The following is a 144,179-nucleotide window of genomic DNA, read 5'->3' on the forward strand; positions in this document are numbered from 1 at the left end:
ACATTGTCCTGTCTTCATTGAGGTCTTAATCTTGTTGAAAGTATGTCCATTTGGGTTACAATTTTTGACCTCTGTGGTAACATTTTTGTTGTTGAGTATTGATCATTTTTAAACTTTAAATTGGAATTTCTTATATCCTTGTATGAATTTTGTTTTAGTACAAGAACCATTATTGAAAACTTTAAGCATATAGGAACTAGAGAAGGCAGTGAATCCCCAGGTGCCTATAGCCAGTTTCAGACATCAACACAGGGCTCTACAGTCCCCTCCTTCCCACTTAACTCTCACAGTGCTGTGCACTTAGTTTCTCTCGCGGTAAGGGCCACTAAATACAACAGTTAGCATTTAAGCCACTTTAAGCCTGTTCATATCATTGTGCACACACCCTATCGCCGTCCAATGCCAGTACTCTTTTATCTTCCCTGTCCATTAAACAGTAGCTCTCAATTCTCCATAGCTCAGGTCAACCACCATTCTGCTTCCTGTGAACTTGACTCTAGGAAGCTCCTATACTTGGAAGGGTAATATTGACATTTTATGACTTGCTTATTTAGTAGAGTGTAAAGCCCCTGTTGTAGTTTGTATCAGAGTTTCCCTCCTTTAAAGATATGTGATATTCCATTGTATTTAATATATTTTATTTGTTCATTCATAGATCCTTGGGCTCTTCTATCTTTTGACTATAGTGAACAATACTATTAAGAATGTGAGTGTGCAAACAGTTGTGTGAGTCTGTGATTTCAGTTTCTCTGGGCATAGATTCAGAAGCGGGATTTCAGGCACACTGATGTTCTGAGCAGTCTCCCATAGTAGATCTAGCGTTGAATGTTCCTACCGGTGATACATATAACAGCCCGATTTTCTCTATAACCTTCTTAATAGTTTTGCTATCTTTAATTTTTTTAATAGTCAATAAGACTAGAGTTATTTTTATTATGCATTTACAAAGGCAAGAACCCTTTAAAATTTACCATATCTGAGACAAATAAAAGAATCATTTAACGGCGGGCAGTGGTGGTGTGTACCTTTAATCCCAGCACTTGGGAGGCAGAGCAGGCAGATCTCTGTGAGTTCAAGGCCAGCCTAGTTTACAAAAATGAGTTCCAGGACAGCCAGGATTGTTACACAGAGATACCTTGTCTCAAAAAAAAAAAAACCATTTAGGTCGGGCGGTGGTGGCGCACACCTTTAATCCCAGAACTTGGGAGGCAGAGGCAGGCGGATCTCTGTGAGTTCGAGACCAGCCTGGTCTACAAGAGCTAGTTCCAGGACAGGCTCCAAAGTCACAGAGAAACCCTGTCTCGAAAAACCAAAAAAAAAAAAAAAAAAAAAACCAAAAAAAAAAAAAAATCATTTATCATCCTGGCAGTAGTTCCCAATTTAATAAATCTAAGTCCCCTTTTATGTTTGTAAATGGAGCCAAACAAGGTTTGTATATTGTTACTGGATTCTACCCCCGCATTCCCTTGCCCCATGATCCTAGTATGTAGCAACATCTGGCCTAGAACTCCGTAAGTAGACCAGGCTGGCTACAAACTCACAAACTTTGCCTTTTGAGATCAAAGCTGTGTGCCACAGATGCCAGACAAATCAGTTATTTTTGAAGCTCTCTTTAAAGCCGTGGTTTCTGTCCTGTAGTCCCTGCACTCTGGGGACTGAGGAGGAAGAATGGCCAGGCTGAAGGCAGTTTGGACGGTGTAGAAAGATGCTGTCTCTCATCGCTACCTTATGATTCCTACCTACTCACATGGTCCCTTGCTTCCTCCAGTTACTCCAGGTTATTTCCTCACTAGGATTTGAACATCTGCTTGGCTGGTGTCTAAGGAGGTTGGAAGAGGGCATTGGATCAGCTGGAACTGGAATTACAGACAGTTGTGAGCCGGAAATCGCTCTGCAAGAGCAGTTGGTACTCTTAACCACTGAGCAGTCTCCAACCCCTTACTTCAGATTTGATGGGATGGATTTGAGTTAGGGACATTGCTATGTGACACTGTACCTGTTTTTCATAGGTTCATCGTGGTGGGGCGAGCATGTGGTAAGAGTGGCTTTGTCTGTGGCTCGCTTTGCATCCACAGTCAGAAAGTAGAAAGAGGTTGGGCTGGAAAGATGGCTTAGAGGTTAAGAGCCTGGCTGAGGTCCAAAGGTCCTGAGTTCAATTCCCAGCAACCCAGTCAATTCCCAGTTAGAAAGTAGAAAGAAGTTGGGCTGGAAGGATGGCTCAGAGATGATTAAGACCATTGGCTCAGGTCCAAAACCTGAGTTCAATTCCCAAAAATCACATACCACATGGTGGCTCACAACCATCTGTAATGAGATCTAGTCCCTTCTTCTGGCCTGTAGACACACATGCAGGGAGAACACTGCATACATAATAAATAAATAAATTCTAAAAAAAGTAGAGAGAGATGAATGCTGGTGTCTAAGTGGCTAAATAAGTTACTTTTCTTATGGTTGTGATAACACAGTTGATAAAGATAACTTCATGGGGGAAGGTCTTATTTTTTATTTATTTTATTTATTTTTTTGATTTTCAGGACAGGGTTTCTCTGTAGCTTTTGGTTCCTGTCCTGGAACTAGCTCTTGTAGACCAGGCTGGTCTCGAACTCACAGAGATCCGCCTGCCTCTGCCTCCCGAGTGCTGGGATTAAAGGCGTGCGCCACCACCGCCCGGCTTGGGAAGGTCTTATTTTATCCCATAGTTTTAGAAGGGATAGAGTTCATCTTGGTGGGGGTTGGATAAAGGCATGAGGATGTGGCAACAGGTCATATTGTTCATCTTCACCTTGAGTTCTCCTTTATAAAGCAGACCTCATCCCATGGGATGATGTTGCCCATGTCCAAGATGGAGCTTCCCTTCTCAGCTAAAGATTTCTGGGGACACCCTCATAGAGATGAGTTCCCACTGGAACTCTGGTGAAGATTATCTTCACGAGTGACTTCCTCCTTTGTCCTCTTCCTTTCCCTCTAGAACCCTGATCACATTCAATGTTTTCCCTCTCAGGTAAACCCGTCGAGAACTCTGCACCGACATGCCCAGAGGAGTGTCTCCTAAGCGATTCCAAACCCAGGCAAGCTGTCTTGAAGGTTAACCAACACAGCAATGCTTTTCAGTTTTTTGAACTAGATTCGTTCAGTGCTTCATTTCCAACATTTTAATGCTTTCCAAAGTCGTATTTTCCTTGCGGAACGTTTCTAGTATGTTGCTGACTTCATCAGTATGGCTGAATTTCTTGCCTGTTTTACCTTTCATCTATGTTGCTGCTTACTTTCAATTTTTTAACTTGATTCATTTGCTTGTTTATATCCTCTTTGAAGCAATTTTTTAAAAAAAACGTTTTACAAAATTATATTTATCTATCATGGGTGTATGCACACACATGTACAGGCAGCATGGCGCACATATAGAGGTCAGAGGACAGCCCGAGGGAGTCAGTTCTCTTTTTCTACCATGTGAGTACCATGAATTGAACTCAGGCTTGGCAGAAGGTGCCTTTCCCTGCTGAACCATCTCAATGACCCCACGTTTACTTCATCCTCTGTTGTCATAAAACACCATGACCAAAGTGACTTTGAAAGAGTTTATTTTGGCTTATGGTTCCAGATAGATAAAGTCTACCATGATGGGGAGATCTGGCAGCAAGTGGTTGACAGGATTGCAGGAGCAGGAAGCCAAGAAATCACCTCTTCAACCACAAACATGAAGCAAGGGTGAACTGGAAGGGGACTGAGGCTATGAACCCTTGAAACCTGCACTTTCTCCAGCCTATTTTAGACGGTTCAATCCCTAGTACAACTCAGAAAGGAGAAATCAAATTGCTGTAACATCAACAGCATTAAACTGTCCAAGATATAACATACAGATATATACTTAAAGTTAGTTAAAACCACTAATATATCACCAATGTTCATGAAATAAAAATAAAATTACAAAATAAACAAAGAATGTGTCACAAAGTTAAAAATTGTTTAGGGAAAAAAAGACACACACAAAAAGAACAAGCTGAACGCTAGAAGCATCATGGACATATATTAGGAAGTTACATGACATCAAAGAAGAGTCAACATAACAAAAATTTCAACAGTAAAGAATATGCTGAGTCTATTTTCTACAGTGACGACAACTTTGGTAATTACAACCACGAGGGAGAAGAAGACTTTTCCAGTCAGCTGAAATACTATAGACAATCTCAGGAATCTTTGGGGTCATCATTTTCTAAAGAATCAGCGAAAAAAGAGAGAACTAAAGGAAGCCCGCCAGGTACTGAATATCGAATTAAAAGTTTTAATACTATTCATGGATGTATTTTGCTGAAAAAAATCAAAAGAAAAGAATACCGTGGGGGCAAAAGTCACTAAGGGGCCTAATGTCTTTCCAGGCATGGATGACTTTCAGGAGGTACTGAGAACTTATGTGTAAGGCGGGGAAGACCTGTTTCATTTTTAAATCATTCGGTTGCAAAGAATGCATTGTGACTGTAACGCTACTATCTGCATTAAAGAAAAATTTCCAGCTGAGATCCAATGAATATGAATAAAATCCTTCCAAAAGAAAAAAAAAAGAAAAAAATGATTTAGGGAACATGTGGAAATTATTGATGAATGACATAGGGAGGAGGTGAGGGGAGGAGGAAGTGGATGAATGACATATAGAGAGGAGGTCAGGGGAGGAGGAAGTGGAGGTGAGGAGAGCTTAAATCCACGCAATGTAAAAGAGCAGGAGGAATATAGAAGAAGGGGAGAGGAAAGAACAAAGAAAAGAAAAAGAAAACCTCATAGTTTCCCAGGAGTTTGAAAGACAAATTGAATAAATGTAAGGGAAAAAAAATAGAAATGAGAGGATTTTTTTTTTTTTTGAGATGGGTTTTCTATGTAGTCTGGCTGTTCTAGAACTCTCTCTGTAGACCAGTCTGACCTCAAACTCAGAGATGCCCCTGCCTCTGCCTCCCAAGTGCTGGGATTAAAGATGTGCTCCCCTCTACCCAGCCGAGAGGGATTTTTCAAAGAGTAAGACAAAGTCTAAATATGAGTTAAAGAACAGTAGAGGAGGAGAGTGCAAAGCAGAAACAGGAAGAATGAAAAGAAAGAAAACAGATTTTTCCAGTCATGAAAATATGTGCATACACTTCATATATAAATATACGATGAGGATTAAAAAAGCCCAACATGTGGTTTTTAAAATGTAGTCAAGTGGGAACCGTGCCAAAGGGGCAGTAAATGGGGAAAACCCTGGACCAGATGGCTCGTTCCTGGTCCTCAGAACACGGAGACTGTTATGTGCACTGGGTGGGGAGGGTGGGTGAACCTGTGGCCTCGCCTTTCCTATGGCTTATGCTGCCGTGGGGTCTGTGTTGGACACACGCTGAATGTCGGTCAGAGGTGTGCTCACTTTCATGGTTTCCCTTCTATGAATCAGGGCCTCTTTAGCGTTTCAGTCTGTGCATGTGCAGGGTCTCTCATCCTCTAACCATACACCTTGGGTGGCTAATGTTGTAACTGGGACTTGTCTCCCAAGTGTGTTCAGACTGTGGGACTGACCCACACAGCACTGAGTTTGGTGCAGGTGGAGGGCCTGTCCCCATACTCTCAAGACCTTCCAAGTGCTAATCCCCACGCTGGAGGGATGCTCTTCAGTCCTTGGGTCTACAGCTGTGCAGGGCAGTTTCCTCTGTCCTCCTGACCAACTACTTGGGGAAAGATGTCTCCCTGAAACCCGCAGCTGGTTTTGAGGTGAGCTTCTCTTGGTTAGGGGTGCTAGTCTTTTCACCAGGGCTGTGCTGGTTGCCTTGGGGATGGGCTTCTTCTTCTTCTCATGTTGCCAGACTGTAGGTGCTCTGCCAATTTTTAACATTTTTATTTTTTCGCTCTTCAGCTTTTTTTTTTTTTTTTTTTTGATTTTCGAGACAGGGTTTCTCCATAGCTTTTTGGTTCCTGTCCTGGAATTAGCTGGAACTAGACCAGGCTAGCCTCGAACTCACAGAGATCCTCCTGCCTCTGCCTCCCAAGTGCTGGGATTAAAGGCGTGCGCCACCACCGCCCGGCTGCTTTTCAGCTTTTTAACACCAAGTTTTTGAATTTCTGAAACTTTTCCTAATTTTTTTTCTGTTTTTAAAAAAATGGGTTGATGCCTTAATTTCTTTCTTAAAGATTTAAAAAAAATATTTATTATGTATACAATATTCTGTCTGCATGTATGTTTGCAGGCCAGAAGAGGGCACCAGATCTCATTACAGATGGTTGTGAGCCACCATGTGGTTGCTGGGAATTGAACTCAGGACCTTTGGAGGAGCAGGCAGTCTCTCCAGTCCTGATGCCTCCATTTCTATGTGTCTAAGTCTGTCACCAAATATGTATTGTGAGGATGAAGACCAAAACCCAGAGCTTATAACCACTTAAGTCAGCCTAGTTGGAATTAACCTTTGGTTCTATTAATCTTGGAATGCAACATTATCCACTTATAGTTTGGAATCCCTGATTGCATCTCTTGTCCACGACTATGAAATCAAATTTGGGAAGTAACTGAGTTATTCCAGCTTCTTTTGCTCATCACGGTGCCCCTAGTTGCCCCGTCTGGAATCTCTCTGTGGACCACTGTGGATGGAAAGATAAATCGCAGTTCCTACCCAGGGCCTGCTGAGTCGACTTCCACATCTTGATGTGCTTCTCACACACACTAAATACAGGTTTAGAACTTGGCTGTTTGTCCACACTTGAACCTGCTCCTCCTCCCTGTACTAGGGAGGTGAGGAGACCAGTCCAGCAGTAGCAGCAGTGCCAAGAGCCAGCTGCACCCCAGGGCACAGTCAGACACTCCTCACTGTACCCAAGTCTTGCTTGCACAGGGAGACGACCGCTAACAATAGGCTGCCCTTAGGACAGGGCACAAGGAACATCTTTAGACATTCAGCAGGGCGAACAAGGGTGGGACAGGAAAGGGAGGAAAGCAATTCTTGCGTTTCCAAACCCTCACTCAGTCCAGGTGCCACTTCCCTTCTTTTAGGACACAGCTGTGCCCCCATGCAGCTCTCTGGTCAAAGTTTCTCTGGTTTCATTTTGACCCAAACTCGACTGTCACCCTCTAAAGTTCCTTTTTGGAATGAGGGAGTTCGAGTCGTCAGGCACTGCGTGTGCCTGTTTTCCTAGTCTTTGGCAGTTGCCGGCTTTTATGGGGTAGCCGTGGTGAAACCTGAGTCATCTGAAGACAGGGATGGTGCCAAATAGGGTGTCAGGGAAGCAGCGTCAGAAAACCTGGGCTGAGATCAGTAACTAACTGTTGGGGGACAGGCGCCCCTGGACGCTTTCATTCTCAGCGCCCCCCTTCTGGCCAGACCCCAACTGTGTGCTGACAAGTTGTTACAAACCCAGGATTCTAGTGAGGACTTCCCGTAGAAAACAGCTACAAAGGACACAAGCATCTTTCTAAGCAGCTGCTTCTGAGTTTCAAGTGGCATCACCTAAATGTTTTCTCCCACTGTGTTTTTTATTTTTATTTATTTATTTTAATAAATACTAGGTACTGGGGTCACACTCAAGGCTAGGCGCCCTCTTTTAACTCAGAGAAGCCATAACATATTCTTAGAAAGAAAAGTATACCTTAATTTTTATCTTAAGAAAAAAGTTTTACTCTGTTCTTATACTTATAAGTAACTACCAATATATTACCCACCGGTATGTGAGTGTGTGTGTATGTATGTGTGTGTGTCCAGGCACGCGCGCGCTTGCCATTTCCCTAAACTTCTGACTCATCGTCTGGGGGACAATGATTGATTTTTTTCCACTTCACATAGCTGCTTTGGATTGCTGCTCACAAGGATGGGCCTGTTTATTCACTCCAGGCATCGGCGGTAGAGCGCTAAACAAGTCCCTGGTTCCCGGTGGCTAAGGAAGTGGGCGCCGTCTGTTTTCCCAGGGGAGCAGGGAAGGTGGGGCAGGTTGTGGCCACCGCGTGCAGAGACCGCTTTTTTCAGCCACGGACGGGCAGCGTTAGCCCGGGAGAAGCCAGAAGCGCCATTGTGAAGCAGCGGGATGGGTGGAGCCATCAAGTCTCAATTTAGATCTCTCTGCTTTTAGGCGCGCCCATTTCAGATTGCTAAACCCTGGTGCGCAGTGGGGGAGAAAGGCAGGCAGGAGGTGGCCAGCCACACCCCGCAGCGCTCACACTTGGTGGGCTGCAGACCCCGCGGGCAGAAGCCGAGATGCGCGGCCGGAGTCTCCTGAGCGCTGCCCACTTTCTCTGCTTGTGCGCGACAGCACTGGCCGCCCCGGGGTAGGAGCGCGGGCCGGAGGGCGCGGGCGCAGGGGACGCGGGAGCGCGCGGCCTGCGGGACCCACCAGGGGGCTTTCTTTACTGTCCTTCTCCCGCGACAACTTGCGGAAGAACGTTGTCCTAGCTCTAGTCCACGTTGCTCTCCCTTTTGCCTCGCAACTTGTTGCTCCTAAATAATGTGTCTCTCTTTTTTTTTTTTTCCCAGAGACATTTTTTTTTTCTTTTTCTTTTCTAAACAGGATGTTTCTACTTTGTCAGTGTGGCTGAGGTGACCAGAGAGTGCCATATCAGAGATTATAGGAAGATTAACAAGAATTCGATAGTATAAAGTACTCCATTTCTCAAGTTTTTTTTTTACCTTCAGCAAAGAAAATTACTATTTATTATTATTATTATTATTAATTATTATTCCTAGGGCTCATTTGTAACTCAGGTTGGTCTAGGGACCCTGGGCAGTTCTGCCCGTGAGTGTCAGAGTGTTAGAAGGGCAGGTGTGCATCACCACACCCCGTCTCTTTGGGGGACTTAGATGCTTCCTGACCTGGAGGTTGCATTGCTGGCATTAATTTCAGATGGTGATTTCAATCATTCCCCCTCTCTCGGGTGGATTAGGCAAGCGCGATTTGAGCAGGAAAAATGCAAATGCCCAGGTGTGTGTGTTTCCTAATAACGTGGAGGAGATGAAGTCATCTCTGAAGAAACTTGGAGACTTGAATTCTGCAGTGGCGTCTGCGTGCTTTGTCTTCTCCTTTGGCTCCTTGAACCGTTTGTGATTAGGTTTTCTGTAGCTTTTCCTGGCATTACTAAAGGGCAGTGGCACCGTTTCAATTGTAATTACTGTAGAGAAGTAGTGTGGAGCCCTCATCTTCCAGGGAGTGGGGACAGTGGAGGTGTACGGGAGGAGAGGAGGAACCGGAAACTGTGGTCGGGCTGTAAAATAAATGAATAGGTTTAATAATTTAAAAAGCTTTGATTTCCTTTGGTTGATAACTCTTTAGGTCTCGCTTTCTGGTGACAGCCCCAGGGACCATCAGACCTGGAGCAAATGTGACAGTTGGCGTGGAGCTGCTGGAAAATGGTCCCCTGCAGGCCACTGTAAAGGCTCAGGTGTTAAAGAAGGCTTTCAACACCACGGTCACCGTCCTGGAAGCAGAAGGAGTCTTTGAAAGAGGTAAGATGAACTGCGCAGTCTCGCAGCAGTAGTTGGAATATGGCAATAGAGCCGCGGGTTAGGCAGTGTAGCAGAACTCAGGTTTTCAGTGACCTCCAGAGTGCGCCTTTGATTCCCGAACCCGTGAAGTCTGAATTGTCCCTGAGTGTTCGTGCTACCAAGTGGACAAAGACCCGGGTTCTTCCCACGGGTGGCTGTGTCACATCTCTCCTGAGACTGCAGGAAGAGCGTCCGGAGATTTCCACGTGGGAGGTGTTTGTGGGCCAGGCCTGAAAACGGTGCTTGCCACTGCTGCTCGTGGACAGACAGACTGCAAGGAGCCTGGGAAACGTAGGCAACAGTTTGCCGCAAGAGCCATGAGCAGAGCTAAACGCTTGTCTCACAGAATGCCAAGCTTAGTGGGTGCAGTGGATTTACTAAACAAGCCAGTGGGAAGGAACAGAAAGACATCACAGTCCCGTTTTGTGGAATAGTAGACCCAGTTTTATTGAGCAAAAAACCCCCAAGAACATAAAAATGATGTGAGTGTGTGGGAAGGGGAAGGGGGCCATGTAAAAAAGTATCAACTATTTATAAAAAGAGCCAACATTTTTGTGTCAGGTTTGAATTCAAATCTGGTCCAGGATTATAATGGGCCCAGGAGCGTCTTTTTTTCTCTCTCCAGGGATTAAGGGGAAATTAAATCTAGCGATAATTAATTAACATACAAAACATCTTTTTTCCCTTAAAATGGGTATTTATTATATTTTTCCTGGTTGCAAGAGCACTATGTGCCCAGTGAGTGCAAATTCATAAGCATTGTCAGTAACGGTAATGAACTCTAATAAGCCATACTCGGCACCCACATATAAACACTGTTAACTAAAAGTGTATGTATATCAGAAACTGAGGTGTAAGTTCCTCTATTGTTGAGTTATTTGTTTATTTTTAAATCATGTAAGAATATATAATGCAGGGTGGATGGGATCCCACAGTAGTTCTTTATATAAAGATGTATTCTTTACCAGTATAGGAAGACATCACTACGTGAGAGACAACTTTGTGTATCTGTGACTCTTTCTCTACAGAAAGTAACAGACTGAATAGGGGAACTGAAGCTGGGAATTCAGATGAGGGTTCTCTGTGCTGGGGCTGGACTGTTTTATATGTGTGTGTGAGTTCCCATGTGTGCATGAACATGTGGAGGCCAGAGGACAACCCATGTGTCATGGCTAAGGAGCTGTCCACCTTGTTTTGAGAAAGGGTCTGTCGCAGGCCTGGAGCTTGCTGCTGACACTGGCTCTTAGAACTGCTATGGTTCTAGTGATGCTAAGGTCACTTCACGGCTGAGCAGCAGATTCCTCATCCACCAAACAGAGGCAATGCAACCGGCGTCTTGTGCACTTACCAAGTTAAAATCTTTTCGTATGTGGTCCTGCTAGACTTTGGGTGCACAATAGTTCCTGGCGTTAGTAGTAATAGCCCTACAGAAGCAGACATAGAAAATGTGTCCCTTCATACGTGGGGACAGATCTCAATCTCTATTCTTGGACTTATCATTTCTGAAAATGAACAAACCTTTGGTTATGGTAGTAACCAAAGAGACGCTGGAGAATGTATCAAATCAAAGGAGATAATTCCTAAGTAATTTCACCTTCATTATTTATTCATCAAGAATTTATGGTTTTGAGGGCAGTTTCCCTGGAATGTACAGGACCAGAAGAACGTGAATGGTTTTGACAAATATTTGAGCTATGCTTGGACATTTACACGCTCTTCTCTCAGTTTTTAGATTTAGTTATATTTTATTTTGTGTATATAAGTGTTTGCTTGCATGTTTGCCTGTATGTGCACCATGTACATGCAGTGCCTGAGGGTGCCAGAAGGGGGCATCAGATCTCCTGGAAGTGTTATAGACAGGTATGAGCCACCATGTGGATGCTGGGAATTAAACCCAGGTCCTCTGGAAGAGCAGCCAGTTCTCTTAACGGCTTAGCTGTCTCTTCCACTCTTAGTTTAGAATCCTGTTCCCTCCCCCCCCCCCGCCCCATACTTTTCTTTATTACTTTCTCCTTTGTAACAAATAGCAACTGCACTAGGGATTTATATTATTCCTTGGTTTGTATTAATTATTATTATTAATTATTATTGTTTTTTTTGAGGAGCATTCCTCATATGTTCAAGGTTAGAATGAATGACCCTAGACCAGAATGGATCTTTAAAAAGGAAAGTGGGAAAATGCTTCCCCGCCCTTGCTTTTGCTGGGTTATGAGGCCATTGAAACTCACATTGTTAGAGGCACTCTCCCTCTTTGAAAGGAGAGTCCCACTCTACAGTGGGAAGCTGGCAATTGTTCTCAGAGCAGATGCTTCCTGTAAAGGCAGGGCTTAAGGATGAAGACATTCCTGCCTCCTTCTCACATCCTTTGCGTTATCTGCCTGCAGCAGTTGAGATCGCATGCCGACAGACGAGGACTTCTGCAGGGCCTGAATCGTTATAGAATCAATATTTTATTTTTTCCCATTACACACATTCAGGCAAGGTCATTTTCAGTCTAGTTAGTTCACCAGTTTCCTCACAGAAAGGTTTTAGTAGAGAGTTATCCTCCAGCAGAGCTAAGGAGAGCGATGTTTCGAGTGGTTAGGAAACTCCCGTGGGCCACAGTACAAGAATAGATTAATTTGCATCAGAAATACTATTGTTACTATTATTAGCAGATAGATTGCACAATGGGATTAACTTTATTTTTTTTTGGTGGGTTTTACTTTAATTGTGTGTGTGCGTGTTTCGAGACAGGTCCCATCTACCCTGGGCTGGCCTTGAACTCATTATATAGCTGAGGTTAGCATTGAACTTCTGATCCTCCTGCTTCAGCTTTCCAAGTGTTAGACTTCTGGGCATGTGTCATCCAGCCCCATAACAAGAATATACCCTAATACAGGCAGAGGAGTACGGCTCTTTGTCATGGGATGATGTGTTTGTTTGACATCTATGGGGGTGGTCTGATAACGTGTGTGAACAGCAGTCTTTTGGGAAAATGTTCCTTCTAAGCTGTGTGGGGTTCTGCCTTTTCAGTACGTGATCCAGTTCCTTGCCTTTATCACCCTCATCTCTGCAGCGAATACAGCTGGGTTCGTAATCTCACTTTCCCTCTTATGCAAGAGGTGGTTCCACAACCATAATTAACAAAAGATAAAGGAACCTCAGTGGGTTGTGTTTGCCAGAGGAGAGAGGCCAGGCACCTCTAGTGTAAGGTGAAGAGTGAGCCTTCCTCTTTCCTCTTTCTTTATTTCCTTTTCCCTTCTCCAATCTGAACAGTTTGTTTGGGAGCGTTCACTGTTTTTTTTTTTTCTAAACAAAATTTACTTCAAATAACAAAAAACAACCTTTTTCTTAGTCTAAGAATTTGTTGCCACCGGTTCCATGTAAACCTGGTTTAAGAAAACGGCCTGAACTGGAGATGTCAATTGGTGATGCCTGCCCGGACATTTCTAGTGAGTCCCTCCCCATCGGGAGGCACTGTTTGCTTAGTTATTTGGTCTCTTTGAGACAGGATCTCACTATGTATCCTTGGCTGGCCTGGAGCTCAACATGTAGACCAGGCTGGTCTTGAACTCATGGAGATCCTCCTGCCTCTGCTTCCTGAGTGCTGGGATTAAAGGTGTGCTACCATCTTTACACTGTTTATATTTTGTGTTGCTTGGTTCTTTGCCTTCCCTTTGAGATAATGAGATGTTATAGTCTCTATATCTACGTCTTCTGATAACTTGGTTTTTGATTTTGTGTTAAGCTCTTGATGAGTTAATAGACTCTGTTTGTTTTATTTTTTATTTTTACTAAGGAAACCTCTGGGGCTGGAGAGGTGGCTCAGCAGTTAAGAGCACTTGCTGCTTTTGCAGAGGACCTGAGTTCTGTACTCAGTACCGCCCATATTGGGTAGTTCATAATTGTCTGTAATTCTAGTTCCAGGGTACCTCACACCCTCTTCTGGACTCTGTGAGCAAGTGTTTAGTATTTAAAATACAGAATTTGAAATATTAAAATTTCCCTTCCATGTAAGGTATTACCTGGGAAATCATGCAGCCTCGCACAATGGCCGTTTGGTGGGGACAGTGCTGTCAGAGGTACCTTTCATCTGTGTAGATCAAGATCTGCCCCGTGGTTTTTATGAAAGTACATTAATTAGTGTAGTGTGTAGGCGGATCCCCGGGCAGGTTTTTACAGGCAACTTTGCAAGCAGAACTTAGTCTAAACCCGTGGTTACATGAGAATTACTTCTAAAGGGCGTAGGTTCTTCATTTACATATCTTCGCCATTGTGTGGGGTAAATATTAGTCGGGCTAGATACGGAGGGTAGAGGACCTAGACATGCATGGCTGTGGAGTCAGGCTGCATGGTTGCAGGTGCTGACCATTCCGTTCAGTGGTTTGTTTTTGACTGTGGGGCATGAGGACTGCAGTGGGCTCCAATGTCATCACCTGATAGTGACTTCCGACTTAACATGATTATATCCTTATTGTGAGGATTAAATGAAGAAAGATTTAAAGCACTTAGCAGGAAATAGCTACGGCTCAAGAAAATAGCTACTGTTATTAGGGAAGAGCATCAATTATTCATGTCCAAGGCGATTATTACTCTCCTATTGAGATGACCCTGAACTTGGAACTCTATCAAAGACACTTTTGTTATGGGAATGGGAAGGTATACAGCACATGGATTTGCTTATAATGCCGAGCACGAAGCATTTAATTTCTGCTACCCAACGAAATAGGCACTATTATGTTAATGTTGGAGACTGAAGCTAAGAGAGAACGTTAGTTTCCCTGATTTAAACAAGTCAGTTAGTGAATGATGAAGCCCGAATCTGAGGTTAGTTCTGTCTGGGTGCGTTGTGTATTCACTTTCCTCTAAAACTTCTTCGGATTTGCTTGCAGTGGACAAGACTCACCTTTTTAAAATCAAGTTTAATGCATTTAAGTGATTTATTATTTGTATGTGTTTTGCCTGCATGTATATTTTGTGTGAGGGTGTTACACCCTGGAGTTATAGACAGTTGTGAGCTGCCATGTGGGTGCTGGTATGTATTTGAATGTGGGTCCTCTGGAAGAGCAGTGAGTGCTCTCAACTGCTGAGCCATCTCTCCAGCCCCAAGACTCACCTTTACAGAGGCCTAACATGGATCTAAAGCACTGCAAGTGGGATTAGGCCTGGTGCTACACACCTGCCATCCCAATACTTAAAGGGCTGAAGCAGAAAGGTGGAATTTGAGGCCAGCCTAGGCTACATATAGAGACTCTGTCCCCAAACAAAACAGAAACGATGACAACAACAATCACAAAAGAATTGTAAGACAAAATGCCACCTTCTCTCTGAATTTACAACTGACCTTGTAACCTGGAAGGGGATGTCGGAGTTAAGTCAACTCAATTACATAATTTATGACTGAGGAGGGGCCTGGTGTCTGGGGCCCCGCCCAAAGCCTAATTGCTTGTTGCTGGGGAAACTGGAAATGGATCCTACTTCTCCAGATCTTCAGTCCAGTGTTCTTTCCGCTGTCTTCTAGCAAACTTTCCTAACGTGTGGAGAAGCTGTGTCTGAGAACTAGGCTATGTTTACAGATGTTGATTCTTCTGATATGGAAGGGAAAAACAGGCTAGTGAATCTTAAAACCCCTGAGAGCTCTGCAGTGCCCTGTCCTGGTTCAGTGTGGAGTCACTCTTGACGGACTGCAGAGAAACAGGGGGAGAATCGGTCAGGGCACATCTGAGATCTAAATTCCATCACTGTGTTTCTCAAGGGGCGGATTGCACTTACAAAGTGCATTTTCATGGCCACCCTTCAGACATGGCTAAGGTCCAGGTACACAAGTCTCTTCTATCATCATCACAGATGATTCTCAGTGACATTAAATGAGAACACCTACCTGTTAGTGTCTCCCAAATTGTACTTGACCAAACTTTGGAAAGTCTGCCAGCAAGAGGCAAGTCCTTGCAAGCTTGATGACTCACCCTCTGAGAGAAGGGCCCCTCCTGAATTCCTATGCTTGCTTTTCAAGTATCCCCCAACCTTAAGCATTGGTGTTAATTTTCGGCAGTAAAATAACATGTTTGGGATTTAATTGTGAATCAGTGATTGAATGAAGTTGACAGTAAACATACTAATTCTTTAAACTTCAAGTTAAACATGCATTGCTCATCTAACGCCGAATGAGTCACTGTTCTCATGACTCACGGAAGGGCTGTGGTGGAAATAGAAGGCAGATCCTGTAAGAATTTGGGATGGGTTACTGTGGAGCCTTTATGTTCTGTTAAGTAGGCTTTGTAATGCTAAAACTTGTCATGTTCTCAAAGACGTTTCTTTTCATCAATCTAATATTCCACGGATGAATGAGGGGTGAGCAATAAGAGGAAGGATAACATTGGAGGAGCCAGAAGAATAATACTTGAAATTCAAAGTGTAAAGCGGAGTGAGTGTGGTGGCTCGTACCCGTCATCCCAGAATTTGAGAGGCTGAGGCAGGGGGATTGCCATGAGTTTGAGTCTAGCCTGGCTTACAGAGTGAGACTTGGTTTCAAGAAACCAAATTGGCCAGGCAGTGGTGGCCTTTAATCCCAGCCCTTGGGAGGCAGAGACAGGCGGATCTCAATGTTTGAGGTTATCTGGTGCACAGATCGGGTTTCCTGACAGCCAGGGCTACATAGAGAAACCCTGTCTCAGAAAACCCAAAAAGCAAAACAAACAAGCCAAACTAAGCAACACAAACACAGAAAGAACACAAACTCTCCCCTCCCCTAAAGAGTGCAGAGGCTGGTGGGTGGGTACTACATTATAGAGACGTGGGAGGGAGAAGCCCTGGGTGTTCTTTCTTAGGAGAGGGAGGGACTACAGGTAGCATAATGGATTGCACATCAAAAAGCTACACAAGGTGCCAGTTAGATGTTTGAGCAGATAAAAACACTTGCCACCCAGCCTGAAATCCTTAGTTTAGTCCCTAGGACCCACCCACACATGAGAAAGAAAGATCTGTGTCGACAGTGTTGTCTTCTGATCTTCATACATGTTCTATGGCCCACGCGCGCGCACACACACATACACATAATTCAAAAATGTAAAAATATCTGGGTGCTGGTGGCACACACCTTTAATCCCAGCACTTGGGAGGCAGAGACAGGCAAATTTCTGAGTTTGAGGTCAACCTGGTCTACAGAGTGAGTTCTAGGATAACCAGAGCTACACAGAGAAACCCTGTCTTGAAATCTAACTCCCCAAAAAACGAAACAAAACAAAAAAAGCTACAAGATAATTTTGAAAGTTTAAATTATAAAGAATTGTTAAATGCGTGATTTATGATTTAAAATTCACACAATCTATATATGCATTGAAACTTCACATTGCGTTTCACAAATGTGTATAACTTTAATGTACCTATTACGTTAAAGAAAATTTGTGGCTTGAAAGATGGGCCAGTTCTAGCCTCACACACTGTGTGTACCCGGAAGGGGAGATACATTCCTTCCCGTGTGTGCAGATGAAATTCCACGCGGTTTACAAACAGCGCTTCTCCTCTTTGACTTGGGACCATGCTGTACCTTCTACTTTTATAGGGGCTCCAGGCGCCGTTCACGACCCCCCTCCTTGACTAGGAGGTGCTTGGTATTTGGCGGGATCCATCATTCCATGTGTTAGAGGAAGGAGGCTGTGCGGGAGGAATGAGCTGGTTTCCAGGATGGCAGTGGGAGGGGCAGTCTCGAGAGGCAGGTAGCGGCTCTGTGGTTACTGAATACATGCTTCGGCTTTTCTCCCAGAGTCTGCAAGAGGGAGTCCGGGGAGGCAGCTAGGTGGAGGCATCTGACAGACGGTTTCGAAATTATAGCTGGGGGAAAAATTAAGGCCTTGTTTTCATAGGGAATGATAGTACTTAAGATGGCAAGACTACCTGAGCTGCACAAGAGAGACAATTTATAAGAATACGGATGATGGCAGGAGCTTGGGTGAGGAAACAAGCCAATGGCAGGCATAGGCAGACAGGAGTTGGGGGGCGTGGAAGATGGTGCGAGCCTCAGAAAGCCAGGGGAGAGAGAAAAGAAAGTTCTAGGCGGGAAGTTTATTGTTGTTCTTTTTGACACGGAGTCTCACTATGTAGCCAAGACTGGCCTCAAGCTTGTGATTCTCCCATCTCTCTCTTCTGAGTGTTGAGACATCAGGTGTCTGACCCTCCCCAGTGCCACTTCCTCATGTGATGAAAGAGAAGACTGATGAATATGGGTAAGAGCGAAGAATAAGATTAACGTGGAATTTGAGGAAGACTTTGGCATAGTTACAACCTTCCTCTAAACTATGTAGATCTGGCTACCTTCTTCTAGGTGGGGCAAAGGAGAGGAATGTCAAAAAGAAAAACAAGTGTTGAACTCTTCCCTGGCGGTGCTCTAAGCTGGACCACTGCTGGAACAAAAGGGCTGGGTCCCGTGTGTGTGTGTGTGTGTGTGTGTGTGTGTGCGCGCGCGCGCGCGCGTGTGTGCGTGCAAGGGTAAAATAGAGAGGGCTGACCAGGCGGTAGTGGCGCACGCCTTTAATCCTACCACTCAGGAGGAAGAGGCAGATGGATCTCTCTGTGAGTCTGAGACCAACCTGGTTTACAGAGTGAGTTCCAGGATGGCCACGGCTACACACGGAAACCCTGTCTCAAAGAGAGAGAGAGAGAGAGAGAGAGAGAGAGAGAGAGAGAGAGAGAGAGAGAGAGAGGGCTGTTTATGATGGAGGTGTGTGTCCTTACAGGTGTAAGGGGATGGGCTGAGTTTATTCCTGTCATGGTGGCTAGTGTATGAGGTGGCGTTCTGACTCACCATATTTTGGTCTAGGTCAAGACAGCAGTCATACAAAAGTGCATGCCGGAGCTTGAGGTGGAGGATTGTGATGGGTCCCAGTCTTGCTCTCTTTTCTACTTTTTACTTTTCATAGAAAAGTTCTTGGAATCGACTTTCTTTAGATTATTAGTGTGTGTTGCGTGTGCAAAAGTGATGTATTTCACGACGACATTCTCATGTGCATCTGTCGTGTTTGCTCTCCCTTCCCTCGTTCCCATCCCTCCTGGTGGTCTCTGTCTTCTTTCTCTAAGTGGCTTCCTTCTTTTATGTCACATATGGAGCATCCAGGTCCCACATAGAAGGGAAAGCTCATAGGACCTGTATTTATGTGTTGCCTTGGTTTGCCTTCAAGGCCCTGGCTGAAAGAGCTCCAAGATCTAGTCGGGAATAGCAATGGGTAACATGTGGGCAGATCTGTGGGGCTTTGGGTTTGGAGGAAATGATTCATGAATTGAAGTCTAAAAACCAGACTGAGTGGTGAAGAAGGAGGCATAAGCGAAGAGGAATGTTTTCTAAGAATACCCTGTAGCTTCCTTGCAGCAAGCACAGTTAGGGATTTATGTTTATGAAAGTATAGCTGCAGAATCGATTAGCATTACTCTGTTGAAATGTGTTAAATATCATCTTAAGGACTAGAAAGAAGGCATTCTTTATATTTATTGTGTGCCAAACTCTATGAGATTATGTTGCAATGACTGTTTCGGAAATATCTGGGTCTGTGCTATCCTACTGGTAGGCACAGCGGGTCAAAATGGGAGTACTAAAGCCGTATTGAAACAGAACTCTTTTTATTTGTTTTTTCTTTTTCTTTTTAATTTAATTAGTTAATTTATTTTGCATTTCTACTGCAGCCTCCCTCTCCTCCCGCTCCCTCCTCCCACCTCTCCTCTGCCTCATCCCCAACCCACCCCTCCTCATATTTGCTCAGGAAGGGGCAGGCCTCCCATGGGCTTCAGCAAAGCCTGGCACATCAAGCTGCCATGAGACCAGGCACCTCTCCCTGTACTCAGGCTGGGCAAGGCAATCCAGCCTGAGGCATAGGTTCCCAAGAACCAGCTGATGCCCCAGGGACAGCCCCTGCTCCCGTTGCCAGAAGTCCCACAAATAGACCAAGCTATTCAACTGTCACGTATATTAGTCAGTCCCATGCAGGCTCCCTGGTTGTTGGTTCAGACGCTGTGAGTTCCCATAAGCCAGGCTAGCCATTTCTGTGGGTTTTCCTCCCATGTCCCTGACTCCCTGGCTCCTACAATCCCTCCTCTCTCTGCAGAACTCCTGGAGCTTGGTTCAATGTTTGGCCATGGGTCTCTGAATCTGTCCCCATCAGTCACTGGATGAAGGCTCCCCATGGCAACCAGGGTAGTCACCAAACCGACCACAGGGGATGGCCAGGGAACTGACCTCGTTTGCTTGCTATGTAGACCATGCTTGGCCTCGAATTCACAGAGATTTACGCACTTCTACCTCCTGAGTACTGGAATTGGAATTAAAACATGTGCCACAAAGCTTAATCTCACATGTAGTTTTTGAGTATGTGGAGTGAGGCTTGTATGACTTCAGGTGAGCTATGGCTATAAAGTACACACTGGATTTTGAATATTGGTACCAAAAAAAGTAATAAACTCATTCTTTTCTTATGTGTTTAACGATAGTATTTTGAACATTTTGGGTTAAATAAGACTTGTTTTTGAGTTTAATTTCACTCAATTCTTTTTGTTGTTGCCAATACATTGCTTTCAAGCCCTGTTCACAATACCTGGTATAAAGTAACATTTCAAAGACATTAGCTCTCTTTCCTTTGGCATTTACCAGTGGCAGACATGGAGGTTCCTCCCTACTCCTGAGCAAAATCATGGCCTCTCTGTTGTTGGCTTTAGTGGACATTCAATCTTGTTCCTTGAGGGTGGAGGAGGGAGTCTCCCCACAGTGCACCATGGGGGGGGTGTGACAGACTTTACCTGCAGAGGTAAATGTAGGTTTTGCTGTAGACCTTTGTCTTTGTTGCCCTGACTTGACACTACCTTATAGCTTCGCAGCAGCTGGAGAGAAATGAACTTTAGAGTCTGTATGCTGCTGACGCACAGTGAAAAATTGTTCTTCCCCATCTGTTTATAAATGAAAAGCCATTCTTAGTTCATAGAGTACATAAAAAGCGTGGGCTAAGTTTGGTCTGCAGGCTGGAGATTGCCTGCCTTGCCATAGCAAGTACTCTTGTACATTTCAAAGTCAAGAACCTGGCCTGACTCTTGCTTTTATGTTTGTGTTGAGCCTTAGTTTAAAGTTTTCTTACTTTAGTTTCTGCTTAACCTAATTTCGCTGAGCCGTATACATGGAATGAAGCATTATGTTTGAATGCCATATTTACTAAAATATTTATAAGCAAGGGGAGGTAGGAAAAAACAAGAAGAATATGAAGGAGTCCAAAGGAGGGTTTAAAAGAGATTGTGAAATACTTGTATTTTCTGTGTGGACTCAATTAATTAGTTTTTTCTTTTTTCTTTTTTGCTAAAATGACAGTTAACTGTTAAAGAGAAGCACCATTTTTAAAGTTCTATTTTTCACATATTTGTGGTGGATAATTATTTACCTTTTGCAGTTCAGCTGGAGATGGAATAATTTCTACATAAATAGAGGATATTGAATAAACTGGTGAAGAGGTAAAACATATTAACAGTGGGGCGAAACCAAAGTTTATTTTTGCACACGACTGCTTAGCAGGGCTGCCAAAGATATTAAGCCTCAGATATTAAGTTGGGTAGACATATAGTGGAAAAATTCTTTCTTTTCTCATAGAGAGTATTTCTGGACCTAGTTTTATTTCCAAATGTACACTACTCGTTCTGGTCAACGATTCTCCAGGGCCACTTGGTGAGGACAGACGTCAGGCAGCAGATGTCTTACAGAGTATGTTTCAAAAGTTAAGGAAAGGTTCGTTCTTGTGGATGTTTATTACACAACTTAAAAATAGCTTCGACTCTATTTGTAAATCAAATGGCCGTTCCCCCCCCGCCCCCCCCCATCATGCCAAGTGTGAAGTCAGCAAACAAGGCTTCTTTTGAGGTGCTGGCTGCTGAGGGGCAGAGGCAGCAGTCCCGAAGGCTCTGAGATGGCCTCTCTCTGGTCAGATGCGAAAGCGATCGGAGGTTACAGTTGTCTGGAAGAACGAGTAAGAAAGAACCTTACGTAAGAGAGTCCTTACATCAGGACTGCGAGAGTGTGGACAGCCATTCACTAGTCATTCCCCATGTCTGAGTGAAACCCGGCCAAAAGAGGAAAGAAATGCTCCCGAAGGTTTGCAAATACCATCTCTTAACTCTCAACCTAGCAACGACAGAGAAAGGGGCTATTATTTCCCATCTATCCTGCTTCCCTTTATTGGTTGGGGGACCCAAGTTATTGTAAAATCTTTTGACTTTCAAATAAGTCCAGTGCTAGCATTTAGTAAGTTCCTAGGAAATTCCAAGTATTTTTCCAAGTATTTTTGCTAGCACTTAGTAAGTTCCTAGGAAATTCCAAGTATTTTTAAATTTAAAAGGAAGACAGCAATAGCAATAAATGACATTAAGCATTTAAAACTGACCTTTTAATAAGGACTCATGAGATTGGTGGTAGGCCTTGAGTGTGTCTATCTACACAGTGCCTGAGGCGCTCCCCATATCCAGTAGGAGCTAGAGGGGCTGAGAGATCTTTGCTTCTGTTCCTCTCACTGCTGGCTTCTGTATCTTTCCTGGTTCCGGGACTGGGACCCATGCGCGACTCAGGCATGCGACTCCTCCTGCTTTGCTCTCATGGGAAACCCTTCAAAGGCGTGAGCTGACTAAAAGCTACATCCAAAACAAAATAACAAAACAAGTATGACTGAGAAATGAGCTTTCTAGCGAGCCCGTGTGGAATTGCCAGCGCTTGCCCTCCAGTTAACCAGCGTCAGGGACTCATTCACTGTAGATGGCCAGCTGCTTTCCTCTCTCTCCTTGCCTGATGTCAGTTGGGTAGAAATCAGTGTCCACATCCCCACCCCTCCCCAGTCTTTGTAAAGCTGGTGGCCCCGGGAGGTGGCCTGCGTGTCATACCAGGGTGGAAAGGAAGCACATTGTTTCCGCCATTCCCTGATCTGACAAATAGCCAGCCCCGAAAATGTATCCTGAAGCAATGGAATCTAAGTACCTCTCAGGAATAGGCTGGTGTGTTGGGGCACGGCTCTCCACAGTTCAGCTTTTCATTCTGGATTCTGGTGTGGGACACTGTGGTGGCTGTTGTCTTATAACACCCACATCCACTGCAGGAGAAAGGCTCTTTCAGCCACGCCATGGAGTGTGTCCCAGTCCTCTGAGCCTAGCGCTTTGTGGGCGCTCTCTCTTTTTAAAGACAGGATTTCTTTGTGTAACAGTCCTGGAACTCACTTTGTAGATCACGATGGCCTTGAACTCACAGAGATCCACCTGCCTCTGCCTCCGGGTGCTGAGATGAAAGGAAGTGTGCACCAGCTTCCTGCTTTTGTGGTCCTGTTAGCCAAAGACCCGATTTGCTCAGGGTTGCCCCCTCCTGGGGGATGGCTTGTATAGGTACCAGGATCCACCCAGGGGCTGAGGAAAGCACAGAATCCAAGATGACTGAGATTTTAAGCCCCATGATTAAGGAATTGGGGCTATTCACAAACAGACCAACCAAACAAAACCCTGACAATAGCCATCAATACAAGAGATGTAAACTGCTAAGCATACCGAGACCATCCAGAACCAGGTCTAATGCTGGGACCCAAGAGTCAGGCTGCCAACTGAAACTTGGGTGATCTAGGGCTTCAGATCTCGTTTGTACAATAAGAATAATAGAATTATTGGAACATTCACCCAGAACACCTCTTTCTATGAAGCTCCTACTTGAAAGGACACTACACTGAAACGAACTGAAATGGCAACCCCGGGGTGTCGTAGCTTTTACACTTGGTGCAAGCTACAGAATAAGCTCACGGACCGACACTTTACTTCATTTCTGTCTTTTGAAGATAGTTGGAGTGTAGGTCTGTGGAAATGTATGTATTGCTTTGGTTCATAAAAATGGAAAAAAAAATTCTGTCAGATCTGTTTCCTGTTTTATTTTTTTTCTAAAGAAAACTTTCAGATTCCCATCCTCCAGGACACAGCGGTAGAAGAGAAATATAATTCAACAATATAAATAATTGAACATTCTCCAATGGCTGCATAACAGAAGAAAATGAAGCAGATACAAATAATTTTGGCAGTATACTCTATTTGAGTTAGATGATTTATTATTTGTAATTACAGATACTGTGATTGCACAGAATCCTTATAAAAGCCCTTGCTGGACATCTCTGTCTAACTCTTCTTCTAAGTCTTAGGACTCAGGTGCCTTTTACAGGTGTCCCATGCGTCTGGTGCCTGCTCTGTGGGACAGCACAGCTTGTGAGTCTTGCTGGAGCTTTTCTCTTTCATCCCCACATGCTTGTGATTTGTTCTTGCATTACCTATTTTCACGCTCAGGCTGGTCTCAAACTTGCGGTCCTCCTGCTTCAGCTTCCTGGGTGCTGGATTGTGTGCTTCTCCACTCCATTGCTAGGTAATGTGTGTGTGTGTGTGTATTGAGACAAGGTTTCTTTGTGAAGCCCCGGCTGTCCTGGAACTCACTCTGTAGACCAGGCTGGCCTCGAACTCACAGAGATCCGCCCACCTCTGCCTCCAGGGTGCTGGGGTTAAAGGTGTGCTATGCTGGCCGCTGTCACCGCCACACCACCCAGCTGCTAGGTAATCTTGTTTGTTTCAAAGATTTTTCTTGCTGGGAATGAAATATCTGAAGGTTTAGTAATTTAACACAAAATGTTGACGATTTCTCAACAGGTGGCTGCTGGCTCGCATGCGCCAGACTCAGGATCATATTTCAGAATTCGGGTCCTGAAGTTTCATCTGTGCTTTCTGTCTGAAGAGTTCCTTTGCTCTCACTTAGCCGTGTATTTGATTACACATGGAAGCATGAACTCACTGAGTTTCGTTTTGTTTGGTGGGGTATAATCCACTGTTTATTCAGTGTTTAAGCTGTTTGGTAGTAATGCTTTTTTTTTTTTATGGCATGTGCGTGTCTGCATGTTCTTGTGTGTGTGCCTGGGGGCATGTCTCCGCACATTGGCTCGGGAGCTCCATGCAAGTCATCTTCCTCAGTCACTGGCCACTTTATTTTTTTGAAACAGAGACTTGCACTGTACCTTGAGCAAGCTGATTTGTCTGAGCTGGCTGGTCTGTGGGTGGCCTCCTGCCTCTGCCTTCTGAGCCTCAGGATTACAGGCACTGGAATGTTATTACACCACTGCACTTGGCTTTCGACATGGGTTCTGGGTTATGGACTCAGGTTCTCCCGTGTGCGTGTGTGTGTGCATGTGTGTGCATGTGTATGCTCGTGCGTGTGCATGGAACACTTTAGTCACTGAGCCATGTCCTTATTACGTACCCCATAATACTTTAAGTTGTAGAAACAATCTCCATTTGTGCTGAGGTATCTGGTGCGATATTGTCTACACAGTAACGTCTACTCTCCAGATAGATGTTAGTCCCAATTTCATTTTTTCCTGCTGTCATAGAACATTTAACAACATGGGGCTGGGGAAATGGCTTAGTAGTTAAAATCGAGTACCGTTCTTCCAGAGGATCTGAGTCTGTTCCCAGTAATTACACTGCCTGTAACCCCAGCTCCAGAGGGTCCAGCTTCCTATTCTGGCAGGCATCTGCACTCATGTGCACAGATACATACACATAAACATGTAGTTAAAAAATCTTTCAGCATAGTACTTTGCAGGGTTTTTCAAAGCACTATGCCTTTCTTTCACAAAGGAAAGACGATTAATCAGACATGGCTGCTCACGGTTGTAATCTCAGCGCTTGGGAGAACGGAGGCAGGAAGATCGCCTCAAGTGGGAAGAAAGCCTGATCTACTTCCTGAGTGTGTATAGAGAATCTACTTAGTGAGTTCCAGGCTAGCTAGGGCTGCATAGTGAGTCTTTGTCTTAAACAAACAAGCCAACCAGCAAGCAAGCAAGCAAACAAACAACAACAAAAACAAGGAAGAAAAAGAAAAAACAAGCAACCACCCCCTTTTTCTTTGGGTTGAAACTCAGGGTCTCAGGATGCTGGGCAAGTGCTCTTTACCACTGAGTTACAGTTGCAGCCACCACATATTTCTGAAAGACAGACTTGTCACATTTCTCTACCAGCTCAGAAACATTGTAGCCTTTTAACACCCGCCTCACAACACTCTCTAGGTTTTCTGTAACTCAATAATAGGCTTTTCCACTGAAACAGTAAGCCAGATGAAACCGAACTGAAAAAGTAAAAACAAGTTTACTTGAGCAAAGCAACTCCTGGGTGAGTTCTCCAGTTCCAGAGACTGAGGCTGGAGAAGTCATGCCTGAACTAAAGCAAGATTATATAGCCTGTAGGTGAGGGGTGATGACGTGTCAGACACAAGCTAAGTTTATGCCTAGGTCAAAAGCTGAACGCTTTAGGCAGGGACTTGGGCAACTGGCAACTTCAGGGGAGGAAGCTAGTAGCTGCCAAGAATGCGGAACTGGGCTTTTTGGTGTCTTCCCTTTATTCAGAGAGTCTCTGAGTGGGCAGGGTTTGGAGAGAGAGGAATGGGGCTTTCTGAGTCATGCAGCGGTGAGCTGGAGATTCCTACTGAACATACCTACCTTTTTTGGTATATGGGCGATGGTCCAAATCTGGCTATTTCCTGTTGGCAAGGGACAGCATGTAGAGGGAGAGTCAGGAGTTGGTGGGCTCATGTTCAGTGGGAGGTATGGGTGAAGAAGCATTTGGTTAACTGCCACCCTGGAGACCTCATGAATCCATTCCAGGAGGAACAGGCAAGTTGCTAGGAGAAAAAATGGACAGATTACCGCTGGCCCTGTAAATGGGGTTAGCTATGGGAAGAGTGAGGACTCCCAGAAAGAATGGAAGGGACATGTGCCCTGGTTGTATTGGCAAAATTCTTCAGGTGATTTGTGGAATGACTCAATATTAGTTTCCCCCAGACCAGATTCATTGATACAGTAGCAGCACTCTGTCCCCAAGAACATGCAGATGTCTGCAAAACAGCTGGAACAGACTTACACCTTGGTGTCACAGCAAAGGATATAGCTTTGGGTTGAAAGGCATGGACATTTTGAGGGAAAAAAATATAGCCCAGAAGACAGAAGAGACAAAGGTGAATGAGCAAGACACAAGGGCTTGACCACCCTGGCCACTCATTGAGGCATTCTGGAAAACTGGAGGGTGCAGGGTCCAGGTGCTGGGAAGACAGTTTATCCTGGGTGGGTGTTGAGCCTATAGAGGTGAACCAGCACTGATGTCCCAGGAGCTTGGTAACTGAAGGGGTGGTGAGGATCACAGTGTAGGGTCCTGAACATTGGGGCTCTGGAGATTTAGAAGATAATTGCTTGAGGAGTCCCCTGGGAAGAAGTGAGGTGGGCTGAGGAGCAGTTGGGTGTGTCGGCGTGTGGGCAGGGAGATATCTGTCATCATGTGAACAAAGAAGGGACCGTAGGAGGGGATCATAGGAGGGCAAGACGGGGTAGGTACCCTGCCAGTGGAGGGGTCTAGGCTGGGAGGTGGTGTTGAGGAGGAATGGCCTTCTGTAAAGGAACTCAAAGGGGCTTAGGCTTATAGGAGAGTGTGGGGTGATCAGGAAGTGGGTGTGGGCAATGGGAAGCAGGAAGGGCCAAGATAATCTGAGTTCAATAGAGAGATTGATGAGTTGTTGTTTGATGAGTCTATTGGCTCTCTCAACCTTTCCCAAGAATTGTGGGTGGTAGGGTATGTGGAGTTTCCAGGAGATGTTGAGGGCTTCATCGACTTCAGACATGAGTTCGATGACCCTGGAAGTGAAAGCTGGCTCACTGTCTGTCCCTTTGGATGGTCTGTGGAATGCCGAACCAGGGATGATGTGGTCCAGGAGTACCTGAGCCACCACATCAAATAGGGGCTCGAAGAAGTGGAACAAATCTTTGGGGTCTATATGTAAGGTTTGGTAGATGTCTGAAATGATGGAGAGTGCCCGATCCTGGGGGAGGATGAGGCGGTTATTAAAGTAGAACCAGCTGTCTTTTGTCTGTGTGGCCCCTTTATTCAGGAGTCTGACCCTCTCCTCTGGTTAATAACAGGGCTGATAGGAGGGTGTCAAAAACAAAATATGTCCTGTAGATCCTGTGGAGCTGGAGACTTAGTCCCTAAGCTACCGAGTCAGCCCTGGCATTGACTAAGGCTGCTGGGGTCCTTGGAGGACCACCAACAGTGGATTATGGCTACCAAGAGCTAGGCAAGAAGGGGTCCATTGACAATGGGAGTGCCCTTGGTAATGAGGAAGTCCCTTTCCTTCCAGAGGACAGAATGGATATGGGCCATTAAAAGGACCCATCAGAAGGTGACGGACTTACCCACTACCTGGTGTGTTACCCTAGGCTCTGCGAGGGTGATGGTATCTCCGAGTCTGGGTGCTATCAGCCTTCACTAGGCTAGGGAGATCAAAGGTTGGAAGAGTCTCAGATGCCTGTGCTGGTGAGGCTGGGCCTCCGTGGTGTGGCATAGAGGACATTATTGCACGGGTACATTCTGGCTTCCAGTGGCCAGTCTGCTGGTGGACAGGACATAGACTTGCTGGCAGCCCCGGGTTGGGGCAGCATCAGGACCGGTGACCTTCCTGGATGCCTTTAAAGCAGGCCCCCAGCAGAGTTGAGTTTGGCTAGTCTCCAGCAGGATGGAGCCTTGTGGATTTCCCTGTAGTGCCAATGGCCACAGGGCAGCTGCCAAGGTGTGAGCTTGCAGCATAGCCTTCTGCTGCAGTCAAGTCTGCCGGGAAGACTCAGCTTTCTCTTCTCAGGCGTTAAAAACCTTAAAAGCTATTTTCACCAATTCTTGCACGGGGCATTGGGGACCATTCTTAGTTTTTTCTTTCTTTCTAATAATCTGGTGATGACTGAGAAATGAAATGAGGAGCCAGACTGGGGCTCCTGCTGGGGAGGCGGGATCAAGGAGGGTAGAGCAGGTGGGTAGGATCCCAGCATGGTTGGGTGGTGGAGCAGACAGAAACAAACAGGGAGATAGGATCTGTTGTGGGTAGAGTGGGCCGTTAGCATCCCAGTGTGGCCAGACCAAATGCTGGGAGAGTCTAGTGAGTAAAAACGGCAAATTGGATACCTTTTGGCGGGCCCTGCCAAGAACACACCGCTAACAACAGAGTTAGTGGAGGTTTACTGGGGAATGGGGAGAGTGAGAGAGCGAAAAGCCATCTTGGAGATGAGAGAGACAGGTAAACAGACAAACAGAACAGGGAAGAGACAAGAGGAAGAAGAGAGGTGAAGGTGCCAGTGACTCAGGCTGCCCAGTCCGGGTGCAGAGTTCAGAATCAGTCCCTGGGTGAAAGGGCCCCTGGGGTTGCCACAGCCTTGGCCAACAAAGCCTGGGCTGCTGAACACTGGCTGCAAAGGGAGGTGTGGAAGTGCGGAACTCACAGACCCTGGATAAGGGAGCTCAAACCGTTTGTTTTGGGCGTATGGTGTGAGACCTCCCCAGTTTGGATAAATTTGCAGAAGACACCCCAGGGGTGAATGAGGATTGGGTTTAGACCCAGCGTTGTCCATTTCCAAGCCTGTGCCAGAGACCAAAGACTAGGATAAGGTGTCCCCTGAGATATCCTAGGGTCGAGTGGTGGGGTGGGGGTAGTCTTTGGGAAGGACATCTCCTAACACAAAGGTCCCCGAGAACAGAGCATGTCTCTGCTCCGGAAACAGATCGGGTTTGCCCTGCTGCGGCCTCAGCTTGGCAGGGGACCCCGGGTACTTGACCCAGAAAGAGGCACCTGGTACCCCTTTAGGTGGTGGCATAGGTATATTTGAACAAAACAACTCCTGGGTAGGTTTTCCAGTCCCAGAGATCGGGGCTGGAGAAGTCACAGGCCCTAACTAAAGCAGGGAGCTTATATAGACTGCAGGTGCGGGGGTGGGGGGTTAGGGGTGGGGAGGGGGATGATGAAGTGATCACCACAAACTGGGGTTATGGTCAAAAACTGTATGTTTTAGGTGGGGACTTGGGCAGCTGGCAACTTCAGGGGAGGAAGCTGCAGTAGCCATCAAGAATTTGGAACTGGGTTTTTTGGTGCCTTCCCTTTGTTCGGAGATTCTAAGTGGGAAGGGTTTGGAGAGATAGACAGTAATGGTCTGGATCGTGCAGGTGCCTAGCTGGAGATTCCAACCGAACAACACAACACAACACACACACACACACGCACGCACACACGCACGCACACATGCACACATATTTGTGTGTGTGTGTATAAAATTTTTGAAATTATAATGTAATTATATCATTCCCTTCTTCCCTTTCTACCCTCCATCACTTTCCATGTACCCTCTTTTTTTCTTTTGCTCTTTTGATGGATCCTGTGTGATTGTCTGTTAAGATTTAACTTTCTGCCCTCTTATGTTCTCTTTGTATATCCTCTCTCCAGCTACATTCATGGTTAACAGACTCTTTTAATCTGTTAAAATTGGTCGGTTCCCAAATTCATGCCTGGGAGGACTACCTCCTCATTCATAAGTATGTGTAGAGAATGCCTGCTAGTGTATTTCAACAACTTAAAAGAAGTTTGTGAAGTAAGTTGTATTTATATATCTTTAAAAGTTTTTTTTGCTCGTGCTCACTCTCCTTCTGCTCCTCCTTTGGATCGTGAGACTTCAGTCCAGTGCTCCAATGTTGGTCTCTGTCTCTGTCTTCTTTCATCGCCTGATGAAGGTTAATATTCAGGGGGATGCTTATATGTTTTTCTTTGGGTTCACCTTCTTATTTAGCTTCTCTAGAATCACGAATTATAGTCTCAATGTCCTTTATTTATGGCTAGAAACCAAATATGAGTGAGTACATCCCATGTTCCTCTTTTTGGGTCTGGCTTACCTCACTCAGGATAGTGTTTTCTATTTCCATCCATTTGTATGCAAAATTCAAGAAGTCATTGTTTTTTACTGCTGAGTAGTACTCTAATATGTATATATTCCATACTTTCTTCATCCATTCTTCCATTGAAGGGCATCTAGGTTGTTTCCAGGTTCTGGCTATTACAAACAATGCTGCTATGAACATAGTTGAGCATATACTTTTGTTGTATGTTTGGGCATCTCTTGGGTATATTCCCAAGAGTGGTATTGCTGGGTCGAGAGGTAGGTTGAACCCGACTTTCCTGAGAAACCGCCACACTGCTTTCCAAAGTGGTTGCACAAGTTTGCATTCCCACCAGCAATGGATGAGAGTGCCCCTTTCTCCACAACCTCTCCAGCAGGACTGCGAGGGGTGCACCCACACACTGAGGCAAAGGGGATGTTCTGTCGGGAACTCACCAAGGCCAGCTGGCCGGGGTCTGAAAAAGCATGGGACAAAACCGGTCTCGCTGAACATAATGGACAATGAGGACTACTGAGAACTGAAGAACAATGGCAATGGGTTCTTGATCCTATTGCACGTAATGGCTTTGTGGGAGCCCAGGTAGTTTGGATGCTCACCTTAATAGACCTGGATGGAGGTGGGTGGTCCTTGGACCTCCCACAGGGCAGAGAAACCTGCTTGCTCTTTGGGCTGAGGAGGAAGGAAGACTTGATTGGGGGAGGGGGAGAGAATGGGAGGTGGTGGCGGGGAAGAGGCAGAAATCTTTAATAATTAAATAAATTAATTAATAAAAAAAAGTTTTTTTTTTTATCAAGTTGCTGATACAGCCTCTCATTTTCCCTTTAATTCAGTACAGAATATATGTATCCCATGAGAAGCAAAAGCTTAATGAACATAGAATATTCCTGCATAAACTGTGTTCAGCCCCAACAGGTATGAAATCAGCCTGTTAAAAAGACATCACCTGCATTTCCATCTTATTGCCTCACAACTCCATAGCTAGGGGAGGTAACAACCTAAGTGTCAAATTACAGATAAATGGGTAAAGAAGGATAGTGTCTGTTTTATTTCCCTTCACAGTGGAATACCGTTTTGCTCTGAGAAAGGGAGCCTGCCATTTGCAACAATGTGGGTGAATCTGAGGACATAGAGTTATTTAAGATACAAGGTCTTGAAATGTTGAGCTTAAAGAAATGGAGAGTAAAATGGTGGCTATCCAGCAAGTAAAATGGCGGCTATCCAACAAGTAAAATGGTGGCTCTCCAGTAAGTAAAATGGTGGCTCTCCAGTAAGTAAAATGGTGGCTCTCCAGTAAGTAAAATGGTGGCTATCCAGTAAGTCAAATGGTGGCTCTCCAGTAAGTCAAATGGTGGCTCTCCAGTAAGTAAAATGGTGGCTCTCCAGTAAGTAAAATGGTGGCTCTCCAGTAAGTCAAATGGTGGCTCTCCAGTAAGTAAAATGGTGGCTATCCAGCAAGTAAAATGGTGGCTATCCAGCAAGGAGCTTCAGGGGAGATGTTGATCAAAGGACAGAAGATTCCAGTTAGACAAGAGGAATAAGTTCCAGTGTGCATCACAGCTACAATCCCTAGTGGCATTTTCAAGTGTATGAAAATGCCATGAGAGCTAAAGGTAGTTGTTCTACGGCAAATATGGTCATCCGTGAGGCCGTGCATCTTGAAGCAGTCACCCCACAGGTTACATATGTATCAGAACATCAAATTGAACATCATAAATTTAATTTTTTCTGTTAAATAAGATAATAAAACCATCAAGAGGTGATAGTCAAATTGGATCCATCTCACAATTGCGTCTCCCAGCTCTGAGCTCAGCCCAGACAGTTCCTGGTTTTGGTGGAGTCCCAGTGCCCTGCCTGCTGGGCATTCTCTTCTCTGCCTCTTCTCTGTCCTCACCCAACTGACTCCTCCTATCCCACACACTAGAGGTCAGAGTTTTTTCCTTGAGGTAGGTAACCCTTCAAAGCGCTCCTGGTCCTCAGTCTCTTTGTATCACTTTGTCCAAATTTTGTCCATTATCCTATTGTGCCAGACGCCTGCTCTTTGCTGGAGAGCTTATAACCATCAGATAAGCTGATCTGCGCTGGGTGGTAATGGTGGTGAATTCTCGGGTGGCTCCTGCAAACCTATTTATATTCTCCTGAGTTTCCTGGAAGAGTGGAGTTTGAAGTGGATGTGCGCACATCCGAGAATATGCAAGATTGTTCATAGTACTGAAGGTAGAAAATATACTAAGTTTTACTTATTTTATTTTTGAGACAGGTTTTTGGTATGCAACCCATGCTGGTGTCAAATGTGCTATCTAATCCAGGCTAACCTCAGACTCAAGGTGATCTTTCCACCTGACCATCCCAGGGGCTGGACCGCCACACTCAGCCACTTCTATTATGATTTTTGAGCAAGACTAAGAAATTTAGGCTCTTGATATTTAACACCTTGAATGAGATGGAATATGCATCCCACTTTATAAATGTACATTGGTATTGGTAATAAATGCCACATATTTTATTGATGGTGTGCTTCCTCAGAAACACCCGGGGAACTCTGCTATAGAGGCAAACTGATATCCTGATGGATGCCTCTCCAAGCTCTCTGATACCCTGATGAGTACCAGTTGCTTCCTGTGTGTCCTGGACCATTCTGTATATTGCAGGCAACAACAGCCTTTCCACAAACCACTATATGGGTTTGGAACAAATATTAGCATTTTTGTTTAATGGATGAAAATACTGTGCTGGAGAATCAGGCCCAAAGAGAAGGCAGGAAAAGCACAAATTCACGACAGAACCCTGAATGTGGTCTGATTTCAGAGACTGATTTCACAGCACAGAGTTAATTCTGCCGTGTTCTGTTATCTTCCTGCTCTCACATAGTAGACACACATGACTTCTGGGAGGAGAGGGACACTGCGGTTCCGTTAATAAATAGGTCTTCAGTGAAAGAACCAAGGGCCTATTATCACATCTGATGGGAACTTTGAAGAAGTACTTCACCAATGAACTTGAAACCATTTTTTCCTTGAAATAAGTGGATCGGATGAGAAATTGGCATGCGGTAAACTATCAGGTCTACTTTTAGAAACTGTACATGAAAAATAGTCTGTACCACCCTGATCCTCATGAGTCACTGATGAGTCCCAGCACATCCCTGACATGACTAATACCTTCCTTTATCATGAGTATGTGAGAATATTAAAAGTGAGCCTCGCTGGGGTGGAGCCCAGTGCAGAGCACATGCTACACGGTGTGAAGCCCTGGGCTCTATTCCCTGTATTATGACCCCCAAGTAAAACAGAACAATAAGCTCTGAACCCCAGTTTTCTCTGTGTCCTCTCTGAAGTGTCCCTCAAACATGTGTAACCTTGACAGTGTTAGGGCCCTGGGGACAGTGAGTGATGGTGATGGGGGCGGGGCTTGCTGGGATTTGACCACTGACTGATGACCTTTGCCACAAGGATAGGTTACAACTTCTTGGTTATTTTGGGCACTAATAAAGCTGTTTTGACACTGATGACAACTTATGCTGGAGAGGTTGTAGGGTAAATGGAACACTCCTGCATTGCTAATGGGAATGCAAGCTGATACAGCCCCTCTGGATGTCTGTGTGGCTATTTCTCAGAAAATTAGAAAACAACCTTCCTCAAGACCTAGTAATACCTCTTTTGGGTATATAACCAAAGGATGCTCAATCGTGCCACAAGGACATGTGTTTAACTATGTTCATAGCAGCTTTGTTTGTCATAGCCAGAACCTGGAAACAACCTAAATGCCCCTTGACCAAAAAATGAATAAGGAAAATGTGGTATATTTACACAGTGGAGTACTACACAGCAGAAAAAATAACAACAGCTTGAATTTTGCAGGAAAATGGATGGAGCTAGAAAACATCATTTTGAGTGAGGTAACCCAGACCCAGAAAGACAATTATCACATGTACTCACTCATAGGTGGTTTTTAAACATAAAGCAAAGAAAACCAGCCTACAAACCACAATCCCAAAGAACTTAGACAACAATGAGAACACTAAGAGATACTTACAGAGATCTAATCTACATGGGAAGTAGAAAGTAGAAAAAGACAAGATCTCCTGAGTAAATTGGGAGCATGGGGACCTTGGGAGAGGGTTGAAAGGGAGGGGAGAGGCAGCGAGGGGAGCAGAGAAAAATGTAGAGCTCAATAAAAACCAAACAAAAAGTTAAAATAAAAAAAAAAGCTGTTTTGAGCCAAGTGCTGGGCTGAGCTCCTGGAGTTCAGTTGAAGAGAGGGAGGAAGGATTATATGAACAGGGGGAGGGGTCAGGATCATGGTTGGGAAAACAACAGAGACAGCTGTGGGAGCTCATGGACTCTGGACTGACAGCTGGGGAATGTTCATGGGACCAAACTAGGCCCTCTGAATGTGGGTGACAATTGTATGGCTTAATCTGTGTGTGTGTGTGTGTGTGTGTGTGTGTGTAGGCTGCTGGCAGTGGAACCAGGACTTATCCTGGGTGCATGAACTGGCTTTTTGGAGCCCATTCCCTATGGAATTCCCTATGGTGGGATACCTTGCTCAGCCTTGATATGATGGAGGAAGGTCATTGGTTAATTAATAAAGAAACTGCTTGGCCTCATAGGTTAGAACATAGGTGGGTGGAGTAAACAGAACAGAATGCTGGGAGGAAGAGGAAATGAGCTCAGACGCCATGCTGCTCTTCTCCAGGGCAGATGCGATGAAGCTCTGACCCAGGATGGACGTAGGCTAGAATCTTCCTGGTAAGCGCACCTTGTGGTGCTACACACATTAATAGAAATGGACCAAGCAGTGTTTATTAATTAATTAATTAATTAATTAAAGATTTCTGCCTCCTCCCCACCACCGCCTCCCATTTCCCTCTCCCTCCCCCAATCAAGTACCCCCTCCCTTGTCAGCCCTAAGAGCAATCAGGGTTCCCTGCCCTGTGGGAAGTCCAAGGACCACCCACCTCCATCCAGGTCTAGTAAAGTGAGCATCCAAACTGCCTAGGCTCCCACAAAGCCAGTATGTGCAGTAGGATCAAAAACCCATTGCCATTGTTCTTGAGTTCTCGGTAGTCCTCATTTTCCGCTCTGTTCAGCGAGTCCGGTTTTATCCCATGCTTTTTCAGACCCAGTCCAGCTGGCCTTGGTGAGTTCCCGATAGAACATTCCCATTGTCTCAGTGTGTGGGTGCACCCCTTGCGTCCTGAGTTCCTTGCTTGTGCTCTCTCTCCTTCTGCTCCTGATTTGAACCTTGAGATTTCAGTCTGGTGCTCCAATGTGGGTCTCTGTCTCTGTCTCCTTTCATCGCCTGATGAAGGTTAATATTCAGGAGGATGCCTATATGTTTTTCTTTGGGTTCACCTTCTTATTTAGCTTCTCTAGGATCACGAATTATAGGTTCACTGTCCTTTATTTATGGCTAGAAATTATAGGCTCAATGTCCTTTATTTATGGCTAGAAACCAAATATGAGTGAGAACATCCCATGTTCCTCTTTTTGGGTCTGGCTTACCTCACTCAGGATAGTGTTTTCTATTTCCATCCATTTGCATGCAAAATTCAAGAAGTTATTGTTTTTTTTTACTGCTGAGTAGTACTCTAATATGTATATATTCCATACTTTCTTCATCCATTCTTCCATTGAAGGGCATCTAGGTTGTTTCCAGGTTCTGGCTATTACAAACAATGCTGCTATGAACATAGTTGAGCATATACTTTTGTTGTATGATAGGGCATCTCTTGGGTATATTCCCAAGAGTGGTATTGCTGGGTCCAGGGGTAGGTTGATCCCGAATTTCCCGAGAAACCGCCACACTGCTTTCCAAAGTGGTTGCACAAGTTTGCATTCCCACCAGCAATGGATGAGTGTGTACCCCTTTCTCCACAACCTCTCCAGCAAAGGCTGTCATTGGTGTTTTTGATTTTAGCCATTCTGACAGGTGTAAGATGGTATCTTAAAGTTGTCTTGATTTGCATTTCCCTGATCGCTAAGGAAGTTGAGCATGACCTTAAGTGTCTTTTGGCCATTTGAACTTCTGCTGAGAATTCTCTGTTCAGCTCATTGCCCTATTTTATAATTGGGTCGATTAGCCTTTTACGGTCTAGTTTCTTGAGTTCTTTATATATTTTGGAGATCAGACCTTTGTCTGTTGCGGGGTTGGTGAAGATCTTCTCCTAGTCAGTGGGTTGCCTTTTTGTCTTAGTGACAGTGTCCTTTGCTTTATAGAAGCTTCTCAGTTTCAGGAGGTCCCATTTATTCAATGTTGCCCTTAAGGTCTGTGCTGCTGCGGTTATACATAGGAAGCGATCTCCTGTGCCCATATCTTGTAGGGTACTTCCCACTTTCTCTTCTATCAGGTTCAGTGTGTTCGGACTGATATTGAGGTCTTTAATCCATTTGGACTTGAGTTTTGTGCATGGTGATAGATATGGATCTATTTTCATTCTTCTACAGATTGACATCCAGTTTCCAAGCAGTGTTTATATGAATACAGTTTGTGTGTTGTTATTTTGGGGCATAAGCTAGCCAGGCAGCCGGGAGCTGGGTGGCAGGAATGCAGCCTGCAGCTCCTTCAACAATGATATACAGGGGAGGGGCATGGTATTGCCTTAACTCAGTATGTCAGACTTTGTTGACTCCCCACTGGTGGCCTTACCCCCTCAGAGGAGTGGATGGCGGTACGATAGGAGAAGGGGAGGGAGGGGGAACTGAGGTTGGTATTTAAAATGAATTTTTTTTGTAAGTAAAAAAAATAAAGCTGTTTTGGTTTGGTCAAGTAAGTTTATGGTTCTATCCATATCTCAGAGTGCTAAGAGTTTTTTTAAGTCTTGTGTTGTAGCATTGTAGTTAAATTTTGACAAATACCTTTTCTTTCTTATTTTCCTTTATAGGCTTCCTCAAGACTCTTACCCTCCCATCAGTAAGTATCTATTTAAATTATTTGGTTTCAATAAATAAATAAGTTAAAAAATTGGTTTTAGAAATACATTTCAAGTCGGATATAGTGGTGTATTTCTATAATCTCAGCATTCAGACGGCAGAGGAAGGTGGAACCTGAGTTCGAAGCCAGTTTGGTCTATAGAGTGAGTTCAAGGACTGCCAAGGCTACTCAGAGAAGCCCTGTCTTGAAAACAAACAAACAACTAAACAAAACAAAATCCTCAAAACAACCACAACGAAAAGAAATACATCATAACTATGGCATATGGACCTTTTTATTGGCTCTTTATTTACGTCTCCTTTAAGTTTGGCTTTCAGTGCAGTTTTCCAATATTTAAGAGCAGTATTTCTGTAGAGAGATTGGCTATTATATCCTCAGACCTCCTAGCAGGGATTTTTCTTTAATAAACTCGAGGATCAGAGCACTTCAGTGTTTGGCCCTACTCATGTTTTAATGAGTTTTTTTTCTTCCTTTGTTTGTTTGCATTTTTAAAGACAGGTTTTTACTATGTAACCATGTATTCCTGGCTGGCCATGAATTTATAGAGATCTGTCTGCTTCTGCTCCTTAGTGCTGAGTTTAAAGGCTTGTACTACCAGACCCAGTGGATTTTTAATTTTTTTAAAATTAACATTCTAAAATTACACATAATAGTTTTCACTATGATATTTTCATACACACACACACACACACACATATATATATATATGTATTTTGATCATCCATTACCCTTTCTTGTCCCCCTCCTATCCCTTCCTATTCTCAATTAGTTTTCCTTGTATTTCCATGTCTTGTTTGGTGACCCAGTGCAGACTCCATTTTTTGAAGAGAGGTGGTTTGGAGACTTTCTGGACATATTTAAAACCACTTCTTCTAGTTGCTACTGGATTAGTCTAGTGCTTGCAGGGTTGGGCTGTGAGCTGGTGGCCTGGAGTTCCCATCACAGCTCTCTAAGCCTTTTTCTTGGTGAAATGGTTTCAGCAGGAGACTCCAGCTGAAGGGTGGGTGTGGTATCGGGTTGAGGGATTACCTTGAGGTCAAATGATGTAGAACCTGTGAACTGCTCAATACGGCTTCTGGTCTGTTCATAGTAGGGTGTCTGTTGTTATTAATTAATTAAAAAAATGGTGGGACAGCCAGCAAGACACATGGTGGACAGGGTGCAGGAAAAGAAAGCATCACAGAGGAGGGCTTGAGAGATTTCAGCAGCGAGGAAACAAATTTTAGCCGCCACAGACTGATTGCCTCACACAGAGAGGATGGGAAAATTTACTGGGGAGTTAGGTACCCAGCCTCAACAGGGGCGAGTGCGAGTGTGAAGGCAGGAAATGGCAAGGTGATGTAATACTGCTGAGGGGCCAGCTGTGGGGCGTGCGCCCCTCATTCCAGACACTCTGTGTTCTAACTGAAGAACAGAGTAGGATTTTTTTGTTTTGTTTTGTGTTTTTGAGACAAGGTTTCTTTGTAGCTTTGGTACCTGTCTTGGAACTAGCTCTTGTAGACCAAATTGGCTTTGAACTCACAGAGATCCGCCTGCCTCTGTCTCCTGAGTGCTGGGTTTAAAGGCGTTCACCACCACCGCCCGGCCAGAGTAGAATTTTAAAGAAGAGGAAACCAATTGCTCAGCTCCAGTGCCTATGAAGAAGTTTCCCCAACACTATGGTTCCTTTTGATAATACTATGTGCTTAAATTTTCTGTTCTAACCTGTAATTAAAATATTTTAAAGGTAAAATGCTGAGCCTTTGATATGTCTGCTCTTTCCCCACCCAGCTCCCTCTGAACAGTGCGGACGAGATTTATGAACTACACGTAACTGGACATTCCCAGGATGGACTTTTGTTCTCCAACAGCACACGCTTATCGTTTAACACCAAGAGAATGTCTGTCCTCATTCAGACAGACAAAGCATTCTATAAGCCAAAGCAAGAGGTGAAGTTCCGTGTGCTCACACTTTTATCAGACTTCAAGCCTTATAAAACGCCGGTGAACATTTTCATTAAGGTAAGTGGCAGACAGAGACGGAGGGTTTCCAGCCACTCTGCTCAGCTGTCTGGAGAATTCTGCTCATGTTATTGGCACAGTAATTTCTTAGCATTTCACCTCAAACAGGCTTCCTTCTCGACACGGCGGTCCTCTGAATGGGGAGGGAGGTGGTAGAAGCTGGGCTAAGGGTTCAGGCTGTGGAGTCTGTCTGCTCGTGTCTAGTGCTGGCTCCATTACTGATCTGTCTGTCAATTCATCAGCTACTCACTGAATTTTTGTATTCCAGGAACTGGAACAGGCATTGAACAGAACAAGCCCCTGTTCATGTTGAATTTGGTTTTCAGTGGGTAGCAAGAAGGCTGATGATTAACATAGAAGCACACACATGAGAATGTGAATATTCATGTATCTGTATGTGTGACAGTGTATGGCAGGGAGAACTGGAAAGCCAGAGACAGGGTAGAGTTGCCAGGGAAGAGCTGTGCGATATTTATCATCACGGCATGTTGAGGGTGTTCAGTGTTTTTGTGAGGTCACTGACTTTTATCTATCCATCTTTCCTGCCTTAGTAACGGGCCTCAGGAAGGTCAGGGGCCTCAGAAGCCATTTAGCAGTGGGGAAAGCATGCTCTATGTTGCCCCGAATTCTCCTCTATAGGCAGTTTAGTGGCTTAGACACTGGCTTCTGCCCTGGACATTCTGCTGTAAAATTTGCTCTGAGTGGAGGTGAATCATCTTGTGTGGATACAGCTGTTTCTGACTTGGCGGGCGTGTCCCGTCCGAGCGTGAGTGCCGTCAAACGTGTGGGCGCAGTTATTTAAGGTGAGGAGGCTGCATCCCGCGGCTGTGCTCTGCCACTCTGTCCCTCCAGCCCCAAGAGCAACTTCTTGAAGCAGAAGTATTAGTTCCGCTTCCTTTTGCTTGAGGGGCCACGGTGACGTCTGGGAGAAAACTGCGCCCCCGCCACCATAATCCCCAGCAGCGTTTTTGTGCTCCTCTTCCCTTAGGCAACCCTGAGAATTAATGTTTGAGCATTTCTTAAATCTCTGTCCAGTTGATTGAGGAAACCCAATAACTCATTGTTATTTCCTTAATCACTAGACAGCACATATTTATAGCTATTTGTATTTCTTCCCGAGCCTTTTCACTCCCCAGCTCCTGCATGTACCCTGCTGTGGCAGGTACAGCTCAGCCAACTGCTGGTTACAATGGCTGACCCAGGACTCTGCCTAGGAGACAGTGACCTGTTTTCGGTCACCGATTTTAAGTTTCTGGCTGACACTACCCACTCAGTTCTCAGCACCATATTTATTTCCAACTTTCATGCCCCTTCTCTAGGAGAATTTTTTTTTTTTTTGGTTTCTCATAACTGGACCAGCTCATTGTGTTTAGACAAAGGATAGAGAATAAAAAAGTGTGTGATCCTTGATCTCAAGAGCTCATAGGGTAGCTGGAAACAAAGATTTTTAAATTTTTTTATTGCTATTTATTGAGCTCTACATTTTTCTCTGCTCCCCTCACTGCCTCTGCCCTCCCCCTTCAATCCTCCCCCAAGGTCCCCATGCTCCCAATTTACCCAGGAGATCTTGTCTTTTTCTACTTTCTACTTCCCATGTAGATTAGATCTATATAAGTCTCTCTTAGTGTCCACATTGTTGTAACTTTTTCTTTTAAAAAATGAAATACATAAAGAAGGATTTTGCTCCCTTTTACTGTATGTCAGGAAGTGTAAACGCCAGCTGTGCAGAGGCTCTCCTCAAAGTAAACTCCAGCTGTGCAGATGCTATCCTCAAAGAGGCCACTGCTGCCAGAGGCCGGCACAGCAAACAGGAAGCTGAACTTACACCACTGGTAGACAGGAGAGGGAGGACATTCCATGCAACAGAGGTCCAGAGGGCTGGACTTTTGTGGTGAACAGGAAGTGAATCTGTACATTGGGAAGAAGACGAACCTAAAGGTAGAGATGGGCCTGCGAGTGTGTAGACTCCACTCTGGGCAGTGAAGCTGTCTTTACCTCGGGTCCTGCTATGATTCTAACAGACACGTGTGCTTGCCTGGGTCTGTGTCGAGCATTTCAACCCTATGCTTCATTCTTGGATCAGTTGCTCCGGATGAGAGTGGGCAGGAGTGGAAGGGTGGAATTGGTGGCATTAGTTAGAGAGAGGGGTGTGGTGGGAAAGAAACCGGAAAGAGAATGGGATAGAGTCAGCAGGGCTGGGAGTGTGGGAGGAGAACGCTTTGCGTGGTTGCTGCATGGAGCTGTTCTTGTCTATGAGGTTATGGGAAGTGGACCCTTGCTTAAAAGGCTCTCTGACATATTTTGCTGAGTGGAGAGTTGACATGGGTTTGAATCCCGAGTCCCATCATGTGTTGCTGCTAAGCGAATGGCCAGGCCAGTCAATCACAGTCGGGTGTGTACTCAGTCTCTCTAGCAGTCAGCTTTTCAACTGTAAAGAAAGGTTAATTCTGCTCCTTTTTCCGCCCTCCTCATAGTACCCTTTCTACTTCCATATCAGATATGCACAGGCATATGTGCACACACATGCACACACACATGCACGCACACACACACATGCACACGCACATGCACATACACACACACACACACACACAGACACACCCCCTAGCCCTGCTATATTGAAATGTAGATTCCGTGTATGAGAGAAAACATGCTATTTGTCTTTCTGAGTCCGGCTTAGTCACTGAAGAAGAATTATCGTTAGAGGTAAGCTGGAGAACCCGGCACAGTGGGCTTTTAATGAACGAGGGTGATAACTCCACAGTGAGACCTCATTTCCTCCCTCCCTCTTTTCCAGGAAACACAGTCACGGTTTTTATGACATCTTCATGCACGTATATCATTGTATTCTGTTAATAGTTACCATCCATCGCCCATTCTTTTCCCTTTTCCCCTGGCTCCCTCCCCTTCCCCATAGAGGCTTTCATGTTATATGTATATGAGATGAATATATATCTGCGCACGGTGGCCAAAGTGGTACTCGTTCTTTTCCCTCTCATTTCCTTTAGAGTTCTTTCTCCCCCACATAGTACCATTTCTACATAAAACACACACAGAGACACAGACAGACCTTCCGACAGACAGACAGACACACACACACACACACAAATCCCGCTATATTAAAATGTAGACTCCGTGTATGAGAGGGAATGAGGTACTTGTCTTTGTTAGTCTAGCTCATTTCCTTTAACACGTTGTCTCCAGTTGGTCCACTTTCCTGCCAGTGGCACAGATGGCAGAGCTTCATCCTTTACCCGTGCACACATACCACATTTTCTTTACCCATTTCCATGTAGATGGCCATTTAGGCGGCTTTCATATCTTGGCTACTGTCTTATCTGTGACTAGCGCTCAATAAACATGGATGTGTAAGTTTATGGACCTAGATTCCATCAGATGTTTGCCGAGGATGACAGGGTCAGACCAAGTGGTAACTCTAGCTGAGTTTCTTGAGGACCTCTGTTCTGGTTTTCATATTTCACTGGTTTGTATGTTGCGGGGGCGGGGGGGTTCTTTAAGTCACTGATGTAGGTTTGCTGGAGTGCACACTGCGTGTCCTCTATAGAAGGAACTGTAGTGTCAGGAATTAAAAGGTGGCTCAGAATCCGCGTGGTCTCAGGAGAAGTCATGGGAAAGGAAGACAGTTTGATTTCTTTTCCTTAGCGATATAGATCTGCCATTTTCCAAAAATTCCCTGTGTTGTTTCTTTTCTCAGGGCTGTGACAAAATGCCTGTGGGAGCACCTCAAAGAAGGGTCAGTGTTGGCTCATAGTTTGAGGGTGCTGTCCTTCATGGCAGGGACCATGGTGGTGGTAAAATGCAGCTGTCGCTCTGGTGGCATAAGCATGAGGCAGCTGGTCGCATGACATCCGTGTTCAGGATGCAGAGGGAGATGAAAGTCACCTGTCTTCAGGCTCCCTTCTTTCTCCTCTGAGTCACTCGGAGGGAACCCCTTCCTTCCTTCCTTCCTTCCTTCCTTCCTTCCTTCCTTCCTTCCTTCCTTCCTTCCTTCCTCCCTCCCTCCCTCCCTCCCTCCCTCCCTCCCTCCCCCCTCCCTCCCTCCCTCCCTCCCTCCCTCCCCCCTCCCTTCCTCCCTCCCCTCCCTCCCTCCCTCCCCTCCCTCCCTCCCTCCCCTTCCTCCCTCCCTCCCTCCCTCCCTCCCTCCCCTCCCTCTCTCCCTCCCCTTCCTCCCTCCCTCCCCTTCCTCCCTCCCTCCCTCCCTCCCTTCCTCCCCTCCCTCCCCCCTCCCTCCCTCCCTCCCTCCCTCCCTCCCCCCTCCCTTCCTCCCTCCCCTCCCTCCCTCCCTCCCCTCCCTCCCTCCCTCCCCTTCCTCCCTCCCTCCCTCCCTCCCTCCCTCCCTCCCTCCCTCCCTCCCCTCCCTCTCTCCCTCCCCTTCCTCCCTCCCTCCCCTTCCTCCCTCCCTCCCTCCCTCCCTTCCTCCCCTCCCTCCCTCCCTCCCTCCCTCCCTCCCTCCCTCCCTCCCTCTCTCTTTCTTTCTTTCTTTCTTTTTTGAGACAGGGTTTTTCTGTATAGCTTTGGTGCTTATCCTGGAACTAGCTCTTGTAGATTAGGTTGGCCTCAAACTCACAGATATCCACCTGCATCGGCCTCCCGAGTGTTGGGATTAAAGGCGTGCACCACCACTGCCCGGCCGTGAGCCCACCTTCATGGCGGTTCTTCTGTCCTCAGTAATACCTTCACAGGTTCCCCCCACCCTGCCAGGAGTGTGTCTCCTAGGTGACTCCAAACTCTCCTCCAGTTGACAATGAAGTTTAACCATCATATTATTTTAGTGCCATGTTTTGGGGGAAAGTTCTGGACTGCCTAGGGAAGGTGCGTACTGCCAGGCATCATTCCCAAGTAGGATACACTTTCTCTTGGGCAGCCTTCCACAGCTAACACTCATGGTTTGGTTTTTGTTTTAGGATCCAAAGTCTAACATGATTCAACAGTGGTTTTCTCAGCAAGGTGATCTCGGGGTCATCTCCAAAACTTTTCAATTATCTTCTCATCCAATACTTGGGGACTGGTCCATTCAGGTTCAAGTAAATGTGAGTATAAATATACTTTTTGGGGAGAATATAAAAATTGTTTAAATTGTTCACGTGTTAAAATTTTGGAGTCATTCTATGAACAGAAATAAATTACCATGACCATTTGGACAATTTCAGTGACTTATTGTTAATTTGCCATATTTCTCAATAGGGTGGGCTTCATTATCGTCATTGCCTTTTTCCATCATAGCATGTTTGAAGGTTTAAACATTTTGTCATTTTTTTCTAAAACAGAATAAATGTGTGCTTATTAATTGCATGGGTTGACTCTTCAAAGACTGAGTACTGAACACAAAATTCTCCAACTGGCACATTTTATCTTTCACAAGAATGATTCAAATGAGCAACTGGGCCAACCTGTGTTGTTCTTGCTTTTAGAAATCGTGGCTTTACAGTCACACTGACGCTGTTCCTCAGGCCTTTCTCCTCAGAGTTCCTGCCTGCCTCCTGCATCTACTTCCCTCAAGTACACGTCTGTGACGTAAAAGGACAGGAGCGGTAGAGTGTGCCCTCTGTTGCTCTCTGCCTCAGCTTCCCTCAGATACAGTAATTGTTTTTTAAGTTAGGGTTTATATTGCTGCAATGAAACACCATGACTGTAAGCACTTTGGAGAGGAAAGGGTTTATTTCCCTTCTGCTTCAGCATCGTTGTCTGCCACTGGAAGAAGTCAGAGCAGGAACTCAAGCAGGGCAGGAAGCTGGAGGCAGAGCAGATGCCGAGATCACGGAGGGGAGCTGCTGACTGGCTTGCTCTCTCCATAGCTTGCTCGGTCTGCTTTCTTATGGTACCTTGGACTACAAATGGCCTACCCCAGCAGCCGTCAATTGCCAACAGTTGTCCAGCTAGGGGTAGGACTTTAGGAGCCCTGCCCTCATCCGTGGTGGGATTTTATTTGGTTTGTTCTTGTATTACTTATGCCGTTACAGCCACTTTTGAGTTGATGTGTCCTGTGGCCCTGTCATGGCTGCTACCGTCGGCTCTTTGTAATTGTAAAAATTGTAATTTTTCCACCCTCTCTTCCATGATACCTGAGCCTTGAGGGTGAGGGGGTGTGACATAGATGTTCCATTTAAAGTTAATCACTTCATAATCTCTTATTTTCTACATGTTAGTCACTGTCTACTATAAAAAGACGCTTCGCTGATAAGGGCTGAGACATGCATTAATCTATGGGTTTCAAGGTAGGAACTTAGAAGACAATTTAGTTCTGTGTCCACTTAGCAGAATAATGGTATTAGGTTCTCTTCTAGGGCCTGTGACCTAGCCAGCCGTGGGCTTCTGGCCTAATTATTAGTACCTGGCATGAGTTCTGTCTTGAGGAGTTGATCTTAAATCCAAGTAGTTGGCTACCTAAAACCAAGTGGTTGGTTGCTCAGATAACATTTGTGCAACTATGTTTTTGCACATGTGGGCATGTCTTGCTAGGCAACTCACTACTGTAGATACATGGTCACGACTGAGTAAGACTTGGTTGTTTTTCCTCCCCTAGTGGCACATTTAGGACCTTCCAGAGAGTAGGGAACAAACTTCTAGATTGGTACTAGTTTGACTTTTCCATGTTCTATAATTCAAATATGATGTGTCTTTAGTAACAGGGTCTGGAGGACAACCAGGAGCAATGGTAATAGCCGGTGATGTTTGAGGGAGCTATGGGGTCACACAAAGAAAAGAAACTCATACCAGGACCTGAGCTTTTTATTTGCTAGTTTCTGGTATTTGGAAGTGGCCTCCTCCCCATTTCCCCATCCCATTATAGGACAACTCCATTTTAACGTCTTTTATGTTTACATGTATATATTTTTGGGAGCTTCTAAAGTAGTAGTTTTCTATATGGTAGTAGGTTTGTTTATGGTCTTTTCAGAGGTCTTCAGTATTAGTTGTATTGTTCCCTGCTCCTCTATGTTCCCTTTTCTACAATACAATAGTCTTGATTCAATCATGACTTATTGATAAGAGGATCTTTGGCAAGCACGTAAAATGCAGTTTTTATGACCTCTTAGAATTGTCTTTCCACAAGGGAGCAACCCGGAGGAATAATTTAGTTCTGTTTTTGAGATATTAAGACATTTAACTTCTTGAATCTTTCTAGTTGGTACTTTTTCTATTTATTTATTTATTTATTTATTTATTTATTTATTTATTTATTAGAGAGGTTCTTATTATGTCTGCCTCTGTCTCCAGGGTGCTGGGATCACAGGCATGAACCACTGCACACGACTTGCTGTAAAAGTAACGTGACAAGGTGATGGGTCACTGTGCCTGCCACACCTCAATCTTGGGGTGCTCCTTTATAGGTTCGGGTGAAAGAGTCATACTTGGTGTAACTATTAAGTGTATTTGTCTGGTCTATCTGATATGAGTTGAAATATTCACAGATGTAATTCATTATTGGCAAAAATTATTTATCAGTTCATGCTTCAAAAAAGTAAAGAGGTTCTCACCTTAGAGAGAAACGTTATTCAGACATGAGTTGCAACTCAAGTGACCCTTGATTTTACTCTGAGTGAAATCAGCCTCAAAAGGTCAACTGCTGCGTGATCTCAAGTAAATGCAATATTCAGGATATTGAATATCAGAGAAATACAAAGTTGAATGGTGGATGCCAGGGAGGGGTGGTACAAGGAGGTGGAGTTGTTCTGATGGTGTAGTTTCTGTTCTGCAAGAGGAAATTCCAGAGATCTGTTGCCAACAACGTGGGCAACAGCACCACAGAACAGCTCTCGGAGATGGCTATATGGCAAATTCATGCCACTCAAATTAAAATTATTAAAAAAATCAGTGTCACCTATTTACGAGATATGTTGGTCATTGAATGTATAATATTTACATTACTCTATAGTTTGTGATAGGCAGATGAGTTAATATTTAATCAGTTTTTATGTAGATTCTGGAAGAGGTGCGAGATGATGGATTGGGTGAGATGCGTGAAATAGCACCTGCCTGCAGCAGCGTAAGGAAGGAATCCTGTGGGCAAGCCGTGGGAACTGACTTAAGGGCTCAGCGCTAGAGTCCTGTGAGACTCTTACATCTGCTCAGTGGCCAGCGGTGTCTGCAGATGTTTGTACAGCCACCAACTTCAACCTTGTCAATTTAGCTGATCTTTCTGAATGCATGAAATGGCTCTGAAGACTATTGGAGGCAGTGTTGCAGAAGAGGTTCATATATGCAGCGAGTGTTCATAATACTTAAGTATTCATAAATGTTTAAATACTATATGTAAGATTTGTAGTAGAGGTGTTTGCTTATTTTCCTGATTTGTAGCTTAGTGTAGTAATAACCAAAACAAAAATCTAGACATTAGAAAAATATGAAATTGGAGAAGATGCAGGAACTGTTGGCCACCATTAGAAATGCTGATTTTTAAGAGTTTCCCTGTATAAGCACTGACACACTATTATAATAAAATAATTATATTTATATTCTATAACAAGTATATAATGTAGTAACTTTTATGAAGGCTGACATCTTCTCTGGGAAAGCACAGACACAGTTTGTATATATGCTTTCATTTATTCTTCATAGATAATTCTGTGATAATGGTGCAGCTATGTCCATTTTACGATAGGAAGACCACGGTCTAGAAATTAACTTCTCAAGAACACTGATGTGGGAAAGGGGAGCTGTTTTGACCTCCCATTTGACCTATAGCTCAGTCCAGAATCAATGGCAGCTCTCTAGTCCCTGATGCTCTAAGCCTCAGGTCATCCACACTAGAGCAATGAACAGCAAAGGTAATCTATAAGTACATAAGGAGCATATGTTCCAGACCCTGGACCAGGCACAGTGCTTGCATATAAGATAACAATTATTATTTGTCTTGATATGTATTTTACAATTTTCGCATTTTAGAAAGTATCTTAATCCTTTTCAAGACAAACGCTAAGTGCTTATTGTTGATAAAAATGCCAAAAGAGACATACAATTAAGAAAAAAGATAGATCCCCGTTAACGAAATTGCCGGCCACCAGGGGTCAGTATACTCAAAGGCATGTTTGAAATTGGCTCTGGCCATGGCCTCACTTCTGGTTTTTGTCTTTGCTTAACTCCTGCTTTGCATCCAGGGGCTTTATTATTATCACCTACTTGTTTTAGCTGTGAATCAGGACTATGGATGGGACAGACTCATTATCTGAATGCGTCACCATCATATACCATGTTTGTATTTTTTGAGGCAGTGACCATTCTCAGTACAAAACTGGGGAAAATGATTTTCAGGAGAGAAATTTGAAACCTCATTTTCTTCTGTTTGTAGAAAAACTGTGAAATAATGTCCACATCACCATGGAAAGACACTCTCAGAGGTCTCGTGTGCAGTGATTGTAGATAACCAGAAAGTACGTGTTTTAGTCATGCGGTCCCCCAGGGCGGGAAAGGATGGTTCAGTGGACAGCCTGTGGGTTCCTCGGCATCTATCCAACTCTAACGTGTTCATTTATAGGATAAGACAGTCATGCGTTTCTGACTGCTAGCCTTTCTAGAATAACTTAAAGTGCATTTGGTCATTATGTATTTCTTCCCCTCCCTCCCTCCCTCCCTCCCTCCCTCCCTCCCTCCCTCCCTCCCTCCCTCCCTCCCTCCCGTCCTTTTTTATTACATAATTTTAAAAAATTGGCTCTTTGGGAGTTTCACATCAACCATCCCAATTCAATTCAAATTTTCAGGATTTTGGGGTAATGACTTTTGCGGGGTGTGTGGCGTGTGTGTGTGGTATGCATGTACATGCGTGTTTGTGGCTGTGGTGTGTGGTGTGTGTGTGTGTGTGGTATGCATGTACATGCATATGTGGAGGCCAGAGCATCTTCTTTTGTTCTCTGTTTTATTTTAATTTTTTTTAAAAAAGCTTTAGACCTAACTACAGAACTCCATATTGTTTTGTTTTGTTTTGAACAGGATCTGTCCCTGGTATTTGTCTGTCTGCCCCTCTCTGTTATAGGTGCGTGTCTCTACACCCAGCTTTTATGTGGGTGCTGGAGACTTGGACTCATGTTCTTATGCTTACGTAGCGGGCATCTCACAACTGAGCTGTCTCCCCGGCCCCGCTGCTTCTGACTGACTAACATTTCTAGGTCTTTCACGTGTAGTGTGAGGGTGATTGTGGGTCTAAGTGAGTTTTCTATGCGTTCATAGACATGCCGGATTTTCACATTGTTATGTACCAAGTCTCATAGCACCATAATTATGGGTTTTAGTGCCAGACCTCATGGATCCCTTAGCTCCGTCTCCTCAGTGGGGCACACACTGAATGGAGACACTTGGCTGGTGAGGATTACACGGGTCTAACGAGGTTGGGACAACAGACTAGACTGTAGCACGAACTCTAATTGGTCTTAATAAAAACCCTGAGGCAGATAAAGGGGTAAATGCTGAAAGATCAGAGAAGCAGAGTAGTGAATCTCGGGGTACAAACAGAAATGAGACTCCAGGGGTAGGAAAGTCTGTGCTGCCAGACAGCACGAATGGGGCGCATAAAACAAAATGCATCTTTAAAAAGAGTAAACGGAAATGATAAGCAGAGCTTTTGACTCTTCTTCTGCCTCCAGTGATGTCACTGTCTCTTTCTAGTCAGTCTTCCAAAGCAAAAAACAGTTACCTAATCTCTCTGCCTTCACTTCCCCAGTCCCTCAAGTTGTGGCTTGCGGTTCCTGTTCTCCTGTTTTTATCATGTGTCATCTCGTACACATTGGCATTTTGTGAAGTTTGCTTTTCAGTACATTTCATAATTCATTTTAGGCGAGTCCACTCATAGGCATGCTCTCAACCTCTGTCTATGTGCCAATGACTCTCAAGCTTGTCTCTGAGAACACCTGGGTCTCCGAATCATCCTTGCGATTGTCCCCACCGTATCTGGTTGTCCCCCAGCATTCTCCATTTTACTGGTTGACTCCGCCCTCCTTTCAGGCTGTGTTAGCCTGTGACCTTGGCATTCTCCTTGACATCTTATGCTTACCTACCGCTCATATCCAGCCTCCACCGACTTCCGTGGCATCTACTCTGATGTACATTTCAGATGGACTCGTTTCTCTTTCTTCCCTGCTCTCCATCTCCTTCCACAGCTGCCATCACAGTTTCCCTGGATGTCTCTTAGTCATCTTCTGCAAATTTGCTCATTTTCATACTTGCAACCCATTCTCTACACATCAGGAAACGCAATCTAAGCAGTGCTTGGATCACGTTATTCTCCAGCTTAAAGCTTTCCAAACACTTTTCATTGCACGCAGAGTAAAATTCGTGTATCACTGTTACCTACCCAAGACTTTGCTTGATCTGATTCTACTTCTCCACCTCATCTCCAGTTTTAGCCTCCACGAATTCGATCACTGTTTGTAATAGTTTATAAGTACACATAAATATACTTGGTAAGTGTCTTTTCACTAGGCCGGACTCTCTTCACAGAGAAGGCACCTTCCATTTCCATCACAGTGCCTGGCACCCATTTCCTGTTGAAGGAGTAAATGAAGGGAGGGCCGAATGGATGGATGGATGAATGTTCCATTATACTTGTGCGCTAGCCTTGGTGATTCCGATTCAGTGGCTCCAGGGTGGCAGTTGGACCTCTCTTATTTATTAAGCCCACCAGAGATGGCTCTGCTCAGTTTGGGTTGAAATCCCTAGAGAAATGCATCGTAACTACGGTTTAGAGCACAGATGTTTGGGCTCTAAACACAGCAAGGAAAGGGCAATGTAAATGTTAATAAACATTTTCAGTCCCTGGGCGAGTTCTTTTATTGACTGTCATTCCTCTAAGTAAGCCAGCATAAATACAGTACACTTTTATATGATGATGCTTCCATTGTGATTTTTTTTGTTCATTTTAATGCTTTTTTAAAAAACCAATTTCATGGTAAAAATCAAAGAGGAAGAAGATTGCCTAATATTTTATAGATAATAGCTCAAGCATATCCAGGTTAGTAAGGATCTAAATGATGCCAGTAACATGGGACTGCTCTCTTATGAGTAAGGCCACACATGAAGGTGACAAGAGAGGGCCTTACAATAAGGAGTGGAGGGGGGGGTTTAGGTGACAAATATAGAGAGCTCTGGATTGGGAGTCACGAGGTCCCCAGAGGTCCCTGGCTTCTTACATCAAATACAGAGATCAATAAACTAGGAGTCTGAAGATGCTCTAAGTCCCCAGGCCTCGTGCAGCAAATTCAGAGAGCTCTCTATTGGGAGCTGCAGAGATGGCCCTAGGGATTCAGCTGAGGGACTATGGGCAAGTCATTTCAATGCTGGATTCCAGGCTTCCCTGCTAAAACCTAGAGGGCTTTTATTAGAGATGTTTAAACTCTTCACAGCTCTGTAAGCGTATGTGGCAAGCAGATGGACCAGAGGGGACCTCAGGACTTGGAGGGCAGTAAGGCAGGTGGAGGTGCAGTGAGGCTCTGAGCTCAGGCACAGCTGTAGACAACAGAGCAGCGATGTGCTGTGTCAAAGGCTTGGGGCAGTAGTAGCTGAAAAGAAGATTCAGTCTTTGTGCGGAGCTGTGGAAGATATTGGATATCCACCAGGTTGAATTGGATGAAGGGAAGAAAGGGAAAGGATTAAAAAATATTCCTACTTGATGTATAAAGATGACACATAGAATAAGCTAAAACATAGTTGACTGTGTTCATTGTGCTACTGTGGTCTTCTGGCATTGGAATCCCCTGAGCTTGCTTATTAGACATTAAAACAAAGCTTCTTCTTCTTCTTCTTCTTCTTCTTCTTCTTCTTCTTCTTCTTCTTCTTCTTCTTCTTCTTCTTCTTCTTCTTCTTCTTCTTCTTCTTCTTCTTCTCCTCCTCCTCCTCCTCCTCCTCCTCCTCCTCCTCCTCCTCCTCCTCCTCTCCTCCTCCTCTCCTCCTCCTCCTCCTCCTCTCCCCTCCCTCCCTCCCTCCCTTCCTCCCTCCCTCCCTCCTTCCCTCCCTCCCTCCCTCCCTCCCTCCCTCCCTCCCTTCCTTCCTCCTCTTTCTGTTGACAGGTTTCTGTCCCATCTGGTCCTGCAGCCGTTCAGTTCCAAAGAAACACACAGAGGCCTACATTAATTATAAACTGCTTGTTCTATAGCTCAGGCTTTTTAATAACTTATTAACTAACTCTTATATCTTAAATTAACCCATAACTCTTGTCTGTGTTAGCCATGTGACTTGGTACCTTTCATCAGGCATTCTTGTCTTCTTATCTTGCTTCCTCTGCATCTGGGCTAGGCTAGTTGTGATTTGTTTTTTCCCCCTATTTATTTTGAATTTTTTGCTTTTGAGGTAGGGTCTTATTAAGTTACTCAAACTGTCCTTGAGCTTAACTCAGGAGCCTCCTGCCTCAGCTTCTCGAGTAGCTGATATTGGAGGTCTGAGCCACCACTAGCAGGACCTTTCCTCCTTTGAACTAGTTTGTGAAATTCTTGACACTCTTGTTATTGCTGGGAGGTATTTTGTCAGTCTCCATTGATTGGCAGCTCATAACTCCTCCTTCAGCTCTCTTGCACCCAGAGTGCACACACACAACTCCTTTTTTTCCTCTTGACATGGTTTCACCTAGCCTGAAGTTGTTTTGATCTGTGTAGAACACATCTGTGATGATTTACATGTTCTGGAAATCCAGTTGAGGGAAATTTCTAATGCCTTCTTTGATTTTCAGCATTCAGGTGGTGCAGACCACCCTCAACACAGCATATACTCTTTTTGTTTTATTTTTTTTTCTTTGTTTTTTTTTGAGATAGGGGTTCTCTGGGTAGCCATGGCTGTCCTGGAATTTGCTCTGTAGACCAAACTGAGAGATGCACCGACTTCTTCCTCCCATGTGCTGGAATTACAGGCATGCACCACCACTGCCAGACACAGCGTATACTCTTGGCCCTGCTGTTCCTTGTAGCGGGCCAGCGAGTAAATTCTCTTTAGCTTTTCAAGTGTTCCAAGAGCATATGAGTGGTAGTTTGAAGAGGCTCCCAAGGACACGTCAACTTGCTGGATTGTTTTACCCAAGAACCTTTCTCTAGGTTTGAAGTAAGGGGTGAGCGACTCCCTGCTGAGTTGGGGGGAGCTGTATGTCAGAACTGCTTCCCCGGGACCATTCTCCTAAAATTTCCACAGTTTATCTTCCTCTTGACCCTTTCATGTCCTTTACGCAGTCGAAGGGGTGAGAATTGTAAGGTCGGGTTGTGTAACCCTTTACAAGTCCCACAGAGAGTCTTGCTCTTTGTTTTCCAATGTGGATGTAGTTGCATCCATTGTCTTGGGGCAGAGACCAAAACCTAGTCTGAAATAGTTCCATTTTAATACCCTTTATGTACAATCATGTGAAAAATTCAGTTTGTCTTTAATCTTTATATGGAAAGTAGTTGCAGGGTTGACTAGATGGCTCAGTGTTCAAGATGGTTGTTGACAAGCATAGCTGCTTGGCTTTGATTCATGGAACCCACAAGGTGGAGGAGGGAACCAAGCCCTGTCTATGGCCCTCACACTCTGAATACTCCTGATATTGTCTGGGAACCAAGTTGCCCTTTGGCTTTCATACAGGGAGAGAGAGAGAGGGGGAGGGAGAGGGGGGGAGGAGGGAGAGAGGAAGAAGTGGGGAGAGTCTCATTATTAGAGAGACTTTTCAGTAGCCTGAGATGGTTTCAACAGTTTCTGTGCTTCCAGTCTGTAGTCTAGTCCGGCATCTCTTTTTCTGTTTTGAAGAGGGGTAGTGAACTAAGGTCTTCTTCTCCTTCAATTGTCTCATTCCCACAATATACACTCCTACCATGTGCTGTTTATTCTGAGACAGGAGTCTAGATAGACTACTGAAATTGCTGAGAATATCTCCTGGATCTTTTTGTTTCCTCCCTGTTTTTGCCTTAGACCTTTAGAAGATCTAATCCATACACTGTGAGTGAATGTATGTGCTTTCTTTCCATGGGAACACTTTGCTGTGAGTCAGCGTCCATCTGGGGAAAGAGGAGCTCAGAGGAAACCGATGAGCTAAGTGTTCTCTTGACTGGAAAGTGTCTGCTTGGAAGACTCAAGTGTCCCAGGTCAGCCCTTCCCTCCGGTGTCTGACAGAGTGAATGTGACTTCATTTGTTCAGTTATACTTAGCTTAAAAACTCGTTTTGAAGTATATTAAATTTTCTCAATTTTATGAAAATTATTAAAAGAAATTTGTATGTCCCATAAAAGATGAGGTTATTAATTACTTGTGTTTTGTCATTGTTTTTTGTTTAGTCAAGCTTAGTTTAGTTTGCTAGAACTAATAAAGAATAATTTGGAAATGAATTTAATTAATTCTTTTCTTAGAGTGTAAGTCAGCATGGAGTAAATCCATCCTAAAATCTATTTTATAAAATAGTTTCTCTCTCTCTCTCTCTCTCTCTCTCTCTCTCTCTCTCTCTCTCTTTCTTTCTTCGTGACAGAATTTCTTTGTGTAGCTTGCCTCTGCCTCCTGCCAGCACAAGGACAACTATTTGGGATGCCGTTGGGTGTCATGCTGGTCTAGTATAGTGGTAGGAATAGATTCTCCTCTGGGATCTATGACCTTCCTAGCCTTCCAGGATTTCCCTCTTGCAAAGTGGGCCTCGAGTCCAACTAGACAGCTGTGGTTCCTGCCAAGGCCTAAGAGGCATGATTACATTTTTAGGTGTGTCTTGTTATCCTGATCACTGTTGTGATTCACAGGCATGTGATTCAGAGTTGGGTAGGACTATGGATTTTCCTGCTTTGGCATTTTGCATAGCACCATTTGGTGCTACCAAAACTAACTTGGGGAGGAGGAGGTTTTCTGGTCAGATGCAGCTTGATTTTTTTTTTTTTTGAGTCCTGTGTTTGAAGTACATGGTATCTTCAGCAATAGGGATTTACCTAATAGGGAGACAGCCCAGGGCAACAGACATAGCCTGTGTTATCTTGGGACTCTTGCACTTTCTTGACCAAGAACTCAAAAAGATTTCTCACGTCTAGTGCAGGGCTCTTGTTAGGAGGTCTGAGGCTTTCAGGTGGAGCATTGTCAACTCAAGTGTCTTAAGCTCATTTAACACACACACACACACACACACACACACACACACACACACACACAGAGCATTTATCTTGCTAGGTCTGGGTTACCCCACTCAGTATCATCTTCTCTCTCTCTTTCTTCTTTTTGTTTATGTTTTTCAAGATAGGGTTTCTTTGTGTAACCTGAGCTGCCCTGGAACTGAATTTGTAGATCAGGTTGGCTTCAACTAAGAGATCTGTCTGCCTCTGCTTTCCAAGTGCTGGGATTAAAGTCATGAACCACAACATCTGGCTAATATAATCTTTTCTAGATTTATTATTTATCTTAAATTTCATTTTCTTTAAAGCTGAATAGCATTCCACAGTGTATATAACATTTCATTCTTCATTCATTAGCTGAAGGACGCTTTACGTTGTTGCCACTTTCTAGCTAGGCTGAGCGGTTCCCCGTAGAGTAGGATGTCAAGTCCTTTGAGCGTATCCACAAGAAGTGATGAACAGGTGGGTCTTATGGTAGATTTCTCTTTAGAGTTTTGAGACTTCTCCACACTGATTCCCAGAGGGGCTGCACCAGTTTGCAATTCCACTAATAGCAAATGAGGGCTTCCCATTTCCCACAACTTATAGACTCAATGCAATCCCCTAAGTCTCTATAACATTCTTCACAGAAACAGAACACAAAAAACATTCTATAATTCACAGAACTCCAAAAGACCCCAGATGGTCAAAGCGATTCAGAGCAAAAAGAACGATGCTGGAGGATTACCATTCCAGATCTCAGGATATATGTTTTCAGTATGTTGACACTGTTGTATAGTGGGCACGGGGACCATCTGGCCTCCACGGTTTAAAGCGTTTAGTGTCTGGCCTACCTGGCTCTTTACCAGAAAAAAAAAACAATATGTGGATCCCTGTGTTAGACCATCAGAAATACTTAGTACACAGACTTCGTTTTTTGTGATTGTATATGGTACACATGGCTGCTGACTGTCAAAGTTGTTATTAACTTGAGCTGTTTCAGTCTTTTCTACCATTTCCCCTTTGTTACAAGGCCTTACTGTGAACCCAGACTGGCCTGGAATTCTTTTATTGCCTAGGCTGGTCTACTTCAAACCTGTGATTCCCCCGTCTCAGCCCCGCAGTGGTGAGGTTCCAGTTGTGTGTCTACAATTTTTGAATATCTATTTTGTAAAAGAGTTTTACAAAAATAACTAAACTTATTGAAAAAAATTGATTCTAGCTTCTTGACTATCCAACAGACAATATGTTGCAAAATTCATTTTGTTTTCCAGATTCTTTGGTCAGTAGAATAATTTATTTTGCCCCTTGTAAACACCATGGGAAAATGCTGTGTGACATAAAACATGCATTTATTAAATGATTTCTTAGTTTACTATCATGATTAAAGGGATAAAAGAGGGAAGGACTTGGCTTCTTTTTCTTCAGCTTCCTTTGGCATGGCTTCTTCCTCTCTGTGGCATTGGTTCCCTGGAAACTGAGAACACAGTCATGGTTCCTTTTCTGTTGCTTGCCTCTTCAAGGCAGCCTGACTCTTTACAGGAGAAAGTTATTTGAATATCTCAGAAGAGATACTGTCTGATAACTGGGGCTCCTCAAGAACTGTGGCAATTGGCCTGGGGACAAGAATCAAGTAGGTCATGTTTATACATGCATTCATTCAACAGACATCAACAGCTTGCTTAACTGTGCCCCAAGGATTTCAGTTTCTTAAAGAGGGTGGAGCACAGCCAATGATTATGCATATTATGTTAAACTGGGCACAGGATGCTGTAGGGGAGAAGGGGCGCGCTGAATGACTTGGGTGTGTGTGGGGGGTTGGCAGGGAAGAAGCTCCATCCGGAGAAACAAACCCAGGACATTTGGGAGGACATGACAGCAAGGGGATTTGAACTTGAATCTCTCAGCTGGGACTGGGGCTAGAGATAATGATTTAGGAGTCATTACTATAGAAACAACAGTAAAAAAAAAGGAAAACAAAACTATAGAACTCATGTGTTGTTTTTCATGTACTAGTTAATGTTTGCTGTATATGATTAACTCAACAGAGAACATCTCGGTCCCGATGCTAACTAACTTTTAAATTTAAACCTTTAAAGATTTATTTGGTGTATAAAATGTCCTACCTGTATATAGGCATGTGTACCATGTACATGTCTGGTGCCCTTGGAAGTCAGTAGAGGACATTGGAACTGGTGGAACCAGAGTTATAGGTGGTTGTGAGCCTCCATGTGGGTGCTGGGAATTGAATCCAGGTCCTCTGGAAGAACAAGAGATCCAAAAGCCGAGCCCCTCTTCCCCCTGGGCTTATTTGTCTTGGCCTCAGTAGTAAAGAAACTATTCCAAAGACTAGAATTGTTCATCAATCGCTTCTCGGCCTTTTGGCTAAGATCAAGTGTAGAATTGTTCATCAGCAAATGGGGCAAAATAGCTGAATTACTGAAAAGAGACTAGTTCTCTGGATCCTATTCAGTGACTCCCCCTTGTAGCAAGCCACCAGTCAGCTCTTCTGTGTGCCAGACTGCAACAAAACAAGTGACTTTCCCCATGGTTGGACATGTTTGCTGAGACCATCAGAATCCTTGATTAGACAGACTGTAAATAGAGTCGGGCTTTGTCTGCACCTTATAGTGTTTGAGCTGTACTCATTTATACTTCTTGCCGTTGTTGTTTTGGGGCAGGGTTTCTCCGTGTAGCCCTCCCTGTAGGTCAGGCTGGTCTCGAGCTCAGAGATCTGCCTACTTCTTTCTCCCAAGTACTGGGACTAAAATGTGTACCACCATGTCTGATTAATTTCTACTTTTTTTTTTGGAGACAGGGTTTCTCTGTAGCTTTGGAGCCTGTCCTGGAACTAGCTCTTGTAGACCAGGCTGGCCTCGAACTCACAGAGATCCACCTGCCTCTGCCTCCCGAGTGCTGGGATTAAAGGCGTGCGCCACCACCGCCCAGCTGTCATTTCTACTTTTTAAAATTGGGTATCTCTCTGTTGTCTGAGCTTGCAATTTGTTTTTAACACCAGATAGGGCTCTGTGTGCAGATTTGTATCAATTCTACTGTGATCTTAGAGTCTTGTAGTATAGGAACTTAGTGGTGGTAGTGGAGGCAATTTCTGAAAAATGCAGTTCTCTCTAGTTATCCACTAAGTAAGCTCTAATAAACTCATTTTATGAGGGCTGGAGAGATGGCTCAGCGGTTAAGAGCACTTGACAGGGTTCAACTTATAACTGTCTGTGGCTCAAAGATCTGACACCTTTACACAGACATACATGCAGGCAACACTGATAAAATATAACAAATAAATTATTAAATAAATTATTTATTAAATAAATCATTAAAACGATAAACTCATTTTACTCATCATGACCTTGTTTGGGGCAGTTTGTGGTCTGTTGTTGCCATATCAGTTTGGTGACAGATGTTAATTTTATATCTTCCTGGATAAGTCAGGCAACAAATACCTTCTTGATTTTGTTTTTGAAGATAACAAAGTATAGTGAATCAGAATCATGCAGCTTATAATATTTCTATATATGATATGCCAATAATTGAAGTAGGGATCATCAAGATGGAGATTCTTAAGGCTGATCCAAATAACACATTTTTTTAGGATGGATAAATAAATAAATATTTAAAAAAGACTTGTTTCAAATTATGTCACTATGCGTGTGTGTATGTACGCATGCATAAGTACATATAGAGGGAGGTATGTATATGTGAGTGTGCAGTTGCTCACAGAGGCCAGAAGAGGGCATCAGAAGTGAAGCTAGAATTACAGGAGATTGTGAGTCACCTGACTATAGATACCAGAAAATAAACAAGTCCTTTGGGAGAGCAGTAAATGCTCTTAAACATTGAGCCATCTCTCCACCCCCTATTTAGTGTAACCTTTAAATGATGATAAACTTGAAACAGCTCTATTCCTTTCAGCATTGGCAGTTAAGCCCCAGAGATTGATAAGTGCTTTTCATGTGTTCTGCACTGATCTACAATCCAGACCTAGACAGCTGTTTTGTCAGCATGTGAAGATTTGTTTTATATTTTGAAGTGAACTGTATCTTTTCTTGAAGGTTAAGTAATATGAACTAGGTCTGGTGCCTATGGGAGGCTGAGGCAGGAGGATTATCATTAATTATGTAGCTTAACCTGGACTACATAGCCTGTTCCAGGTTGTCCTAGGTGAGAGAGAGAGAAAGAGAGAGGGAGAGAGAGAGGGAGGGAGGGAGAGAGAGAGAGAGAGAGAGAGAGAGAGAGAGAGAGAGAGAGAGAGAGAGAGAAAGTGAGAGAGAGAGAGAGAGAGAGAGAGAGAGAGAGAGAGAGAGAGAGAGAGAAAGTGAGAGAGGAGAAAGACCATGCCTCAAAATATTCTTAACATAGATGCTTTAGATTAGCTGTGATTTCTCGGGAAGCTACTCTTGTTTCATCGCTGCTCTGTTTGCTGTGATAAGCACAGAAGGATCAGCTTTAGAGTGCAGGTTCCCAGTCAAATCACGTAACTCTCTGACTGCGGCTTTTGCTATTTAGATTGCATAGTTAGTATTGTAAGTTAGAAAATGATAAAATAGGAGATTTGTTTTCTTGTGAATCTTGGAAAAGAGATTAATTAATGAATCTGTTAAAGTAGGGTAGGACGTATTGATTTAAATGTTACAGTAGAAAATAATTCAAGGAGTTAGAAGGTAGGATATGTTGGTTCTTAATAACTTGCCTTCTTGTATTTTAATTGTGAGTAATTTCATTTTTCCCATGTTTTTTAAAAAGTCACATCCAAAACAAACTTTAAGTCATTTTTTTGTTAGATTAAAATGTATTATCATGACTTCATAAATTTATGAACTCTTTAACCTAATTTTTGTTTTGTAAATGATGTAAGTCAGATTAAACAGTTTGTTTAAATGACTTATAATTAGGGAGATAACCTTTTTATGTAAACAAATTGGGAGGAAAAACTCTGTCTCACAAGCTTGGTACTGAAGTTGACTAAAAATGAATTTTTTCAGACTAAAATGAATTGTTTTGATCTTTAAACCATTATATGTAATTCAAAAATTATTTTCTAAACATTTTATACAGAAAAGAGGACAAAATAAACTAACTCCCATTTGGTTTTTGTCTTGTCTTCCCAATAGGACCAGCAGTATTATCAGTCATTTGAGGTCTCGGAATATGGTAAGTGTTCCTCAATGTATTTTGAAGAAAGAAAACACCCATTTACTTTCTATAGAGATGAGAAATTTTCATGAGACATGCTACTTAAAATAAAAATTCCAATAAAATTAAAACTTTAGTATTCCTTGTAGGATCAAACATACATTTCTTTGTAAATGTTCTGAAATTTCGTTATAAAGAAAAAAGTAGGCGAAGTATCTGACATTCCAAAGTCAGTATTTTCTTATGACAATTTTTCTTTCTCTGTTTTTATTTTTTATTTTTTCTCTTTTGTTTTTTTGAGATTAATTTATTTTTATTTTATGTGCAGAAATGTTTTGTCTTTATGCATGTCTGTGTACCACATACGTGCAGAGCCTGTGGAAGCCAGAAGAGGTTGCTGGATCCCCTTGGAACTGGAGTTACGGATGGTTGTTAGCCATCAAGTGGGGATGCTTGCAATAAAACCTGGGTCCTCTGGAAGAGTAATCAGTGCTCTTAACTGCTGAGTCACCTCTCCAGACTGCTTTTATAATTTTTTTATTTTTTTTTATTTTTTCTGTAGTACTGTTTGGAACTTGCTTTGCAGATCAGGCTAGCCTCAAATTAGTGGTTATCATCTCATCTCCCAAGTACCTGACTCCCCCCATCCTGCTGTACTTATAAAATAGTAAAACTTTTTGATTCTTTGAAAGCTGGACGTTGGAGTTGGGGACATGGTTCAGTTGAGAGCATGGGCAATGCTTGGATTCAGTTCCTAGCACCACAAAAAACATAATTACCAGTTTGACACGGGTCATTTTCTATATCTTGATTTGGTCAACACGGTGGAGACAGGGCTTTTAACTCAGGAAGGTCATCTTCTTGCAGACTCCATATTGCATTGTAAACACACAAATCAAAGTAGTGGGTCCAGCTGTTTTACTCAGTTGCTAGAGAGGAGGTAGACATGAGAAAAAGTCCAGGGCCTCCCTAATAGCTGATAAATTAAATAATGGCTTTGAGTTTGTAGGTGAACCTTTTAACTTTGGTTACATAACAGTTAATGGTCACTCTTAATTTAGGCAAAAAGAATTCTGAAACATAGGTTGTTACATTTTCGTGCCTCCAGATCCTATGTTTCCCATGGTATTTTCACATCCATATGTCATGGCCTGGAACAGGGACCAGCAAAGTATTTTCCTGTAATGGAACTAAAAGAAGCATTTCGGTCTCTGTAGGCCTTGGGTAATTGTTATAATTGCTCGTCTTTGCCTCTGTAGAATGCAGCAGATACAGAGAATACATAAGTGAATGCTGCTGTCATGTATTAAACTTATACATCACCACATATTTATTTTTTGATTTTTTCCAACCAATTAGTAAAATTAATAAAAGCTACTCTTAGCTTATGCTGGCCATACTGTTCTGACCCCTGATCTGGACCTGTGTGTGTCACCCAAAGTCCTTACCATATACAGGTGTGTAGTCCTTGACATGTATCTGGTCCCAATATATGTGTTATATATGTAAAATTCATATTAGATTTCTAAGACTTCATGTAAGAAAAAGAAAGTTGATTAATAATAGGTTTTAAGTTTTGCCTAAATAGTAAAACAAGATTTTAGACAAAGGAAATGAACAAGCAGCCTCTGCCAACAGTAGAGTACTTTATTTAAAATAATATTAATTGTAAAACATTTTATGGCAGGCATAGAGATGGTTCAATGGTTAAGAATGCTACTTGTCTTGTAGAGGAACCAGGTTTGGTTCCCGGCATCCACACGATGGCTCACAATCACCTCTAACTTCCAGTTCCAGGGGATCCAGGGTTCTCTCCTCTCCGCAGGTTCCTCCCGCACACGTGTAGTGTACATGCATACGCTCTGGCACTCACACGTGCAGGCAAAATGGATAAGTAAATAAACAGTAAATAAATGTAAAGCAATCAAGCAAAAGCCATTTCATTATCATATAAAGTTGACCTAGTATTTCTAATTTTGAATTACGTAAAGGGCTTTTAAATTTAACAGTGTGTGTGAAAAAATCCAAGTTCCAGAAATACCTATTATCAACTAGTTAGAACAACTCTTTATATGGTTGAACTGAAGATGCTGGTAAAATAGAGTCCTCAAGAGATTGCTCTTCTTTTCCAGTGTTACCGAAATTTGAAGTTACCTTGCAGACACCTTTGTATTGTTCTTTGAACGCTAAGAAATTAAGTGGAACCGTTACAGCAAAGTAAGTTGCATCTTTCTTTTGGAATGGCTCTAAACTGTTGTTTTTTTTAGACAAAAAGCTCTGTACACAAGCCGGGCAGTGGTGGCACTCAGGAGGCAGAGGCAGGCGGGTCTCCATGAGTTCGAGGCCAGCCTGGTCTACAGAGCTAGTTCCAGGACAGACTCCAAAGCTACACAGAGAAACCCTGTCTCAAAAAACCAAAATAAATAAATAAATAAATAAATAAATAAATAAACAAATGCTCTGTCCTCACTTAAGAACGCCAGTGCAAAATTTTGCTTTTTAAAGAGACCCTAATTGCAAATGCCTGCAATACTTCATTTGGCCCAGGATATCTCCACAAGTCTTTGCATTCATAACTCTGCTTCAAGCTGCCAGTCTTAAAATGTTTCCCATGGACTAGTGACGGAGGGGCTTATAGCATGCAATGTCAGGTTTCTGAAACCTCGTGTATTTAGGGGCTGGGGAGATGTCTTAGAACGGGAAAAAATTCTTAACCCCAGAGTCATTTCTGTAGACACGGCTTTAGATTTAAACCAGAATTAAAAAAAAATAAGTTGTGTTGAAGCATATATTAAGTTATTATTTTAAAGTACTCTGAGCTATCATATGATAAGACCGTTTTAAAATATAACATCCTGGCATTCTGGCTCTGCCTATACTGACACAGAGCACGTCAGATGCCGAGGCCTCAGGTGAGTGATTTTGGCACTGTGGTTCCCTGCCAGGTCTCTACTAACATCGCTGCTGCTTTTATTTGGAAGGATGGTATATTTGAAGGTGGATTTTTTTTTCCTTCCTCATCACTTGGAAGCTTCTGTATTTGCTTTGGAGTTTGCTCAGAGGAGAGATTATTTCTGTATCTAATTAACAGATTCAGGAAACGTGAGTTTATCATTACAATTCATAAAATGCAAAGCAAAAAGCCCAGTGTTTGAAAAAGAGATTGGAGGAACCCAGCAAACACATTTTAAAAAGGTTTTCTGGCTGTAAAGTGATTTATTGAAGATTGCCTTCCTTTTACATGAAGAACGGTCTCTACTGTGAGAGGGAATAATTAAGGGAATTCAGTAAAGACTGTGAAGTGGCAGGCAGTGAAATTTGACACAAGATGAGTTTGAAGTGATGGTTAAAAATATTATTTAAAGTTTCCTTGCAAAAAAATTGTCAAGTTTTTTTGGTAGCTATATATGTGTGCATTTGGTACTCTATAATCTAAGATCTGATAGATCCTGGTGAATCCTGGGACATGTGACAATCAGCTATAATGATTATAACTTCAACTAACACTTAAACATTTTTATAGACTGTGAAGTTTGTAGAGATGCAGGTGGTGGCCAGTCCAGTGCTGTAAGATTTTTCAGTCTTTAGAGCTCACTGCACCTTTCTGTAATGCTGCCGCTTCCTCCATGTCCTCTAAGTGGGCGAAGATGATGGACAGACAGCGTTTGAACTGATTTTAGATGCTCTAGTTCTGAGTTCCGTTTGGAGAACTAATCTGAAGAATCACCATTTGCCAAGAACATTCCTTGTCCTTAGTGTTTTCCTTGCTGTTTTACATTTACGTGAAATGAAGGGTTGAGAAGTAGCCCAGCCCGGCCTTGAATTTGTCCTGTCTCAGCTTTCTGACTGCTAGAATTACAGTGCTAATATGACTGACTTGGTTCTTTTTTTTTTTTTTTTTTAAATTGTAGGAGAGGTGTGTTTTTAATGTAATTTTTTTCTGTTGAATTGCTAGTGTCTGCTTATTGAAGTGATATTTTTGCTGTCTTCCTCCGACATCAAAAAGTTGAAAATGTAATGATATAACATTTTTTTTAAAAATTGTTTTCCAGGTACACATATGGGAAGCCAGTGAAGGGTCATGTAACACTTACGTTTTTATCTTTATCTGTTTGGAGAGAGAAGAAAAATATCACAAAAACCTTTGAGGTAACTTTTGCAGATATTTTTCTCTTTTACAACAGAGATTTTAATTTTGATTAAAAAATAGAACTTAGTTGGTTGTGGTGGCACACACCTGTTATCTCCACCCTTGAGGTGGAGGAAGGGGGAGCAGTAGTTCTAGACCAGCCTCTGCCATCTAGCAAAACAGACCAGCTGTCAGACTCTGTCTCACAAGTAAAAACGAGCAAACAACAGAGATTAATTATAGGAGCCACAGGAAAATGTAGCCCTTATTGAAAGACTACACCCATTTTCAGCATAATGCATGATAAATGGTATAAAGAATTATGAATCAGATCATAGTATGGAAAACTTAACTTTTTTTTCCCTAAAAATAAAGTTTTGTACAGAATTACCAAAATAAGACCTTAAGAAAAGACAGGAACTTTCTAGCATTAGACGAGTGGACAAAGTGGGGCATGACTATCGAATGTGACTCAGCTTGAGTTTTATTTCTAGAGTTTAAATTCCTAAAGCAAAAAGTAAACTGGAATTTTTAAACAAAACAGATAAATGGATCCGCCAACTTCTCTTTCTCTGATAAAGAGATGAAGGAGGTCCTGGATTTCTCGGATGAGCACTCTGTGCACATGGACATGGCCATCCCCGGGCCCATAGAGATTGTAGCTACCGTGACGGAATCGCTCACAGGTTTGTGGCCACGATGATGGTAAAATCCTTTGCTGTCTGTTAGCTGTCCGCTGTGCTAGCTCTCTCATCGCTTCTAGGGAGGCTATTTAGTGTTGAAAGCTTTAACGTGTAGGGTGTTTCATAAGAAAAACACACAGGAGGCCTACATTTTCAGCGGACTGACTTCTTCTCTCTTTTCTCCTTTGCCACTTACTCCAAAATGTCACCTGTTCCTAGACAGTTTTTGTATTTTAGGAACATAAAAGTTAATTGTTTGGAACCTGTTATTACTAGTTTAACAGATTGTTCGATTGACCCAACAAACAAAACGTATTTGGTCTGTATTTGGTGTAAAAACTACTGAAGGAGACTAACATGCTAGAATTCTGAGCTTCTCTTGGGACCATTTTCAATCACGGAAGTAGGCTTATGTGCCCTGGGATCTTCAGCTCCTCCAGTAAGACGCTTAGGCAGACACAAGCCTTTGGTGACGTACTGCTTTTACATTTTAAATGGTGCAATCCTCAATACAGGTATCTCAAGAAACGCAAGTACCAATGTGTTTTTCAAGCAACATGATTACATCATTGAGTTTTTTGATTATGCGACTGTCTTGAAGCCATCTCTCAACTTCACAGCCTCTGTAAGTGGGTGTATTTATTACTTAACCATGAGTCTCAGTGAAATGAAACCATGGGAAATCATGTGCTCAGTGTCTTTAAAACTAAGTCAAAAGGAGGTTTCTTACCTTTCCTCTTTAGATATATGAACTTGGAGAATTGCTCCCGAATGACTTTTGTCATATATATTTTTTATAGTGGTTTCTCAGAACAGTCAATTTTTCCCCCAAAATTTACTTAACCAGCAGTTTTTTTAAATATGGATTACAACATTGAAGCTTTTATTAATAAAGAAGTGACAGTCAGAATTTTTAGTTTGATGTTGAGGACTAGATTTTAATTTCTTCAAAGATATAGTATTAAAATTATTATTAAGGATGTTCTTTTTTCAGAAAAAATGTTGAATTAATACTTACTTAGAAAACACGCAAAATGATGTATTTATTTTTAATATTTTCATTTGTATGCCATTTGCTCATTGTTCATATTTATGCTCTATTCCCTGACTTGAACTTTGACAATGTGCTGGGCAGGGTGCTGGGACAGGCTTATGAAGCTGTGGGGGACCCAGGGAGGGAAAGTTTGTTTTGGGGGTGTGGATGGAGATTTTTAAGGGATGCTTTATGGAAGAGGAAACTTTGAATGATGACAAGATTAGTAGTGTTTTACATGTTTGCGCGTTGGCGTGGGAGGCAGGGAGCAAGATGACGTAAGACAAAAAAAAAAAAAGCTGTCGGTAAGATCAGGATGCAATCAGAAAAGTGACTGGACCTGGGCACAGCAGCTGAGGACTTTGCTTGATTAAACAGGAAGCAAAGCTTAGTTAGGAAACGTTAACTAAGGGAAGACCCTGAGCTCGGGAGGGCCTCGTGAGTGTGTTGAACTTTACGCTTTAGCCAGTGAGAGGACTTGGAGCCTGTGATCACAGGTGGGGTGGGGGTGGGAGTGGGAGTGGGGGTTGGGTAGAGCATGTGTGGGGTTGGTGGGAGGGAGAGATGCTGAGAAAGCAGTGTTTGTGGAGGGAGAGATCCCGCGAATGCAGTGTTTGTGGAGTGAGAGATCCCTTGAAAACAGTGCTTGTGGAGGGCTGTTTGTGGTCTATGAAAAGAGAGCAGCAGCAGCCAGGAGTGAGTCTAGTCTGTGGTGGTAGCTATGGGAGTGGAGAGGGAGGGCAGAGAAAATACGGGGCTTGGTACTCACTGAGTTTGGGAGGTGGGGTCTAGGTGGGCACACTGAGATCGCCAGTCTGTCAGGATGGTGGTAGGTAGTAAGAAGAGGAAAGGTATGATGGTGTCTTCATTAGTTATGTACTGAATTTGAAGTGACTGGGTATCAGGTAGAGATTTCCTCAACGGAGCGACTGAGTGTGAGTGAGGATGGGAATTCTGAATTTGGGGTATAATCACTAAGCTATGAAGCTAAGCCAGCTGAGGGTTGGAAATTTTGAAGAAAGGACAAGAATAAGGAGCCAAAGGGGACACAGAGTGTTACCAGACTTGGGGTCATAGTTAGGGACCTGGTAAGCCATGTTTAGCTTGAGAAGCTAATGAAGGCAGACAAATTAGTGGTGAAAAACAAACAAAAGGAGATCTATTCGTTGAGGTCAGAGTGGGATGAGGTACAAAGAGACCCAGCGACCTCATGCCTACAAGTCCATCTTTGGAGTCATGGACCCAAGGCTGGAGTCGAGGCCAGAGCTGGCATAGCTAAGCAGTCAGAAGGCATGGCAAGGCACGATCCCACCAACCGATGGCCCATCTTGTCTCTCCTGTAAGGTATCTAACAGACTGGAACTCTAGGAGCAAGGTTTCCCCTCTGGCTGATCCAGGCCTTTCTCATCTCGCAGCATGAGAGTCCTGGGGAATTTCAATGTCGTATGTTCCATATTTTCGTTATCTGATAACCAAAGGGCAGGATACAAGTGTCTTTTTCAAGTATCTGCACTCTTGTCAGTCCAATGACAATAGAGCATAAAGAGACATGAAGCAAGGGTCTTGGAAGGGAAGGAAGCCATGTGAGTAAGGGGGCAGTGACCATGGTGTCAGAGGCTTCCTGGAGAAGGGTTACCGAACATGGATTGGGGTGCCTCCAATAACTGTAACGCTGTGGGTTTAGCATTGAGGAATAGCACAGATGGAAACTACATTCAACTAGGCTCAACTCTTTTGCTATCTCTGTTGCCTGTCTTAAAATATTTCGTTTTAACCATTAGGTGAAGGTCAGCCGCTCTGATGGCAATGAACTAACTCATGAAGAAAGAAGAGACCCTTTAGTCCTAGTAGTGACCCAGAGGGAAAATACCAACATCTGGAGAAGGTGGAGCGATGGAGAGCGGGACACGGCTGACATCAGCATCATAAATTATACCATCCCCCAAGATGGAATCTGTAAGATTGAATTCCCGATCCTGCACAACTCCAGTGAGCTGCAACTGCAGGTGCCGTGTCTTCCCAGGCCACAAGCAGCGACGTTATTGCCATTGTCATTTTGTGGGAGACAGCTTCTCAGAGTTCAGAGGGCAGGAAGTGGACACACGTCTGCTTTAGACAGAGAAAGGGTTAGATGTCATTTACCACAGTGGCTAAGGTCTACTTTAGATTTTTCTTTGTAATTTCATTTTAAGGACCACGGAAATACATAGCAATGCAAAGATTCCATTGGAGAAGCTCCCCAAACCCTCATCTTGGTTGATTTCCAGTTATTTGAAATCACTTTTCCTGAGCTTTCTCTCCTAGTGTGGCTTGTCTGGGAATGCCCCATAATTCTCGTGATCTTTCTTTCAATATCAGTTCTGCCCAAGTCAGAGCCCTAACTGTGTAGGGAGCAGCCCTGTTGGGAGTGCTTTCGTTTTTTGCTGTTCTTCATTGAGATAGGGTCCTACTATACAGCCCAGCAGGGTAGGGGCTCACTGTGCAGTCCAGATTGCCCTCAAACCTGTAATCCTCCTGCCTTCCCCTCATGAGTGTGCCCCACCACCACTGGCTGGTTTTTGATTCTTTGTTTTGATGGGTCAAGCAGGGTGTAATGTTTCTTGCTTCTGTCTCACCATTGTGTGGAAAGGAAGTGGTCTATTTTCTGTTTAATTCCCTCTTCTGCCTGCATTCCTTAACAAGATGACCTTGCTTCTGAAGTCAGTGAGGGCTATACTTCTTCTGGAATATGAGGGCAAAGACCTTCCTCCCTTCGTCCCTCCCTCCCTTCGTCCCTCCCTCCCTCCCTCCTTCCCTCCCTCCTTCCCTCCCTCCCTCCCTCCCTCCCTCCCTCCCTCCCTCCCTCTTTCTTCCTTCCTTCCTTCCTTCCTTCCTTCCTTCCTTCCTTCCTTCCTTTCTTTCTTTCTTTCTTTCTTTCTTTCTTTCTTTCTTTCTTTCTTTCTTTCTTATTTTTCTTTTGGTTTCAAGACAGGGTTTCCCTGTGTAGCCTTGACTGTCTGGGAACTCACTCTGTAGACCAGGGTGGCCTTGAACTCACAGAGATTCTCTTGCCTCCGCCTCTGCAGTGCTGGCATTAAAGGTGTTAGACTTTAATTAGAGCACTAATGTCTGGTGAATGTATTTCTGCCTGAAAGCAAAAATGAAAGTGATTTCATTTCCATACTTGCTCAACAGATCACATTTTTTCTCAGGCTGAACATTTATAGTTTTGTTTCTGTTGCTGCAGGCTTCTTTCCTTGATAGTGTAGGCAATATGGCGGTTCGCGGCATGTTCACCTCTCCCAGTCGGACCTACATCCAGCTTAAAACCAGAGAGGAACATGTAAAGGTAATGCTTAGGACTCACTTGATAATCACAGCATGATTTGATGGCCTTTTAATTAGGGCATGCATATTAATTCGTATTTCTTTTCTAGGTGGGATCACCTTTTGAATTGGTGGTTAGTGGCAACAAACCTTTCAAAGGATTAAGCTATATGGTAATTTCTTTATTTTAAAGTTTTATTTATTTATTATTATGTGTATGTATGCATGCTGTCTCATGTGTGTCATGGCATGTATATGGAGGTCAGAAACAACTTTGGAGAGTCCGTTCTTTCCTTCTGCCAGGGGTTCTGAGGCTCGTGTTGCCAGCACCTTCAGTCACCGAAGGCTGGCAATTTTTCACAGACACGAGCTGTAACAGAACCATCTCGAGCATTGTTGCCTCATGTCCTCACCAGACATGCTCAAACTGTTACAGATTAGTTTGCTCTTCTTATTGTATGATCACTTTTCTTTCTTCAACTACATCTTCATTTTTATTTAAAGTAGATAGCTAAATTTTGCACCAAGTATAAAATGTACATTTCTAGTATATAGGCAACATCGATCCATTGCGGAAAATTGTGAAATATAAGAAAGAAAATAAAACTTGCCATCATGGCCTTGTAATTTTGGTAGTCGAGCCTTCCCATTAGATCTCTGTATTCCTTTCCATTAAATAATAGTTTTCAACACAAAGAGATGGTCAGTGCACGTGAGTGCTGTCTCAGAAATATCACAGAGTTGACATACCTAATCCAGTGCTGGAATGGAGAGATGGTTCAGTGGTTAAGAGTATGAACTGCCTTACAAAAGACCTGAGGTCAATGCTGAGCACACACATTGGGCAGCTCACAACTGTCTACAGCTTCAGCTCCAGGGTGTGTGTGGCATCTGACCTCTCTGGGCACCTGTACTTATGTACACAAACCCCGGTGCAAGAACAGACATAATTAGCAGGCATAATTTAAAAAGCACTTTAAAAATATTAATGGAATGTATTACATGAAGAAAAACCACTTGTCTCAGTAGATGCAGGAAAAGTTTTTGACATCCACACTTTTACGGTAAAAATATTCAATACTGTTTTACTGGTGAGAATTTGCTCAACTTGACAAAGGGCAATAATAATAAAATTACTGCTGACACTTAAGAAAGACATGGCCAGTGTATGAAGGGCTAGATAAATCAGTTACCTTAGTTAATTAATGAATAAATACAATGTATGATAGTTGTTATACATTGTATGCATTGTATACATATATTGAAATGTTGCATTGTATTCCATAAACCTTTGCAGATATTACGTATCAGTTGAAAATTAAAAATGTAAAAAATTGAAAATTAAAGATAACGTTTGTAAAAGATGACATGTTACTGCAATCTGGTGTTTTCTTAATGTTACCATTTTCCTTTTTTAACTCATATATATGTTTTGTGGTCATCTATCATTTATTCTTCATTGATTCATTGCTGGTCTTAACAGTTACAATATCTATTTTCTGTTGAAATTCAATTCCCATCTCAAAACTGATCACATAGATTTTCACATGTAAAAAGGTTGTGAAGATAATTTAAGAATTTGTATGTATATTTAGATTATTATAAATATAACCTCAGTTGAAATACGATAATCTTTAGCAAATAATTGCCCTCTCTTCTTCTTTTTTATTTTTAGGTAGTGTCAAAGGGACAGCTGGTGGCTGTGGGCAAACAAAATTCGAGAACTTTCTTTTTAACACCAGAAGCTTCCTGGGCTCCCAAGGCCTGCATAATTGTGTATTATGTTGCAGATGATGGGGAAATTATAAACGATGTTCTGAAAATCCCTGTTCAGTTTGTTTTTACAAATAAGGTAAGACTTAGGGTGGCGATGTTTAAAACTTGATTTTGGTGTAGTCTGAGAAGCATAATATTTCCTTGCAAGTGTATCAGTCATCCATGCTGTCTGGAAACTTGTTCTCCTATACTCAGAAGACATGTATCTTCATAGTAAGCCCCGCAGTTATTATTGGTCAGCGGTGCTTCCTGGCTTTAAGACTTTAGCTTAAAGTCATCAAAGTCATTTCGTTTTTTTTTTTTAACCAGTTGAGTCAATATTGCTCTGGCCTGGAACTCCAGCAGCAACACAGACTGGCTATGGTGTTGACCTTGGTGTGACCGTGAGGTGGGTGTGGGGAGGGAGCAGGGCATCAGGGTTGTGTGTGGAGGCAGCGCTGGCTGGGTTCTGGATTATCTCCATCAGCTGTAAGCTAACGAAGACAGGCTGTCAGTGAGCTCAGTGCCTTGCCTCTGGAGGTCTATGTGGTCCTGGGATACTTAGCCTGAGCAGCTAGCTCATGCAGGACCGCCTCAGCCCCAGCTCTGATAAGAAACACAGCACAATCATCCCACAGACTCTAGAATGTGCCATTGTTCTCACTGAACACTTCTGCCTTGATCTTCCTAAGTGGAAGAATCAGTTTCAGTGTCATGATTTGTAGAGCACAGCTCTCTTAATAGTTCCTTTAAAAAATTCAAAACGTTGAGAAGTAGCATCAATTAGTCACACTTGCTTTCATTTAAAACAGTCTGTATTAACTTTTTGGATGCCAGAGAGTGAATCTGGGGCCTTGTGCATGCTAGCTCATGTGCTAGTGTGAGCCTCACCCCAGCCCTGAGTAACCCTACCTTTTTAAAAACTATAATATAAACTTCTATTTTTTTATTTTTATGAAAAGTGTTTTAAAGAAGTAGCAACATATTTTCTTGATTTCAGGCAAAAATATTTACCTTATAATAATCACCTAAAAGAAGTGAATTTTAGAAAGGCGTTATGGAGGCTTACATCAGGATACACACCTCTATGGGTGGTATGAAGCTAAGAACAGCATGGAAGATTACCACCAAGGAAGACAGAGCATATTAAAGGATATTTTTGAAGAAATGTTTTTGAACAAATGAAATAGAAAAATTGAATTTCATATTCAAAGAGATCCTTTCTTTGGTTTTTTAGATAATGATGATCATGTTTTCAGATGGAAAGGAAATGCCCCAGTTAGGGGCCACACCTGGGAGGAAGCCAGCATATAGTTCAGTGACTTGGAGGGAACATCATGGTTGGGCAATGTAATCAAGGGCACAGTTTGATGTTAGGGCTGAGCTAGGTGACACGGAGGTCCTCAGTAGGAATGGGACTTTGCCTCATGATAGTGTTGGCAGAAGGGTGCTTGTCGGTTCCTGGCTGCCCAGCTAGTTTAGACCCAAAATAATCACATAGAAACTCCCAGCTAGCTTAGACCCGAAATAATCACACAGAAACTGTATTAATTAAATCACTGCTTGGCCCATTAGCTCTAGCTTTTTATTCGTTGTTATATTAATTTAACCCATTTCTATTAATCTGTATATCACCACGTGGCTGTGGTTTCCTAGGTAAAGTTCCCAGCATCTGTCTCTGGTGGCTCTATGGCTTCTCTCTAATTCCACCCTTCTTTCTCCCAGCATACAGCCTAGACTTCCCCACCTAGTTCTGTTCTTCCCTGCCATAGGCTCAAAACAGTTCTTTATTCATTAACCAATAAAAACAACATGTAGATAGAAGGACCTCCCACACCATGAGGGAGTCGTGATCTTTTTGAAGTATGAGTTGGACCATGCTTTGGGAACATACAGATGAAGTTCAAGGAGCCATGGAGTCAGAATAGAGGAGCCTGCTGAGGGTCTGGTCTGACCACGCCTTTTCTGGAAGGAACTTTTCTTCACTCACACCGTAGAGAGTTCTGTGAGGTTCCAGAGAGCTGTTTTTGTGCTCATTTCTAAGTAAAGATCTTAGGGACCTATTGTCGGGGCCTATGGTAGTTTTCCTCTTTCCTGTCTCTTCTTTCTGAGGGTGGCCTTCTGCACGGATGTTATAGACTGCTGTCCTGCATTCAGCACCAGCTGAGGACTGAGAAATGGAAAATGGAAAAAGGAAGGAAGCCAGGTGGAGAGTTGAAGGATAATTGGTGCTTATACCACAGGGAGATGTTTCATGGATTGCAAATATCTGGGAGTTTTTTTTTTTTTTTTTTCTGAGACAGGGTTTCTCTGTGGCTTTGAAGCCTGTCCTGGAACTAGCTCTTGTAGACCAGGCTGGCCTCAAACTCACAAAGATCCGCCTGCCTCTGCCTCCCGAGTGCTGGTATTAAAGGCATGCACCATCACTGCCTGGCAATATCTGGGAGTTTAAAAAATTTTCTTTCCTTAGAGAAAAGTCATATATGGTTTTGAAATTATCCCTGGGCCAAGGCAAAAGTAGAATCAGTAGGTTTTGAGTCATTGATCTGGGGAAAATGAAATAAATTAATTTGCCTCCTCCTTTTCTTAGATAAAGCTATTCTGGAGTAATTCTCAAGTCAAGCCATCTGAGAAGGTCTCTCTCAGGATCTCAGTGACAGAGGCTGAGTCCATAGTTGGGATTGTAGCTGTTGACAAAAGTGTGAATCTGATGAATGCCTCAAATGATATTACAATGGAAAACGTGAGTTTATTATTTTTTTTGTGAAATTTTTTGTTAAAAGAAAAAAATAACTACTGCATTACCTTATATATTTAAAGGAAATTCATTAGTCTCTCCGGATGTGTAAGCTGGGAAGCAGAAAAGCCTTGAAGAAAGTACCTGCATTCCAGTGTATGTGGGACAGAAAGACGTGTATTTTACATTTGCTTTTCTTTTGGTATCTATTATTCTTTTTTTTTTTTTTTTTTTTTTTTTTTTGGATTTTTCGAGACAGGGTTTCTCCGTAGCTTTTGGTTCCTGTCCTGGAAGTAGCTCTTGTAGACCAGGCTGGCCTCGAACTAACAGAGATCCGCCTGCCTCTGCCTCCCAAGTGCTGGGATTAAAGGCGTGCGCCACCACCGCCTGGCTTCTATTATTCTTTTAATACCTATTATTACCTTTTGGATCTTAATTTTTGTTCTTATTACTTGGATTTCCAACTTTTGGCCTTTGTGAATGTTGCTGAAGTAAACAGTGGTGTGGAAGTACCCCCGAACTTTTGCTTTTAGTTCTTTGGTGTGTGTATCTAGGTTTAGAACGTCTGGGTCTGATTCGATTCCATGTTCTGAGGAAAAGAGAAGGAATTTTTATCAATCCTTTTAGCCTGTTTCACCCATTCTGACTAGCGGTGTCCTTAAAAACAATTGTATTACCAAAGTGATGCATTCAAATGTCTCATTAATAAACCTCCTACTGGCGCTATTCTAATGCTTTCATTACCAACGAGGCTGAGTGTTTTTGTGCATATTGATAACTTATACTCACTCTTTTGTGACTTCTTACAGAATCTGTGTCAACCCCCCTCACGTTAGCCTGTTTGTCTCTGTTGAAAGTATGGATAAACTTTAATGTTGACCTCTACGTGTTGGTCATAACAACCAGAGACGCTTCCGTTCCTCACCTATATTTATAAGGAACTCTGTATAACTGAGCAAAGCAAACATAATTTTAAATAAGTATAACTGTGGCTGATCAAATGATGAATGATCACTTATATATTTATGGTGCCTTGTTTTGTGCCATTTTCAAGTTCAGTAATCATGGGGACCGTATACTGAATTACTTCTTTTTTTCTTATTTATTAGATTTTTAAAAAATATCAATCCAAGTTCCCACTTCCTCCCCTCCTCCCATTCTTTCCACATACCCTCCTATCCTACCTCCCTCCAATCCTCAGAGAGGGTAAGGCACATTGATTTGGGGAAGGCCCTCCCTACTATATCTAGGCTGAGCAAGGTATACATCCAAAGAGAATAGGTTCTCAAAAAGCCAGTACATGTAGCAGGGATAAGTCTGGGTGCCACTGCCAGCAGCCCCTCAGTCTGCCTCAGCCATGCAACTGTCAACCACATTCAGCGGGACTAATTTGTCCTATGATGGTTCCTTCCCAGTCTGGCTGGAGTTGATGGGCTCCCGTTAGCTCAGGTAGACTGTTTCAGTGGGTGTCCCCATCATGGTCTTGACCTCTTTGTTCGTATTCTCACTTCTCCCACTCTTCAGCTGGACTTTGGGAGTTCAGTCCAGTGCTCCGATGTGGGTCTCCACCTCTGTTTCCATCAGTTGCTGGATGAAGGCTCTATGGCGATAAGTTAATCATCAGTCTGACTACAGGGCAAATCAAGATCAGGCCCCCTCTCCTCTATTGCCTATGGTCTCAGCTAGAGTCAGCCTTGTGGATTCCTGGGAATTTCTCTAGTTGCCTGTGTTTTTATAGGTGCAGTTAGGTTCCTTGGTTTGGGGTTTTCCTTCTAGTACTTTCTGTAGGACTGGGTTTGTGATACGTATTGTTTAAATCTGTGTTTGTCATGGAATATCTTGTTTTCTCCATAGATAGTGCTTTGCTGGATATAGTAGTCTGGGCTTGCATGTCTGGGCTCTTAGTGTCTGCAGAACATCTATCCAGGACCTTCTGGCTTTCATGGTTTCCATTGAGAAGCTGAGTGTAATTCTGATAGGTTTACCTTTATATGTTACTTGACCTTTTTCCTTTGCAGCTCTTAATATTCTTTCTTTATCCTGCATGTTTTGTGTTTTGATTATTATATGTTAAGGGGACTTTTTTTGAACCAGGCTATTTGGTGTTCTGTAAGCTTCTTGCACCTTCATAAGAATATCTTTCTTTAGGTTGGGAAAGTTTTCTTCTATGATTTTGTTGACTATATCTTCTGTACCTTTCATCTGGAATTCTTCTCCCTCTTCTACCCCTATTATTCTTGTGTTTGGTCTTTTCATGGTGCCCCAGATTTCCTGAATGTTTTGTGTCAAGAATTTGTTGGATTTAATGTTTTCTTTGATCAATGAGTCTATTTCCTCTATACTATCTTCAGCGCCTGAGGTTCTTTCTTCTATCTCTTGTATTCTGTTGGTTATACTTTTGTCTCTGTAGTTTCTGCTCATTTACTCAGAATTCCCATATCCAGAATTCCCTCGGTTTGTGTTTTCTTTATTGCCTCCATTTCAGTTTTCAAGTCTTGAACTGTTTGCGTCACCTGTTTGATTGTTCTTTTTTTTTTTTTTTTTGGTTTCTTTGAGGGATTTATTAATTTCTTCCAATTTTTTGTTTGTCTTTTCCACCATTTCTTTAAGGGAGTTTTTCATTTCCTCCTAAATTAAGGTCTCCATCATTTTCATAAAGTTATGTTTAAAGTCGTTTTCTTCTGCTTTTTCTAGGTTAGGATGATCAAGTCTTCCTGTTGTGTGGCCAATGGGTTCTGGTGGTACCATGCTGCTTTTTAGGTTTTTGGAGGAATTCTTGCATTGGTGCCTACCCATCTCTTCTTTCAAATGAGACAAGCAGTGTCTTTGTGTCTTGGTCCAATCCTTGCAGTGGCCATCTGTTTGGGAATTTTTCTTGGTCTGCTCTGTACTGTCAATGTCTGTCTCAGAAAGCATCTGAGGTCTCTATAAACCTGCTCTCTTGGTCTTCTCTCCTGATTTGCTCTCTTGGTACTTTTTTTGGTCCCCTCAGTGTTGTAGCAAGCTCTGAGCTCTTAGGTGGGGTGTCATTAGAAGCTTGGGGGTCCAATGAATGGGGTTGGGTTTTGGGGGAGCCTACCTGCAGGAAACTCCCTGCTGGCTGGCTAGAAAAGCCAAAGAAGTTGGAGGAAGGGTCTGGGGTTTTGTCCCACTGTGGAGGTCCTAGAGAGTGGGGTGTCCTGCCGTGTGGCTGTTTACTCACCTCTGAAGTCCCCTCAGTATTTGAGCAAACTGTGTTTCAGAGTTCCACTGAGGTTGCAGGAGGATAGGCGGGTTTGGAGGTGGGGTATGGCTAGTAGTTTGGATGGGCAGCTGGATGGGTTTGGGTTTTTGGGGAGCCTACCCATAGGAAACTCCCTGCTGGCTGGCTAGAAAAGCCTAGAGAGTTGGAGGAGGGACCTGGGGTTTTGTCCCACTGTGGAGGTCCTAAGAGAGTGGGGTGTCCCGCCATGGCTGTTCATTCACTTCTTAAGTCCCTTCAGTATTGGAGCAAACTGTGTTTCCTACTGAATTACTTCTAAGGAAGGAATGGAGACCAGGATAGACTGATGAGAACCAATTCCCTCTGTGTCTTATCTTTGTGCAGGTGGTCCACGAACTGGAGCTTTATAACACAGGGTACTATCTGGGCATGTTCATGAATTCCTTTGCTGTCTTTCAGGTATGGATAGTTGGCCAAATTATCTGAAAAGATATTAGTATCTTTTTATTTTAGTTTTTAATATTATTTTTAAAGATTTTTTTATTTTATGTATGCATGCTCTATCTGCACATATGCCTTTATGCCAGAAGAGGGCATCATATCTCACTAGAGATGGTTGTGAGCCATCATGTGGCTGCTGGAAATTGAACTCAGGACCCCTGGAAGAGCAGCCAGTGTTCTTAACCACTGAGCCATTCTCTCCATCCCTGATATTAGTGTCTATTCCTATTACAAACACTTTCATAATTAATAATCACAATGAGGACTAACCTCTATGGGAAGTGTGACTGAAGTTCACTGTTCCATAAATCTAATCTGAGTGGGGAGATGAATCCTTTTTGTTTTAAAAACAAATGGAAAATTTCACTGATTCACTGTTAGGTGAGTGGAATTGTCATTAAACACATTTTTTCTTTTCTATTACTATATTTAACTTTGAAAAGTATGTTTGTGTGAGAGGAGGGAAGACAGGAACACACACACACAAACACACACACACACACACACACCTGTGTACTTAAGTCCCCCAAATGAGAGTGTGGCAATTTCTATGAGTAAAAAACGTTTAAACTTTGATTTTTTAATTTCATTTTAGTTAAACATTTTTATTAATTTTTTTCTAGGAATGTGGTCTTTGGGTGTTTACGGATGCAAATCTTGTAAAGGATAACATTGATGGTGTTTGTAAGTAAAACCTGATAACATGCTTAACTAGATATATTTTACCTTATATATTGAATATTACTTAACGCGACAGGTACTTTCTGATTCAACCTGGTTCCTACAGCTAAAGTGTTTGGACTTTGGAAGAATGTGTGAGGTTGACAAGAAATGTTCTCTGGGCTCCTGACTACGTCTTTGTAATGTGTGCTTTCCATTTGCCTCCTGCAGTTTTTAAAGGCGGAGTTATAGTTTGTAACATACTGAATGATCCTGTGATTTTAATTTGTATTGCAAACTGTGCTGCTATTTTGGAATTAATTGAAAGGAACAAGTTTTTAGGCATTAATGTTCTCTTTTAGGTGTTTACCTAAAAAATAGTCTAGACCTCTCTTACACACATACACACAGAGCAATCTACAGAAACACACAGAGACACATACACACACATACACACACCCCTTATCAATCTGGCAGGCATAGTTGTATCTATGTGTCATAGTTCTCCAAGTGTGTCTTTAGGAACAAGTCATTAAAAGTTTCGACTGAAGGAAATAATAATGGTTAACTGTGGAAGTTATTTTTTAAAGGTAAAATTATACTAATATCTTCTTTTTTTTAAAAAAACATAATTTATCTTTATTTTATGTTCATGTTTTGCATGCATGTATGTCTGTGTGAGGGTATCAGAAGCCTTGAAACTAGAGTTACAGACAGGTGTGAACTGCTATGTGGGTTCTGGGAATTGAACTCAGGTTCTCTGGAAGAGCAGTCAGTGCTCTTACTCACTGAACCATCCCTCCAGGCCCACTAATACCTTCTTGAGAGACACTGGCTTTGTTGCTTTCTCAAATTTCCCTGTTTCTGGTACCAGCTCTTGGTTACTTCTCAAGTTCCAGGCTACTGCAGGACTGCAGTATCCGTGAGTACAGGATAAATACTTAAAATGCAAATGGGGTTATGCTGGTTTAGTAAAGGGCGGTTGTAGGTTCTCCTCCAGACCCATGATCCCACTAGTCCTCAGTTGTTGGTTAGATTTCCACTACTGGGCATGATTTGCCTCTTGTTGTGAGCTTCTGCTGGTTGCTGCAAGGCTGTGCACCCTTACTGCACCCTTGGGCTGTCCTGCCCTGTTGGTCATTATTGTGGCTCATAGGCATCATAGCTGGGGAGGTCTGCTGGTGGCTTCCTTTTTTTTTGGAGACTTGCATGCTCCCCTCTGTTAACATGGAAGTTTTCTGGGAGGAGGCATTCAGATCAGTTCCAGCTCAGGACCTCAGGTGCATGATATCTCAGAAATGGGACTTACCTTCCACATCTGGGACTGGCGGGCAACCAAGGGGAATAGCAATAGTCTAAACTGTTTCTGGGATCACCCTGAACAACAACTCTAAAGAAGGCTTTGCATACTTGATGCTGGGGCTCTTTTGTTAGATGGTCTTTGGCTTTTGGAGGAGGCATTGTCAGCCCTGATGGGAACATTTCATTACACAACAGTCTCCGAGTCGAGGGAGGAGGGGTTGTGATATAGATGTCTTATTTAGGGCGGAGCACTTCACAGTTTCTTATTCTCTGTGCCTTGACCAGTTGTGCGTCTCTATGTTAATCACCACCTACTGCAAATGGAAGCAACTTTGATGAGAGTTGAGAGATATATTAATGTATGGGTATAATAATAAGCCATTGGAAGTCAGTTTAATATTATGTCCATTTAGCAGAATAATGGTAGTTGGTTCTCCCTTAGGACCCAGCACAGTTTCCTAACCTGACAGTACTATCAGGCATGGATTTCATCATTTAGGAGTGGGCCCTAAATCCAATCAAAAAATGGGTGGTTCTACCCATGATGTTTGTTTTACTACTTTTGAATGTCTTGCCAGGGCAGTCATTAGTGTAGCTTGCAGGGCTCACAGGTAGGCATGATTGATGGTTACCTTTCTCCTCTGGTAGTGTGAGAAGTACCCTCTAGCACTATGAAAAGCTAGGCAGAGTGGGTGAAGAGCCCAGGTGAGTACCAGCTTGGTATCACCATGTTTTATGGCTCAAGTTTGTGGTGTTTTCAGCAATAGAGTCTTAATCACCTGCCAACTTCTGGAGGGTAACTAAGTATATTGGCAGTGGCTTGTAATATTGGGGGGGTCTATGGGGGCGATTCAGTGGCCAACAATCTCCAAAAGAAGTAACCCATTCTGGGAACTGGACTTTTTAATGTCTTAGTGCAGCTTGTCCAGCAGGAACATTGCCACTCTGTTACAGGGTAACCAATTTTAATTCCCATTTTAAGTTATGCATATGAGTGTATGTATACAAGAGTGCCGGTGTTCTGAGAAGCTGGAGATGTTGGATCCTGAGTTCCAAATGGTTGTGAACTGCCTTACGTGGGTGCTGAGAATCAAACTTGGGTCCCCTGCAAGAGCTCCTAATTGCTGAGCTATCTCTTTAGCTCCTTTTATGATTCTAATTCTCTTATTATAATTGTCTCTCTCTCTCTTTCTCTCATCTCCTCTGTCACTCTCTCCCCCCTTTCTCTTTTTTCTCCCTCCCCCCTCTATTTTAAGGAAGCTTCCAAAGTAATGTGCAGGTTTCCATCCGACTTTTTGAACTGTCTTTAGTGTTACTCTGTCTACGTATTTACTCTTTTCACACCTTACCACAATTTAACCTTCCTGTTCCATTACCCTCCTTTAAAACTTTATGCTGTTGCTTCTTCTCTCTGGTCCCTTGAAAGTGCCCCCTGTGCCCTCTGTGGGTGTTCCATATGAAACATACGCTCTGAAGATTCAAAGCTAACATTCAAAAAATGCGGGAAAACATGCAGACCATCTCACCCTGTTCCATCTCTGCCGGCTTCCGGCTGTCATCCTGGCCCTCCTAACATTGTTTTCCACAGCACCAAACCATCTTTTCGTACTGATACCAGAGCTAACTTATAGCCCGCTTATCCTACATTTTTTTTAGACCTTCAGTGATCATTATTTACAAAACGCAGCCCAAAACCTTTAGTATGATTTACATACTCAAAATCTGAGCCCAGCCAGATTCTCACTGAGGCCATTTTTACCAGCTCACTGCTGCTTTTTGGAGGCTGTTCTGTACTTGCCTTAGCTTTTTCCCTTCATGTGCTGCCTTTTATCTCAAGATGTAATTAAAGAAAACATAACACAGATAACTTACTGCAGGAGTGATTTCTACTGAGATTCTTTTCATCATTCATAGTCCTTATAAACTTAACTATTTTCTCTTTAATAGACTTTATATATTGCCATCCTTTTATGTTTACTGCAACTTTTTATCTTCTCTATAGACTATAAAGAGATTTCATCATAGTCATTTTTATAGCCTTGGTGTCTACCACACTGTGGTGTAATTTTCTTTACATTATATTTAAAATTTAATTCTTTTTTGGTGACAGGGTCTGTATGCAAAGCATTGGCTGTCCTGAAAATTACTATTTAGAGATTGACCTTCTGAGTGCTGGCGTTAAAGGTGTGCACCACCACGCCCAGCTCATATTCTGAAATAATTTTAGACTTACTGAAAATTAGATAAAGCAGATAGATGACCCAAAGTCTATATATCCACATGCATTTTTTTTATTGTAAAACTGAACAACTGACCTGACTACAGTGTCTTAGGCTGACCAAGGAGCTTTCAAAGAAGGAAAGTATAAAAGTCAAGTGGGTTTAAAATGGGATGTATTTTATTTTATTTTTATTTTTTTATTTTTTTTGGTTTTTCGAGACAGGGTTTCTCTGTGACTTTGGAGCCTGTCCTGGAACTAGCTCTTGTACACCAGGCTGGTTTCGAACTCACAGAGATTCACCTGCCTCTGCCTCCCAAGTGCTGGGATTAAAGGCGTGCGCCACCACCGCCCGGCAGAATGTATTTTAATAATTTAAATTAAATAGGCAACTAAACTCTTAAGTTTTAAGTTATTGATCATTGGAACAGAATAGATTGAAAAGATATTTTTAGTTCTGGGGTTACTGTCCATGTGGTTTTGGTAAATTGTATTCATTGTCTGCTGCTCAGGTTTCTTCTTCAGAAAACAAGAGCGTTAATTAAACAAGGTAAATTCTAACCCTCATTCTGCTGTGAAGTCGAGGGTTCTGGGAGTCATACTCGCAGTACTTTCTCTCCTGTGCCCTTTCCTTCCTCACCATTGGCAATGTTTCTTGCAGATGATACAGCAGAATATGCTGAGTGGTTTATGGAGGAAAATGAGCCAACGTTGATGGATTTTCAAGACGTTTCTTTGGTTGGCAATCCACATATCAGGAAGCATTTTCCAGAAACATGGATTTGGCTGGACTCCAACATGGGGTAAAGACTTGTGAAGTTCTTTGTTCATTTATGTTTTGCTTAGTTTATATTTTGGGTAATACTTTCCACTTTCTAGTGTGTTTGAAGCATAAATGTTACGTGTTGATGAGCTAAGTAGATTAAGGGGTCTGGGGTTAAGAATGGTACTGGTTGAATCTAACTGTAGTATTTGGTTGACCCACATACAACTCCTGTCCATAAAGTATTATGGAGGAGGGTGTGAGGCTTTGTAGGATAAAGGGTGAATTAAACTTCCTTGAAGTTTCCTGGTTTTTGTTGGAATAAAACCCATAACAATTGATAAGGTTCAAACGAAAGCAAAAACATAAAGAAACAAAGAAACAAACAAAAAAATCCACAAAGTTATTGATAAATTGAGAGAGGAATATTGGGATAAAGCTTAAAAATACGTTTAAAAAGTTTGAAAATATTTTAATCAATTGCAAAGGTGTGAAGTCTGTAGAAAGATTTCATTGGAGCATGCAAGGTATGATGCTATCAGTTATCTCTTGAGAAACTGAAATGCTGCACGATTTTAAACTTAGATATGTAAATGATGTAAATATGAAAATTAAAAAAATTTCTAAAACTTGTTATGTTGACTTATTTGGAATTATGTGAAATCTTGGTTTTGTAATTTCTGCATTTGTCCTGACTTCAGATCCAAGTTTTACCAAGACTTTGAAGTTACTGCACCTGATTCCATCACTTCCTGGGTGGCCTCTGCTTTTGTGATCTCAGAAGAATTTGGTCTTGGGCTAACAACAAATCCAGCAGAGGTAGTTACAGAAGGAACTTCTCTCCAATCTAATGAAATGAGGCTCAGAAAATGGTTGACTATCCATTGCTTTTTCCCCACAGTTTACTGTGCTTTTACCTTTCTGCTTTCATCTTTGTTAACATCTTTGAAAGAAATATTATATTATCTATAATATTAATTAAAAATTATTTATTTTTTATTTTATGTGCATGGGTGTTTTGCCTGCAAATATGTTAGTGTGAGGGTGTCTAATCCCCTAGAAATGAAGTTATAGACAGTTTTGAGCTGCCATGTGGTTGCTGGGAATTGAACCTGGGTCCTCTGGGAAAGCAGGCAATGCTGTTAAACTTAGCTATCTCTCCAGTCCTATGATGATAATGATGATGATGATGATGATGATATTGATGTTCTTGATGACGATGATGGTGTGTGTGTGTGTGTGTCAGAGGACAACTTTGTGAAGTCCGTTTTCTCCATTTATCATTATGTGAATTCTGGGAACGGGAACTGAACCCTGATTGCCAGACTTTTCCAGCCAGTACCATTTCCCACTGAACCATCTTGTTGGCTCTGTGTTAAATTTTTGAATTTGAGTTATATTAAATTGATAGATTTTGTCATAAAGTTAAAAATATTATTAAATATTTCTTTTTTTACATTCTAGGTTTCTATTTCATTCTTTAAGGCAGAAGACTTAGAGTACAATGAGACAATGCAGACATTGTTGAAGTTGGTTCTTATGAAAATGAGGTCTAGCATGTTGCAATAATGCCTACTTATAAACTCTTAACCCAAGAGCCTGGTGTGCACAAGCAGTGCACAATCCTCTGCCTTTTCTGTAGTCAGTGTTCAACTTCTCATACACAGAAGGAAATACTAGAGTAAATGGAATATTCTGTAAGTGGTAAATATTTTCTGAATAATATACATATATGTAATTATAATTAATTAAGGTAAATTCATCACACACTATTACTACAATCAATAATTTAGTACACCATAAATGTATCTAAAATATTCAAATTCAGATAACACATAAATTTTATAGAAGTTTTTGTATTAAATTTTAAGTGTCAAGATTTATCTTTTTCAACACTATAACCTTAATTCACTTTGTCTCTGATTTGCAGACAATTCTTTCTAATTGTCCAACTCAAGTAATTACTATCATATTTATTATTTTTCAAAATTTCAATGTTGAATTAATTTTTATCTTATTACCAATTATTTGCCACTATCTTCATTAGGATAAAGTTCCACATTGTAATAAATTTAAGATAACTCAAACATTAATGTATTACGTATGACTTTGTTGATAGGCAATACTATCTATGAAATGAATTTTCCTATAGGCAGGATTTCCTTATTTGTTGCTGGAAACAATCAGGTATAATTTGTATTATAGCTTACCTTAAAGCTTGCAGTAATAGTAACAGAGCAAAAATGGGCCTTTTAGCTAATATCAAGTGTTGACTGAGGTTTCTATCCTGCCCGGTCCCGCAGTCGTTTAGTCCCAAAGAAACACACAGAGGTCTACATTAATTATAAACTGGTTGGCCTAATGCCAGGCAGTGGTGGCGCACGCCTTTAATCCCAGCACTTGGGAGGCAGAGGCAGGCGGATCTCTGTGAGTTCGAGACCAGCCTGGTCTACAAGAGCTAGTTCCAGGACAGGCTCCAAAAAAAACCAAGAGAAACCCTGTCTCGAAAAAAAAAAAAAAAAAAAAAAACCAAAAAAAAAAAAAAAAGATAAAAACTGGTTGGCCTATTAGCTCAGGCTTCTTATTAACTAATTCTTATAACTTATATTAGCCCATAAATCCTGTCTGTGTTAGCCACGTGGTTGGTACCTTTCATCAATGAGACAGTTTCATCTTGCTTCTTCTGCGGCTAGGTCACAACTGCAGGCTGAGCCTTTCCTTTTCCCAGAATTCTCCTGTTCTTGTCACCCCACTTCTACTTCCTGCCTGGTCACCCTGCCTATACTTGATTCCTGGGTACTGGCCAATCAGTGTTTTATTAAAATACAAGTGACAAATCTTTACAGAGTACAAGATCATTGTCCCACAGCAATCAAGTGTAACATTTTAAATTCATATATATATATATATATGTGTGTGTGTGTGTGTGTGTGTGTTTTGCCTGCATCTATGTATGTGCACTGTGTGTGTATGTGTGTGTGGTGTCCAAGGAAGCTAGAAAATGGTATTGGATCCTCTGGAACTGGAGTTGCAAGTTGACTTGTGGGTGCTGGGAAATCAGATCTGGGTCTTCCAAAAGAGCAGCTGCTGTTCTTAACCTCTGATCTTTTTCTCCAGCCCTTATTTGGTTAAAAAGTTTATTATTGACCTCATGTAATAACTTGTAATGGTCAAATCACTTTAAAGATGAGCACAGCTTCTCAAAGTGCCTCCTAGCAGATAGTCCTTCAGGTCTGTGCTCAGGAATACGAGGGTCATGGATGGCTGTAACACAATCGCTATTGCTCCTCTTATACCCGAAAGCCTCTGTCACAGACATCTTGTGTTGCCGCCTTACCATTCCTAAGTGAAATTTGTAGGAATTAAAGTGCTCTAGATTTGTATATGGAATTATGGTAGAAGCTTAGGCCTTTTAAATAGATGGTTTCTTTATATGAATATCTAAGCAAATATTCAATATCTATATAGGTGTTTACATGGTACCTTAAATTATGTGATCTGTAGAGTCAAATGCACCAAGCAACAAATCATATTTCTATGTTCCAAATAGCAAACTACATGCTAATTGTAGATAAGTCAAGAACCATGAGGAAAACAAGACAGTAGTTGTTCATTGTTTGGGATGATCCTAGGCATTGTAGAACTTCATTCCACAAAGAGGCACTAGTGCCCTTCAGTGTCTGTGACAACCTAAAATGTCCAATCTACAGTTGTCCACAGAACCTGGCAGGATGTTCAACCTTTTAACATTTGTGGGATGGTCTTGTTATCTACAGAGTTCACAATTGAGAAATAAGCGATCAAATTTTAAAAAAATATCTAAAAAAAAACCCCTCCATGTTTAATTTTGTATTGGTCCACATTCGTGTTGATTTTGGCTGACTGTGGTCCCCAAGGGCATGGGTTGGACATACCAACTAGAGGGGTTTGCTTCTGTTACTGAGGCCACTGGCCTAAAGTAACCAGGTTTAATTTCAGGTAGGGGAGATGGCTTGGCCTGAGGTCCTGCAGGTCTTGGTAACAGTTTCAGAGTTGGGTCAACAAGAGGGAGACACGTGTCTGTCCGTGTAGACGTGAGAACAGCTAGCAGAGCATTATGGGCTGGCCACATCGAGATTTCTCCAAGTGAGTCTTAGGGACTGTTGGATGGGAGAGTAACTTTTGAAGCAGCAACTGGTTTTGGTATCAGAGAGAATGGGATCTGGCTCTGGCACCTTCTCTTGTAGGCAGTATAAGCTCGTAGAAGATTCACAGATTTCCAAACACCACTTTTTTAATAAATAGAAATAAAACACCTTTATAGGGGTATAATAAGTGTATGAAAAATTTATGAAGGGCTTGGTCTCTACTGGGCTCTTGAAGTAGTACAGTGGTTACTATGCTAAATGACAGTCAAGTCAGCTTGCCACTCTTTATTTGATGTAAATTGTTAATTGGTATTGGTTGATAGTCAAGTGGATGGATACCCTAGGTGTTCTAGGCTGTACCCGTTCTGGGGAGATTGCTCTTACTTGTAAATAATGGTGAAGCGCTTCTGTCTGAATTAAAACATGTGTTTGTTGTGTTCTTTCTAGCTGCAAGTCTTTCAGCCATTTTTCATCTACTTGAATCTTCCCTACTCTGTTATCAGAGGTGAAGAATTTGCTTTGGAAGTAACTATATTCAATTATTTGAAAGATACCACTAAGGTAATGTGTTCAAAGTTTTGTTTATTATTTACTCTTTGGGACAAAATAGAGGATTGAGGACCAATTGGTTGCATGCTACTTGAGCATCAGAGTCTCCAAGCAATCTTTTTTTTAAAAAAAGACCTTCTTAAACTTTTTTTGGCTTTTATATGTTTTTATTGGTTTTATCCTTATAACTTGGTAATTTACATTTTTAAGAAAAATTTAATTTATCCTTTGAGAATTTCACACCCATATATAAATACATTCTAGTCACATTCACTTCAACCTCTCTTATCATCCTTCTTCTTCTTCCAATAGGTTTCTTTTCCAACTTTCAAATCTTTTTCCTTTGTTTTTGTGTTGTGGCCTACTTGCCTTTAACAAGGGCTGCCCACATGAGCATGTGTTCACCAAAGTATAAACAGCTTTATGGTGGCTACATCACCGAAGGCAACAACTCTCCCTCCACATGTACTAGAACTTTCAGTAGTTTCTCAAGAACGGACTACACCCTGTGAGTGCCTTTTCTAGCCATAACTGAGTGTTGTGGGCCAAGTCTTGTCATGAACCTCTCTTCATTGTTTTGACTGAGGCTCAGAACAGTACTCATCTATGGGTATAAACACAGAGAAGGCCTTAGAATCAGAAGGCAGCTGGTATAGCCAAAACTATCATTCCACTAATTGTATCAATGGGCATATTTTGCTTGACAGATTGGTACTAATAGCATCCATGATCCACATATGGGTAACTGTTTTTGTTAGGGTTTCTATTGCTGTGAAGAGACACCATGACCATGGCACCACTTGCAAAGGAAAACATTTAATTGGGGCGGGCTTACAGTTTCAGAGGTTTAGTCCATTATCGTTATGGCCAGAAATATGGCAGTGTGCAGGCAGACATGGTGCTGGAGAAGGATCTGAGACTTCTACATCTTGATCCACAGGCAGCAGAAGGAGATGGTGGGCCACACCGGGTGTAGCTTGAGGATATGAGTCCTCAAAGCCTATTTCCACAGTGACACACTTCCTTCAACAAGGCCACACCTACTCCAACAAGGCCGCGCCTCCTAGTAATGTCACTCCCTGTGAGCCCGTGAGGGTCATTTTCTTTCAAACCACCACAGTAACGCCACTGATAAATTTTCTCCATACCTACATAGCATAGTTACCTACATAGCACCTTTTGGTATTATGTGGGTTAGCCAACAAGGAGGAAACCTCTGGCTCAATTGTAGCATGCTTTTCTTTGTAGTCTAATTAAAGCGTGTGGTATCTTCAGCAATAGGGTCTCCCCTCTGGTGGGCAACCTAGACAATGGCAATAACCTGCATTTCTTCTGGGGTCCTTTGGGACCTCCCTGACCAGCAACTCATAGGAAGGAATCACACACCTGACACTCTTCCAAGCATTTTGTACTTTTCTGGGAGATTGAAAATATACATATATTGTTAGTTATTAATGTCTGAGTATATCATTAGAATGTCTGAACGTTCTTTTAGATTTCCTGTATAGATCCTCCCATTCAGCCAGGAAACCTCCTTTGGGTCGTGGGGATATGCCCTCCTCTAGCCTTACCTCCCTGCATTTCTTCCTGGTCTTCTTTATCTAGAATCTGTTTTCTCATTACCATTTTGTACCAGCTGCGGTTTGTAAGAATTTCTTCTCTCTGAGGCAGACTGCAGCCAGGATTCCTTTCCTGAGAAACTTCACCCACTCTCTTATGATTTGTCAGAAGGAGACCTCTTGTTTCATTCCTGGCTGTTCAGCCCCAAAATAGCCACACAGAAACTGTATTATTTAAATCACTTCTTGGCCAATTAGCTCTAGCTTCTTATTGGCTAACTCTTACATATTCATTTAACCCATTTCTATTAATCTGTGTATCGCCATGTGGCTGTGTCTTACCCGCTAAAGTTCCCAGCGTCTATCTCTGGTGACTCCATGGCTTCTCCCTGACTCTGCCCTCCTTCCTCCCAGCATTCAGCCTAGCTTTTCCTGCCTACCTAAGTTCTGCCTTGCTATAGGTCCAAAGCAGTTTCTTTATTCATAAATGGTAATCACAGCACACAGAGGGGAATCCCACATCAATGTTTGTTATCTCCATGGCTATTTGGTGTCTTATGCTCTCAGGGGCTTATGTTGTGAGCCATGGTCCCGTGTCCCCATAGGCAGGCGGTTAGCTGGACAGCAGAGTTTATGACTTCTCTACTGTTTGTGCTGCACTTCCCAAAGGTGCTGCATTAGTCTCATGGTTTAGTTTTCTGCCCTTGAGTTATTAGGCATGTGCTGCTAACTTCATTGTTTAAAATGCTTCTGTATAATAAATCAAAATGTTTACTTATTGTATTTAGATATTGCAGATTGAGTAGGTACAAGTGAACCACTGAACTATTCTCTTTGTTTTCTCACTGTGCTTTTTCATGTGCTCAGAATGTTATATTAATGAGCAGATTGAGAGAAGTCCCAATATCTAGTCAGTCGCTCATTAGCAGATAACTTAATAACATGATTAGAGTTTTTATTATCTATTCTATGAGAATTATAATCATTATGTGAACAAATTGTTGTGAGAAAATGAGAAAATAAATTGGAAAATACTTTGTAAAATGTAAGGCCCATGCTGGTTGTGGTGGGAGCCACCTCGGAGGCAGAGTCAGGAGGATTGCTGCAGGTTTGAGGCTAGCCTGGCCTACATAATAAATTCCAGGTCAGCGAGGTTTACAGATTAAGACTCTAAACCTTCCCCCACCTCAGGGTATAGAGATGTATACTTTTAATCCCAGAACTTGGAGGCAGTGGCAGAGGCAGTTCAAAGCTAGCCTGATCTACAGTGAGTTCAAAGCCAGCCAGATCTACATAGGAAGTTTCAGGTCAGCTAGGACTACACAATAAGACTCTGTCTCAAAAAACAAAACAACAAAAACCTCAAGGCTGGAAGAATACTGTTTAAGGAGAATAGAAAGTTTTGGTATTTTAATAAAAGTTTGCAAATCAGATATGCTTTAGAACTGGCAGTGGTAGTGCACGCCTTTGATCCCAGCACTTGGGAGGCAGAGGCAGGCAGATCTCTGAGTTTAAGGCCAGTTTGGTCTACAGGGCAAGTTCCAGGATAATGAGGACTACAGAGAGAAACCTTGTCTCAAAATAAATAAATAAAGAAAGAAAAAAAAGAAAGAAAAAAAGGAAAAGAAAAAAAAGGACTTATGTGTTAATCATACTTTTCATTGGATAATTTTTGTAGAAACTCTTGGTAGATAGAGCAATATTTCAACCCATTTGTCTCAGCTTCGCTAAAAGGACCTGTGTCTCCCAAGATGACACAATTAAAACAAGAGGTGGTGAAACTAATATTCAAAATGGCCTTTGTGTGCCATCCTGCCACTCCAGGGCTGTGTGACAAAGGAGTTGGTGAAAGCCCTGCAAATGAAACCAAAGAATGCCGCTCCCCAGATGTGTCTTGAGAATGAAGGGGAATGCATGTAATAAATCCAGTTTTCTCTGATTTCCTTTCTGCTTTTCCCTTTTCTTGGCCTAACCTTGGTCTCATTTTTCTCCAGTTTTGAGTCTTATACTTGTAACAGCACTTAAAATAGCAATAGAAACACTACAAAGGAACGTTTTTAATATAAAACTTTTTGGTTTTATTCCCCCCCCCCCCAGGTTGTAGTGCTCATTGAGGAAAGTGACAGCTTTGATATTTTAATGTCTTCAAGTGACATGAATGACACCGTGCACCAGCAGACTGCTCTGGTTCCCAGTGAGGATGGGGTCACTTTTTCTTTCCCTATCAAGCCAACGCAGTTGGGGGAAATTCCCATCACAGTGAAAGCCGCCTCGCCCACTGCTTCGGATGCCATCACCCAAAAGGTTTTAGTAAAGGTAAGTATTTGGGGTTTAGATGGATACAGTGGAAACATGACATGGAATTGAAAAGCAGATGGGAGATGGTGTTTGTGTCAAATCAGTTGGTACCTAAAATGTCTTCTCCTTCACAGTCTTGGTAATGCCTAGTTATTTTCTCATCTGTCAGCGAAAATATGACATGCACATGCTGTCAAAATATTGCCCCCCCCTTTTATTTTTTTCGAGACAGGGTTTCTGTAACTTTAGAACCTGTCCTGGAACGAGCTCTTGTAGATCAGGCTGGTCTCAAACTCACAGAGATCCACCTGCCTCTACCTCCCGAGTGCTGGGATTAAAGGTGTGCATCACCAATGCCTGGCTCCATTTTTCCTTTTTAAGTTTGAGTAGAAGTATGACTATTAGTATTTTTAAATACTAAATATTGGGAGCCTATTGGATCATGGTCAGGCTGATAACATAGAATGGGCATTTTGGAATTCCTCAAAATAGGTTTTGTAGACTATCGTTGTGAGAGGACATTTTGCATAAAACATAGCTCAGCACAATAGATGGCTACTCCTCTTCTGGGGTGGCATTACCATGGGTTTGAATCTCTGGTTAACTGTGATTTCAGCTAAGGCATTTAGTGCCTCCGTTTAGATAACAACAGATGCATCTACTCCCCAGTGTTTGCCACATTCTCTCCTCTCCCCTTGTCACTTCCACTTCCGTGCCAGTTTTAGGAAATGCTTTCTCAATTTAGCTAGAAAGCAAGTGCTTAACACATTTGAAATCAGGATCAAGAAATGGCAGGTAGGTATTTCCTTGTATAGCTGCATCCACAGCATAGATGTTTGTCTTCGTATCTGCCCACAGCACTCAGTTAACGGATAAGCAGACTCGATGCTGTGTTCCTTTCCTCACAGGCTGAAGGCATAGAGAAGTCATATTCACAGTCTATCTTACTGGATCTGACCGACAGCAAAGTGCAAACTACCCAGAAAACTTTGAGTTTCTCGTTTCCTCCCAATACGGTCAACGGCAGCGAAAGAGTTCAGATCACAGCAATTGGTAAGGGTGCTGTGTGTCACCACACACTGGCTGATTTGCATGTGATAATCTATTCTTCATTGATTTGCAGACAGATTGTCTTACTTAGACCTCGTGGGAAGAGCTTGTGAAAGGTTTTAGTTGGCCTCAGCTGATAGACTTTAGACCAGTGCATATCAACACGTGCGTGGGGTCTTGCTTGACAAGACGTCCTGGTTTCGTATGTCTGTGATGGGTCAGGGCTTCTCCCTCTTCCCTCCTTCCTTCTTCCTTCCTGTCTCACTTAAACTTTCTTCCTTTTTCTCAAGATGAAACATGGGGTTTTGTGCATGCTAGACAAATCCTTTACTCCTGAACTATTTCACTGGCTCTTTGTTTTAGGAGATAAGGTCTTGGTATGTAGTCCAGCTGGCCTTGAAATCTATATGTAACCCAGGCTGGCCTTGAAATCCAGACCCCTGCATCCCAGCTTCTTTGCTGGTAATCTAGGCATGCGTCCCCATGCCTGGCTCGACTCTCTGAATTCTGAGGTGATGGTGGTACTTCTGGGGTATGGGTACACTCAGTAGGAAGTCTACAAGCACTGTGGCTAGAGGGATGAGTGTCCTGTAGTGCAGAGCTCCTGGATTCTGTGCCTCTTGGCTGCTGTTGAGGATCCCAATCTTATGTAAAATGTTTTAAAACACAAATATCTGGTTTGTTTTTTCTGAACCTACTAAATTAAAATTTCTTAGTTTATTGTCAGGACCAGTATGGTTTGAAAACTTCCCACCAGTGGGGTCTGGTAAGCAAGACATGAGAAGCCTTGCTTAGAACAGTTTTCTGGGCAAGATTCTTTGCAGTAGGAACATTACTTCTAGTTTTCTTAGCCTAAAATGCTTTTAAATAAAGCACAGCTTTTTCCTGCATCTCCTTCAGAAGAACTAAATGCTAACTCCTGCCATTTTGATATAAAGGAACACTTAGTTTTGACCCCATTGTTTGTAGTGGGAGCTGCGGGCTGTGTTCCTGTCACCCAGCTCCCGGCCGCCTGGCTAGCTTATGCCCCAAAATAACAACACACAAACTGTATTCTTTTTTTTTTTTTTTTTAGTTTTTCAAGACAGGGTTTCTCTGTAGCTTTGGAGCCTGTCCAGGCACTAGCTCTTGTAGACCAAGTTGGCCTAGAACTCGCAGAGATCCACCTGCCTCTGCCTCCCGAGTGCTGGGATTAAAGGCGTGCGCCACCACCGCCTGGCCCAAACTATTCTTTTAAACATTGCCTGGCCCATTATATCTAGCCTCTTCTAGGCTAATTCTCACGTATTAATTTAGCCCATTTCTAATAATCTGCATAGCACCACTAGGTGCGCTTACCGGGAAAGATTCAGCATGTCTGACCTGGCAGCTTGCTTCATCGTGTCTGCCCTGGGGAGCAGCTGCATGGCGTCTAAGCTCACTTCCTCTTCCTCCCGGCATTCTGTTCTGTTTACTCCACCCACCTGTGTTCTAACCTATGAGGGCCAAGCAGTTTCTTTATTAATTAACCAATGACCTTCCTCCATCAATTGTTATTTAGGCAGAAGTGTCCTGACATCACGATAGTAAGTTCTACACCATTGCTCTTGCTCTGATTGTGTCTTCTCTGCCCCACTTGCTTAGATGATAGATGCCTGTCTTGAGCTGAGACTGCCCGTGCCAGCAGGGAAGGGTGAGTGAGTGTTCCCCATTGAACCGAATGTTTTGTGCTTTCAGGAGATATTCTGGGTCCTTCCATCAACGGTTTGGCCTCACTGATACGGATGCCTTATGGTTGTGGTGAACAGAACATGATAAATTTTGCTCCAAATATTTACGTTTTGGATTATCTGACTAAACAGAAGCAGCTGACAGCTAATTTAAAGGAAAAAGCCCTTTCATTTATGAGGGAAGGTAAGCATTAGATGTATACTTCTATTTGTTAAAAAAAAGTTTGTGTTTTATAGGTTAGGATCTCCCTGGGCCATGTTTCAGAATATATTGGGGTTGTATCTGTGTTTTGGTGGGACTAGATGGTATTGATGAGCTGAAGGTCAGACCATGGGAGCTTCTACTTGACTTCCTGAAGGCAGCTGTTCTTTAACAGCTGCTAATGTAAACTCTTTAAAAACCTGCAATGAATGAGTGCTCATTTGTGGTCCTTTGCTCACTAGTTTTTCTTGATACGATCTTATGTAGCTCAGGTTTGCTTCAGGGTAGAACTTCAGGTATGGAATGGACGCTTACACCTCTGAAAATGGCAGATGTGACTCTGCGCTATGAGAACGGCTCAGCTGTGGGGAGCACCTGCTCAGAGCAAAGTTAACAGTGGTTGAGTGTTGTCTGTGTCAGGCAGTGTTATTTTCTTTTATTATTTTTTGTCGATTCTTTGTGGGTTTCCCATCATGCATCCTGATCCCATCCATCTCCCAGTCCCTTCATATCTACCTGCTGCCCTTGCAACCTCCCCCCAGAACAAAATAAAATTAAAAAGAAATACAACCCCCCCCCAAAAAAAAAAACAAAAAGAAAAATGACCAAACTGGTATATAAAGAAAAAGAAGTCTCATCTTGTAAGCTGGGGTATGGCCTAGTGAGTCACACAGAGCACCCTTTAGTCCATATATCTTCACTTGCAAGTGTTCATTACGATGAGTTGTTAGTCTGGTTCAAGCCCTCTGATTTCTCCTGTATTCTTGATTCTGGGCTCTCACTGGGACGCTTCTCCTATATCCTGTTGTCGCCTTGTGTCATGGAGGTCCTGCAGCTTTGGATCTGCAGATCTGGCTCCTTCACATGCTCCAGCAGTTCATAGATGAGATGGATGTTGGGCTGGGCCAACTCATAGCCCTGGTTCTGGGCTTGGGTGGTAGCTTGGTGGGTCAGCCTGCCAGCTTTCCCCCATCAACGCCAACAGGGTGAGCTCTCCTGCGTTGCACTGGCCAGCCACCCACTGCAGCAGGCAGTAAGGAGTGGGCCAGTTCTCCTGCTCTCAGGCCCTCAGTCCCAGCTCACCTGCCTCTCCACTGCGTTGTCTGGGAAAGGTACAGGGCCTGTTCTCCCGAGTGCTGCAGCTGGTGAGGGGCAGGGCCAGCTCTCCCACCCCCATGACCTCAGGGCCAGCTCTCCCACCCCCAGGATTCCAGGACCAGCTCTCCCACCCCCAGGATTGCAGGGCCAGCTCTCCCACCCCCATGACCTCAGGGCCAGCTCTGCCACCCACCTGTAGGTAGTATGCTGGCACTCTCCATCTAATAGCTCAAGGAAGCTGAGAAGCAGGAAAGATAAATAGCTTGCCTAGGGCCATATGGTGAGCTAACCTGGGATTTGGACCCAACATTGTGTTTAGTCTTTACTCTCAGCATTCATGGCTACATTCAGCTAGAGAAGTTGAAGAGTGGTAAGCAATTTCTAATAGTAATAAAAATGCAAATTTTGAGTTCATGAAATACTATAGAAGTCAACTTCAAATAACAGTCTCAGGTTGTTTTTGATAGCCCTGTTTATATGATATACACTGTACAGGAAATCATGAAGATGGGTAGGAATTACACAAAATTACTGGGATGTGCTTACTCAGCACAATCTGGGAAAGTAAAATTCAATTTTTTTGTGTATGTGTTTTCTTCCTTTTTCTTTCTTTCTTTGTTTCTTTCTTTGTTTCTTTCTTTGTTTCTTTCTTTCTTTGTTTCTTTCTTTGTTTCTTTGTTTCTTTCTTTCTTTCTTTCTTTCTTTCTTTCTTTCTTTCTTTCTTTCGTTAAATGCAAAGAGAAACCTACCACTAGCTATTTTGTCCATGTTTCCACAAATTGCAAAGTTCAAGTAATGAGAATATTTTGATATGAACCTTTCTTTTAGCTTCTCTATTATATCCTCAACTAAACTCTGAGTAGTACTAGAGAGGGCAGCTAATCCTATTGAAAAGCCTTATGTTTCTTTCATCTTCACAACAACACAGGTGGTAGGTGTATTACTATTTCCATGCCATAGATAAGGAAACTGAGTCACAGGGAAGGGAAATAAGCCTTGGAAACCCCAAGAAATGGGCTGCAGAATCCATGCATTCACAGGATATCTTGTGTACAGACTTCCTGGATATTTATAGAGGAGCAATGGGACAGAAAGATGAGAACCCGGAGATGGAGCAAGATACTTGAGCACACCAACATGTAGACTGTCTCAGTGGGGTTATGATAAAGCAGTAGGGGTGAACATGGGATACTGTTGGGGGAGAGGAACTGTAAAGGTCAGAACCTGCAGAGTCAGATTGCACCAATGTGAGCTGTGTCAATCCAGGCAGGACAGGGTGGGAGCCAAGGGCCACACAAGAAGGCAGTGTGTGGGAAGAAAAGGCAAGGGGCACCAGAGTTTGGGATCTAGCTGAGTGCAGCCCTGTGTTCTCATGTGAGGAGGAGATAGGGTATATTTTTCCTTCCATTAGAAACATACATGGTGATGACATTCTGACTGGCTGTCCAGCCCAGGAGCTGATAAGGGCCCCCCAAGGAAGTTCTGTGATTTAGCATTTGCTACTTTTTATATAGAGATATTGATTAAAAAATGCTATTCTTTTAGCTGGGAGGTGATGGCATACATCTTTAATCCCAGCAATTTGGAGGCAGAAGCAGGTGGACCTCTGTGAGCTCAAGGCCAATCTGGTCTTCAGAACAAGTTCTAGGGCAGTCAGAGCTACCCAGAGAAACCCTGTCTCAAAAAACCAAACCAAACCAAACCAAACCAAACCAAACCAAACCAAACCAAACCAAACCATAAAAACCAAAAAGACTATTCTTTTAATGTATTTTTACATATCATTTATATTTTAAATATATACATATAGGAACTGTTATTTTTGAAAATTCTATTATAATTATATTTAAGAAGTGGTATCAAGTGTTGTCTGCGGTAAACTGTGACATGTTGATCTTTACACCTTGGCTTAACAGTCATAGTAAGGAGATAAGTAAAAACTGTAGGGGACTGTTAAAACTTAACTCTGTACTTTTAGAAAACAAAATTTCAGTTTATACTGAGATTAGTTTGTCTGGTTTCAACTAGAAAGTGAATACAGATTAGATTGGCATTTTATAATTTGATATAAATTCATTGTTATATTTTAATAAAGCAAAATAACTCATAAATGCCTATAATTCCATACTTATGTATGATTTATGAACTAGTTTTTACTGATCAAATGTTTGAACTCTTAAACTTTTAATTAATGTTTATTATACACATGAGTGTTTTGTGTGCATGTATGTCTGTGCACCACATGTGTGCCTGGTGCTTGCAGAGGCCAGGAGATGTCAGATCCCCCTAGACCTGGGATTACAGATAGTAGTAACCTATCAAATGGGGAGTCAAACTTGGTTCCTCTGCAAGAGCAGCAAGTGCTCTTAACTGTGAGACCATTGTTCCAGCTCTTTAAATTCTAATTTGAAGGGCTTGAACCACTTTAAGAACTATTGACCCCTTCGAGGTCACTTGGTTTGTCCCTGTGACACTTTGCTCAGGGTTAGGACAGCTCAGGCCCCAGTCCTTGCTCTTTTCCAAAGACAACACTGGCCCTGCACTTTAATTCTGGTTGGGTTGTTGTCAAACCAGCTTTTCAAAGCCAGCTAGGGATGTAGCTCTTTTTATTTTTAATTTTTTTTTTTTTTGCTTATCATTAATGAGGTCCTGGGTTTGATTGCCAACCTGGAAACACAGGGTTCCAAGTAGCCCCTCTGGGACTCTCCCCTGATGCTTCTTGCTGCTAGAAGTACATATCAACCAAAGGGAGAGAAAGCTTAGGTCCCCAAGTTCTAGCTAGTCCTCCAGTGCACAGCATTTTGACTTTTATGGATGTCACGGGAGGAAAGGAATGTAGTGGTTAAGACACTAGCCGTGGGTCCTATCTTGGGTCTGCTTCCTCAGCCTCTCAGAGTCTCAGTTTCCCACCTATAAGATGAAATAATAAAAGCAGTTACATGGTATTGAGAGACCAAGAATTAGACTCCCTGTTAAGCAGACAGATAGGGAGAGGGGCCAAGGCTAGGTAATAAAGGCGCTAGATTTCCAAGATGGCGGGCTTCTACCTCAGCTTCCTGACTTGAGAGAAAAGTCTAGTAGCTTAAAACAAAGGCGGTATAGGCTTTTGTCTCCCACTAGCAGAGCCTTCCACGCCACACCTCTGGGCCAATCAGTCATGCTATTTGTCTTTAAATGATCAGCCCTAAATGAGGAGAGAGGAGGTTTTAAAACCGCAGCCCTCAGGAAGAGACTAAAGTTTCCAGCTTCCCAGTCCCTCCTCGCAGAGGGTCTTTTTGTCAGTGTGCCTGCTGCATGTGTGTGTTTCCTGGCCCCAAGAAAAATCCTTCTTCAACTTTTGATTCTGAGATTTCTCTGCTGTTGTGCTTCGGATTTTCCCTGCCTCTTAATTCTTTAGCTGGCAGAGGAAAAGATCTCTGTCAAGGCCCCTAGACTGTATCATTTTGGGTACTTTTCTCAGCTTTCTCCTTAAGATTGTATCATCTGTATTGCTCTGGTTTACAGTCTTCCCTTAACATTGTTTAAAACTACCCTGATCATCATCTGTATTAATACTCCAATGGTGAGTCCTGTGTCTAACTCACCCCTTCCTCAAGGTATGACCACGTGGGCACCCCAGTGAGTGCTGAATGTGGATGAACAATCACCACCAACTGCTTGGACTTTTAAGTTCATCTTTCTAGTATGGAGGCCAGGACTAGGAGAGTTCTGCAGTCCTTCACTGCAGGGATTACCTGCAGACACTAACCATTCTCTCTAGCCTTGGCCGTCCTTACCAGCCAGGAACCAGTGGAACCAGTGTTTCTTTCTTGCCCTGCAGATTCAGTCTGAACCAGAAGGGGAAATGTTTCCTGACATCAGTCTTCATTGTGACATCAGCGTCTCACTTCACAGACTAGCTTTTAAGTCTTGTAAATATGTTTTTATCTTTTAAGGCATTAATGTAGTTTTGTGTGAGTTATGGTCATTTAAATGTCACTTGGGAACAGCACATTGCCTTGTTTAAGTCCTGGTGACCCAGGGGTCCTGTAATCAACAGCTGCATCTTTGTGTGCAATACATTTTGCTGTCAAGGAAAGAAAGAACTGTCAAACAAAACTGTTTCTGACAAGGACTAGAAATTCCGAACTTGTTTGTTAATTGAAGGCTTAAACTGCTTATTTCCCTCAGAAACTTAAAATTTTTATTCCATTTTATTTATTTTTATTTTGTGTATGTGGGTGTCTAGGTGTGTGTGTGTGTGTGTGTGTGTCTGTGTCTGTGTAGAGTTCAGAGAATGATTTTTGGGAATTGGTTCTCATCTTCTAGATGTGGGTATTGGGAATCAAACTCACGTCCTCAGGATTGGCAGCAAGTGCCTCTATCTGTTGAATCTGCTCAAGGATCCTTGTCTTCAGATATTTAAATTAAAAACTCTTGCTGTTTGTTTTCCCATGTGAGACTCAGACAGAGTCTAGTTGAAAACACATGTTTTCCTTTATTATAACATTCTCTGCCTCCCTCTCGAACTGAGCCCTCAGCCTGGGAAAGTGCTATACTGCTGAGCTACACGCCAGCCCTGGGGTGTTCTTTTTTATTTGTTTCTGCAAACAGTACTTTCATCTTTAGCCTGATAAGCTGTAGCTACTTTACATCCATAATTAGTCCAAAGAAAACTCATGACCCGGGAAAATTTGCATCTTATCCAGCCCATTGTAAAGAACAGTTTATAGGTTGTTATCCCAACTTGTATATTTTAATTTTAAGAAATGTCTAATAATTCTGATTATATTATTATTTTCCAAACCAAAGAGCTATGTGAACTTGAAAGTGTTGCTCTTAATTCTTGGTAAACTTTTGGAGAAAACCAAGCTTCTAACTTGCTCATTTACCATGATGAAAAATCTCCAACTTTGGTATCTACAGTGGTATGCAGATTGTTATATTAACAATAAACATCATAGCTATGTCATCAGTATCTTTTTCTGCTAATAGAGTAGAAATTAGGCTTGATATAGGCAGTTGTTTTGGAGGACAAGCAGCCAAGGGTTCTCTAAGCGTGCATGGTTGGATTAGAATGTGACAAAGGGAGTCTCAACAGAGACCCAAAGAGTTGAGAGTCAAACCAGCTCTTCTCCCAGGCACTTCTTCCTTTGTGTTTCCATGGGAACAGAGCTGGAGGTCTCTGACCTGCTTATTAATCCATTCTGCCACTGAAGATGCTGCAGCTCCTATTTTCCTCGGGACTGGATGTCCTTGGTGGGGAATAAGGCTGATTTTTCACAATGAAGGGGAGTGTTGGAGGGTGGTCACCTGTGTTAGACTCACCCAAGTTAGTACTTGTAAGAGTCTTCTCACAGTTCTTTATCCCTAGTGAGCACAAAATGAAGATTTGCTATTTAATTATACAACAGTGGTATTTCAGGTATAAACATGAAGATTATAACCTGAAGTTTTCTTCTTAAAGTTAAGAAAAAGTGTCTTTAACTTTAAATGTGTATATATTCCTTTTGTTTTCAGCTTCAAATATCACTGTAAAGCATACTGTTCTGTCTTATACCTTAATCCAGATGCTCAGATCAGGATTTGAGTTGGACAACCAAGGGAGAAAAGCTTGGGTCTTCATGGGAGAGGCAGACAAGGGAGAGGTAGATACGGGAGAGACAGGCCTGGTGAGCATTCTATGGCTGAGTAGTCTCCACAGCAATCCTCATTTACTTATACAGTAATACTTCATTACAACCACTGCGTGTGTGTGCATGCACACGTGTGTGTGTGTGTGTGTGTGCATATGTGTGTGTATAAATATGAAGTGTGGAATCGGCGTGGAAGCAGACAGTTGGTTTCATCATTTCCCTCAGGGGTTCATCACCAAGTCATTTAAGAAACTCTGCCTTCGATCATTATTTTCCCTCTCTCTCGCCAGCCTAAGGGACAGAAACCACCTGTCCTTTCTGTTTGGCCCTAAGCTTTAATTCTGACACTGTAGAGAGCAGACAGTTTAGATATTCAAGCAGAGGAAGCCTTTTGGGGAATACTGGAAGTGGATAAAGCTCGGCCTTGACTTTGCTTGCTTTCGGGTGGCTAGAAGGGTGTTTGATATTACTCCTCATTTAATATTACTCCTTATTTGATATTACTCCGGTGTCCCCAACAAGAAGCCATAGCAAGTGGATTGATTATACATGGATTTTTGTGTCTTCAGGTTATCAAAGGGAACTTCTTTATCAGAGGGAAGACGGCTCCTTCAGTGCTTTTGGGGATAGTGACCCTTCTGGGAGTACTTGGTAAGTGACTTGTTTTTTTTTTGATTAAACAAATCAGTATCATGGAACATGTGTATACTAGGTCACAGTGGCCATGGACATTCCTGTCTGTGTGGACGCTGCACCTGCTTGTTACAGAACCTGCCTTTAAAAGAGGTTTCAACAACAACAACAACAACAACAACAACAACAAAAACAACACAATTCTAAAGCATTTGCAAGTCAAGTGTGTTCTATTCACAAAACAAAACAAAACAACCCATAACTCCTTTCTTTCTTTTCTTTTCTTTTTTTTGAGGGAAAAGCAGAGACAAAAATCCTTTAAGATAATGGTACAGATAACAAGGAAAAAAAATGCTGTGTGACGTTGGCCTTGCCATATTTGATTTATTAGTACAAGGCTTTGTTAAAACAATTGTTGTGGTTTTGTTTTTAAGATCGTATTTCTTAACCAGGCAGTGGTGGCACATGCCTTTAATCCCAGCACTCGGGAGGCGGAGGCAGGCGGATTTCTGTGAGTTTGAGGCCAGCCTGGTCTACAAGAGCTAGTTCCAGGATAGGCACCAAAGCTACAGAGAAAAACAAAAAACGAAAACAAAAACAAACAAACAAAAAGATCATATTTCTTTTTTTTTTTTTTTTTTTTTTTTTGGTTTTTCGAGACAGGGTTTCTCTGTGGTTTTGGAGCCTGTCCTGGAACTAGCTCTTGTAGACCAGGCTGGTCTCGAACTCACAGAGATCCGCCTGCCTCTGCCTCCCAAGTGCTGGGATTAAAGGCGTGCGCCACCACGCCCGGCACAGATCATATTTCTTGAAAAAGAAACGATGATGGGATTAAGTAATGAGTAGCTCAAGTTTCCTCTTGCATGGAATGCTTGTGGTTGGTTTGGGACAGTTGACCTGACTCCTTGTTCCGTCGTGGTGGCTGACTTCAGGGCTGAGGAGGTCTCCTCGATCTGCCTACAGTGGGAGAAACCTGGATGCTATTGCGCATGTCCACCACACTAAGCTGTGACGAGACAGATCTCTTTGGGTTTTCCCTCGTCCTGGAGTCAGGGTGTCAGTCTGTACACACGTCTCTTTACTGTGCCACTTGGCATTGTTAGCACATTACTATGCTCTTCTTGCTGGGCACAGTGGCTCGTGCTTGTGATTCCAGCCCTTGGGATGTGTGGGTGTGAGGACCGAGGCCAGCAGGGGTTACAGACTGAGAGCCCATCTCACCTTTGTCCCCTTCCCTACACATATAGTGTTTTGTGTCACGATTCCGTACAGTTCACCCAGTACAATAAATACTAGGCATTTTTGACATGAGGGGTCTCTATTGTATAATCTCCCTTTCTGCCTTCCACTTTTACAAAACCTACCTACCAACTTTTCTACCTTTTTTCTCCTCATACGTATCTCCTCTCACATGTATGTGTGTGTGCATATCTATATCTATATATCTTCTTTTCCCGTTCATACTTCTTGCTTCTATGCTATTCTTTTTTAAAATTTCTTTTCTTCCTCTCTTTAGACATCATTTCTAGGTTGGTGGAGATGGTACTTAGTACCGTTCCTATCATACAAGCATGAACTGAGTTTGGATTCTAGAACCCGCGTAAAAAGCCGAGGATGGGTGACATGTGCCTGTTACCCCAGGTTTGGGGTGGAAGGGATTAGGATTGGTGTGTGTGGAGATGGCTCCTTGGCCACCCAGTTTGGCACACCTGGTAAAATGCATGTTCAGTGAGATACCCTGTCTCAAAAAATAAAGGTAAGAGTGAATGAGGAAGGTGCACACAGGCACACCTCCCTACTCACACAGGTGGCAGTATGCGCGTGTGCGCGCGTGCACACACACACACACTCACCATTGCTAGGTATTGGTGGCCATACACACGTTGGTCACGCCGATTTGACCCTTATTCTACCATTCTATGGTACTGAAACACCCGCCCCCCCCCCATGACTCTCACTTAAAGCGTGAAGTCTGCTTGTGAACTCCACAAATTTCATCGACAGTTTTGGACTACACATGCGTGAGGGGTTTTGTGGTGCTTGCCTAGCACAGTCAGAAGTGTATTGTTGGGCAATTCAACTATCATGAAAGGATGGATTCTCAACCTGTAAAATGCTGGGAACAAAATTATTTCCAAGGAGCAATTAGGTGATTCCTAAATTTATTTCCAAATGGGATATTTTGTGAATTGATCTAAAATTTCTGAGCTGTGTTCAGATGAGAGCCAGGTCCACCTGCTATGACAAGTTGTTCAGGTTGTCTCTTTTCAGTCTTCCGGTTTTTCCTTTGAGATGCTACTTCTGGTGAATTTTCTGGAGGGATGGTGTTTTTGTTTTGTGTGCTCAGCGTGAGAGGTCAGGACTTAAATGTATTTTCTGTGCTTTCCCCTCCTTTCTCCAAGGCTGTCAGCATTTGTTTTAAAATGTTTCACGGAAGCTGATTCCTACATAGATATTGATCCGAATGTGTTACAAAGAACATATAATTGGCTCAAAGAGCATCAGAAATCCAGTGGTGAATTTTGGGAGCCAGGAAGAGTGATCCACAGTGAACTTCAAGGAGGCAACAAAAGCCCTGTGACACTTACGGCCTATATTGTGACTTCTCTCCTGGGCTACAGAAGATACCAGGTATGCAATCTTCTGCAAATCCCAGGAGCGCGGATGCTCCTGGGTCAAATATGTGTCTTGGAATGGAAAGTGCTTTGTAATTTTACATTGCATTTGAAATCGGCATTCGCATAGCCCTGTGCTTTGCGCTTGGGGCCACATTCCAAAATCTGGAGAAAAATAATAACCAAAGCTTTTAGAGTAGCTTAGGGGAATGTACAAGGTTCTTAAATATATGCATTGTGCTTGCTTTTGACAATAGAAGTCAGTAATGTTTATATTTTATTGTAAGGAAAAAGCTTGTACTTTAGAATTTGGGACTGTGTCCTAGCAAGCTGAGGGGAAGGATTTTCTGTTTTCTTTTACAGTGCTAAGAATTGAGCCCAGGGTGTTGCTTTTGGAGGCAAGCACCCTGCTGAGCTATGGTCTCAGGAATTTTGAATGATTTTTTTCTTTGTTTAGATCTTTAAGCTTTTATGGAGTAATAATGAAGCTCTGACTACTTTTCTAGCTCAATATGAGGCCAGTGGAAGGCACACTTTTCTCTGAGCTTAGCGATTCAATTCTTAGTAATAAGTACGGGAAGCGTATTTCTGAAGCTATATTTTCTTCTGCTATTTGGACTTGTCGTACTCAGCAGGATAAAAAGTTTGCATAAGTTTTTTTTAAATCCTCTTTAAAGAATAGTGTCTATTTAATTATTGCAAACCAACAGAACTGTTATTCAGACTATATGGCAGGTGCTTACATGTCAGTGGACATTGTTGATTACTATTGCCCACACCAAGGTCGTATGCTTACCAGGCCTGGAATCATTATTTGAGTGAATGTTTCAATGTACTTCTTATTTACATGTGAGGAGTAGTAATATATGTGTATTATTCTTCCAAGCCTGGTGTCGACGTACAAGCTTCTATCAAGTTTCTGGAGTCTGAATTGAACAGAGGAATTTCCGACAATTTCACTTTAGCCCTTGTAACCTATGCCTTGTCTTCAGTGGGGAGTCCTAAAGCGGAAGATGCTTTGCACCTGCTGACTCAGCAAGCCGAGAAGGAGGGTAATGTCTGGGACAGAGGTTGAGAAGAATGCCGGGCTTCGTGGGGTAAATGTGAAAAAAGTGTGTGCTAATGATGACATTGGCAACACCTGTCTCTAGAATGATATTAAAAAAACACAAAGCAGGGCAATACCAGCACGGGGTCTGTGTGTTTTATTGTGTCTCACCTCTTCAGGAGTTGTTTATAGAACTTTAGACATTGGACTTGGGCATTTTTTTTAAATCAGTCTGTCTGTCTACCAATTTTGTATGGGTGTTTTGCCTGCATGTATGTCTGCACACTGTGTGCTTGCAGTACCCACAGAATCCAGAAGAGGGCAGTGTACTCCCTGGAACTGGAGTTAAGCTAGTTGCGAGAAACCAAGCATCTTCCTTTTCTTTTTATTATTTTTTTTCATTTATTTTGCATACCAACCACAGTTTCCCTCCCTTCTCTCTTCCTGTTCCCTCCCCCACCTCCTGTCTAAACCCCCTCCCACCCATTCACTCCTCCTCCATTCACAAAGGGGCAGGTCTCCCATGGGAGTCAACAAAGCAAGGCATATCAAGTTGAGGCAGGACCAGGTTCCTCTCCCTGCGTCAAGGCTGGGTGAGGCATCCCAGCATGGGGAATAGGTTTCAAAAATTCAGCTCATGCACCAGGGATAGATCCTAATCCCACTGCCTGGGGTCCCACAAACAGACCACGCTACACAACTGTCACCCCCATGTGGAGGGCCTAGGTAGGTCCTTTGCAGGCTCCCTAGCTGTCGGCCCAGTGTCTGTGAGCTCCCAATAGCCCAGATCAGCTGTCTCTGCGGGTTCCCCCAGCATGATCTTGACCCTCTTTGTTCATACCTTCCTCCCTCTCTTAGGTGGACTCCTGGAGCTCAGCCCAGTGCTTGGCTGTAGACTGCTCCATCTGCTTCCATCAGTTGCTGGATGAAGGCTCTCTGGTGACAGTTAGGGTAGTCGCCAATTTGATTAGAGGAGAAGGCCAGTTCAGGTACCCTCTCCACTATTGCTAGGAGTCTTAGCTGGGGACATCTTTGTGGATTCCTGGGAGTTTTCCTAGCACCAGGTGTCTCCCTAAGCCCTACATGGCCCCCTCTATGAAAATACTTATTCTCATTATTCTCCCTTTCCATCTCTCCTCCAGTTCAACCAACCTGATTCCTCATGTTCCTGTACCCCCATTCCCTCCCCTCTGCACGACCCCCCGCCCCCAGTTTACCCAGGAGATCTCACATATTTCCCCTTCCCATGGAAATCCATGCATCCCTTTTAGGGCCCTTCTTGTTATTGAGCTTCTCCGGGGTTGTGGATGGTAGCCTGGTGATCCTTTGCTTTACATCTAATATCCATACCATGCTTGTCTTTCTGGGTTTGGGTTACTTAACTCAGGATGTTTTTTTTTTTTTCTAGTTCCATCCATTTGCCTGCAAATTTCATGTCATTGTTTTTCACTCCTGAGTAATACTCCATTGTGTAAATGTACCACTTTTTTTTTTTTAATCCATTCTTTGGTTGAGGGGCATCTAGGTTGTTTCCAGGTTCTGGCTATTATGAATATTGCTGCTATGAACATAGTCGAGCAAGTGTCCTTGCGTTATGATTGAGCATCCTTTGGATATAATGCATGTTTATGTATGCTTGTATATGCATATGCTTGCATATATATTATATGTATCTATAAAACCTGCTTTTTTGCTGGTCAGAGACTGGACTAGTACAGAAATATTTAATGGTCTAAGACGTAAGCTTTTGGTAGCTGCCCACTCTGTCCTGTTTTCCTCTCAGGAGACACACAGTTCTGGCTATCATCGGCACCCGCACTTTCGGAGTCCTGGCAGCCGCGCTCCCTGGATATTGAAGTTGCGGCCTATGCGTTGCTCTCCTACCTGCAGCACCATGTTTCTGAGGGCATCCCCGTCATGAGGTGGCTCAGCAGGCAGAGGAATAGCCTCGGAGGCTTTGTATCCACTCAGGTGAGAGGCGATTGTATTTTTAAAATATCAATGAAGAACATAGCTGTTTCTTCATAGAGTCGTATGATTATAATTTCAGTAAGTTAAATGAAAGGTTTACGATGGTAATTTTAATGATTATCTCATTTGAGCCTCATGGTGTGTTAATTGAATACACCAGTGCCACGTCTGTATCAGCTGTTCTGTATCTGTGGTGATCGGCTTGAGCCCATTGCTCAGGTCAATCTCTCAGGTCATGTGCTTCCAGCACGAGAGCCACAGAGGCCCCAGAAAGCAGTCTTCTCGCAAGGCTGGAGGTTCCCAAATACTGCCGAATGTTTTCTTTAGAGAGCTTGCTGGATATTTCTCAAAATGTACAATCATTTTTCTTCTCTCAACAGGATACTGTTGTGGCCCTGAAGGCCCTCTCTGAGTTTTCAGCCCTAATGCACACGGAAAATACAGATATCCAAGTGGCTGTCACAGGGCCCAGCGCCCCGAGACCTGTACACTTTCGGATTGACACACAGAACCGCTTTCTCCTTCACACGGCAGAGGTGTAGATGGGGTGGCCATTTAAAACCCTGTGTAGATGGTTCTTTATTCTGGAATACTACTTTGATATTTGTCTTCTGACTTCAGCAAAGAATTGTCTTCAGAGCCCCATGGAGACATGGAGATAGATGGGTTGTCTTGTTTTGGTTCCAGGTTCCAATTTTTGAACTCAGGAAGGATGGAAGGGATGGGAACTTGGGAAAAACGATGGGCAGAAAAGAAAAATAATGTGGTCACGATCACACTGGGAAGGAGTGATAGTCACTGAGTCCCAGCTTTGCATAGTCACTGTGGTAGCCTAGAGTAGGCATGCTCCTGCATTTGTTCTTCAGGCCATGTGTGCCCCCATTTGACAATGAGAAAGCTGGCCGAGGGACCGTGTTGACAGTAGTAGAGCTGGTCTCAGAATTCTTCTGCCTCCTGGGTGCTGGGATTACAGGCATGTGCTACCACACCTGACTCAAATTCTTGCTTCAAAATGCAATAAAGATTATGCTAAGAGCTAAGTGAAGGAGAGGAGCAACGACCAGAACAAAAGGCTAAAGCTGGACGCAGGGAGTACGTATCATCGTGTTCATGGTCAGCCCCGATGAAGGGAGGTCAGGGGAGACCTGCTTCAACCCCAACAGGAGGGCACTTTGGTCAGGGGCACCCATGTACCTTCCCAAAGGTTTGAGGTGAGAGACCTTGTAGAGCTTGGAGAGTATACTTCACCCAGGTCAACTGGTTGAGCCTTTGATATTTAGGACCAGGCAGAGCAGCCAGCATTCTCCAGGACTGTCTCTGCTTCTAGCGTGGGACATAGCACCAAACTTGCATGCTCCTGGGTAGGAGATGTCTATGGAAACTTCATCTCTCTCTCTCTCTCTCTCTCTCTCTCTCTCTCTCTCTCTCTCTCTCTCTCTCTCTCTCTCTCTCTCTCTCTCTCTCTCTCTCTCTTTCTTTTTTAGCTTGCTGCGCTGGAGCCCACAGAAGTTAATGTTTCTGCTCATGGTTTGGGATTTGCTATTTGCCAGGTATGTATATATGATTGCCTATTTTTTGTAGTTAAATGTGACTTTTAGTAACAATTCTTTGCTAAAACTTTAACTTAGATAGCTTGTGTGAAATTCTTGTTGAGGGCTGGCAAGATGGCTCATTCAATAAAGGCGCTTGCTGTCAAGCTTGACTTTGATCCTTGGGACCCACGTGGTGGGAGGAGGAAACTACCTCAATTTGTCCTTTGGCCTATACACAAATGCCATGCCATGCATTTGATTTATTCACAATAAATAAGTGAAAGTATAATAAAAATCTTAACAATTTGCTTCTGTGACCTTAGGCAAGATACATTTTTTTTTCTTTAATAAGTACTGGAGATGTTACTAACTAGTGCGTAGACAATACTTATTTGTGTTGACTTTCTGCTTGAAAAACATCCCTTGGAGATTACTTGCCTTTTGAAGGTAGTGTTGAAATCCTTCAGTGCAAAAATTTATGTGAACAGTTGGGAAACCTTTTTCCCCTTTTGAGGCATAGTCTTGCTATGCAGACACAGTTAGTAATATACTCAAATTATAGTCCAAACTGCTCTCAAACTTGTGATCCTCCTGCCTCAGTCTCCCACGTGCTGGGATTTCAGGCTTGTGCCACCTTGCCTGGTTTCTACATTTTTGTCATATTTGAAAAACAGTTTAGAAATTATGATGTTAATGGGCTATAGAGATGGTTTAGTGGTTAAGGGCAAATACTGCTTTTCCAAAGGACCCGTGTAAGGTGCTCTCAACTGCCTATACCTTCAACTCTAGAAGGATCCTGCACCTCTAACCTCTGTGTATGTGCACACACACACATGTGCATACACACACATGCAAACACGTGCACACATACATCATTCAAATTTAAAATTAATCTAAAAATTATAATGTTGATAGTTGATAGAATTTCTGTTGTGTTTACCTGATAACAAATATGTATTTTACTTATACATTCTTAATATTTATTTAAGAATATGAAGTCAGTATGGTTTGTAAGTTGATAGACAATGTATTTCCTTATGGTAAAACCTCATAAAATAACAAATTTAAAAATTCAAGCATTATTGTGTTTGGAGTCATGCTATAGGATGAAAATGTCAGCAAACCTGCTTTTGAAGTAATAATAAGTGCTGGAATTAAAAAGGAGATAGTATGGAAAGTACTGACTGGAGTGATTACCCTAAAAACATAGCATAGAGTCTTTAAAATAATACTAATGGAAACTCAAGCGAATAAACGATAAGGCCAAAAATGATTATGACTTGGGTGGAAACAAACCAAATAACCACTTATAAGGCAATAAAATGCCTATTAGAGAGATAAGGTATTTTTAAAAACTCATATTAATTATATTAGTTTTTAGTATGGCATTATCATAAATATGTATAAACTATTTTGATCATATTTATGTGCTTAGTTATGCACACTTATCCTGCCCATTGTCTCTCCCAGTTTTCTCTCTTTTTAAAAATAGTTCAAAAAGTCACTTTTTAAAAAATACTGGTATGGTTACTTCTGTTGAGAGGGCAGCATCTTCTTTGCTTTCTATTGCTGTGAAAAACAATGGTCAAAAGTGACTGGGAAGATAGGGGTTCATTTGCTTACTCATTCCAGTTACAGACCATCGCCGAGGAAAGTCAGGGCAGGGCCGGGGCGGCAGGAACTGAAGCCGAGACCATGGAGGAGTTTGGCTCATGGGCTTTCTCCTTTGGCTTGCTCGGCTTGTTTTCTTATACAGCACAGGGCTGCTTGCCCAGGGTTCCTCGGCCCTCTCTGATCAAACATTAATCAAAATATGCCTGTCCCTCAGACAGGGCCACAGGTCAATCGAATGGAGGTAATTTCTCCACTGAAATTTCCTCTTTCTGGATGTTTTCATTTGTGTCAAGCTGAAGAAAGCTAACTAGCACAGCTGCATATACCGTCCAATAGAAAAGACACACTTTATCAAACACATATAATTTGGAAGCTGCCAAATAATTTCTAAGATTTTTGGAAGGAATTTATTTATTTTTGGCGTGTGTGCGTGTGTGTGTGTCGGTGCACATGTACCGTTGTGCATATGTGGAGGTCCGCTTTCTCCCTGCACTGTGGGTTCTGAAGGAAGAGCTAAGATGCTCAGGCTTGTGTAGTAAGCAGGTTAATTGGCTGAAGCACCTCTCTGGCCCTCTAAGATGATACTCAAGGCACAGAAAGCATCTTTTAAAAACACCAAGGAAGAATAATTAAAGTGAAATGGAATTTTTTCTGTGAGAAGGAAAGAAAAACAGGATAATTTTTGTGAATCTTTATTGAAGACCATAGGAAACTCTTAGTCCCAAAACTGCCGTTCAGCATAAAAAGTCAATCCAGAAGTCCTGGGAACTTAGTATTCTTTAATCATCACATTTGTTGGAATTACAGCGTTGTTTGAAGCTGCTCTTGGTCAACGACCTGTAGACAAATCATTGAATTAAATGACTGTTGCTTGAGGTTTGAAGAGTAGTGACAAATGCAGACCTTCTGGTCAGAATGTTCGCTAGCCAGTGTCTGTATCAAAGTTCAGAAGACGAGAGAGAGGGACTGATAGCCTTTTCTCATGAAAGAGGGAAAAATATAAAAATATTAATCATGCAGAAATGAGAACTGAGATAGTCATTGTTACTGTTTTTATCAGTGCCCTGGAAAGAGAGTGCTCAGGCTTGTAGTAGATGTTCACTTAGTTGGGTTCTAAAACTCTAAGCAATGATGAATGAGTTCTTTTGAAGTTCTGCGAGTGGCTAGCTGAGCTTTCCTGCCAGCCACCTATACTTAGAGATAGATATTAATGACGAGCTTAGTCCTCTTGCTGGATGACACTAGTCCCTAAAGGGACAGTTGCACGCCATGGAAAGACTGCAGGTAACATACAGCCGTTAGAGGTCAGAAAGCTGCTCCAGGAGTCGTCCTTGTTATATTATACTCAGCATTAATTGCTGTAGTTTAAAAAAGAGTTGGAAAATGTCCAGAGTACCTCAATCAGAAAGATGATGCAAATTTCTGTTGTGGCAAAAAAAAAAAAAAAAAAAAAAAAAAAAAAAAGGATTAGAGCTCTTAGGTTTGAGGAGAGAAGGCTTAGCAAGAGATAATTTAAAATGTATAAACCTGAGAAGGGTTCTAGATGTTTGCTTCTGAGGTGTGTGCGTTTCTATGCCTACAATTCAAGTAGAATTAAAGGGAAATTCAGTATAACATAGTAATATTAAAATTTATAAAATTGGTTCCAGAATAAGTGGGTGCATTAAATATTTAAAAGTTCTGTTCTGTTTAGGCTCAGGCAAGCTAGGAAAATGTGAGTGCATTGCCAGGCTTCAGATTTAGCGTGGCTTTGAGACAGACACTGGTCCTTGTACTGCTCCAGTGTTCCCACGGCACCTTTCACATCAGAGGCAGGCACAGCAGAGGTGCGGAAGAAGACTCAGTGGACTGAAGGCTGTCACTTATTTTATCATCTTTAAAAAATGTTTTATGATGAGAAAGAATCCTCGGCAGTTGGACAGGTGGTGTTTGAGTTTGATTTGTCTTGCTGGGAGTTTCCAAGATTCCATTTGGGTAACAAAACTTAGAAATTAGGAAATTAATTATATATCAGTAAATACTTTTAAGAAAGTTGTCTGTAGCTTTCCCTTTTATCCTCAAGAGAATGTCTTCAATTCCTTGAGAAAATAATCCATAAGCATCATCTCTGGCATTCTGCCATTTACTTTGGTATATTGTCTAATAGTTTTCTCAATAAAAATGACAAACATTTATAAAAGCATTGGATAATGATGCTTTTTTAGCTGTTTATTTTTAGTTTGACTATACATCTAATTGACTTCATTACAGAAAGAATTATTACCTACTGTTTAGACTATAGCAAACACCTTACTACTAGTTTATCCCATATGTTAATTTTCAAAAATAGTGTTTTTGATGGGGAAGGAAATCTGTGGTTATAAGGACAAATATTTAGAATGTAGTTAGGACATTTTGTGGTTTAATAAAGTGGTAGTTGTTGGTTTTCCTCCAAGATCCATGACTTCACTTATGCCATTTTTTTTATTTATTGCAGTTTAATGTTGTTTATAATGTGAATAGTTCAGATTCTTTTAGAAGTCGGAGATCTATTGAAAATAAAGAAGCTTTTGATTTAGAGATTGATGTGAATGATGAAGAAGATGATGTCAATCACGTGAATTTGAATGTGTGTACAAGGTAGGTACCTGCTTAACAGTGCCTTCAAGAAAATAGATTTGCAGGCTTAATTTGTATGGTTATCAAATGAGATCAGTTAAGGAATCACTTTTAAGAGACTTCATCATTCATCCCACCACCCCACAGATTACACACCAGAAGCACAGTAAGAAAGTTTAAACCCTTTTTAGTCATGCTAAAATTAGTCATAAGTTTTCTTTGTATTTGTAATAAATTTGGGTAGAAAAACATTAAATTCTTTAATTCTTAATTTTATCGAGGGAATGCGAGAAAGCCCTGAGTGAACACATTGTTGACATGGGCACTGCCATGTCAGCTGCCTGATGTCTCAACCCATGGAAGTGGTAAAGCCTTTCTTTCCCTGGGGTGGGGCTCAGGGGGATGACAAAGTCTCCTTATGTTTTAAGTATGTGTTGGCAGTGTGTGCAAAAATGAGCAACAGCAGCTTCCTCCTGCAAGATGGCTGCAACCTTCTGCTGAGACGAGCTCACTCATGATCCTGTGCTATGCGTGATACAAGTACTGAGATTCTTAAGAAGTTGGAGAACAACTGTATAGAGGTGGTTCTGCTTTTCCACCTATGACTCGAACTCTTAACTACCAAGCTTGTGTGGCAGACATCTTTACCAGCTGAGCCATCTTGTCATAACTTGTAAATAAGAACTTCAGCACCAGCTGTGGGACACTTCCCTGTTGGCTGGAGAGGTCCAGAGGACCCCCAAGTAGGCAGGCTTTGCCATTGTTCTTGGTGGTGCATCAGAACCAGATGGTAAAGACCCCATTGATGAAGGCAATACACATTCTGGTCACGGGACATAGATCAAGGTGGGATGAACTGGAAGCTCTCTCCCTCCTGGCTAGTTTTCAGTACGTTTCCTAAGTTGTGCTATGTAGGTGCTGTGTAGGCTGTAGGGAGAGAAAACTCCCGAGTGGCTTCATCCTGCTGTAGATCATGTGTGTTACAATTCTAACCCAACAGGCAAGATTTGCCCATTGGCACAATAATGGACCAAGGATTTGGGGGATAACTAGCCACCTTATGATTATATTTGAGGTCCACTCCAAGTGAGGGGGTATACACCTCTTGCTATAAATCTAGTAAAAATCCCGGGATGAGTGGAGATACAAGTAAAAGCTAATAAAACTCAAGCCTAGTTTAGGAAAACTGTAAAATATTCAATCATATTTAATGCTACAAATGTTATTTTTTGTTGTTGAAATAGTTTCATTTAGGGTTCAGATTTATCTTTAACTTTTATACTTTTGGCCCAAAATTTATAACAGGATGCAAATCTAGCAACAGGAATAGTTGTTTTAGGTAGTGACAGCACTTCAGTCAAGAAGATTCTGGTCTTGGGGTAATTGTGTCCTGGTAACTTAAGTGCCCAGAGTGGTTCTAAAATTGGCCTGCATCCAAAGCACCCGAGGATCTCCTTTCCCCAGACATGCTGGCTTTACAGTAGAGATGCAAAGTTGTCCTCCCCAGTTTCTCGGTTATCTTGTGCACATGATTTTGAGAACAATCATGAAAAAGTTGTTAAATCAAGATAATTTACAATTTCAGTTCTATCGGTCTGTCTTCTCACCGCAGCATTGGTTGGTATTCAGTGAGAGACTAACTGTTAGAAGGCCCTGGCTGTGAGGACCTGGTGTCTGCTCTTTTCAAATATCCCAAGGCACTGTGGTTGAACTCCGTGCGTTGTTTGGCTGGAAACCCCTGATGCTTCTTGAGGGTCATCTCCATGTGTTCGCCCCATTCCTCCCCTAGTGCATTTTGACCAGCAGCTGGCGCTAGTACCATTTCTATAGCACCTTCCTTCTCAGCGGGGAAGGAAATAGGACTTCCTGTGTTCTTTCTTAACTAGGTCTCTATTAAATAATAAAAACATCACGCAATTACTATTTACTATCAATAGGAGGAATTTATATGTATCACAAACCTGTATGCCAGACATTGAACAAAATCTTTACATATATCTCATTTAGGTCTTACTAGAGTAGTTCTTTCCAGCCAGTAATATGCCCACTTTTCTCTCTGATTGATTGATTGGTTGATTAATTCATTCATTCAGAAAATAGTGGTTGAGAATCCTCTGTGTCTCAGACTGGGGTTTGCCCCGAGTGGCCAAGGGATACCCTTTTTTTCCATTTGTTGATTTAAGCTGGAAAATTAGGTGCTGTCAACTTCCGAGAGAATGTCAGTGTTCTGAGAAATATTTAGTTTAGGGCCAGTATAAAACAATCTATTGGATGGCTGTGCATTGTACCCGCTCCAACCCGCAAGCACACACCTGCTTCGCTGCAGGCACTCTGTCCTATTTAAGGGACCAAGTAAGCTGTCCTTCCACTTGTCACTGAGAGCTGGAAGACTGCCACAGCTGTAAGAACAGAACGCGTTGTTTAAAAATTTCCTATGGTGAATTTTACTTGTGCTAGAACAGTATTTAGAATAATATTTGGTAGTTTTAACTTTTGCACAAAGAACACTTGTCTTTCTTTCTTCTTCTTCTCTTTGGTGTAGATTTTTGGGCTCGAAGAGGAGTGGCATGGCCCTTCTGGAGGTTAACCTGCTCAGTGGCTTCACTGTCCCTTCAGATGCAATTCCTCTGAGTGAGATGGTGAAGAAAGTAGAATATGATCACGGAAAACTCAACCTTTATTTAGATTCTGTAAGTGGTAAGATGTTTCATCAGGCTAGTTTTGGTAAAGGTCCTATGTGTTGTGTTTAGAAGCCTGCCTCCCGTTCAGTATGCTTTCTGTAAGCTTTTTGTCTTTGAATGATTTTGGTGTGTTAACTATATGTTTTCTTCCATTAAAAAAAAAGTCATCACTGGGGTGGGGGAGATGGCTCAGTGGGTAAGAGCACTGTCTGTACACATGTGATGACCTGAGTCCCAATCCTCAGGATCCATGTAAAAAGCTGGGTGTGACCACACAAGCTTGCAACCCCAGCACTTTGGAGGGCAGAAACAGGAGTATCGCTGGGGCTTACTGGCTGCCGTTCTAGCTCCAGGTTCAGTGAGAGACTCTGGGTCATAAGAATAAATTGGAGATTGGTAGAGTAGGGTGCTTGATGCCCATTTCCTTATCCTTATGGCTTCCATATGGATAGGCGAATGTATCTGCTCTACACAAATGCACGCACACCACACAGACATACACACACCATATACACTTACAAACTTAAAAAAAAAATTCACTATGAAATTAATGAAAGTTACTATTAATGATGAGCCAAGGAAGGTCTTTTTAAAAAGCTTAGTAATTGTTTATTGAACTATCATGCACATATATTATGCATACACACACATATATGTATAATATTATACAATCATTTGGAAGATAATTTTTTTCATTTGTATGTTTGGTGTATATGTGTATGTGAGGACCAGAAGTTGATTGATGTTGGCTGTCTTCCCAATTACTCTTTACCTCATTGTTTTGAGTCAGGATCTCTCGTTGACCTTGGGGCTTCTGATTCACGTAGGCTGGCCAGCCAACAAGCTCCAGGGATTTGCCTATCTTCACCTCCTGAGTGCTGGATTCCAGGCTCATGCTGTCGTGCTTGGCTTTTTGGGTGTGAATTCAGGATGTGAATTGTGCTTACACAATGGACACTTTACTGACTGCGCCATCTCCCCTCCCCCAATAAGCAGCTTTTAAAAATCATTTTTAAAAATTATTTTCATAAATGGACAAACAAAGCAATGAGCTTCATTACGGCACCTACATATGTCTACGGTTTTGTAAATTTTTTTTCCTCTACTCTGCTCACTCTAACTAGTGCCTTTTACCTCTCCCAATACCCAGTTTCTGCTTTCAGTTCACATAAATTCCATTACCCTTTCCTCACATTGGGCTCTTTCTCCTCTGTTCCCTGGTGGCCCCCTTTCTAGTTTAATGTCTCACACCTCCTCCTCTCGTGCAGAAACATTAGGGTCTGCAGATGAGAGAAGACACATTGATCACTCTGGGCCTGGCTTTGCTTAATACAATAGTTCCCAATTCCATCTCTTTTCCTGCAAATGTCTTTATTTTAATTTTCTTGATGGTTAAATTGGCCTTCCATTGTATATATATAATACACATTTTCTTTATTTGTTCACTTGTTGATGACCATCTAGGCTTGTCCCATTTCCTGACTGTTATGAAAAGTGCAGGAAGAAACACAGATAGGCAGGTATCTCTATATTGTCTACTTAGAGTTCCTTCAGTACATACGCAAGAGTGGTATATCTTTGTCATGGGGTCATGTGTGTGTATGTATATATATATAATGTATATGTGTATGTATATACGTGTTTTGTACATGCATACAGAAACATCCACACTGATTTTCCATGATAGCTGGACCAGTTTATATTTCACCAGAAGTAAATCATGGTCATTTATACATATAAATATCAGGCCCTTATTAATTGTGGTATGCGCCCCTTCACCTGAGGTCTATCTGTAATGCTCCTATAGGCGGACCACTGTCTGCAGAGCTAGGCCTCTTCCAGTCATTAGCAGCAGTTAGAATTGAGATGCACTGTCTGAGAGGGATTTGGGTTGCCCCGGGAACAGGCTGGATGTTTACTAAATAATTCTAAATCTCGACAATCCCTTTAGGGACTAAATAAGACTAAGAGGCATTCCTATCTTCTAAGGATTGTTTTGGATTTAAATAAGATTAGTTTAGCTATAGTACCTGACAGGCAGAAAGCCTAAAATGAAAGAAAAAGTCTCTGACTTTTCCCATGAGCCATAGTGTGACCGCCCCTTCTAATCTTTTGTATTTTTTCAAGGTAAATGAAACCCAGTTTTGTGTTGATATTCCTGCTGAGAGAAACTTCAAAGTTTCAAATACTCAAGATGCTTCAGTATCTATAGTAGATTACTATGAACCAAGTAAGTGGAGTCTGGGGTTCCTAAGACTTTAGAAATCAAGCCAGGCACTCTGCTCATTGAGAGTGACCATCTCACTGCTTTGGTTTTGTAGGACAGTTGGTTGGGAGGGAAAAGTGTGGATGGAGGAGATGCATTATTTTTGGTATCAAAAAAAAAACTGAGTTCTTGGAATGATAATTTGAACTTCTTTGATATGACTGGTAACATTTTATAAACTAGGAATGACATAAAACATGAAAGCAGTCAGCCGTCCTGGCGGACTCCCAAATTCTTTATGAAAAATGACCCTCAGAGTGAAGCTGTGTGAGTGTGCAGCCCTTTCTGAATGAGCTTCTTTCTGAATGAGCACCCATGGTCTTCAGAGACGTTGGAGTGCATGAGACGGGCTGAGAGAATTCCATTGAGATAAGGTGAACCAGCTTGCAGTTTTGGTAATGCTTGTTAGAGCATTCAAGACAAAGGATGGTTCCAGGTAGTTCTGTTTCCTAGGACAAAAGCCAGCCCCTCTTGTCCCTTGCTTCCAGCCTCTGTCCATGATGCAGATACACCCAGGGTCTTATGGGATATCCCAGCCTCTGTCATGACGATACACCCAGGGTGTTATGGGATATTCCAGCATCTGTAGATGATGAGGATACACCCAGGGTCTTGTGAGATATTTAAGAACATAGGCATAGGACCTTTTTCCTGAGGTGAAGTGATAGGCTGCATTGTGGGGATATAATGACAGTCCCATGCTATCATTTTTTTTTTGGTGAGATTGGGGAAAAGATAAAAAAAAATTAAACCTACTATTTTTTAAGTAGCTGGAGATACATTTGTGATGTTGGAGAAATCTTCAAAAATATGAAAAATTAAAAATAGAATTTAATTAAAATTATAAAATGAAATGTTTTGTTTGCACTGAGATTTTTATAGGGTGATTTGTACCTTACATAGTTTTTAAAGTATTATCTCTACTATAACTTGTATCCCCAATTGAGTTGTTATTAGTTGGTATGCGCTCTGTTTTAAAACACTGAAGCGTAGCTGTTTTTGTTTTGGTGAGTTTATTATTTTGTGATTGGTTGTTTATGCAGCTAAACACTATCCATTTGTGCTATGAATTGTACCTGGAGCAAACAGAGTTTGATAGTATGCCCTGTCTAACAACAGGTACACATAAATTCCCATCATCCTTCGATTCGCTTAGTAAAGCCTAGGTCAGACACTTCTCAGGAGGTCTACTGGCATAGAAAATATCGTCCCCAAATAAACTCTCGAGAAGATTAAATGACTCAAAATCTAAAGTCTTTCCCTTCCAGTTAAGGTCGTGTTTGCAGCGGAGAGCTGCAGCCAATTTGCTGCCTTCTAATGCAGGCCAACTGATTGTAGATAGAACGGGCTGAACACGTCGTTTCTCGGCATTTATTTACCATCTGTGCCTCCTGAGCATCTCATTTGTTTCTGAGAAAGAAAAGTGAACGTTGTGAAGCATGGTCCTCTCATGATTTATGCTTAGCAAAACCACCGTTTCCCGACAAAGGAGACATGTAACCCGGGTGTCTGCCTCTTTAAACAGGGAGACAGGCAGTGAGAAGCTACAACTCCAAGGTGAAGCTGTCCTATTGTGACCTCTGTGGAGACACCAGCTGCCATCGCTGTGAGAATGGAGCCATGGGCTCCCTTCAACACTCTTCAGTTCTTTTCACTTTTTGTTTCATCCTTCTGTACTTGGTGGAACATTGATTATGATTTATTTTCAAAGGACTTCATCTAAGACTAGCCTTTCCAGAAACCCAAGTGTGACTGTTTCCACTCTACAGCTGATGATTGCCTCTGATGATTTTGAAAATCAATTGTTTCCCTTTCTGGGGGGTTCTGGGGGAATTTGTGTAAGTGTGTAAATCTCTAGCTTGTGTAGGCGTGTAACCCTCCCCACCTGATCTTTGTGTGGAAGATGATTAGAATGATGGCACTCGCGACTCTTTATTTCCCCTCCTCAGAAGGACTTTTTAAAGATGCATTTATGTCCCCCAGAATAAAAACGTTATTTTCCATTATTCGTTCCTGTTTTGTCAAAGGTGTGTGTGTGTGTGAGAGAGAGAGAGGCTCTCAGGCGTCTCATCCTTCAGTATTTGGTTTGGTGTTAAAGGAGCAGCAGAAGATGCTTCCTCTCTATTCCTTCCCATATCTGGCCTGATGCTACCTTGGGTCCATCCCAACTTCTTTATAGAAAGACACTGTCTTTTCCTGTGTTGTGCTGTTCAGAGGTGACAAGACACTGAATACCACCTTTAGGGGTGCTGCGGTGCTCTCTTCTGTCATGTTGGCAGCCTCGCCCTGGCTCTGCTTCAGGGGTGAGAGATGAAGAGCCCTGTAACGTGTGCCTGGGTGACTTGGACTGGAAGAGCTCAGTCCAGGAGACACTACGGACCAAGGAGACAAGAAGTACTGCCCGTATCACAGGCAACCCATCTCCCTGGGATAGCAGCTGAGGTTAAAGGTCTCAGAGAGCCTGGGCATTATTGCTGCCCCGAAGAACTGTAGTGCTAGTCCTGGCTTCTGTTTAGTCTGTTCCAGCCACAAGGTATGTGCTCTGGGCTGTCAGGTGTCCAATGATGCTGTGAACCATTAAAAAGTATAGCTGGGCTTTCTTTGCGCTGCTGCTTCCCAGATAATGACATGGAGACTTCTTATTAATCATGAATGCTTGGCCTTAGCTTAGGCTTGTTCCCCAGTATCTCTGACAACTTAAATTAACTTATATTAATTAGTCTATATTCTGCCATGTGACTTGTTCCCTCTTTCCACACTGTCTGTCTGAATCTGTGTCTTGTTGGCTTAATCCTGCCCTTCCCCCTTTGCCCCCGGAAGCCCTTCCTATTCTCTCCTGCCTAGCTATTGGCCTCTTAGCTCTTTATTAAACCAGTCATAAGGTACCTTAGACAGAGACACATCTTCACAGTGCACAAAAGGATTATCCCACAACAGAGAAGATTCCTGAATTTTGAGTTTATACTTATATAAGAAATGAAATTCATTTATCTGTGTGAGTGCTTAAAGAACAATTCTTTCCTCACCTCTTCCCTCCTTTTCCTTCCAACTTTCCCATCTGAGTCTACTAAAATAGGTTAGTTATGTTAAAACAACTAAAGATTAAAAATTTTTTTTTTCAAGACAGGGTTTCTCTGTGGCTTTGGAGCCTGTCCTGGAACTAGCTCTGTAGACCAGGCTGGTCTCGAACTCACAGAGATCCGCCTGCCTCTGCCTCCTAAGTGCTGGGATTAAAGGCGTGCGCCACCATCGCCCGGCAAGATTAAAAAATTAATGTAAGAAGTGGTTTAGTTTTAGTCCTTAACTCTGACTTTCCTCTCAGGTGGATCTGTAAAAATAATCACATGGACCCCAAGGAGCTTGCTTTATAGTATTTTCAGTTAGTAGAGCTTTCTATTGATGGTAGATTAGAAGCTGCCTCTGTGTGGCCAGGAAAAGAAGGGTCAGGGTAAAAAGAATTGACTCTTTGTATGACAGAAAGAGCTGACGGAAAAATAAAGAAGCTGAGGGGAGACTCTTGTGGAATATTTGCTTACATTGTGTGAAGATGTGTCATCGGGATTGGTTTAATAAAGAGCTGAATAACCAATAGCTAGGCAGGAGAGAAGAGGCAGGATTTCCTGGCAAAGAGAGGAACTCGGGATGAATCTAGGCATGGGAGAGACACCAGCGAGACAGTAAAGGACATATGGTACAGAGGAGAGGTAACTGAACCATGTGGCAGAACATGTATCAATATAAACTGGTTAATTTAAGTTATAAGAGCTAGTTGGGAAAAAGTCTAAGCTAAGGCCAAGCTTCCTAAATAATAAGTCTCCATGTTGGTACTTGTGAGCTGGCGGCCCAAAGAAAATTCTGACTACAGGAAACATGTGAAATCTTCTGCCCAGAAGCAGTCAAGAGTGACTGCTCATTGATATCAAACTGCAGTGGGGTTAGCTGTGACACCAGGTAGGCACAGTCCCTCCTGTCTGTGGGACAGGAGACGGGGACCCGTGGGGACTGTTCATGGGCTGGGAACACTGTGGATGGAGGCGGGCAGAGAGATGGCTGTCGAAGTTGGGCTTGCTGGACAGACTGTGCCCCTATTAAGAAAGCCAGTCTTATAAACCTCCTTTAATATGTATAGATCGTATCAGTTCTGTTCCTCCAGAAATTGCCTAATACAGCTTGCTTCAGTAGACTGTGTCTTGATTTTGGTCTTTTGAGCCTTTATGTCTTGAATTTTTAGTGGGATATAGTTGATATGGTGAATAGAGCTCACCTATATGCAGAAAGAATTATAAAATTTCACTCAACAAATTCTTTTAGAATTCACTTTGTATATGGGAACAGTATTGTTGACCTATAACATTTTCCCTAAGAACTGGCACTTTATATGTTGATCCAAGTAACTGAAAGTTTTAATATCAAATGTTGAAATGTTATTTTTTTATTAAATAATTACCTATGATTAATTAGTTAATTAAAAACAACACATTTCAACATAATTACTAATTTTACATCCTGACTGCATTTTCCCCTTTTCCTCCCTCCACTTCTCCTCCACCCCTCTAAATTTGCTCCTCTGTTTCTGTTCAGAAAGGCACTGGCCTCCCCTGGGTATCAACAAGTGTGGCCTATCAAGTTGTGGTAAGACTAAGCACCTCCCCTTGTGTGAAGGCAAAGCAACCCAATATGAGGAATAGGTTCCCAAGAACCAGCCAAAGTGTTAGGGACAGCCCTGCTCCCATTGTTAGGAGTCCCAGATGTAGTCCAAGCTACACAACTGTCAGTAGGAATATGTTATTGTTAATTGTATTCAATTATGTACTTCACAGATGTATTGGCTTGAAAGAAAATGGCCCCCATAGGCTTACAGGGAGTGGCATTATTAGGAGGTATGGCCATGTTGGAGTAGGTGTGGTATTGTTGGAGGAAGTATGCCACCAGGGGCAGGCTTTGAGGTCTTAGATGTTCAAGCCAGGCCCAGCCTGGCATTCTCTTCCTGCTGTCTGCCTATCTGAATATAGAATTGTTAGCTCCTTCTCCAGTACTATGTCTGTCTGCATGCCACCATGCTTTCTGCCATGATGATAATGGACTAAATCTCTGAGCTATAAACCACCCCAGTTAAATATTTTTCCTTTGTAAGAGTTGTCATAGCCATGGTTTCCTCTTCGTAGCAATAGAAACCCTAACAAAGACAGAAGTTGGTCCCAGGGACTGGGGTATTGCTGTGATAGACCTGACCGTGCTTTTGTTTCAAGTAAATTGGACTTCGGATTAGAAAACAGTTGAATGCTTTAAGTGGGGCTTAATAGGCCATCCTGGTAGGAACAGAGAAGGCAGTGGTGCTGAGGGTGATAGGAACTGTGGGCACCTGGCTCAAGAGGTTTCAGAGGAGAAGAATATAAGTATGTGGCCTAGAGACTGTTCCTAAGATATTTTTCTGAAGAATGTGACTGCTTTCTGCCCTTGTCCAAAAAATTTGCCTGCAGATAAATTGAAGAGTTTTGGGTTAATTGTATTTGCAGAGATTTCAAAACAGCCTTGTGTGGACTGTGTTGTATGGTGATTAGTAGCCACAGTTTTGCAGATCTATAATGAAAAGGAGTAGGCTAAGTAAGGAAAGTTACGAAATGTACAGTGAAGAAAAAAGAGGCACCAGGAAGTGGAATGACCTAAGTCCTGTGCTCGAGGAGATAAACAGATTAAAGAAAATCCTAATGTTAAATGTAATAAAGCGAGTGGTGACCCCAGGGTAAGACCCCGCCCAGATAATCTTCCAAATTGTGAAAAGGAATTGAATAAAAGCTTAAAGGAGCTGGAGAGAAGGCTCAATGCTTGAGAGCACTGACTATTCTTCTAGAGGATCTAGGTTCAATTCCCAGCATCCACACGACAGCTCACAACTGTCTGTTACTCCAGTTTCAGGGGGATCTGGCATCCTCACACAGACTTACATGTAGGCAAAACACTAATGCACATAAAAAAAGAAAAGAAGGCTAGCAAAGATGGTAGCCGCCGCGGCGGGAGAAAGCTGGGGCTGCGTGAGATTCGCATCCACTTATGCCAGCTTTCTCCGGGCAGCCAGGGTGTGAGGGATTTCATCCAGCAATGGTACGTGGAGCTGAAGAAGGTGCACTCCGGCCTGCCCATTCTAATCCGTGACTGTTCGGAGGTGCAACCCAAGCTCTGGGCCCACTACGCTTTGTCTCTGAACAACCTGAGTGCTGATGAGGTAACCAGAGCCCTGGAGAATGTGCTGAGCAAAGCCTAAAGTGTTTCCACCGAGGACTGTGAGCAAGAGCACCAGAACCTGGGCTCTACTGGACCGGAGACAATGTTGGAAAACCTGCGCTTCCATTCCTTATAAAGCTTATCGCTGTACGGTGTTGCTTCAGAATTCCCTCTCCCTCTTGCTGTGCAAACCCCGAGGCAAAGCAGTTTTACATAAAAATTTATTCCTCATCAAATAAAATTTATAAAAATAAAAAGAAAAGAAGAGAAAAGAAAAAGCTTAGAACCTGGTGTGCTTGTGCACACCTTTAATCCCACCACTTTGGAGGCAGAGACAGCAGGATCTCTGAGTTCGATGCCGGCCCAGTCTACAGATCGAATTTTAGGACAGCTAAATCATCAAAACCAGAATGCTGGTGAAGATGTAGTTGAGTGATGGGGAGCATGCTCTAGCCACAGAAAACAGGTTTGGCCACTTGGTTCTGACTTTAGAGTCAAGGATACAAGAAATGGGTTATGGAATCTCCCTCCATGACTAAGGAAAGCTTCTGAAGTCAGGCATTTGTTAAGGGTGTCTCTGACTAGAGATGTAGAGAGGCTCTTTCATGAAGCTTGGAAGATGAAGTCTAGATTGCCTTGGAGACTGAAGGAGCAGAACAAACTCCATTTTAAGAAAGAACTTCATTTTAGACAGGACCTAACTGGTGGGGACTGTGTGTGTGTGTGTGTGTGTGTGTGTGTGTGTGAATGGAAACCCAGCAAAGTCATAAACGTTCTCAAGAAACTGTGCTTGACCTGGTCAAAGTGACCTACCAGGGTTTCCAAACAACATCTGCTTGCTTCAAACGTCCTTGTAGGTACCCAATTAACCACTGTTTTGACTGTTTTGAAATTCTGGTATCCTACAGCCAAAGCATTCAAAAGTTGCACACTTTCACCCACTCCTGAAACGCCAAGGCTTGTAAACCACCCTGCTTGCAGTTTTTCCCTTCAAAAACTCATTCTCCTGAGAGCTTGGGACTGTTCCACCTCCCCATCACCTGCTGAGGTGGTGTGTTGGATTTCAGTCCGAGTTAGCTAACTTGTTATCAATAAACCCCAGTGTGTTTGCATTGGATACTGGCTCTGTGGTGGTCTTATTTGGGGGTCTTGGGATGCGACTGTAACAGAGACCACAAAATGTTGGGTATCTGTGGAGCAGAGATGTTAATGGATGGAACCAGCCCAAGAGAAAGAAGTGTGTTGCCGTCAACCAAGCTGAATGGAGACGGAGATCTGAAGAGCGTTTTCACATCAGACATGGAGATGCTGAATTTGGAGTTTGTCCAGTGGGTTTTCAGTCTTGCTTTGGTCCAGCATTTTCTCACTATGCTCCCTTCCCTGTGTTTTGGAATGGTAATGCATATCCTGTGCCATTGTATGTTGAACGTAAGTGATCTGCTTTTTGATTTTGATTTTATATGGGATTACAGTTAAGAGATTGTATGAATCTCAGAAGAGAATTTGAACTTTGGGCTTTAAAACATAGAGACTGTGATAGACTATGGGTCTTTTGTAGTTGAACTGAATGTATTTTACATTATGTTACGGCTACAGCTGACCCCGACCCCAGATGCGGTAATTACAAGAAGAGACAACAGACTATAACAGATATGACAGGGTACAGTACAAGGGCTCTCAAAGAAGGAACCTCCCAGCCACAGGGGCCTGAAAACAAGGTCTCTATCATACTCTCCAAGACATACTTTAGGGGATGCCTACAGGTATGGTCGGAGACATCCAAGTCTGCCCTATTACTGACGAGCTGCAGATACTGTCACCGATGTAGGACTTTGGGTGGAGATGATAACGTAGATCTCAGAGTTAAGCAATGGGAATGATGGGAATGATATTCTCATCCTCCCCCACCTTCTGGTTGACACACACATTGCATTTTCTTCAGAGTATTTCTCTCTGGGAGTTTTCCAATGACATTGATAAAGTTACTTTAAGATAACATACAACCTTAAAGTATGGAGCTTTAACCTAGTGGTATGGAACTTTATGACACAGTGAAATGTGTTTGCTAAGCCGATTTAGAAGTTTAATAATGGGTATAAAATACAATAGAACTACTCGAATCACCCGATTGCTTGAAAATATGCTGCCACTAGAGGGCAGAGGAGGGACAAGGAAAGAAAGTTCATCCCCAATTCAAATTCCAAAGCCAAATTCCTTTCGTGAACTAAAAATAAAATGAGGTCTGAAGCCCCCCTCCCCCCTTTTCTGTGCAAACAGATATCCTGGTTATTAGAAGACTGCTCGCTCAGGTTACCACACTTTAGGATGCATTCTTATCTTTGGCATGTAACTCATGTATATTAATGTGTTATTCTTAGAGGAAAAATCCTGCCAGAGTAGGGGGTGCCTTTTGATTTTTATAAAAACAAATGCTAGTGTTTAAAACCCCGATGATCGTTAACCTTTGGACAGTTTAGAAAGGGCTATGACTGCCAAACTCCGCTATCATTCTTCTAGCCTGTTTTGATTAGGGAATAAGTTACAGCAAGTAAAGCTTGACCCAGAATTTGTGGAATTTTAATCCTCTCATGGAATCAAAGAGCCTGGATTAATCATTTGACAAATATTTATTGCTGTCTTTTCCTACCTACTTTTGCTCTGAGCCTTAACAACCCCCTCCACACTTTCATAACCACAGCTAGAGAAAGAATAAACTCAGAAAATAGAGTCTGTTGGTGGCGGTTTGATGGCTGTCAGCCCTCTCAAGGTCTGTCTTCCTCGTATAGCTTCGGCCCCACACATGCTCATCTTCATTTGGAACTAATTTATGTGTGGAGACGTGAGAGGAAACTCCTCCTGTCATTCAGGAGGATTGTCTAAGATCTCTGAGAGGAAAGAGCATTTTTGGGCTCAACACTCTGTGAAAGGGTTCTCTTCTCCACAGCCCTCTCTACTTCCTTCAGACAAATTTTTGGGATATGATTCTCCTGGTGTGAGACAGAGGATGGAGGGAAATTCACTCTTGTGTCATATTTCAAGAAGTTGTGGGTCCTCAGGAAACCAGAAGTCAGGAGATGAAAGAGGCTGCTTGCCGTTCTCTGGGAATATCTCTGTACTGCCAGGTGTGTGTGTTTGTGTGTGCTCTTGTGTGTGTGTTTGTGTGTGTGCTCTTGTGTGTGTTGGAGATGTGTTAAGATGACCTCTGAGCTATAGAAGAAAGCCCTGGGGAGCTGAAGATCCAAATCTGTGATCTAACTACCCATGCCTTTTCCTGTTAGTGATTTCCCGGGTTTCGGCCTCCCTCAGTCACACTGGGATGGATATAAAGAGCAGCTGAAGGCATCAGGAGCCAGCCATACGTCCATCCGTGTGGCACGGTGTGGAATCAGGGCATTTGTCAGGTGGGGTGGCAGGAATTTGATTGTGAGGGTCACAAGCAGATTTACATCTGGTTCATAGAGACCCTTCCATCCCAAGGGAGCCTCAGGCTGTTGCCACCATAGGAGTGACAGATTTTTTTCTCTGACACTCACACTGGAGCAAAAGTGATGGAAGAAGCAGGAGTAGATATTTTTTATAACCCCAGATGATACAGAGCACCCCCAAACCTTAGCAAAGTTTCCCCAAATCTCTCAATTATTGGGATGACAGAGTAAAAGTAGTCATTCTTTCTGGTGGCCATGTCGGAGGAGCAGCAGGTAGCAATTGAACTCCGGGATATGGGCCCATCAGGAAGTGAATCTTGGATAGACACGCCTCCCTCCCCCGCCAGCTGTTCCAGAATGTCTCTTGCTGCTGCTGTGCCTTTACAAGCTTGCCGCTACCATTTTTCTCTGGTATATGAATGGGGATAGGGGGATCCCCACTGCCTTTAATGTAGAGTGATTGTCTCATGTGCTTGTCCCATTCTACTGTGAATTTCTGAAAAAAAATTGAAATTTATACCCCGGCAATGCTGAAGCCTACATGAGCAGCCCATATATGGCGCTTCTGTTGAACTTGTCCATATTGGGTTTCACGGTCTAAGTTGATAAGGATGACTGACCAGGTCTCTTCCTCACTGGGTATTTTCATCTGTGAATTATTATATAGATGATTTCCTCTTAAGATGTACTGTTTAACTGAAGCACTGATTTTATACAATAATAGTGTTAGTTAAATAGAATTCTGATGACTGAGGGTTTTTAATAAATATAGTACGGGGTTGTGTTAGAGGTTAGTTTAGTGAGAAGATTAATATAAACAAGTAAAGGCAGGATATGGTGTTGTCACCACCTGATAAAGCAGGCTCTATAGAGGATAGAAAATAGGACCAAGGAAGTATCATGCAACTAGGACTTAAGAATTTCTCTTGAGGAGCCATGTAGACTGTGGCTTAGGTTAAAGATTAAGAAAAACAGTTGAGTCCCAGAAGCTAAATTAGCTCAAGTTCTCTTAATCTTAATGTTGGGAGACGTGGTCATGGCTTTTGGTGTGCATCATAGCTGAAACAAAGCTTTAACTAATGACTCAAGGTTAGGTTAAGATGTTTTTGTTAATGCCTTTGAGGTAGAAAATCCTGGGGAACCATTTGAAGTTTATAAAGATACAGTATCACAAGAGACTTATTGAGGTCAGGAAGCAAGAACAATGGCAGCCTGGCTATTGCTGGCTGTTGTATCTTTCTTGCTAGGATGGGTTGGTGATAAAAGGCGATGATTAAATCCTTGTACCCATTTCTGCCTCCAGTTTTCTGATACAAAAAATTGTTGATGGAAGGTTGTCATCCCAAAGAGTTCCACAATAGCTTGGAATGGAGTATAACAAAGGTTTATTTATTTGGGGATAAACTCACAGTAAGGGTAGTGATCTGCAGTCCTCTGTGTGTGCTGGAAACTGGAACCGAATCCAGCAGCAAAGAGGGTCATGCATATTTTTTGTCTGCATTTGTAGTACATGAGACCACGCCCAAAGTTGGCCAATATCTTAAAGGCTATTAACTGAAGGAGTTCCTACAAAAGATTTGAAGTAGAGATGACTGTTTTTCATCCATGAAAGTTTAGATTTGTGATTCTTTTAAGATTTCTTATAAGAGTACATTTTGAGATAAATGAAGTGATTGATCCTGCCTTTGTAATCATGAAATGCAGCCTGCCAGCAAAAGAACTGGCTGAGAATAATGCCTTGCTTACTTATACTTTGTTAATTTATAACAAATTGCTTGTGTATGATTGTACATGGGTTCTTGGAACAACTTGTCTTTCATCTGTAATATGCAAGATGTTTAATCATGAAAAGGATATGGAAAACATGCTGTTTTTTTTTTACTTGCATCCATTGCAATCATTCACTTAAAAATAGAATATAACCACATTGTAATTTTTATACTGCTTGAGAGATTTTGCTGAAGTGTGTAAGGGGTATATAAGTAAGGAAAAATTAATAATAGACAGAAGGAAAACATTAGGGTAGAAGAACAGAACAGAAAAGGAATAGAGAACAAGCAGTAGAAAGAATAATAAAATGAAGAACCAAGCTTTGGCCCTGGTGTGTCAGTTTGTCTGACCAGTAGTTCACCTAGTCTGCATCCCCTCTTCAGTTTCTCTGACCTGCTGAAGGCTTGCCATTCATCTGCACCCTAGGTGAGATCCTGATGTTTTGGAGATGTGTGTGTATGCGTGCATGCATGTGTGTCTGCGTGCGTGAGTGTGTGTGTATGTTTCCCCCCCTTTTTTTTTTTGCCAGCCCTAGAGAGTTAAGGTTTGCCTGGTGTGGAAAGTCACTCTGTATGTTCTGCATTAGTTCCTGCTTCCAGGTCCCTGCCTTGATGTCTTTCACTGATGGATACTGGTGTGGAAGTGGAAGTGAAAGACCCCCCCCCCAAGTTGTTTGCGATATGGGTATTTTTATCACAGCAATAGAAACCCTGAGTAGGACAGTGACTTATCAAGATGCTGAGGAAATGTAAATGAGGTTAGGGCATGTACGTAAGTGGAGAGTTCTGGTTCATTTCAGCATCCTGGATCCTGAGAGCATGACACCACCGCCTGTTCACTTTTGCCTGACTCAGCGTTAATCTTGCAGCTCATCCACATCAGCGCTAGTGAGGCCATGTGCCTGAGGAGTGTCTGTCTGGTGTGGGGAAAGCCATGTGGAGTGAAAACTGGGGTTGCGTGATAAACACCACTCCAGTGCCGTTTCAGCAATAATGCCACCTGGAATGCGAGCCCACGCATTTGACTCAATATTACGTTCAAAGGGTAAAGCTTATGTCTATACGATTGTTATTTGGTTCTTAACTCAATACTTTACATTTCTGACCTCTACTCAGGGACAGGTAGAGTGACTTCTATTATTCTCCCCATTTTAGAGATGAGTTTAGGGCTAGTGAGTTATTTTTCAGTGTTGTAGAACTTCTTAAGAGGAAGAAGTAAGACTTGACCTCAGTACCGGTGCCCTTACTCTTCATTAGAGTTATATCAGTATCCTAGTCTGTAGGCTTGCAATTCAGAATGAACATGTTTTCAACCATCCGGACCTACTGTAATTTTAGGCATGGTACAGATTTGATCTCTGTGTTCCTGCATTTTGTTTTGCTGACTCTGTTCTGCTCTTGAACCATCTGCTCTTGAACCATCTTTCTTTCGTATTTAGCTTCTGTCATCTGGCTTTAATTTGCTCAAACTCATTTCTCTATGTTTCAGTTTCTTATTTTATGTGGACACCTTTTTGTAGTTAGTTTAATAATACACTTTTTATCACTTTGAAGTTTTACACTTAAATGATGGTAAAGACATTTATACAGCACAGTAACTGGTTTTTTACTAAAATCTAAATGTAACACGACATGTAACTTTAACTTATATAATTTTAACCCTTATTATCTGAAATTGTCCAATTGTCCTTACGAGTCACTTGTTAAAAATTTGTAAACAGTTCTCTAAAATGAACTTGGTGATGCCACCTTTTACATATGGTATACTTTAATATAGTAAGGAGAAGCTTTTGCCTAAGATATTTAATGGCAAAGATAAAGTTTAATACCCAGAACGCTTTGTGGAAATGCAAACAAATTCACTTAAGAAAAACGAAGTACTAGCTTAAGACTTAAATGGCTTACTAGGAGTTCCAGAGGGAGGTGGGGACCTTGGTGACAGGGTTTAGGACAGAAACATTCCCTTTTACTACAGATTATGGCAAGAATGGGTTGACCAGTGAACTGGGAGGGCGTGAGAACTTGGAGGAAGTGGGTGGCAGCAGGGGGTATTTTTTAAAAGGCATTTTCAAGTGTGCAGCAGTGTGATTTACTCCTGGGCATGTGGCGGTCATCTGTGTGGTGGCTGAGCCAGCTCAGAGTTGACTGCCCTTCTTTGTCTCTTCTCTTGTCTGTCCTTGTCATGTGATCACAGTGGGGACAGTCAGGTCTACACAGCACATCTCTGTCCTCACAGCTGACAGGTAAGTGTGGTTGAAATGGCCCTACTCAGATTTCGCTCAGAACCCAAGCCCTTCTAGCTGTTCTGCTCTTCTCCCAAACATAAAGGCATGGGGCTAGATATGAGTGGGAGAAATGGGGCAGATGGCGGTGGCAGAGCTGAGGTCAGGACACAGGTTCTTGGTCTCTTCTGCCATCTGCTTCCTGCTTTTCTTGACTTCCTCCCAAAGACCATTTACAATTCTGCCTTTGGCCTTGACTATCTCCAGTTTATAACATCTTCCTGCTCACATAGATTATTGGACTTCACCTATGTTTAGTGAATCATTGTTTTATTGTGACATACTGTTAGATGTTTCGAGTGTGTATACTCCAGTTGTAATGAGCGTATCTACATCACTGTGCAGACTTTATTGTCATATATTGCCAGAGATTTCTTCATGTCGTACAACTGAAACTCCACACCTACCAAATGACAGTTTCCCGCTCTCCCCTCTCCACATGCGGGTTTCTGTCATGAGGTAACATGTGGGGATAGAATTACAATTCTCTGCCTTTATGACTGGCTTACTCTGCTTAGTATAATAGCTTTAGGATTCATTCACAGAAACATGTCAGAATTCCCTTCTGCTGAATGCATATAGTGTGTCTTGTTCATTTTCTACCAGTGGGCACTTGATGGCTTGCCCTTTGTCTGTTGTGAGTAATGCTAGAAACAGGGTTGAGTGCCGGCTTTTGGTTATTTGGGGCATGTACTAAAGGGTGCAACTGTTCAATAACATTTTTGTGTTTAATTTTGCTTTTTGTTTGAGACAGGTTTTGCATAGTCCAGGGTGACCCTCAGCACCTGGTAGCAGAAGATTAACTTCTGATCCACCTGCCCCCATGTCGAGATTGCTGGGGTTTAGGCATAAACCTTCCACACCTGGGTTATGCAGCTGGGGATGGAGCTCGTGGTTGAGTCATGCTAAACAAGCACTCAACTAAGTGAGCTGCATTCTCAGACCTGTAGGTAACTTTCTTTTGAGGAATCACCATCCTGTCATAGAAACATCAGCATTTTTCATTCTGTCAGTAGAGGCTGAATCTAAGGGTTTAGATTTGTTCAGACCATTGCCAGTACTTGTTATTTTCTGTATTTTCGCGATAGCCATCCACATGGGTTTACAGGCTCTTTCTTTCTTTCTTTCTTTCTTTCTTTCTTTCTTTCTTTCTTTCTTTCTTTCTTTCTTTCTTTCTTTCTTTCTTTCTTTCTTTCTTTCGTCCTTCCTTCCTTCCTTCCTTCCTTCCTTCCTTCCTTCCTTCCTTCCTTCCTTCCTTCCTTCCTTCCTTCCTTTCTTTCCTTTTCTTTTTTTTCGAGACAAGGTTTCTATGTAGCTTTGGTGCCTGTCCTGGAACTAGCTCTTGTGGACTAGGCTAGCCTTGAACTCACAGATATCCACCCACCTCTGCTTCCCCTGAGTGCTGGGATTAAAGGCGTGTGCTACCACCACCCAGCTGCTTTCACAGTTTTCACGGTGGTTTTGATTTACATTCTTTTTTTGTTTGTTTGTTGTTAAAGACAAGGTTTCTCTGTGTAGTCCTGGCTGTCTCAGAACTCGCTCTGTAGATCAGGCTAGCTTTGAACTCAGAGACCCTCCTACCTCCGTCTCCTCAGTGCTGGGATCAAAGAAATTCCTCACCATGCCTAGCTTGATTACATTTCTTGAGAAATGAACTTCAGTAGCCTTTCCTATGGCTACTGACATTTGTATATTGTCTTCAGAGAAATGTCAATGTAAGTGTTGTACTTTCATCTTTATTGTTGTTTTCATAATTATATTACTATAATCTGGAGAATCAATGTCTTATGAGATACACAATAAATAGTTTTTCTCATGTAATTTTTGATTACTGATTGTTTTCTTTTTTGTCGCTATACTTTTGGTGATAGATGCAAAAAATTATTTTAAAACCTCATGTCATGAAGCTTTCCTTGATTTTCTTCTAAAAGTTTTAACTTTTAGATTTAGGTCTTTGATCCATTTAAATTTTTCTTTTATGATGTAAGGATTCAATTTGATTCCTGTGCATGTAGATACTAGTTTTCCCAAGGGCACTATGCGACACATAGCCCCTTTCCCACTGAATGGTCTTGGACCATGTAAAATATAATTTGATTATAATTTGTGGATTTATTTCTGGCTTTTTCCAGTTTATTACCTTGGTTTAGTATATCTGTCTTAATGCCAACACTATACTGTTTTAATTACTACATTTTTAATGTTTAAGATTATAATTTAATTATATTTCTCTCTTCCCTTTCCTCTCTCCAACCCTTCCATATACCTATCTATGCTCTTCTTCAAATTCATGCCTCTTTTTTCACTAATTGTTATTACATGCTTATATGTATTATAATACATTATATATGTCCCTAAAATGATATATTTAGTCCAAATAATGTTATTTGTATGTATGTTTTCAGGACTGACCATTTGGCACTGGAAAATTAATTGGCGTGTGTAGTGATATTTTGTTTGTGTTTTAACAAATAAAGCCTGCCTGAAGAACACTGCAGCGCTAAGTCATTAGAAGCCTTTAATCCCAGCACTAGGGAGGTGGAGACAGGAATAGATATGGCTGGGAGGATAGAGGAATATAATGTGGGAGGAGACAAGAGCTCACTGTAGTCTGAAGTTAGGGAGAGAGAGTTGTAGGCCCAGGATGCCATCGGAGGTGCAGTTTGAAGCAGTCTGAGGTCAGGATTGCCCCTTCCGTCTGAGCATTGGCAGAGGTAAAAGATCTCTCTAGTGGCTGACTGTACTGCTTCTCTGATCTCTCAGCTTAGGCCCCCAAATCTGATCCAGGTTTTTATTATTAAGAACAATTAGAATTCATACTACAGGTGTGCTAGTCCTGGGCAAACCACCTCTCTTACTCTGTCTTCCTTAGTTGCCTGTAGTTCTATATGAGTTTTGGGATAGAAATTTCTGTTTATACAAAAGAAATCTTTTGGTTTTGATGAGGACTTCTCTGTTTCATGAAAATATTTTCTTTTGTTATTTGTTTTCCTAGTCTGTTCCTCTTTCCCCTTCTCTTCCATCTCTTATTCTTTAACTACCCTTTATCTTACATGTGTGTGCGTGCACACGCACACACACACACACACACACAATGCTTTCTCTCTTTCTAGTGATATTTGGGTGACATCACTTCAATGCCCCCTTTTGTTTATTTGTCACTCATCCTGGAATGAGTAGAATTCGTATGCCAGATTTTACAAGAAGTTAAAACAAAAGAGAGATTAGGAGATTTTCTAGGCCTATAGAAATTTCTATTACAAGTAAAATTCACTTTAATAGTAAAGTTCCTTATAATAATTCCAGGTATTATAGAAATGCAGACAAAGTCCTTGATTTTTAAAAAGTAACTTATTTACATTGTTAGCATGCACATCCTGGTTCTGGTGCCAGACAGGTAGGAGGTCTTACAAATGAATGTCAAGGATACAGTTTCCTAGGAACCGAACTATGTGGTATGTTATTTTAACTATGTAAAGATATGTTATATTTATTTATGTTGCAGAGTATTGCTTTAACTGTGGAAAGGTGTGTTACTTTTGCTTATGCTGAATTTCTTGTTTAACTATGTAAAGATGTGTTGCGTTTGTTTCACCTTGTCTACTGAAGGCACCTGATTGGTCTAATAGAGCTGCATGGTTGGGCATAGAAAGGATAGGGGGGGTTGTCCACCAGAGAAAGAATGAATAGGAGGAGAAATCTAGGCTCAAGATTAATGAGAAAAAAATTGAGAAGAAAAGAATGAGAGAAGGAGGAGAGAATAAGAGACACAGGTAAGAAGCCAGGCAGCTGCCAGCCAGACAGACATTGAGAAGCAGTGAAAGTAAGATATATAGAAAAAAGCTAAAAATCCCAAGGAAAAATCTTTATAAAAAGAGAAGCATGCTAATTTAGACAAAAATAAGCCTAAGCTAGACTGAGTATTAATAAGTCTCCAAGTCATGATTTGGGATGTAGGTGGTAGCCCAAAGGAAAAAAATCTGGTACAATAAACATTCTGGGAAAATAAGAAAGTCAGATGACATAGCTCTGTGTTATTGTATGTAGTAGGATAGCATCTTGATGAGGCCTAGGGAGCAGATGAAGTAGCTGTGTTATTGTATGTCATAGGATAGCATCCTGATGAGGCCCAGGGAGTAGAATTATTTAAGGTGCAGTCTGTGGAGTTACTGCCCCTTTGAGAATTGGTAAAGAAGAGAGCTTTATTTTTAAAGAAGATGGCAAGCCAGATGGTGGTGGTGCACACCTTTAATTCCAACACTTAGGAGGCAGAGGCAGGTGGATCTCTGTGAGTTCGAGGCCAGCCTGATCTACAGGACCTAGTTCCAGGACAGCTAGGGCTGTTACACAGAGAAACCCTGTCTCAAAAAAACAAAAACGAACAAACAAAAAAAAGAAGATGGCACCATCTAATAAAAGAGTCAGAATCAGTAACAACCTGGCTCATGTCAATGTAAAAATGAGAGGTGACTGCCTGAGGTAATAGATGGAATAATTGCTTCACTTAGAACAGTGGCTTTTCTTTTTTTTATCAATATAGTTAAAATTATTTTTATTTTTATGTGTATGGTGTTTTGTTCACACGTGTCTGTGTACCATGTGTGCGGCTCTTGTGAAACTTACTGTAATATTTATTGCCAGCAGGGGTAGAAATAGGGTCTGTGTCCTACAGCTCAACCGAGGGACATAATTATTAGTCTCCTTGAACTCTAGGTGAGACCTGGTAGGCCCAGGGTCCAAGCTCTCTGTTAGGCTGATCTTGCTTTATCTCTTCCCAGGGTGAGCAGTTATTCTAGCAAGTACAGTAGTGAAAATGCCTGCTGACCACATTGACTCAAAGACCATTGTCATCCAAAGATGAAAAAACAATTCCCTTTCCAATCCTTATCCATCTCAATTTATGTTCTTTGCTAGTGAGTGTCTTTAGATGTGTTGACAAACCGTGAGGCTGGGTACGATAACAGCTCTTTTCTTAGAAGGGCAAATAACTGTGCAGTCAGTCCAGGCCTAATGATTTGTCTAGTCCATGTGTAACAGGGGAGATATTACGAGGAAACCTTTACTCTCCCTCTAACAATCAAGGCTATTGAGACAATGGACAGTAAAGAATTAAAATTTCCCTAGGAGTGCAATGCTGGGGGAAGATAAAGAGGCTGAAGCCCCTGTGTAAACTAGAGGGAAGAGCTGTCTCCCAGGAAGGATTTTTCTGTAGCTCCAGCAACTTATTGAAGGATTTTGTATGATAGACAAAGATGAGAGAATGATGGGCCAATGATGGGTAGGACCTAAGCTTAACCAGGATTATTTCAATGCAAATTTCTGACCCTTTAAATGCCATGTTAATCCATTAATTATAGACTCTGGGGGAGGGCCAGAACATTGGATCTCTTTCCTCTTCCTCTTCCTAGTGTGGCCACGCTAAATCAAACTCTTATCTCTGCTTGTCATTATTACTTGTCTCTTTAATGGGTGTATTGGGGTGGGTAGTGGAGCCTGGTTTTGAGGGGTTGTCAGAGTCTAGGCTTTTGACCTAAGACTTCTAGTAGCACTGGCATGGTGGGGCTAACTCTGGCACCTTGAGAGCTTGTGGTCATACTGGAGGAACTTAATTGCTCTGCAGACCTGAATGAGGAAACAGGGCAGCCTAAAAAAGCTGACATCTATTCTGCTGATAACCGAATCCTTCCTCTACTCCGCCTTTACCACCATACCATCTGTCAGGATGCCTAAGGCACAACACAGCTCCCACAGAACATTCCCTGAGAGATATGGGAACTCGAGGTCAGTTAAGCCCCACATTTCTTTCTTGACACTTCCTGTGCTGGGGGGTAGGGTGGGAACGGAGTGGGAGGAGGGGCTCCCCGAATTGTTTAGGTCAGTCCACCTTAATATATCTGAATCACAAATGAGAGAATCAAATCTGAAGCCCATACTTTGGTTGACTTTCATCATGCTGCTTTTCCCGTTTTTTCCCTAAGGTTACGTTTAGATTCTTGAAGCCCATGTGAATTCAGTTCCATTTTAGGTTGTGTTTAGCTGCATTGAGGTGAACTCTAGTGGTGTAACCTACTATCTCCTGAGAAAATCATTCAAAATAGGTAGGATTAGGGCTAGGCTTCATGTTGTGGCAAAGACTTGAACCACACAGGAAACCTCTTCATTGTTGTCTTTCATTTTGTCTTGGAGGAGTACCAAATGAGCTGCATAAAGTTTTAATTTTTTATTTTCAGAAAAGAATATGTAGCATACAAACTGACTATTGGAGGGAAAGTTGGTTTTGAAGTGGATATGAGGGTTTGGGGGGCTATTCTAGCCATCAGGTTATGATTAGTCCCCTGAACATTAACTTCGGGTGAGGGTGGGGGTGTCACTGGATCCCTTTATTTGTTCCTCTTCCCAGACTTGCCTGCCATCAGTACATAGCTTTAGGGACTGGCCAGAGTCCAGATGGCATAAGTGCTCAGTGATCACCTAGCAAGCCACAGCCTTACAGCTCTCAACTGAAGTGAGGTATCTGTCTTGTAGGTGTATTAAAGAGTTCCACAATAGCCTGGAATAGAGTATAGCAAAATTAACAAAATGGAGTAAAACAAAAGATTAAAAAATAAAAGTAAAAGAGTTAAACAAAAAGCCACCTAAAGATGATAAATACACAGAGAGTCTGTATTATGTATATTATTGTGTCTTCTTTGGATTTCTTGACTGCAGAGAGACATTTGATTCTGGGGGCTGCTAAAATAAACCAACATATGTATTTTAAACTTATCTTGACTTCAAAATTTGAGTCTATGGATATGTTTCTTTGTAAAAGAGATTCTGCTTTTGTATCCCCAGAGAATTGGAACCTCTGGATTCCTTCCAGACTAATGAGGTTCGGTGGAGCAAGATCTCCCAAAAGTCTCTGCAAACCTTAAAAATACTTCACCCAACAAACAGCAGGAAGCAGTTTGGAGAAAACTACACCCAAATTCCCAAAATGATTGCTTACAAATGTTTATTTTCATTTTAAAATGGTTGTTATAAATGATTATTGGTTACAGTCAATTTCTAAAAAAAAAGCCAGGGGGTTTATGATATAGAGATAAATACATTAGTGTAGATTTTAGTTTATTGATACAAATTTAAGGTCAATTTTCTTATATGTGTATTTCTCCTCTTGTTTAAGGTATTATGTTTATATAGCTCATTTAAAAATGTAATGTATAATTAAAAATTACAAATTAATAAATGGTCATCTATAATAACCAAAGTTTTAGTTATGTTGGGTTTTCTAAATATATAAAGTTATATTTCAGTTAGATAGTCTTCAACACCTCAAGACCTACAGAATGTGGCATTTAAAAGGTTTTAAGAACTTCAGCACCAATTACTTCAGAGAGGTTGATGGGTATTGAAGAAACTTGCCTTCATTGTGGTAAGACTTGCTGTTTGGGCAAGAAACTGGTCATGCCTGGATTGCTTGATGGCATGCTGTATAAACTGGACATGCGGGACCCACAGAAAAATGACTGCTTAATTTGCTTAAAGAAGGTGAGACAGCCCTTCAGGGTTCCTACTTCATGAAAGAATCTGCAAACATTCTGCAGTACACAGAAGAAAATGACTGACAAACTGACAATATAGGCAAAACAGTCTTTCAGATCCTGTATGGAAAAGTCTACCAGATACTATGGGCCTGTGGACTGAAGATGGATGCCCCAACATTACAGAACTTTGGGTGACTTCCAGGCAGCAAGATGTCTCTGTAGATTCTAGAGTTTTGGAAGTTGTTTATAATGTACTTCCTGTTAATTTAGGTATTATTATATTCTTCTGGGGTCTTTGATGGAGTTTAAGACAGATAGTTATAGTTTTTCTTAGTTATGATAAAAGATAAATTAGATATGAAACTTTACACTCACAAAGAAATATTGTAATTATAATTCTTGCTTGATACCTGTTTCATTATATGTAACTTTACTATGATAAAGTTGAAACCTTTTTATTTAGACAGAAAACGGGAGATGATGTGGGATTCCTCTCTGTATATTGTGAATATGTTTTATTACCATTGATTAATAAAGAAACTGCTTTGGCGTATGGCAGGGCACAATATAGCTAGGCGGGAAAACTAAACTGAGTGCAGGGGGAAAGAAGGTAGAGTCAGGCAGACTCCATGTAGCTGCTGAAGGAGAAGGATGCCAGAACCTTACTGATAATCCACAACCTCATGGCAATACACAGATTAATAGAAACTTAATTAATTTAAGATATCAGAGCAAGCTAGAAATATGCCTGAGCCATCAGCCAAACAGTGTTGAAGTTAATATAGTTTCTGTGCAATGATTTGGGTCTGGGCAGCCAAGAAATGAAAATACAGTCTCTGTTTACACTGTCTGAATGAAATGCTGCCCCATGCTATTCACCCCAGAGGAAGTGAGAACGGGATATTCTTGTCTCAGTTGATTTTCTTGCTTCTGTCTCTTCAACTATTTGTAACTTATCACTGAAAGATTTTAGTTTCTTAATTGCTATTATTATATTTTTGCTGAACTTCTAGTTAGAAACAGCTGGATAAATAAAATTCTGTTTTTTGTTTTGTTTAAAGGAAAAAAGCTGCTTGATAGGTACCATGAAACCGTGTCCAAGAAAAACCGAGCATTTCTTGTGACTAAAGTGTTGGATTTAATACTAAAAATGATTCAAAATTAAGAGGATCCGTGCAGTTAACAGGGAGTTGTAAAGATGATCCTCCCTACTCAGGGACAGGCTGGGCCAGTGAAATTGGGTCCTCTTGAGCATCTCCCATCCCACCCCATAGGTGTTAGTGGAGACTCTTCACTGGTAGCTTCATTTTCCAAAACTGCCACACTCACTACTCCAGTGTTTGGAAGTTTCTTCACTGAAGAACATCTATAATTCAGAGGGGAGACTATCTTCAAAGTTCAAAGCATAAGTGGACAAGAAAAATCAAGGCCTTTCCTGTGTGAGGTCTTAGAGCAAGCTCCTGGTCCCTCTCCAGTCTGCTCGTCTTTGTGTTGTTCACCTTGAGAGCAGGCTGCTTCACTCTTGACCACACTCCCCTTGGACCCAGCAACTGCATGCCTGTCTCCCAAGTTCAAGCTTTAGTTCAGTCCTGAAAGATTAGATTGTTTTCTGTCTTATACCTTGCAAGCTATTTTCTCTTGTGTTCTTTTTTATCCCTGTTTTCAGATCATGCACCTTAGGGACTATGGAAACAGGAAAGGGCCTAGATCACCTCTTCTGTCTGCTTCTGTCTGCACATAGACCAAGCTACAGATGACAGCTCTCGCAGGACTTTTCTTGGTCAAGATGCTTATTCTTCTTTGGAGAAAAGCAATGACAGTGGTTTCAGTCTAGTGACGTTTCTAATCTTGCATTCCTAATAAACTTGCATATCTTATTTAATTAGCACCTCCGGGTTAGTAATGAACTTGAATATTTTCGTGTATTTATCTACCTACCTTTGTATCCTTGGAGAACTGCTTGCTCATATTCTCACAGGCATATCATGTTTTTCTTGTTGCTCAGTAAGAGTATACCAGCTTCGACAATGCATTCCATCCTGTAAAATCAATGATTTTCCCCTCTCATTATAAGCAGCTACTATCATGTTCCAAGAATTTTAGAGCAGATGAAACTCTTCAAATTTTATTTGTGGTAGGATGCATGTTTTGATTTAGGGAACAGAACACTTAAAGGATTTCTTGTTCAGAATGAGGATGCAGGATTTACAATGAATAAACATGATAGTGACCTTATGGATTTATTATTTCACAACTGGAAAAATATGAAGCACACAGTCACATTTAGAACTCAACTGGGTGTTCTCTGAGATCTTACACCAAACAGAAAAGTTTTTTTTTTTTCCTCTGTCACAGGGATTTGAAGTCCAGCAACTCACTAAGTTTCATGGGCTTCTGGAAAACTCAGCATGGGGCCCTGTGTTCTGGCTACTATCTACATACAACTCTACTGTTGTTTAATGCTAACAAAGGCTACCTGTTCTTTGGCTTGGAAGTCCGAATGGGCTGATTCAGAATTAAATTCTGTTTCAGAGCATTTCAATTGGGGGCACCACTTTATATTTAAAAGTATTCTATAAATGTGACGAAGAGCATAAACTTTTTCATCCAAACATTTACTTATATAATCGTCACGTTGACCACGTTCACTTCCATTTGAGCCACGTAACCTGGCTGTTTTCCCTCTCCAGAATTCTTTCCACTTTGCAAACCGGAAACTAGTGCTCCCTCATTTCACCCCCTGATACCCCTTTTTATTTTGTATTTCTATGAATGTGATTACTCTAGCAGCTGCATAGAAGCAGAAGCACCAGCTTTTCTCTTCCTTTCTTAGTTATTTATTTTGTGACCATCTTATTTTATTTTGATCCTTGGCATCTTGAGTGGGATAACTTTTGGGTGGGTTGGGCAATCCCGACTGTTGCTGCATGGTATGTGACTTTTTTGGGTTACCCTCAGGCACTAGATGGCTGCAGAAATACTAGTGTATTGTAACAGTTGAAACTGGAAGATGGTATTGCCCCTGGGTGAAGATTAAGTCTTTGACTAGGACTCCAAATAGAATCATCTGAGGTTGATTCTTGGAAAAGCAGATATGTACTTGAAACGTAAGTAGCTCTTACCTCAGTCTGTACAAACAAGCCCCAGAGGCCACGCTCAGACCTGAGAAAGCCAAGCCAGGTTTCATCAAAGACTCTTTCAAAGTTCAACTTCCTACCAGGCATTTGTAAACACTTCCAGCATTCTGCTTGGAGTATGTGGTTTGCATTTGGCTTGTAAGAACCCAGGGCCCTTGCCACCTTCCGGTGGGAATCGACTGCCTTCAGCTTCAGTTTCCAGCTTCCTCGTCTTCCTTCCCGACAACTAGCTTTGATGGTTTCACTTCATGCTCTCTGTGTAAACTGGTCACTGCCATGCTTGCTACTGCATTTTCTGTGTGTTGATTTTAGTAGCAATGCCACAAATAGCTGAGAAGCATGGTAACTAGCAAGCCTGCTGTAAGTGCCCTGTGGAAGCTGCAGCTAAGGTAGCTGACTCCCTAGATGAGCTGGGTAGAAGTTGCTCCTCCAAGATGCTGGGATTTCATGTAGCGCTAACAGGGCAATCTGGAGGGTTATGGTCTCCTAAGTTTTAACCATTGAAACATTTCTGTAGTATAAAGGTAAAAACAATTAGAAAACCAATAACATTATGGAGAAAGAATAGAAAGAGAAGGAAAAGAGTACAATTCTATCCACGTAAGCCTACCGGTGTATCAACTTCTGGCACATCAAAGCATTTGACATATATTTTATGCCCTTCTTTTCAAAGGAAACTTTCTTGTGTTCAGTCATGCTAAATCAAGTGACTGTATAATTATTGAGCTAAATTTGAATTCAGTGATGGGCCAGTTCTCCTTTCTTCTAATAAAGTTCTCTGGGGCAGGTGGCCACTTTGCCTTTGCTCACACTACTCTCTGCATCTGTGTTTGGTAACCTTTCTGCTCATGGACCTGGGGATTCCCATATTTTAAATATACAAAGCTCTAAAGTTGACCTAGAATGGCCTGTTGAGGCAACATTGTGAGCTGTGTGCTGCTGGCTGTTTCTTATGGCTCTGCCTCTGAAATTCCATTTAATTTCTCTCCCTTAGGCCTTTGAGTACATCCATCTCCCTCTATAGCTCTTTTGAAGGTGATCTGAAGATAGGCCAGCTCTGCATGCATTCTACCTGAAGACACATTGCAAGAAGTCCAGCTTCCGTTTGGAAAGAAAGCTCTTGAAGGAAGCTGGCCCAAGTTTGCCTTTCTGGTGGTAGCCGTAGCATTTCTTTGGCCCTTCATTTTCTCCTCTGTAGTGACTACCTAAAATCTTCTGAAGGAATAATGAGGTAATTATAAGAAAATGCTTTATGAATGAATAATAACATCATTATATTATTTCCCAATCCTTGAAGATATGCAGAAATGTTAGGTGAGATTCTCATTTTTGAGGAAAGACAGCAAAACTGAAGAACACATGCTCAAAATAATGTGTGGAGATGAACACAGCCATTTATATGTTCTCAATGGTATTTCCTTTTAATGTACATTAGCTGTGTGACTCATAGCATTGAGGAATCTTCTGGTGGGTATTGACAAATTTAATCTTTCTAATCAGACTACCAGTTTTGGATGCCCTGACCTATAACCTATGTTCCCCATCTTCTACTTGTAGTAACAACACAGATTAGGCTCACGTAGGCTCCAGGTTGGTAGGGTTGAACCTCCTGTAGCACGGTTTAAGCGGACAGGGAGAACCACTTGTCATGGTGTCATTTGGTCTGCAAAGTTAGACAGATGGTAGAAAGAGGAAGATGATGGGGATTCAGGGAGTCAAGCTTAGGCAGGAAGAGGCCAATCAAAACAATGACCTTAAAGACTTCCTTCAGACTTCCGGGACAAATGTCTATGAGACCGGGTTCTGCCCAGAGCCAGGCCCAGAAGTAGAGGTTACCTGTGCTTAGCCACTTGGAAAACATATTTGGAGGGAAGGCAATTGGGTTTTCATGGACCGCGTCCTGCTTGTCTACATTTGCTGAGATGCTCCTCTGCCTCCATCTTGACCCACAAACATGAGTGTCTATGTCTTTTCTCTGAAAAGCTTTCTGTGACCACCTAGTAATAAGACCCCTGAAATAATCAGTTTCT

General features: G+C 42.3%; 1 protein-coding gene across 1 annotated transcript; it reads left to right on the forward strand.

The window, feature by feature from the left end:
• Positions 1-8,091: 8,091 nt before the first annotated feature.
• On the forward strand, positions 8,092-119,774 carry Cd109 (CD109 molecule). Its single transcript, XM_057767218.1, has 33 exons — positions 8,092-8,263; positions 9,262-9,434; positions 37,114-37,142; positions 38,934-39,164; positions 44,090-44,215; positions 60,313-60,352; positions 62,467-62,551; positions 64,387-64,483; positions 65,008-65,149; positions 65,662-65,771; positions 67,961-68,185; positions 69,406-69,507; positions 69,596-69,658; positions 71,161-71,337; positions 73,831-73,983; positions 77,564-77,638; positions 78,304-78,364; positions 82,522-82,663; positions 83,325-83,442; positions 87,198-87,311; positions 90,956-91,174; positions 92,065-92,209; positions 93,923-94,099; positions 101,400-101,481; positions 103,866-104,094; positions 104,965-105,130; positions 106,910-107,097; positions 107,478-107,633; positions 108,582-108,647; positions 112,720-112,862; positions 115,384-115,531; positions 117,650-117,752; positions 119,314-119,774. Exons 1-33 carry the CDS (start codon positions 8,193-8,195, stop codon positions 119,478-119,480), a joined length of 4,323 nt encoding a protein of 1,440 aa, XP_057623201.1. The 5' UTR covers positions 8,092-8,192; the 3' UTR covers positions 119,481-119,774.
• The last annotated feature ends 24,405 nt before the right edge of the window (positions 119,775-144,179 follow it).

The sequence above is a fragment of the Chionomys nivalis genome, chromosome 4 (genome assembly GCF_950005125.1).
Source record: "Chionomys nivalis chromosome 4, mChiNiv1.1, whole genome shotgun sequence".
In the NCBI taxonomy this organism is placed as follows: Eukaryota; Metazoa; Chordata; class Mammalia; order Rodentia; family Cricetidae; genus Chionomys; species Chionomys nivalis.

Coding starts and splice junctions, on each gene's coding strand:
- Cd109 (XM_057767218.1), top strand. CDS start 8,193: ATGCGCGGCCGGAGTCTCCTGAGCGCTGCCCACTTTCTCTGCTTGTGC. Junction 9,435..37,113: donor AGAAGGAGTCTTTGAAAGAG/GTAAGATGAACT, acceptor TTTCCTTTATAG/GCTTCCTCAAGACTCTTACC. Junction 108,648..112,719: donor TGGGATTTGCTATTTGCCAG/GTATGTATATAT, acceptor TATTTATTGCAG/TTTAATGTTGTTTATAATGT.